Genomic DNA, 119,956 nt, shown 5'->3' on the forward strand with positions numbered 1-119,956 from the left:
TTTGCAAAGTAGTTGTGGTAGTCAAGTGAAGTTGAAGTGACCAAGCAAATAAATACTATAATAGAACAGACTTTACTCATTAGCATTACAAGCCATTTAAGAAATATGCAAAAAAGAACAAGAACTGAAAAGTATATGTTCATATGTTCATGCTTTTAGGTATCAACCATTCGAACTCGGCACTTCCAACCCTTTTCAAGTTTGATAAAAGGAATTGAAGACGGCAACAACTAAAGTTGCAGTGGCAGCATCAAGATGTCGTTGCTGTCGTCATCGTTGTCTGTTGCGTCACGTAAAGGGGCAAAGAGGGGTTAAGGGGTCCAAAATAAAACTAGGGAAGAGCATTCAAAGTCAAATCTACACAATGGCTTCAAAATGTGTGCTTAAACATTTTATTTATCACGCCAAATGCATGCATATGTGAGCAGGAAATGGGCGAACGTGTGCCAGTAAGAAAAATATGCGAACTTTCTGCATCACGTTGCGGGTATTCAATGATTTTTCAAACACTTTTCCACGCTTTTCCCCCCTTCACATTTATCGCAATTGTCTGCAGTTCACACTGAACTCGTGTTGGCTCTTCCTTATCTATATCCCCTTTGTTTTTCTTGGAAAATTCTGAAGGTTTAAGTTGAAGTCAAGTTTTTTAATGGGTTCCCTGGTATCTCCTAATGCTGGAATAATACTTTCTCAAACTTTTACTCTCTGTCTGCGTAATTCATCATATGAAGTCATCAAAATAGTTACAGATTTTTGTTTTTATTATTGTCGGAATCTGAAAGCGCGGGTGATATTGATTTTGGCTCGAACGATGGGACTTCAATTTAAGGCAAACATACCTCAAACAATAGTTAACAAATATTAATATTCACGTTTCCGATAAATAAATGATGATGATGTTGCAGAACCTTCATAATCCAGAAGTTATTTCGTTCTTTTAATTTTCTTCTACACCCACAAGAACTGAATGCTCTCTTTTAAGTCCTGTGAAAATCTCAACTACAATTAAATTAAATTCAGCGAACCATTAAACGGCACATAATCATTGATCTTTTAATCAATTTGGACGGGCCAATAAAACAGCGGAGAAAGCGAAACGGGCCAAGAGTCATAAAGCACTGCCTGTACGTATATATCCAGAAAGTTCACCTTTCCTGGGCAGATTAGGGCAACTTTTAAATGGTTTTAATGCCTTTTTTATGGTCGAAGGACCAGATCCCAGTTTAACCTTCACGGCATATGAGTAATGAGAGTTTTAGTGGCCGGGTCCTGCATTGATTTTTCATTTCCCCCTTGTTTCCTTAAAACTCTACCCTAATTACAGGAGCTGGTTGTATAGCTGCTTTTGGCCTGTCACAAGATTAGAGGAGGGCAAAGTTTCCATTTCTCTGATTTCTTTTTTTTTTTTTTGTGGGAAAAACTTCTTTACTCTGGAGGCTGTGTTATGACATTGTAAGCGTCCGATAAGCAAATGTCACAGTGTGGGAGCCCAAAAGGCGGTCAAAAAGGGTCAGGGAAGGGTCAAAGTTGCAGTTGCCTTCTGCCATTTGTCATTTAAATTTCTGTGAAAGGACAAGAAAAATAAAAATGGTTGCTCAACGAAAGGAGAAAGAGATCATACACTAAGGAAAAAGTACACAGATTGTCTCCTAAACTGTTTGCCAAAATCTTTAAGGCTGCAAAGGATTTATTATCCATTTAATTAACATTAACTAACAGCAACTCATTTAATAATCGAAATATTCATCAAATTTTTGCGAGTGCAGCCAAATCTGCATCTCTGGCTGTAACTCCACCAGCGCCCCTGCAACCTTTCCATCAGTTTCGGTTTTATCTTCGGGACGCGTTTCAGCTCCTGGAAACGAATATAAAAAGTTGAAGTGAAAAAGTTAAGCAATTAACAAGCTGATAACTTTTTCGGCCGACTTGCAGCTTTTGCCTCTCGTCTCCACGTCTCAGCCTTACCCAAAAAGTCCTCTTGACTTTTCTGCCATATACCCTCCAAATATATACCCTCCTATTTTCAGGACTTCTCATTTGCTGTTTGCATACAATTCGGTGTCAATTTCGAGGTCAACCCTGGAGTCTGGAGACCCTCGGGACGTTCAATGATAAACCCTGAGGGCTAAGAGTTTTATGGCTCCAGGGTCGGCGACTCCGACATAAAGCGGCGTATCCAGCGTATCCGGTTTTTATGTGCTTATACGGCGTAATTGTGGCCGCGTAATTGGCCCGACAATTGCGTCGAATGCCAACGTACATAAATGGAAATGCCTCGCTGCCCGCTAAAGTAGGATATCAGACTTCCTTTGTGCGAGTTTGTAAATATATGCGGAAAGATATAGTCTTATCGGCTTTTATGCAGCGAGATGTCAGACAATGGGAGTGCAGATGGCTCTGCAGCCCTTAAAATGGCCAATTAAAACAGAAACTCGAAAGAATTTAAAGGGTGCACCACTCCGTACTGGCCAAATGTCATACAATTCTTGAATAATAGCTGCGATTGCTTCAATCAATTTTATTTATGTTTCTGTATAAAACACACATGTAATTCATACTAAACACATTATTTAATATATCAATCCTTTAAAAGGCCAGAAGACTGCCAACTCCTTTTTTAAGGATATATTTCGTTGGGAGTATACACCCCATTTGACACATTCCCCCAGCTAATGCTAATGCACAATTTTCGGGAGTTTATAAGCCAGATATAAAGAAGCAGGACGACAAGATAGCGAAGGAGACAGTGGCAAAAAGATGGCCATCTTTATGCTGGGCCAAAAACTGACAGAAATAAAGTGAAGTTGGTCATAAATTTGCTTTTACGCCAAGATGACTTCATAAAGCGACAAATACGCAAAGCATAATGCCGAGTGCAGCCAACCCGAAAGTGGGGATAAGAAGGGGATAGATGGATGGTGGGGGCATTACGTACAGGAAAGCACTGGATGGTAGGGACGCAAAGGGGCGCCGCAATGCAGGCAACAACATTTGTTGTGTTTTGTGTCTGGCCTGGCATTGTTGAAGAAAATGCTGGCAAAATGGGTGGCGGAAAGTCGGGACTGGGCGCAAATGCCTGTCGCCGCTTCCAGACGTCGCTGATTTATAAGCATGGCTCAGACTGTAGCAAAGAAAGCGATCACAGAAAAAAATATTCAAAGTGGGAGAGCAATCTATGCAGCCTACAAACTTTTCAGGTGACAGACATCGATCTTTAAATTCTTAAAAATTCAAGCATTTTGAAGCATACTTTTAGACACCTTCCATTGAATTTCATACTTTTATCCTCATAGAATTGCATACTCTAATGGCCGACCACGCACTCTCATTTTATCTCAGTGCCCGTGTGGCAGGGAAATCAAGGGGAAATATGGGAGCCCGGCAGATAAGAGAGATGCAGACTGGGGCTCGATACTGAAGCCGAAAGCTTTTTTTTTTTTTTTTTATTTTTTTTTATTGTAGTTTATTAAGATATACAGGATAGCTATGAACCCTTTTATTACCTTATTTTCTATTGTTTCTGCCAATTGGCGCTCCGGCTATAGGGAATATTTAATATAGCTTTTTCTATTTTGGTCTAATACTCTCATGTTGTTTTATAATTAATATTTAGCTATTAAGCTATTGTTATCTTAGCACTAAGTCTCTTGGTTGACGTCTTTTGATCCTCTGCCTCGGTCGAGTAATGGTGAGATCATTAGCGAGACGATTCCTGTGGTTCATCAGTCTTGAGTTGTACCGACTGGAGTGGAAGTTGATTTGTTGTAGTACCGTAACTAGTTTTAGGTCCCTATGTAGCACGCTATTTCGAATGTACCACTCACAGCCTGTAATTAGTCTCGCTATTTTGTTCTGGGCCACCTGAATATTTTTGATTTGGCTATCTCTTGCTATCCCCCAGATTTGGCAACCATATTGCCAGATGGGAGCAATGACCTGCTTGTATAGGGTGAGCTTATTTCGGGTGGAGAGTTTACTGTTGCTTCTTAGGAGCCACCAGTGCTTTGTCACAGCTGCTCTCACCCTTGTTTTGATGGCTGCTATGTGGGGAGCAAATGTGAGCCGGCGGTCTAATGTTATGCCAAGATATTTGGCCGTACTACACTGCTGTACCATCTCCTCACCTAGTTGAACAGCAGGTGGTGTTTTCCTCCTTAGTGAGAAGCACACGTTAGCTGAAAGCCGAAAGCTGAAAGCTGAAAACTGAAAGCTGAGGTGCTGCCACGCGCATTTTTCGATTTTTGCATTGCATACTTTTTGGCTGAACGCGTCGTTGGCTGGCATCGTTGGAAGTGGGGAAAGACATTGGGAAAGGGGGCCAAAAGAGCAGGGAACGTCTCGATTTTTTACTTCGAACACAAATATTGAACGTTTACATTACTCCCAGCCCCAAAATCCCCTCCCCCACTTGAATGCTACGCATGAAAGCGTTGCAAGTCAGCAACGCGAACGAAGAGAAATGGCCAAAACGACCAAAGCACAACGAAAATGCCAAGCAGCGGCAACAAAAATAATACAAAATTGGAGTAAGGGAGCCGACCGAAAGATAGCAATGCAGAGAGAGAAAACGTAGAACCCATACTCTCTCATTGGTAACTAAATGGTTTACACTCAGCATCCTTGTCAAGAAAATAGTGCATTCTTCTGGGAACCTTTACTTCCAATAATTTAGTTGTTCTACTTTAGGGTCAACCAAAGCCCACATTTGGTGCACATGTTAGTTATAGTTTCTCCAAGTGCAAGATTGGAGTGCGGAAAGCAGGAACGGAACTGCAAGGGGCAGTGGGACGGGAACATGAATTCCGAAAAGGACAGGCGCAGGGACAGCGAAAGAGACAGCAAGAGAGCAGCTTACAAGCGCATTTCGATTATTGTTGATGTAATCATAATTTTTCATTTCCAAAGTAAACGATACCAGCCCCCTGCCCCTTTAACCACTTCCTCGTTCAACGCATAAAGAATCGACGAGAATTAAACGAACTTTTCATTTATTTACACGAAAAGCACGAGAAACGCGTTTAAAACGCGCGCCGCGTCGATGATTTAAGTAAACAAACAGCAGCCAACGTGCAAATGCTGCAATTGAACGAAGATGCGAATACTCTAAGATCAGCAAATTACTGAAAGATCAGCTTTCAAATGGATATCAAAACATCAACATCCTGACTGAGAACTTAAACATCTGATTATCAGCTACTGAGAATTGGTATTACTTCAAGGGTTTCAGTCATGCATCCATCCTGCAAGTGGGAACCCCAATTTACAGGGTAAAATAAAACCCACAACGGGGGCAGGCGGATGCCACATGGTGGGCGGGGCAGGATGACAAGGCCAGGCAGAGATTTTCGGTTTGGATCCGACTGTGGTCGCTGGGGGGTGGAATTTGTGGGGGATCTGGGTGTGAAAGAGGAGGGGTTTGCCGGCTGTCTTGCATCATTAATTACAATTTGAGCGGAGATTCGCGATTCGCGACGGGAGGGGAAAGAAAAAAAGCGGGAAAAGCTGCGAGTAAAAAAGGCCAGAAGGAGCATTACATAACCCAATCCTGGACATTTTGCCCAGGAGCCTACCATCCACGTACATATTGAATTTATACATACATATATCTCACTCCGACACTCCGTGGCTGCGCTGACATTTTAATTGCAATGCATGACTCCCGTAATTCGCTTAATTAATCAACATTTTTTCGCTTATCAAAAGCGGAACAGCTTAAAGAAGCTGGTTGCGGAAAAATCAAATTTTCTTTTAATTTGAAAGCTCCAATACTCCCAATACTACCAATACATGGCGTATGAGTGATATTTGGCTGTCTGGATCAATCGACGTTATTCCGCCTAGAAATCACACTAAGCCCTTGTGACTTTGGGCCAACGCGTTAAGGCCATTAAACTAAATGCGTAAATTAGCATCGTTGGCCACATCAGCTGAGCCATAAAATCCGCACACAAAGGCATTTGCGGATTGCATGTGGGTCACAGTGGGCAAGGCGACAGGAGTCAGGACGAAGGTGCGCGGTCGGTGATTTTGCAGTAATTGAAACCATCAAAGTGTGAGGGAGTCAGGCAATTACAGGCACTACGATAATATTAATGTGGGGTCGGTCACCATTGTTGGGGTCTCCGTCTTATCGCAAATGCGGAGAATATTATCTGCGATAATGAGAAAACTAATTGTGAGCTATGCAAATGTGGCACCCCCAGATGCACCTGTCCGTGTGTGTATACATACATATATGTATGTATGCGTGTGTGCATGTGTGTGTGCGGCCGGAATTACCAACACAGTTCAAGTGTGAAAGCAATTAGATTTGATAGTGTATCGGGTTCATTTAAATAAACGGATATTGCAGTCGCTAACAATCGCGAAGGACGAAAAGTTCAAAGTAATAAGCTGAATCTTCAAGTTTTGAATCTTTATACATTTTCAAAGTCTTTTGGATTGAAAGAAATATTGAAATGTATTATATATAGTGATTGCCTGCCATCAAAACACGCATCTATTGTTGGACGTTATTATGTTGAAAATAAGCGTTGGTAAATTTCGAGTGGAAGTTACAGGTGAGTGCGACTCCTGTGACCTTGGCATCGACTATTAGCAAATTGAGGCGCTTTCGTCACATTATCAGCCATTCATTTGCAATTAGATTTGAACAATTTCGGTTTGCTTACTGCTTATGGTATTATGGTTTATGTAGTAGATTTCTTAGTAGATAATTGTTCAGTAGTGGCATGGTAAATAAATATGTATGTATGCATTCATATAAAAAATGTACTTACCTCAAATTTCTTTCGTGACGATTTTTAAATATATTGATTATAACATATTTAGCAGCATCATTAAATTAAACTTCACTTCACTATCACTACACTTAAAAAAAAAGCACTGTGAATTTTTTTGAGTGGTGGCCGCCACGCTACATTTTATACCGCAATTATGTGATTTGCGTATGCATGCATACAAGTATGTACATACATATACACATATCAAATTGATCGTGTGTACGCTACAGTTGCCCGGCGTTTTCAACTGTTTCTCTTCACACATCCACTTAATAAGAAACCACGGTTTTCATGCGATATTGCAGATCAACCGAGAGATAAGACGAAAACCTGCAAACAACCGCGTTTTTCTTCACTTTACTTGCTGATCTTCCCGTTGGTTTGCACACTGCTACTTGTCCATCTGTCATTCTCCTTGCTTTGCACCGTTTTATCCGCAATTGTGACAGCTCATTACCTGCTCTCAATTTGGCGCTCCCCCCTCCCCCTCCCAGCAGCATCCCGTTGCTCGTGTAACTCGCAGTTCAATTACCTCGCTAATACGAGATGTCTCTTCCGATTCCTGCCCCCCTTCATGAGCTGTAGCTACATATATGGCCATTTATTTGTGGGGACACATCCCCCCTTTAACGCGTGTAACTCGAATTCGTTAATTATTTTGACAGTCGGCCATGTTGACAGCCGCAAAAGTCAGCGGGATGAGAGAAAATGGTGAGAGAATGAGGGAGAGTGTCGGGAGAGAGAGATTAACCGTCGCGAGAACATGAAGACCAGATACTCTAACTTAAGGAATGAGCCTAAATTGCATATAAATTTTAAAGTTGTAGCTTCAATTTAAGCGACAAAATAATAATTTATTGCAATTTAGGTAAACAATCAATCAAAAAAGGCATTCAAAATAATTATGTACATATATTCATTTTTATTATTGCACTTTCAGAGCGAACCTGATGTGCAAGTGGAGTGACGCCATCAAAGAGGAGGCAATGGCTTGAGAAGTCCTGTTGTGGCCACATGAAACTTGCATGAGGCGCCGTCTTCCGCCCATTCCGAAATGTGTGTGGCAGCCACAGCCATTTTGGCCAACCACTGATTATGCCACATCCGAATTGGACATGTCAAATTAGCCACGACATAAACAAGAACTGATACATACCTACATGCATACATATGTCATTGAAGTCAAACTTTAACCCACCCACTCCAAAGTCAAATATTAGCTGCTATGAGACTTCGTACGATATTAGCAAAATATGAGAAATCAGTGCTTAAATGAATAATCAAATTTTCGAGATTCCGCACAGAGTATAAGAATTGAGAATTGCCATGGTTTGTTTTTTATATAATGGTTATTTAATCAACACGCTTATAGCTATTTACACAGATCGAGGATTAGATTTTGGCCCACCAATTGAGGGCCGTAGCAGCAGTTCCCAGAGCAGCCAACCGAGGATGATGCCGTAGGCTAGCCAACCGAGGAGCAGCCGCCGATGCCGCCACTAAATGATGGAGATATCCTTGACATCCTGCTTAAGTCCGCTGTTGTGGTTATTGGCAATAAAGTCCCGCCTTAGGGCATTCCAATTCGGGTCGGGATAATCCTTGAGGAGGCTCCAGTTCGGCGAGGGGACATCCGGCGAAAGCCAGTTAAAATCGGCCACATCCGTGTAATTGTTCTGAGCCTTATTCAGTCCAGAAGCTAGGTAATCCGCCTCCAGTTCGGAATAATCGTAGTTGTACTCTCCGATCTCAATATTCCTGCAATCCTCGATTATGGCGCGACAGGTGACATGCATGTATATGCGAATGGTCCGGGAGGAGTGCAACCTCAACTGCTGGCAGGCAATGGAAAGGGTGCAATCCTCGAGATTCTCGGCGAAGAAGGATCGTGCAATAGGGCCGCATAGCAGAGTGCATTTGGAGGCCCTGGAAACTTGCACAGAACCAGGATGCCCTTGCAGTTCAACCAAGCAGTGGTTTAAATTCGATATTGTGATGTCCTGGCCATTTACTTTAGCGGAATCCAGGACTATGTGCTCGTTCGTCCGGTTGGCAATGGTCCAGGCGAAGTTGGAGCCTAGTTTTTCCGGGACTTTACTGAGTTTCGCATCGACTATATCCTTATTTGGGGCGACTTTTTGCTTTGCGGCGGTCTTTTTGCCGCTGAACCCAAATTTTTTCTTGGGCATCAGGCGCTGGCGGGTTTCATCACTCACGGAAGTCAGGGTGTTTAGAATATTCTGACAGGATTTTATCTTGAAATCGGGAAGAAACATGGTGGACGCGGTGAGGTATCGCTGCAGATCCTGGATCTCCACAGTTATATCGGCGAAATTCCGGGCCAAATCGGTTGGCTGGGTATCGCCGCATTGCACATCCTTCAATCGCTGCTCTATATCGATGGTTTTCTGGCTGAAAGTCTGGTAAAAGTAGTCAACGCCCTCGTTCTGCACCGTTTCCTTGGAACGCAGCTCCGATTTCACATCCAAATAGTTCTGCCGGTCCTTGTTTCGTTTGTTCAAGCGCTCGAGGATTTGATCCTTGCGATTTTCCGAGTCGCCCTCCATGATTTTCAGTGTCAATCTGTAACTAGAAATCTGGTTAAAAATCAATTTCTAGGGCATAACTTCTATTTGGTCGCATGAATCACAGTTGTTGTTGTTTTGCCAAGTTGCGCAGCTGCAGAAAAATTCAGACGAAAATCCGACTTCCTCTCTGGGTGAATATTATGTGCGCAATGATTGACGTTTGAACGAGTCGAAATGTTATTATTTTTCTTCTATTTATTAACCTTTTGTTTAATTTTCTCTTTATTTTGTGCAGCTGCTCACAATAACAAATGTTGCCTAATTAGTGTGAATGGTAAACCGTTATGTACTAAAATATACCACGCAACATTACCGTGTAATCGTCAACGGTGAATGCCAAAGGTGGTAAGAAGAAGATGCGCGCCAAGGAAATTTGAATTTTTATATCGCAGAAATGTAAAAGTAGAAAATTGATATGTAAGAAACACTATTATAAATTATGGTTCGCAAATTAATGCAAAATAAAACTCGACGAGCACAAAGCAAATGATAAGTAAGTCAGTGAATGTCGGTCGCAGAAGCGATAAATTTCTGAGAAATGCAAAAACAGAATTATATTAATATATGAATAATATAGCTCTTATCTTCCTTGCTCATTCAAAGTCGTTACATAAAACCGGATCAGTACGTTTCTGTTCTTCGCTTGCAACGGTTGTGCGATTATCAGTATGTTTAAGCTTGAACATTTTATTGTGTACTTATTTATTGCCTGGAATCTGGGGGGATCCCGAGCGGAATCCACAGAGAGTACTCGATCTATGTGCCTTCTGCAAGATCCGCCAAATCAGTGCGGGGAATTCTGCCTTTTGGTCCTCCAACCGCTTTTGGATCACATCGTCAAGCACCAGGAGCTATGGAACACCTCCGAAGCCCTCAGGCTAAACGACACCCAGGCAAAATTGGACAGGATACAAGCCCAGCTGGCGGCACAAACTCTTTCCTTGGAGGATTCCACGCAGAAAGTCCCACGGGACATCAAGGAGAGAATGGACCGAATGGAAAATCTGCAGACGACATTACAGGAATCTCTAAAGAAAATGCCAGTTGAACTCGACGAGAGATTAGCCAGAATGGAAGGTCAGCAAAAGTCAATCGTCGCCCAGTTGGAAAATCACCAAAAATCATTTGGCGACCAGTTGGAAAATCAGCAAAAGTCAATCGGCGACCAGTTGGAAAATCATATCAATCTCACAAAGGGTCATCAAGCTGAAATGGAAACCTTGAAGAATGCAGTACCGATCAACTTCGAAATGAGGTTGACTCAGATAGAAGCACAGCAGAAGATCTTTCAGGAAACCTTAAAGAATATCCCAGAGGACTTTCAGCAGAGATTGGCAAGGATGCAGCAGCGTCAGGAGAAAGAGCTCACCAAAATGGAGACCGCCATCCAAGACACTCTCTCGAGAATCCCAGAGGACTTTAAGCAGAGATTGGCGGCGATGGAGCAGCATCAGAAGGACGAGCTGACCAAGATGGAGACTAAACAGACCGCCATCCAAGACACTCTCTCGAAAATTTATACAAAGGTCTTCTGGCCGCAGTTCGAGCGAATCGGCTCTAGACTTTTCTACATCAATCGCAAGGATGCATACGATTGGAATTCCGCCGTACAATACTGCCGCGACATGGGTGGCTATATAGCCACCATCAAAGATCAAATGGAGCTGGACGCCATTTCGGCGAGACTGGGTGACAAGAGCTTCTGGCTGGGCATAAACGATAGGGCCAGCATTCACAACTACGTATCCATGGCATCCGGCAAGAAAATTGTATTTTTAAAGTGGAACAAGGGGGAACCCAACCACGCAAATTCCGATGAGCGCTGCGTCGAGCTGGTTCGCAACAAAATGAACGATGATCCGTGCTCCAAAAAGAAGAATGTTATTTGTCAATCTGATAATGAAGTGTAGGTGGAAGCACCGTTTGCGTATGCTGTTGAGCTACAAATCAAATAGAATGCATATATCTGTATAACACTTTTTACCAAACGGTCTCGAATTTTCTTTGCGGCTTTGCTTTACTTTTTATTTTTAATCAAAACTACAGGCAAACATATTTAAGAAGCGGTCATTTAGAGATGGCGGTGTGTTTTGGGTGTGTCTGTATTGCTTAGTTGGCTTACAATTATCCAGTTGAACATATATACAATTGAATTTAGTTAAATACATAATCGCAGTATGTAAAGTTATATATAAGTAGATATAGTTGTGTGCTTGATGTGTGCCCTACAGCGTGCAAATGTCCTAAAAAGCATTTGTACTTCTAACTTTCATCGTTCGTTCGCAACATTTCAACACTTAAGTACTAGAAAAATATTAAAGACATATTTATTCCGCTCCGATATTTGGTTGATCTTAGTAACTCGATTTGGGTGTGTGATTCCTGTGCATCCTGATTCTTTTTCCGCTTCTGCTTCCGCTTCTCGTTTAAGGCACATGACACATTCCTGAATATGATGTGCGTTTTGTAAAGTAGTAAATATTAGATAAACACGTTAAAACTATTGACTACACAATGAATTGAAATTCACTCGCAATATTGCGTGGGAGTTTGTGCTTCATAGTCAGGGGGAAATCTTCGTGTGACGGAACGAGTTCCAGCTCTACAATGCATATGACCAGCAATTGACTAAAAATAATCCACCACGACCGAACGATCGAGGCCAACAAAAATAGTAAACCAAAAATAAGTAAATTTCTCGGAAATGTTTCAGCGCTCCTTTGCCACAATCTCCTTATATAGATCATGATAGCTCGCCAATGGGAGCATTCTGAAGCCACAGATCGTGAATGAAGTTGTAGAGATTATCGCTGACAGCCACCTAAGGAATGTGAGACATTGTTATACTATTTTCGGAGCCAGATAGACACAACTTGGCACATACCTTGTAGGGCGTTGGGTTGAGCGTGCGCTTGTGATCATTGCGCAGCGTCTTCAGGGAGATTTGCACCTTCTCGCGCACCTGCTCCAAGGTGGGCAGCTGCTGGCAGATCTTGCCCGACTTCCAGTACACCTTGTAGAGCGACTCTACATGCGAGGGTATCACGTAGGCGCGCTTCGACTCCTGGAAAGGATGCCGGCACAGAACCTTCTGTCCCACCGCTGGCGGCGGCTCCGACACCTTCTGCAGCAGATCGATGAGGGCGTGACCATCGGCGCTATACAGCCGATAGGCATTCTTGTTGCCCGGCATTGTCACCTTCTCCACATCCTGGCTGAGTTTGATCCGCGGCTGGCCGTTGATCTCCACGAGCTTGTACACACATCCCAGTGCCGGCTGCCGTTGGCAGGTAACTGATGGGTAAAAGTTATGTTAATAGGCTTTCAGCATTTATTTAGTTTATTGTTAGTGCAAACTCACCCAAATGCGTGCCAATGCCAAAGCAATCGATCTTGTGCCCCTGCTCGTTCAGGCTGAGAATGGTGTCCTCATTGATGTCGTTGGATGCCACAATGGTCAGCTTGTTGAACCATGGCACCTTGAATCGCTCCGCCACCTTCTCGAAGGTCTCGCGTGCCAGGCAGGAAAGATAGGCCAGATCCCCGGAATCGATTCGAATGCCCAGCGCATGGTAGCCCAGATCGTTGAGGGCCAAAGCCACGGCACTGAAATTCAGCAGACCACTCCTGTGGAGAAAACACAAGCAGGTATTCAGTAGTCGTATTTGGGGAATCCAACAAGTGCTGCTTGGTTTTTGGTTTTCAATTCAACAATAAAATTTCTCTCATTTTGCTTTACAATATTTGATTTTTTTGCTTTTGGTCACTAGGTTCAAAGCGAGAATTACACAAAACCAAATGTTTTGACAGTGGGGTGGAGCTATAGAACGTGTTTCGGAACTCAAATTGGTTCTCTTCGATTTGCAAGTGCGGCTCTTTGTGTTAGAAATGTAAGCCTCGGCAAATATTAAAATATTCTTCTAAGGGAGCAGCACAAATTCGTAGATATTCGGTTTTGTTGTTCAAGCCATGCAGTGTGCTCTCTCGGACGCTTTTCTTAATTATGTACAGGTCAAAAAACCAACGAAAAAGAAATTTTTGAAAGACATCTTGAGACCGCTTGTTGGTCGGAAATAAAATGTTTCGGAAAATATATATGTAACAATACAAAACTGGGACACAGAAAAACAAGAAAATCGAAGTCCTAAAAATCTATAGAACTGAAGACGAGGACAAATAGAACGGGGTTAAATCTATGACAGCATTAGGGTGAATCAGTGCGTGGTTTCGTATCGGGTTTCGTTTTCAACTGTGTGCTTAAAACAATGTAGAAAACAATTTGAATATTTGGAATTAGTTGGAATAGCAAACAAATTTACTTTACGTTTTTCCAACAAAACTGATTAGCTATGTTAATGAGCTTTTGGTTATGATCGAGGTTCAGTAGAAAATGCCTTGGCTTGCATTTTCATTGCACTTCTCTCGATTGTTTTATGCACCTGGTTATGTGTGAGCTTGAGGATCGGATATCATTTATGCATGAACATTGGATTTGTTGGCCGCATTTGTTGCATTTGAGTAGGTGAGTATGTGCCGGATGATATTATATCATGTTGTTGATTGCTCGAAGTGTATTGTTGGGGTTTTTGTAGGTTGAAGACGTGTGTTTTACATACCTCTGCCAAAATAGTGCCGGAAGTCATTTGTTTACTATGTTAAGTTCGTAAATTCTTTTCATTTTCTTTCGGTATTTTATGGGTTTCTGATTCGGGTTCGATTATGTTTTCGATTTTATTTGTTTCACATTCACATTTAGGACGAGAAAATAAAAAGCATAATAAACAAAATTCAGTTAGAAAAATAATATTAAACGCAAAAATGTAATATGATAATTGAGCGTGTTAGTATACAAAAGTGATACGAAAAATTACACTGAAGAAAGTTGGGAGAGCAATAGGGGGAAAGCAAAAAATAAATTAAATAAACTGACTTCACCTGTTCTGGTTGGTTTTCTTTGTTTGAATCTTTTGCCAGGATTATTTCCCACTCTTGAGGATTTTCGACCAATTTTGTAACACCAAAGCAGAGGACACATACATGGACATATATATTAGCTTAAATATATATAAACGCATATATGCATGTATATGAGGTTTGAAATTTTGAATTTAGTTTCGAAACTTTAGTTGAATGTACGAGTATCTCCACGTCGTCATGCAAGGCTTACATTAGTAAAAATCAAAAATGTCAAGCATTTCATCATAATTTAATAGGAGAGCTAACAAAACTATCCACGTTAAAGTTGAGAACAGCTTCAACAATCTTCCAAAAGTGATTTTTGTTAGCTCCTATTAGTTACATTTGAAATAATGAGCGTTAAAGGCTTAAAAAGCGGAAGTAAATGCTGTTTAAAATGCAGATGTGGTTTATGATTAGGTCGGTTAGTCAATGGCAATGGAAATATAGATTAAGTAAATGCTTTTAAATTCAATTTTCGTCTATTTAAACTTTTGGTTTTTCTATTACTGATTGATTGGTCTTCTATCGATAACGACATTTACCTGAATGACTTCTCGACATATTTTGGTAGGTATGCCGTCCCATTGGACACTGTGGTTGTCTTTAAGGTTCCTGTTGCTGTTGCAGTTGTTTTCGTAGTTGTTGTGCTGGGATTAGTATCTTGTATATCTGTATCTTTTGGCGATCTACTGCCATTATGCAGAGCAACGCCATTCTGATGACCATTGGTCTTGTGGCCGTTAACGTGGCCAATACCCTGACCATTTTGATGGCCATTGCTCGAGGGGCTTGTCTTTGACTTTGGCTTTGGCTTTGGCGGACTGTTCTCAGACTTGATATCATTGATAAGCTTTGGTTCTGTGTTGGCTTGTTCTGTTTCTCGGCTGTTGGATAATACTTTTGATTATTACTCAAACGAAAGAACGAAATGAAAAGCTCAAGAAATGATTTGGGATGAGGCAGGGAAAATTAAAGATATCTTCATTGGAGCCTTGTTAGCTATATAATAGTTACTCTGGTTTTGGGTTTTTGTAACTGGCTGGTGCACGTCTCGAGAGTCTCAAATACAATACGAAATATAACAACGAAATCCATACTCAAAATAACGAGGGAAAGAAGAGGGTTACCGGGAAAGTTACGGGAAAACATCACAAACGTAGGAAAAACCGAAAACTAAAACCGTTCCGAGAGAATCTGCCTAAAAGCGAAATACCTCTTAACATCGTACGTATCGACAAGTGCCATGAATCCATCGGGGAATGCGATGGCATAGGACACCATCGCTGCCAGTTCTCCCTCACTGGATTCCTCTGTAGAAACGTCCAGCAGATGGGACAGCAATGCCCGGTGCCTGATAGCGTGCTCCAATAAATCTTCCAGGATGCCTGGGAAATACAGATTAGCATTCTGGTTCCTTTATGCTCAGTACAGCATTTACTCACCTGTTTGCTTGTGCTTAATCAGACGGGTCTTCAGCTCTCCAATGCTACTAAAACTAGTGATATAGGCATGGGCATGGGTTCCCTTCACGGGTATGTTGAAGAGTTTTCCAGCCAGCACGTTGGAGGTGCCATCAAAACCGCCTGGGAACAGAAGAAATAAACGTATAATTAATATAAACATTAAGGTGGAATATGTTTACACAAGGACACAGAGAAAATTCCAAATTAAGTTGCAAAGCAACCGTGCAACAAACATCCCAAACTTTTAAATACCCGTTTAATGGTCTCGTTTCATTATATTCCTCCATTAAGAGCGGAAATACCGGCTATAAACATTTCAATTTTCCTTCAGTTTATCAGAAAAAAAAAACCTTGACAGGAACCTTGACGCCACGCGAAGCCATCCATTGATTTGGGGTGATACTATATAGATGATGTATGTATAGTCCAAGCACGATGTGGAACGCATTAAAAACTTTGAGCGTTGCTTGCCAAACAACGAGAAACGAACAACGAAACCGAAAAAGTTACGATGTGTGAGCACCAATTGAGAGGCACCGGAGCAGGGATTACCATGTTCCAAGCCGGATTCGATGGGTACCTGGCACCGATATATTCCATATACATGGACACCCCACGTAGGCGTTGCGTGTGCCACCCACTTTGGGCATTTTACTGCTGCCCGGGCGCATTTAGTTCAACACATAAACTAGAGTTCTTGAACTTTGTCGCGAGAGGAGCAGGTGGAGCCATCCAGGTGGATGGCGGAGAGTCGGAAGCCTTGATGAAGGCGGAGAATTACTCATAGTTCGGAGGGAGGGCCTTGGGAAATGCCAAAATCGGAAATCAGAGTCAGCGAAGCCTCAGCTCCTGACAGTGACACGTGCTTTGCATGCATGCACATCATAAAAAGTCAGGCAGTGGCAATACGAAAAGCACCGACTTCCTGCAGACCCTTCGAAAGGATCAACGCTTGAGATACGATGGCTTATGGAGTACTTAAATGCCCCGTGATTGTATTACGGGTTATTGTTTAAGCACTGGCTCATTTTTGTATTCAAAGTATTTAAATATATATAAACATTTCAAAACTAGCTCTGCAGACGGCTAAACTGAGTGGCGAAAATGGGAGCTCCTCAACAAAAGGCGACTGTGAGTAAAATTTGTCCGCATCCCGACAATTCCCATTCCCCTACAATTTTTAATTGATAATGAGCTGTCTGCATGCAATTTGGCAATGCCGAAAAAATATTCATATCGCACACGGCTGACCTTTCTTGTCACGATTTTATGGAACTCTCTGAGTTTCTCTGAGCGTGTGAAAGTTCATAGTTGATAGTTGATGGTGGTGTAGTACCTGTGTAGGAGTATTTCGATGCGGATAGACCTCCATCTGGTCCCTGGGCACGACGCAGTCCAAATTCCAATAGTTTGACATGTTTACCAGCTACCATGCGATAACGGGCTGCATTGGTGGCCATCAAACTGTTTTTGTGTGGCAAGAACAGAATTTATTAGGAAATTTCCAGATAGTAGGAGATATATAAGCGATTCCTACCTGGCATAATTTACCAAGGTGAGAAGTGTCGTTTCCAGCAGCTGGACTATGATCAAAGGTCCCTCGATCTTTATGATGGGTACTCTAAAAGTAGAAAAATACATTTTATGAATACGCCTAATACGTGCTTCTATAACTTTGTTTTCAGATAATAACTTTGAGAAGAGTAAAATATCTTAAATCTTATCAGTTGCAAAGATGACTACGGGTTATGGACAGAAAATAATCCCTAGATAAATATGGCAGTTATGATGACGGTTCTAAAAATACCTTTCACAATCACAGACTCACCTTAAATGAGTATGGTTTAAAGGTCATAGTATTTGATTATAATATATATGTATATATGTAATGTATGCACTTTGTCTATGCCAATAAAAGGTGATAGCCAAACTTATATCTGCTGGAATTTCCTAAACTTATCGTTTATACAGATATGTACTAATTTGATGGATACCATGCAAACGCACCGTGGAAATGCTACTGTGCCCTCATCAATGGCATACAAGGTGACATCCCGCGCCGTCAGATTGCCGAGGTACTCAAAAAACTCGTGCTCAATGCCCTCGGGCAGTGTTTGCTTCAGGTATTCGATATCTGAAAAGGTCCAATGGAGTTGATTTCCGTATTATAATCATAATATAATGCTTTCAATCACACTTACCGCTCTGGGAATAGTGGAAGCTATCCAGGAATTTGAGGCACTCCTCGAGCCCGGCGAAAATCGTGAATTCCCCGTGGAATGGATTGTTGCGAAAGAACAGATCGAATACCGCCGTATCATCGGTTTTATCGGATTTCCAATAGGCATAGGCCATCGTTATTTGGTACAGATCTGTAAAATGTTGGGTAAAATAATCATAATTAGTTTTCAGTATAGTAGCAGCGCTTTTAAACTTATTGTAACAAAGAGACACTTTGCAATAAGTTATTAAGCGATATTAGGGGTTTAACTTAAGTAGGCTCCTCTGTACTAAGTAGCAAAGTGTTCAGCCTAGAACTATGCAGATAAGATAGCCTGGAGAGTTAATTGCTGGTGGTGCAAATTAACGCCAACCAAATATATACATATTAACAAAATCCCGAAAATGAAATGCAAATTCTTATCTAAGTGCAAAGACCTAAAAATTGCTTCGTTTTTATGTATTTGCGCTCGTGTCTGCGCCTAAAAATATATGCGGCATATATGTACATATGTATATGCCAAGTGCAATAGTCGTAAGAAGCCGGCAAAAGCAGCGCATACGCGCCAAATGGTCTCTGCCCAAATGTCAGTCGGCTTTAAAGATAGGTTATATACATATATATACTCCAATATATTCGAACTATTTTGGGATGAGTTGAACAAACAAAAAACAAAGAAGAGGTAAGGTGAGCAGTAAAACTTGCAAATAGGTTCCAAGTGGGATAAGTTGGTTCTTAGCGGAATCTTATCTTTGCTACAATTCAGCTTTTTACCACTACCATGGCGCCATCTGTTGGCGACAAACAGCTGGGTACTTACCAGTGAGCAGGGGCTGGACAACTCCATTCTGGTTCATCCGCCCGCGATCCATAAACTGTCCGCCTGCACAGCCCAATTCACGGTCGTTCATTTTGTGGCCGATCTGCGGAATCTCGGGCTATATCCACTATATTGTTATGAACGGCTAGCGGTTCGTAATTCTGTTTGGTTCGTTCACACGCGACTTGTTTGCGGGCAATTAATGTGCCAAATAAACAAAATAATTAGTTTCTCTGTTCTGCTGGCTTATTTTTACTCGAATGAATGCCGTTGAACTTTGCGTTTGTTTATCTGTACGTGACACCAAAATTGTTTTGCAATTGTTGCTGGAGGAGGATTGTAAATTGTTTAGCCGAAATGACGTAAGAAAAGCAAGCTCGTTGTAAATAGTTCTCCATAAATAATGCAATTGAATCAATTATGAACGTTTGAACTAATTATGAAGACTGTGCGCTACCCACTAATTAAACCTATGAATTGGAACTTCTTTTGTTTAGAATTTCAATTCAGTTGCTTAGTAAATGACTTAAACAACTTGGTTTTGTAGAGTTTTACGTTTTTTTTTAGTTGCCAAAACAAAGATTTAATATCAGTTGATTGTTTAGTTATTCAGTTAATGTCCGAGCTTAACCAAATATTACTTATTCGAGCTTTTTGGTTTTGAAAACATAAGGGCTATCATTTCACCATACCCGTGTAACGAAACTAAAACGCAATCAGCGAGGGTTTAGAAATGCTAATGAAAAACGGGCTAATTAGCATATGAAAACGAAACCCGATTTTTGTCTATAGCTATGTACGTTATCAATTATCAATGAAATGACACGCCTTCGAGACTTCTTGATAGCACGAATAGTAATACTTTTTCACTCGAGCAAGGATCTCTGGTTTTTCGCTTTTCCGCTTTTTCGCGCGATGAACTTTTCCGCTCGACTTTTGAAGTTGAATTGAATTCGAATATCGCAAAAGCAAACGGGTTAAACGAAAGAGAGCGCCAAGCTCGCAGAGAGTGAGAGAGAGCAAAATTGAAAGAGAGAGCAAAATGCAGTTTTTTGTTTGCTGGGAGAATTTGTTGATTTTTGTTTTTGTGTTGCCATTGGCAGCCGGTTGGCTTTATTTTGCCTTTTATTTTGTTAGCTTTTTATTCGATTCAGTTGTTGTTTCTTTCGGATTATTGGCAAAAAAAATGTTAGATTACACACAACGTGTTGCTGCATGTTGAAGGTTGCGTGAAGGTCGCGCAACACAGGCGCCCGCCACGCACACACACACACAAAAAAGGGGGGTGAAACGAGACGAATGGGCGTTACTGCCACTCCCCCCAAAAAGGGGCGTTGTGGGCGTGGGCGGGAGGGTTCTGTATGCACTTTCACTTTTTTTGCGCACACTTCAATTCAACTTTTTAATTAGGCGGTTGGTTTTCCCTTCACACCAATACTATTTCATTACGAGGGTGGGAATGCTCGAGCAATTAAACTTTCTTTTATCACCGGCTTATTAGCTTGTTTACCACGCTTATTTACGTTTTTCGTTCAGTTTCCGTCCGCTAAATACACTAAAATGTTAAATATTTTAATTTCATTCACTGAACGCTCGCGCACGCTCTTCTTCTTCGTTGGCGAACAGCTGATCCCGCTGTTGTGGGTTGTCCAAAGTTGCGAAGTTGGCGATTTTATCGCCAGATTTAGCTTTTTAAGGCAATACGGAGAAAATCGGGATTTACGTATTTTCGTTTGGTCGGAAAATTTGATAAGCTGGCATTATAACACAAACCATTTCATTAAATTATACAAACTACGAATAGTTCATATAGAATATTTGATAAGTTGGTGTTCTTGACAATTAGAACTTGACTTGTCGCTTTAGATCAGTATCTATTTGATGTCTGGTAACACTGAAAAGAGCACAGTAGTTTGGCGCCAAGGGAAAATAAATTTAAAATAACTTGTTGGAACGAAAATAAAGTATTAACGAGAAATTTTCTGGAATATTGGTAGAAATTGGGTAAAAAATTATTAAATGAAAAATAACTTAAAATTTTCTTAAAAGTGTGGGCGTGGCAAAAAGTTTTTTTTGCAAATCTATAGAAATTCCTTCTGCCTGTTGCATACTTTTCAATAATAGAGATACGCCACTTTAAAATCCGATTAATATAAGTTGAGTTATGGAGTTTTGAACTTCAGTCTTGGGTCATTTTTGAATTGTTACATCATCACATCAAAAAAATTACAAGAAAATTAAAAAAACAAAAAATTTTAATTTTGAATGCAGATTTTTAAATAATTGCTCCAGAAACATTTAGAGGTACGCCACTTTAAAATCCGATTAATATAAGTTGAGTTATGGGGTTTAGAACTTCAGCCTTGGGCCATTTTTGAATGTCTACCACATCATAACATCAGAAAAATTACAAAAAATATAAAAAAAAATAAAATTTTAAGTTTGAATGCAGATTTTTAGAGAATTGCTCCAGAAACATTTAGAGGTACGCCACTTTAAAATCCGATTAATATAAGTTGAGTTATGGAGCTTAGAACTTCAGCCTTGGGCCATTTTTGAATTACAAAAAAATTACAAACAAATAAAATTTTAAATTTTAATGCAGTTTTTTAGAGAATTGCTCCAGAAACATTTAGAGGTACGCCACTTTAAAATCCGATTAATATAAGTTGAGTTATGGAGTTTTGAACTTCAGTCTTGGGTCATTTTTGAATTGTTACATCATCACATCAAAAAAATTACAAGAAAATTAAAAAAACAAAAAATTTTAATTTTGAATGCAGATTTTTAAATAATTGCTCCAGAAACATTTAGAGGTACGCCACTTTAAAATCCGATTAATATAAGTTGAGTTATGGGGTTTAGAACTTCAGCCTTGGGCCATTTTTGAATGTCTACCACATCATAACATCAGAAAAATTACAAAAAATATAAAAAAAAATAAAATTTTAAGTTTGAATGCAGATTTTTAGAGAATTGCTCCAGAAACATTTAGAGGTACGCCACTTTAAAATCCGATTAATATAAGTTGAGTTATGGAGCTTAGAACTTCAGCCTTGGGCCATTTTTGAATTACAAAAAAATTACAAACAAATAAAATTTTAAATTTTAATGCAGTTTTTTAGAGAATTGCTCCAGAAACATTTAGAGGTACGCCACTTTAAAATCCGATTAATATAAGTTGAGTTATGGAGTTTAGAACTTCAGCCTTGGGCCATTTTTGAATTGCTACAACATCATAACATCAGAAAAATTACAAAAAATATAAAAAAAAAATAAAATTTTAAGTTTGAATGCAGATTTTTAGAGAATTGCTCCAGAAACATTTAGAGGTACGCCACTTTAAAATCCGATTAATATAAGTTGAGTTATGGAGTTTAGAACTTCAGCCTTGGGCCATTTTTGAATTGCTACAACATCATAACATCAGAAAAATTACAAAAAATATAAAAAAAAATAAAATTTTAAATTTGAATGCAGATTTTTAGAGAATTGATCCAGAAACATTTAGAGGTACGCCACTTTTAAATCCGATTAATATAAGTTGAGTTATGGAGCTTAGAACTTCAGCCTTGGGCCATTTTTGAATTACAAAAAAATTACAAACAAATAAAATTTTAAATTTTAATGCAGTTTTTTAGAGAATTGCTCCAGAAACATTTAGAGGTACGCCACTTTAAAATCCGATTAATATAAGTTGAGTTATGGAGTTTAGAACTTCAGCCTTGGGCCATTTTTGAATTGCTACAACATCATAACATCAGAAAAATTACAAAAAATATAAAAAAAAATAAAATTTTAAATTTGAATGCAGATTTTTAGAGAATTGATCCAGAAACATTTAGAGGTACGCCACTTTTAAATCCGATTAATATAAGTTGAGTTATGGATTTTTGAACTTCATTCTTGGGTCATTTTTGAATGTCTACCACATCATAACATCAGAAAAATTACAAAAAATATAAAAAAAAATAAAATTTTAAATTTGAATGCAGATTTTTAGAGAATTGCTCCAGAAACATTTAGAGGTACGCCACTTTAAAATCCGATTAATATAAGTTGAGTTATGGAGTTTAGAACTTCAGCCTTGGGCCATTTTTGAATGTCTACAACATCATCCCATCAAAAAAATTACAAAAAATATAAAAAAAAAAAAAATTTCAAATTTGAATGCAGATTTTTAGAGAATTGCTCCAGAAACATTTAGAGGTACGCCACTTTAAAATCCGATTAATATAAGTTGAGTTATGGAGTTTAGAACTTCAGCCTTGGGCCATTTTTGAATGTCTACAACATCATCACATCAATAAAATTACAAATAATATAAAAAAAAATAAAATTTTAAATTTTAATGCAGTTTTTTAGAGAATTGCTCCAGAAACATTTAGAGGTACGCCACTTCAAAATCCGATTAAGATAAGTTGAGTTATGGACTTTAGAACTTCAGCCTTGGGACATTTTTGAATTTCTACAACACCATAACATCAGAAAAATTACAAAAAAATGTATAAAAAATAAATTTCCAAATTTGAATGCAGATTTTTAGAGAATTGCTCCAGAAACATTTAGAGGTATGCCACTTTAAAATCCGATTAATATAAGTTGAGTTATACTCTTTAGAAATTCAGTCTTGGGTCATTTTTAAATTGCTACGTCATCACATTAAAAAAATTACAAAAAATATTAAAAGAAATAAAATTTTAATTTTGAATGCAGATTTTTAGATAATTGCTTCAGAAACATTAAGAGGTACGCCACTTTAAAATCCGATTAATATAAGTTGAGTTATGGAGTTTAGAACTTCAGCCTTGGGCCATTTTTGAATGTCTACAACATCATCCCATCAAAAAAATTACAAAAAATATAAAAAAAAATAAAATTTTAAATTTGAATGCAGATTTTTAGAGAATTGCTCCAGAAACATTTAGAGGTACGCCACTTTAAAATCCGATTAATATAAGTTGAGTTATGGAGTTTAGAACTTCAGCCTTGGGCCATTTTTGAATGTCTACAACATCATCACATCAAAAAAATTACAAAAAATATTAAAAAAAATAAAATTTTAAATTTTAATGCAGTTTTTTAGAGAATTGCTCCAGAAACATTTAGAGGTACGCCACTTTAAAATCCGATTAATATAAGTTGAGTTATGGAGTTTAGAACTTCAGCCTTGGGCCATTTTTGAATGTCTACAACATCATCACATCAAAAAAATTACAAAAAATATAAAAAAAATAAAATTTTAAATTTGAATGCAGATTTTTAGAGAATTGCTCCAGAAACATTTAGAGGTACGCCACTTTTAAATCCGATTAATATAAGTTGAGTTATGGATTTTTGAACTTCATTCTTGGGTCATTTTTGAATGTCTACCACATCATAACATCAGAAAAATTACAAAAAATATAAAAAAAAATAAAATTTTAAATTTGAATGCAGATTTTTAGAGAATTGCTCCAGAAACATTTAGAGGTACGCCACTTTAAAATCCGATTAATATAAGTTGAGTTATGGAGTTTAGAACTTCAGCCTTGGGCCATTTTTGAATGTCTACAACATCATCACATCAATAAAATTACAAAAAATATAAAAAAAAATAAAATTTTAAATGTTAATGCAGTTTTTTAGAGAATTGCTCCAGAAACATTTAGAGGTACGCCACTTCAAAATCCGATTAAGATAAGTTGAGTTATGGACTTTAGAACTTCAGCCTTGGGACATTTTTGAATTTCTACAACACCATAACATCAGAAAAATTACAAAAAAATGTATAAAAAATAAATTTCCAAATTTGAATGCAGATTTTTAGAGAATTGCTCCAGAAACATTTAGAGGTATGCCACTTTAAAATCCGATTAATATAAGTTGAGTTATACTCTTTAGAAATTCAGTCTTGGGTCATTTTTAAATTGCTACAACGTCATCACATTAAAAAAATTACAAAAAATATTAAAAGAAATAAAATTTTAATTTTGAATGCAGATTTTTAGATAATTGCTTCAGAAACATTAAGAGGTACGCCACTTTAAAATCCGATTAATATAAGTTGAGTTATGGGGTTTAGAACTTCAGCCTTGGGCCATTTTTGAATGTCTACCACATCATAACATCAGAAAAATTACAAAAAATATAAAAAAAAATAAAATTTTAAATTTGAATGCAGATTTTTAGAGAATTGCTCCAGAAACATTTAGAGGTACGCCACTTTAAAATCCGATTAATATAAGTTGAGTTATGGAGTTTAGAACTTCATTCTTGGGTCATTTTTGAATGTCTACCACATCATAACATCAGAAAAATTACAAAAAATATAAAAAAAAATAAAATTTTAAATTTGAATGCAGATTTTTAGAGAATTGCTCCAGAAACATTTAGAGGTACGCCACTTTAAAATCCGATTAATATAAGTTGAGTTATGGAGTTTAGAACTTCAGCCTTGGGCCATTTTTGAATGTCTACAACATCATCACATCAATAAAATTACAAAAAATATAAAAAAAAATAAAATTTTAAATTTTAATGCAGTTTTTTAGAGAATTGCTCCAGAAACATTTAGAGGTACGCCACTTCAAAATCCGATTAAGATAAGTTGAGTTATGGACTTTAGAACTTCAGCCTTGGGACATTTTTGAATTTCTACAACACCATAACATCAGAAAAATTACAAAAAAATGTATAAAAAATAAATTTCCAAATTTGAATGCAGATTTTTAGAGAATTGCTCCAGAAACATTTAGAGGTATGCCACTTTAAAATCCGATTAATATAAGTTGAGTTATACTCTTTAGAAATTCAGTCTTGGGTCATTTTTAAATTGCTACAACGTCATCACATTAAAAAAATTACAAAAAATATTAAAAGAAATAAAATTTTAATTTTGAATGCAGATTTTTAGATAATTGCTTCAGAAACATTAAGAGGTACGCCACTTCAAAATCCGATTAAGATAAGTTGAGTTATGGACTTTAGAACTTCAGCCTTGGGACATTTTTGAATTTCTACAACACCATAACATCAGAAAAATTACAAAAAAATGTATAAAAAATAAATTTCCAAATTTGAATGCAGATTTTTAGAGAATTGCTCCAGAAACATTTAGAGGTACGCCACTTCAAAATCCGATTAATATAAGTTGAGTTATGGAGTTTAGAACTTCAGCCTTGTGCCATTTTTGAATGTCTACAACATCATCACATCAATAAAATTACAAAAAATATAAAAAAAAATACAATTTTAAATTTTAATGCAGTTTTTTAGAGAATTGCTCCAGAAACATTTAGAGGTACGCCACTTCAAAATCCGATTAAGATAAGTTGAGTTATGGACTTTAGAACTTCAGCCTTGGGACATTTTTGAATTTCTACAACACCATAACATCAGAAAAATTACAAAAAAATGTATAAAAAATAAATTTCCAAATTTGAATGCAGATTTTTAGAGAATTGCTCCAGAAACATTTAGAGGTATGCCACTTTAAAATCCGATTAATATAAGTTGAGTTATACTCTTTAGAAATTCAGTCTTGGGTCATTTTTAAATTGCTACAACGTCATCACATTAAAAAAATTACAAAAAATATTAAAAGAAATAAAATTTTAATTTTGAATGCAGATTTTTAGATAATTGCTTCAGAAACATTAAGAGGTACGCCACTTCAAAATCCGATTAAGATAAGTTGAGTTATGGACTTTAGAACTTCAGCCTTGGGACATTTTTGAATTTCTACAACACCATAACATCAGAAAAATTACAAAAAAATGTATAAAAAATAAATTTCCAAATTTGAATGCAGATTTTTAGAGAATTGCTCCAGAAACATTTAGAGGTACGCCACTTCAAAATCCGATTAAGATAAGTTGAGTTATGGACTTTAGAACTTCAGCCTTGGGACATTTTTGAATGTCTACAACATCATCACATCAAAAAAATTACAAAAAAAATAAAAAAAAATAAAATTTTAAATTTTAATGCAGTTTTTTAGAGAATTGCTCCAGAAACATTTAGAGGTACGCCACTTTAAAATCCGATTAATATAAGTTGAGTTATGGAGTTTAGAACTTCAGCCTTGGGCCATTTTTGAATGTCTACAACATCACATCAATAAAATTACAAAAAATATAAAAAAAAATAAAATTTTAAATTTTAATGCAGTTTTTTAGAGAATTGCTCCAGAAACATTTAGAGGTACGCCACTTCAAAATCCGATTAAGATAAGTTGAGTTATGGACTTTAGAACTTCAGCCTTGGGACATTTTTGAATTTCTACAACACCATAACATCAGAAAAATTACAAAAAAATGTATAAAAAATAAATTTCCAAATTTGAATGCAGATTTTTAGAGAATTACTCCAGAAACATTTAGAGGTATGCCTTTAAAATCCGATTAATATAAGTTGAGTTATACTCTTTAGAAATTCAGTCTTGGGTCATTTTTAAATTGCTACAACGTCGTCACATTAAAAAAATTACAAAAAATATTAAAAGAAATAAAATTTTAATTTTGAATGCAGATTTTTAGATAATTGCTTCAGAAACATTAAGAGGTACGCCACTTTAAAATCCGATTAATATAAGTTGAGTTATGGGGTTTAGAACTTCAGCCTTGGGCCATTTTTGAATGTCTACCACATCATAACATCAGAAAAATTACAAAAAATATAAAAAAAAATAAAATTTTAAATTTGAATGCAGATTTTTAGAGAATTGCTCCAGAAACATTTAGAGGTACGCCACTTTAAAATCCGATTAATATAAGTTGAGTTATGGAGTTTAGAACTTCAGCCTTGGGCCATTTTTGAATGTCTACAACATCATCCCATCAAAAAAATTACAAAAAATATAAAAAAAAATAAAATTTTAAATTTGAATGCAGATTTTTAGAGAATTGCTCCAGAAACATTTAGAGGTACGCCACTTTAAAATCCGATTGAGATAAGTTGAGTTATGGAGTTTAGAACTTCAGCCTAAGGGGGTATAAATAAGGGGTAATAAATAGTAAGGGGTATAAATATAAAACTGGAAGAGCGAAATAGTTTCACAGGATCTACATGCAGGACTAGACAGGTAGAAATATAGAACTCATAGGCAGCCTAATTGGCAGTCCGATTTTTGCAATTAAATAACTCAAATAAAATATCCCATAATATAATAATATATAAAGGCTACTGAACCCTTGAAAGTAAACATTATTTTGATGGTTAATATGTATTTAATAACATTTCACTACGAATTACATACATATACAAGGTGTTTAAGTATATATCTAGAGGAATGCGAAGTATCTCTGATATTAATTATCTATAAGTACGACTAAGGCAGTTAGGGGATGTTGGCGAGATTGTCAATAAATTAGAGCAATGTTGGAATGCACTTAAATGGCGTCACAAATCAATACACACTGGTGCTGAAACTATCTTAATATAGCACTCAGAAAACATATACACAAGTACAGAAGTTGAAATAGTCAGCAATGGAAATTAACTGGGTGTGTTAATCAGTCGTTATTGTTTTACTTTCGAACCCTTAATGGAAGTGCACTTAGGATGGTTGACCTTGATACAAGGTCTCATAAGTTCTCATAAGATTAGTTGCTTATTGTCCGTAATATGCACGACTCTACACTTTGTTTAACTTACAATCTATCCTCGTTCGGTTTTCGTTGTACATTGCAAAATAAAATGGCATTACTTATAATCTACTCAGAGAAGATGTAGCTTTACACAAAATTTACAAATACATTTACGTACTATCGAGAATGTCTCTTTGCTTTTGACCACACAGAATCGGAAAAGTCATTGCATAGTTGCTTTAAAATACAATTTAAGTAATCTTTGCAGAATGGTGAAGCTTCGATGTGTTGGCAGTGAACGGGCTCAGACTTTAGGAACACTTTAACTTTTCTGGCAGATGAATATTACACGTACTCCTCTGGAGCTGCCGGTCCATTCGATGATGGCATTCGTAGCGTGGACACATTTTGGGTGTGCTGCTGCTGCTGTTGCTGCTGCTGCTGCGACGGTCCATTTGTGTCCGGCAGCTCGGCGATGTCCTTGAACACGCCCATCAGGTTTTCGTAGCTAGGTCCCCAGTTGAGGAGGTACTCCCAGCCGAGGGTGGTGGCCGACGGGGATGCAGCTCCATTGGCCTTGCGGTAGATTCCGCTCAGGTGGTTGGCTATGTCATCGTCGCTGGCCACCAGCGTGCTGAGCGATCCCCGAAAGGATGACTCGAATCCATCGTAGGCGTGCGGCGGAATGGGCGGCGTCTTGACCACCGTTGTTGGCGGATTTCTGCTCGTCTCTCCGCCGCTTAGGGCTCTGGACACAGGGCTACGTCCGTCCAGGAGACTCTTGCTGGTGGAATACTTGCCATCGCCACTGAGACTGTTGTTGTCGTACTCGATCTCCGAGCACGTGAAGCTGTCGTTGCCGCTTTCGTCCGTGGATGTGGAACTATGGGCATCCACATCCCCACCCAGAGACATATGGAGGGCACTGCTCGACACTCGAGGCGCCTCACTGCTGGAGGAGACGGCATCCAGAGTGGAGATCAGGCTGCAAGTACGCGGCCGGCCATTCAATCTCTCGATCTCCTCGGCAGTCAAGCCCATGGATGTTTGCTGCGCCTGCTGCTGCGGCACTCCGGGCTTCTGCCTACTGGCGCTGGAACTTTGGCCGGACAGTTGGGACATTACCGGGCTGTTCAAGCTGCGTTCGCTGTTGCTGTGCACGTCCTTGCCAACGCCACCGGAACTGGAGGTGGTGGCCAGCAGGGCACTTTGCAGCGGCTTTCCGGAAATGTCGTGCAGCGTGAGAATCCGCGGTTGCTGCGAACTCAACTCCGAGCTGGGCGAGAGTCGGGCCAGCGGAGTGCTCTGGTGGGTGCGGGAGGCGCTGGTGGGCGGCGGTGGCGGCTGGCCACCTTGGTTCCGGGTCACAAATGGAGCTGTGTGGCGGTGCTGCTGCTGCTGCTGTTGAGAGCCGGAGTTCTGATGTTTGTGATGCGTGTAGGCAGAAACTGGTGGCACACTCGCCTTGTACTTGCGCAAGCCAGCTGCCTCCCGGTAGCCCTTGTAGTGATACACTATATCAATGTCGGAGGGAGCAATGGAGCTGGCGTTCTCCAGGTCGTAGTGCTCCGGGTACTCGGAGCCCATGTCCACGGAACTGGCGTGCTCCAGAGGTAGCGGATGGAGTGGCGGAATGGGCAGGTGGTGATCTTCCCGTATCAGTGGACTCTCGCGTTCTATGATATCGGGTCGCTGGGGACGTTGCTGCTGCTGCTGTGGCTGTGGCAGCTCCGCAGTGGGTTCCTTGAACTTCTTGGTCAACAGTTCGGGGCCCACCAGGTGATGGCTACCCACTGGCGGCCGCATATGGTCTCCGGCTCCAACTGGCGGTGAAGGGGCTTCACTGGCATGCAGGTTGCGCACCAAGACGTGATCCACCTGACTTTGCGTGACTGGACCACCAGGGTGCTTGATCTTGAAGCCGGGCACACCGCAACTCAAGCTCCCGATCTTCTCCTGCTTTCCGCGGAATCGATAGATGACATAGGAGCCCAGAATAGCCACCACCAGTATGACAAAGAAGACAATCACCAGGGTGAAGCCAATGCTCAGCGGATCGGCCACCTGGGCGGCATCTTGCCCAATGTCTCCGTGGCAGCCGGACTCAATCTTGCCGTGATACCGAACCTCCGGAAAGATGCTGCCCGATCCATTCAGCGGCTGCAGTTCGTTGTTCACCGTCACATTGGCCAGGCAGCCGGCAAAAGCCTCTCCGCCCACATTCAGCGTGGTCAAATAGGGATCCAGAAAGTCATGCACCCCGGCGATATCCAGCTCATCGCCCACTTGCCTTCCATCGACGATGAGTCGCAGACTTCGACTTTCGCTGAATAAACTCACATTGTGCCACCTGCCATCGTTCAGCAAAGCAGTTTCCTGCACCGTCATGTTGATGGTAAGATGCTGCTTGGAGTAGTAAACCAAACGACCCTCGCGGAGCGACAATGAGGTGAACATTTGATTGGTGGCCGCATACAGGATCTGACCCTGATCCTTGTGGGTGCGGAACAGCACGCTGAGCATCTTGGGAGCCTCGTAGATCTGGGAGGCCGTACTGAAATTGCTGACGGCTCGACGTTCCCTCATCTGCGAGCTATCCAACCAGGCACTTTTGCTGCTGTACAGATTGTCCAGCAGCTGCATGCGACGATATATCTCCGAAATTCTGAACTCCACAAAGGCGCCTTCGCCCAGGGTGATGGGTTCCAGGGAGTCCGAGCAATCGGGCGACTGCAAGTGACCTCCGCACTGGCACAGCGAACTTGACCACCGGTCGATGCACTGGCCTGCGAATCCTCCACAGCGTTCCGCCGCCAAAGCTGGTTGACACGCCTGCCGATTGCATCCGGCCAAAATGCCTCTCTGCTGCAGCGGAGAACTGAGGTTCAGGGCGCGTCCTGCGATGTGAACGCTGTGCAGACAGCCCACGAGATCATCACTGTGCACCTGACCAGGTCGTTCCAGAATGGGATCAGCCGAGGCCAAGCCACCGATCATCAGGGGTTGCTTGTTGAAGTTGAGAGTTCTGTGGCAGATATATATTCCAATATTAAGGGTCAGGTGGTGTCATAGGTGAAATGTAAACTTACCCCACGGGTCCCACTTCGTCTGCATAGCAGCTGGAGTCTCCTGGCAAGCATTCCGTACAAATGTCCCCGGAGTCCGCGCACTTGGCCACGCTGAGCGACATCACGCGTCCATTCCGGGTGGCCGTAACCTTGTGCCATCCGCCGTCCGCCAGATTGCGTCCAGCAATCACAGTACTGATGGCGGTACGAGCTCCTCCGGACGAGAAATAGGCCCTGCCCTGCACCAGTTCGATGGCCAGGAAGTCGGATCTGCCGCCACTCTGCATGCCGTAGTTGTACAGCAAGAGGGAGTTGGGTTTCGTGGTGGCGAACACAATGGATATGTCATTGGTGGTCACATCCAAAGCGGGAAAGGTCATGTAGGACAGAGGCTGGAATCCATAGCTAAAGCGCTCGCAATGTCGCCCATATCGTCCCGGCGTGCAGTTGCACTTGTATCCGGGCTTGAGACTCACGCACAAGCCGCCGTGCAGGCAGGGATTGGGTCGGCATGAGTCCGACACGCTCTCGCACTGATTGCCCCGAAATCCGGGACGGCAGAGGCAAAAGTAGGAGGACCCATCCGGACTGCGTTGGCAGCTTCCGCCGTTGCGACATGGCTTGCTGTAGCACACATCACTGCGCTCCTTCTCGCAGTGCTTGCCATCCCGGTTGGCCGGACACATACACTGGAAATCGCTGCCCAAGCGACGGCACTGCACCTGCGAGTGGCAGGGATTCGGCAGGCAAGGATCCTGCCTACGACTGCACTGCTCTCCCGAGAATCCACTGGTGCACTGGCAACTGTAGTCGTGCACCACCCGCGGGCCACTCAGCACCAGGGCAGGACTGTCCTGGATAACAAAGCTGTGCGCGTCCAGCAGGCGAATGGTGGCACTGCAGACTCCACCATTTTCGCAAACATCCGGTTCGCTGCAGGGCTCATAGCCCACAATCACCTCCTTTTGCAGGAGCTCCGAGAACGCAGAGCGCTTCTCCCGCAAGCGTTCAATCAAATGTTTGGGCTGTTGGTAGCTGCTCTTGGCCGATCTTGCTGCCATCAGCAGCTGGAGATTGGTGGAATTGCCACTGCCACCCTCCAGCAGGCTGTACAAGATGACCTCGTCCTCGTTGCTCATTCTGGACTTGATCATCTCCAGAATCGGCCGATAGTGGTTGGCCAGGAAATGGTTGGCCGTCATATTTCGCACCATGATGGACACTGAGTTGGCCAACGTTTCGTTGTTGAAACTCTGGAAGGCCACACTCACTTTGGAGCTCACATCCCCATGTTTTCCGTCATTACCCGTGTAGCTGAAGACCGAAGCTATTGGCGTCGTGTGCGAGGTGGTGAGCAGATCACAGGCCCGTGGAATGGCCAACTGCAGCTGACTCTGGGCGGGATTCTTCTGCAGGCGGCAACGATAGTCGCCCACGATGTCGATGTCATTGGGACGCACATCGGCCAGCTTCACATTTGGTGGCAGATCGCCATTAAACAGGCTGACTGCTATGTGCAAGCTCCTTGTGGTCGAGGGATTGTCGTTCTGATCCAGCACTGTGATCGTGACTAGGTGCTGGGCCTTCTGCTTCGGCTTGCCACTGTCCTCGACCTCAATTATGGCCTCTAGCACAGGTGTGATTTCCCGATCGAAACTGGTTGTGGACCTAACCACGCCCGAGCTTCTGTCCACACTTAGCCAGGACTTGTGCTTCCCGCCAACCAGCTGGTACGTGAAGGGTCCTCCGTTGCGCGGCAGATCCGGATCACTGGCCATTAATGTCATAATGGAAGTGCCAGGCGGTTCGTTCTCGGAGACATAACCGTTCAGACCTTCAGTCGTGAAGGTGGGTCCATTGTCGTTCACATCCTCCAGTTCTATGTGGACCGTCGCACTTCCCGTCTGTGGAGGCAGTCCTGTATCAATGGCTCCGATCACCAGGTTGTAGGTGGCGATCTCCTCGCGATCCAGGCGACTTGCCGTGCTGATCTCACCCGTCTGCACATCTATCTTAAAGCTCTGTTTGAGGTTGCCGTTAATGATCGAGTAGCTAAACTGATTGTTTTGTGACCGCACATCCTTGTCAACGGCCTTGACTGTTGTGACCTTCGTGCCGATGGGAGCTGCCTCGGAAATGGTGGAGGTGTAGTAGTGTTTAATGAACTCCGGAGGATCGTTGCCATCCTGAATCGATATAATCACTTGCGCCTCATCAGTGTCGTTGCCACGAATACTGCCATAGTTTTTGGCCATCACTGTGAGCACCACACGGTTTTGGGTCTCCCTGTCCAGGTGTCGGGCTACATAAATCAAGCCCGTATTGGTATCGATGCGGAAGCCCTTGTCGTTGCTGGAACCCACCAGCAGGTAGTACACACGTCCGTCTTCTCCGCTGTCCTTATCGGTGGCCTGGACGGCACCCACTCTTGTGCCCACCGCCGATGTTTCCGACACGTCAAAGTGAAAGACTGCCTGCAGGAACTGCGGGTAAAACTCATTCACGCCCAGCACATGCACATAGAGATTGGCATAGCTCTCCATGCTGGAATCGGGGTTCTTGGCCCTGATCTGTAGTGTGTAGAGGCGGCGCTCCTCGTAGTCGAAGGACACCGCAGAGGATATGGTGCCATTGCTCTGGTGCATCATGAAGAAGTGCCTGTCCGGTCCGCTGGGCAGGAATGCGTAATGGATAATAGCATTCTTGGGCGAGTCCTTGTCCGTGGCATGTGCCTGGAACACAAAGGTGCCAACGGGCTTGTTTTCCGGTATGTAGCCGTGGTATTCCTTCTGATCAAATACAGGTGGATTGTCGTTAACATCGGTCAAGATGATCGTTAGCATCGCAACGGAGGATAGCGGATGGTAGCCCAGATCCTGCACTGTGATATTCAGATGGTACTCCTGTATCAGGTCATAGTCCAGTTGCTGTTGTATCACTATGCCGCCCGTGCGTTCATCCACACTGAAGTCTTGGCGCTCATTGCCACCGGAAATGGAGTACCTGAGCATTCCGTTCGGACCCGTATCTTCGTCAGTTGCGCCCACAGTTAGGATTATGGAGCCCACCGGCTCATTCTCGGGCACAATCACTTGATAGCTGTTAACGGAAAAGCCCGGTGCTTTCAGGTTCTGGCCGGTTACCACGATTATAACGCGCGTCTCATCCGACTGGGGTGGAACACCACGGTCCGTGGCCCTAACGACCAGTTCGTATCGAGTGTTGGGCGGCACTTGGATTGGTCTGACCAAAGTGATCCAGCCATCATGTCTGCCGATAGTGAAGATCGAGCTCAAATTGGAAGTCACTAGGGAGTAGTCCATTTCGTTGGTGCCCAGATCCTGCTTGTCGTTGGCGTGCACCCGGACTATTCGCTGACCACGAACGGCATCCTGCGGCAGTGGCGCCAGATACTCCTCCTGCTCGAACTTTGGCGGATTGTTGTGGGCGTCGACGATGTTGATGTTCACCAGGCACTCGGAGTACAGAGGCGGCTTGCCATTATCCGTGGCCAAAACGGTGAGGGCGTACATGTTCTCCGGTGAGCGTACATACTGCGAGTGCTTGAAGCGCACCGCCTGTTAGAAATCAAGTATTCAATATTAAATATATATTTAAAGAGTTTCATGTACGCACCTTTTTACTGAAGACCTCACCCGTGGCCGGATCAATGCTGAACATGGGTGACGGCTGCTGCAGTGAGTAGGAGATCACTGAGTTGGGACCCTGCTTATCGCGATCCGTGGCTAGGATCTGGCCCACCAAAGCAATCGATTGCTGCAGCTCCGGGAAGCTGAAGCTGTAGAAGCTGTGCTCGAACTCGGGCGCATTGTCGTTCTGGTCCTGGATCGTTATGGTAATGGGTGTCTCGGCACGCCAGGCTCCATCGGAGGCCACCACCTTGAGGATGTACTCATCCTGCTGCTCGCGATCAAGATGGCCGGCCACTGTGATGTTTCCGCTCTGCGGATCGATGCGAAACTTCTCGCCGGGATTCTCGCTGAAGGAGTAGGAAGCATTCGCATTTGCACCCAGGTCCAAGTCGGAGGAGGTAACTCGGATCACAAAGCTGCCGATCTCGGTGTTCTCGGTTACGTTCAGGGAAAAGAGGCGTGTGAACTTGGGCGGGTTGTCGTTCTTGTCGAGTAGATGCAGCAGGACACTAGCTGTTCCCGTCAAATGAGGAACACCCTGGTCGACGGCCTCCACCACGAACGCATAGTCGCCGATCTCCTCGCGATCCAGTCGCATCCTGGTGTAAATCTCACCCGATTCCGTGATCTCAAAGGTGCCGTCGAAGTCGTTCTGCAGGCGATAGATGACATTTCCATTATCGCCGGAGTCCCGATCGCTGGCCCTCACAACGGCTATCAACTGAGGCGGGGACTCCTCCTCCAGTACCTCGGCATTGTAAATGAGCTGCTCCATGACGGGTGCATTGTCATTGGCATCCGTTACGTTGAGCGTTATGAGAGTAACACTGCGCAGACTTGGCGTATCGCCATCGGCTGCCTCGACCCAAATCTCATACAGATGGGTCAGCTCATAGTCCAGGCCATCCTGTCCAACGCTCAGGACTCCGCTATTGGGATCCACTCTCAGGGCATCGCCCATTACTCCGCCGGCTATGGCATAGCGAACTTTGCCCACCAAACCCTTTTTAGGCGAAGTGGCGCTGACTTTGGTTATCATTTTGCCAGGCCTGGCATCCTCTGACATGGTAAAGTGACTGTTGGCCATGTAGGCAAAGGTGGGAAAGAGCTCTGGGGGTCGCAGGATGACCGTAAGCTCCGCCTTGGAAGTAAGCGGCTGCTCACCCTGATCCATTGCAGATATTACAATCGTATAGGTCAAATCATCAGGCGACTTGGTCTTAGTCCTAAGCTCCAGCTTGGTGCTCACCACGCCCGTTTTGGTGTTTATATCAAAGTAGTGTTGATCTCGCCCGCTAAGGGTGTAGTGCACCACAGCATTTTCGCCATCATCCAAGTCCAAGGCGCGAGCTCCGAACACAAACTCACCCTGGCTGATCCTTTCCGGAACGGCTACGTTGTAGGTGGTGGAGTCGAATTTCGGGATATTGTCATTCACATCGGACACGCTGATTGTGAGATTTACGGACGAGGCTCGTGGCTCGGTGATGGAGCTATCTTGGGCCATTAAGGTCAAGTGGTACACGGAAGTCTCCTCGCGGTCGAGCGTGGTAGCCGTGCTGATCTCGCCCGTTTCTGAATCTATGTGGAACCGATGCATGTGCTCCCCCAATAAGTTAAAGCGCAGCTTGGCGTTTAGTCCTTCGTCCTTGTCCGTGGCTTTGGGGGTCAGTACGTGAGTGCCCGCCGGCAGATTCTCGCGGACAGTGGCATGATAGGACTGCAGCTCGAACACCGGATCATTGTCATTAATGTCCTGCACCTCCACGCGCACGATGCCCGTGCCCGTAAGTGGAGGCGAGCCCGTGTCCATGGCCACCAGTGTCAGGGTGTACTCGCGCTGCTGCTCTCGATCCAGGGGCTTCAATAACGCAATGTCGCCCGAGGAGGCGTTGATGCGGAAGAGGTCACTGTCGCCCTCCTTGAGGAAGTAGCGCACCTGCGAGTTCAGCGGTGGAGTGTCTGCATCATAGGCGTTTACCGTGAGCACATATCCACCATTTGGCGGCACAGTGTTCTCCATGACCCGTGCCAGATATGGTGAGTCCAAGAAGGTCGGTCTATTGTCGTTTATGTCCAGTATGTTGATGGTCAGCTCGGCAGTGTCGCCAGCCGGATTCTCCAAGGCACAATCCTCGGCTCGCACGGTGAGGGAATACCGGGCAAGTCGCTCGTAGTTGAGGTTCTTGGCCACCCGCACCACACCCGTATCCTCGCTGATGCTGAAGTCATGGTTCTGATCGCCCAGCACTATGGAGTAGCGGATGCGTCCATTTGCACCTTCGTCCACATCAGTGGCGGACACCTGGAGCACCATGGCCCCAATGCTGGCGTTTTCCGCCACCGAGGCGGAGTATTGTTTCGGATCGAAGACGGGACTGTTGTCGTTCTCGTCCAGAATCCGAATGAGCAACTGCGTCTCCGTGGCCTGGGGTGGCTCTCCGCGATCTCGGGCTGTGATGTTGAGCAGATAGCTTGAGCGCAGCTCACGGTCCAGGGCGTCGACGACGCGCAACTGGCCATCGGTGGGATTCAGGGAAAAGGGCAGCGGGTCCGATTGACCAATGTCCTCATCTCTAGCCTCCTTCATCAGATAATCGATGTACCCGTTGCGGCCCTCGTCATTGTCGACCGCCTTGACAGCGATAACGACCGTATTGATGGCCACATTCTCCATGATCGCCGTCTCGTTTGCGGAAACGAAGACGGGCACCTCGTCGTTGACATCTTTGATGAGTATCGTCACCTGGAAAAAAGTGAGGATCAGTGCTTGGCTAATTGTGTTTCATAGCATTCTAGATAAAACGGTAAATGTGTCGACGTTATTCAAACCAACCGGTTTTTTGCCATGCCTGCAACTAGTTCCCTAATTAATTAGGGCTTCGCGAACCAAGCGATTTAGTCGCACCTAACGTTCTGGATAACTGCTTTTATGTTCCATCGAGACTAGTAACATGAGCCGACTTTCAAGTACTCAAAGAATATATAAAAGTATCCTCTATGGCAACTTACCTTTACAGTCGACGAGAGGCGCTGCTGCTTTTGATGGGCCAGGAACTCCTGTCGCGTTTGCTGATACTTTCTGGGCGATCGGTACTTGAGCTTCAGCTGCGTCTCCTCCAGCTCGCTGAAGGAGGCAAATTCATCAGCGCAATCTCGGGCGGTAACCGTCAGTGTGTATGCGGATCGGTGCTCCCTGTCCAAGTGCCGGCGAGTGCGGATGGTGCCATTGCTGTCGATCCTGAACTCTGAGTCGACGTCTCCTGCGGTGATGCTGTACTCAATGAGTCCGTTGTTGCCTGCCGTAAATCAAGGGACATTTAAGATAGTAAGGAATCTGTAAGGAATTATGTTAGTAAGGAACTCACCCGAATCTATGTCCTTTGCTGACACAGTGACCACCTCTGTAGCGAGGGGCACATTCTCGAACACCTCGCTCGAGTAGCTCATGGGATCGAAAATAGGAGCATTGTCGTTCAGATCGAGCACGTTGCAGTAGACGGTTATGGTGGTGGACAGGCTGGGTTGGCCATTATCCTGGGCCTGAACAATCAGGATGTAGTGCTGAACCTGTTGAGTAGAACAAGCAAGTCTAAGTAGTTTCAAACTACGGCTGTGCGATATATGATGTGCCCACCTCCTCGTAATCTAGTCGAGCGGTCAGGGTCAGCATTCCTGTTTGCGGGTTCAGGCTGAAGACGTCGTTGGCCCAATCCGAGACCACTCCGTAGGACAACTGGGCATTCTGGCCCAGATCGGCGTCCCTGGCCACAATCTGGCCCACTTGGTAGCCCCGTTGCGCATTTTCCGGTATGTCAAAGGAGTACACGGTGTCCTCGAACAAGGGCGGATTATCATTGGTATCGCTCACCTGATGGGATAATTATTTTGAAAAAAGAAGTACTAATTTGGAATCAAATAGTTAGATTCCTTACCTGAATGGTGGCGTATGCCTCCGTGTACTGCACTCCGTCGGACACGCGAATCCTCAGCTCGTACTTGCTCTTTGTCTCCCGATCAAGGGTGTCGTTGAGGACCAGTTTGCCAGTGGAGGGCTCCAGCAGGAACTTGCCGTCGTGTCCATCCATCAGAAGGAACGTCACCGAACCAATGGTGTCCGGGTCGTGGGCCCGCAGCGTGGAGATGATGTGTCCAATCTGGAGATCCTCGCTGACATTGTAGACGAACGGGGTGTCGAGGAACTGCGGCGGACTATCGTTCTTGTCGAGAACGGTTACTCTGACCTGCAGAAAGATACAAAAGCGTATTCGTTGCGTCAATAAGACTGACCCACTTGGCAGGAGGAGGACCACAAACTGGCATCGGCGATATGGCATCGAGCGGAAACTAGTTCCATATTCGGCACTAAATGCTCGGAGTATTCTATGTACCTCCACTTCCACTTATGTGCCCACCAAACTTTTGTCGCAATGTCAATCGCATTCCTCATCTCGCTTAACCTGGCCTCGAATTGACCCGCTTACACTGGGCAATGGTATATGGTTTATGGGATATGCGAAGCCAGTTGCCGCAACTTGAACTTTCTGCTTATGACCGAGCGAATTATAGTTAATGCCACTTCTCAACGCGGCCGGCACGAACGAAACCGGCTTCTTAACCTCTATTGCGCCATTTTAATGCTTATAATTATTTTTGACTAAAGCCAATTAATTTACAAGTCTTTTGGCTTGGAATTTAGACAACCAGTGCCTTTCTAAACTCATTACGCACAGAGGAAACTGCGGTGTACCACAGTCGAAAAGGACTAAGTATCGATATGCCTCAGACTCTTTGTTCGTCCAACTAGCGGTCCACAAAAGCCGTCTCGTAACTCTTGGTGGACTCCTGGTCGCACATGGAGGGCACAGCGGAGGAGCCCAGGAGGCCATAAATTCTGGACTCCAGAAACCACTCGTAAAATATATAGCGTCGTGTGCTGAGGAGATGGTGTTAAGTCGGTGCTGCGCGAGTAAATACTGCATTTGTAATAAAATTTATGCAAATTTGTAACATCAGACGGCGGATACTGGGCTCCAGCTAGGGATCCACTTCCACTCACGAATGCATTAGTGGGCAGCCTGTGCAGCAAAACACCTCTTGGATGCCCGTGGATGCCAGGGTGAAATGTGTGCGGCTAATTGAACTAATTTGAGGCAGTGGAAAGCGGGTGCAGCTGCAGAAAATGTTACCATTTGTCAATCCGCTTAATGGGCAGAAAAAGAACCCAGCTGAACACCAAGAAACTAGCCTTGGGTTGGCCATAAATTTGCGTGAAATTCCAAACCCTGGTCTCGGATCTGGGGACATTTTGATGGAAAGCCAAATGACATTCACTCGCTTGTTTGCTCACATTTAATTGCATTCATTTCGAAAGCAGGCTAAGATCCGCAGACTAGAAAGCAGCGCTTAATGGGATTCAAAGATCATTATGGCTAACACATGTACATATGTATACTTTCCACAGCCTTTTCAAATGAACTCACTTGGGCAACGAAATTGGATTAGCTAATGCATCTAATTAGGCCTGCCTCCAAATTCGTCGGCTTGAGTTCGAATAAAGCGTGTTGTTTGTTGCAGTCCCAGCATTAAAAATATCTAAAGTTAACGCGAAAAAAACTGAAAACATGACAATCGTTTTAAATCAATGCAACAATGAATTGATTGAAACGATCTTCGCACGCGAGGAGCAGCGCCCGAAACATCCACTAAACCATAGTTGCTTGTACTAACCCAAGGCTGTGTTTTTTTCAGCTTTTTTCCGCTTCAGCTTTCTGCACGAAACTGGAACTGGAACTACACACATTTGCATGCGTGCATTGTTGGCATACCTACGCATACGACGTGTTGGCCATGAGCACGCGGAGCGGCTAAAAGGGGCAAAAGCAGCAGGAACTCGATGGCTGTCTGCAGAGCAGAAGAATCTGGCCCGAAGAGAAACGAAAATGGCTACACAAAGGAAAAAGGATCAACTGAAAAGTAGCTAATCTACCTAAAAATATAAGTTCTTTGGTCATATTTATTATTTTATTATATTACTTTACTATTATTTGGGTTCATGCAAAGTGATGGAATATAAGTGATGCAAGAAACTTTAAATGCACTCAAGTAAAATCTTTTCAGCACGCACTCAATAATAGAAATCCTTGCTGCTTACTTAACAATTCAATTATGGTTATTACACTTTAATTGGCCCTAATTTGTTCGAGTGTACTTGAGCCGGGCTCCATTCGCCTTTGTTCTCTCTTCTGCTCGCTTGTGTTCGCTTGAAAACCAGTATGAGTTGGCTCGTAGAGCCCGGCGCAGTACCCTGCAAACGCAGAGGGGCGGACCCTGGACCATCGGGATGCCTGGAGAACGGTGAGTAGGGTACTGGGCATAATTAAAGGCATCTGCCAATGAAGCAACTTATTATAATTCTATCCCTGCGGCCCATTTATGCAGCGCTGGGATGTGAAATATTTTCTCGATACACAGGTCTGTCTGGTTGCCCCTGCTGCCCTGCCCCCCATCAAATTCATTCAACAGATAGCCGGGCGGCCAGTCCTCTTCGTTGGCCTGTTAATTTGCATCTGAATCTGCAGGCATAACCGCATGTGCATGTGCACACAAGGATGACTGAGGGACTGGAGCTGGAAACTGAAACTGAAGCTGGAGCTGGAGCTGGAGCTGGAGCTCCGGAGTGGTTGGCGTGTAATCAACATTTCATATCAGCACAAGACATTAAAAGCGCATTAGTGCGGTCTCGACTTGCACTGATAAGCCCTTGAAACTGCCCCAGAAATGGCCGAGCCGGCAACAATATCCCAACTCCCATATCCCATATCCTCGTTTCAGGCAAGAGGTACCTTTCGTTACAAAGTAAGTTCGAAAGGCCCTTTGTGTAAGTAATCGGAATCTGATAAAACCCCACTCGGATTCCGAGCGTTCTGATCAAAGTGAGTATGATGCAGTGTGTGTACAACAAGAAGAAGGTTTCGTGTGCTTGAAAATATGCAAGAATTTGCTCCACATCGAGGTGAAAACACAAAACAGGTAATACCCACTAATTTACTAATAACTCAATCGAAGGGGGGTTTCTAGTGGCTTACCTTCGTGCGGGAAGTACGTGGCTGCCCGCCAAGGGCGATGGCGTAGACCTCCACCTCGTACTCCTCTGGTCCGGCCTCGCGGTCCAGCTCGGCGGCGGTGGAAAGGATGCCCAGCTTGGCATCGATGTCGAAGAGGCGATCCACCTGACCGCGCGATCCCACTGCCGTAACATTCGTCACAAAGTACTCTATCTCGGCGGAGGCCAGGTGAGCGGTCACCGTGAGGATGCTCGTGCCAATGGGCTCGTTCTCGTAGACGGAACCGGAATGCTTGCTCCGTTGCTCGAACTGCGGCACGGATGATTCACTGCCGCCGGAGCCCGGGGTTATGATTGTGATGTAAACTTCGCTGCTGCGTCGTTCGCTTTGAACGGCTTCGTCGGTGGCTTTTAGGGTCAGCTGGTAGCGCACCTCCTGCTTGAACTGAGGACCTGGGGTAAAGGTCACAACACCCGTGTTCCTTTGCAGTTTGAACAGCTCCTGGGGGCCACTGACAATCTCGTAGGTCACCAGGCCGTTGCTGGAGGAGTCCGCGTCCTTGGCATGTACCTGCATCACCGCTGTGCTGCTGCCCTTGGAAGTCGAGAACTTGGGAGGCAGGATAGCCGCATTCATGGACACAAACACTGGTGCGTTGTCGTTAATGTCCTCCACAATCACGGTGACAAGTTTCTCCGTGGAGAGCTGTCGTTCCGAGGGCTGAGCACGATCCGTGGCCACCACGGTTAGCCGAAAGGTATCAATGGATTCCCGGTCGATCTCCCTCAGCGTGTGGATCACACCCGTCTCCGTGTTTATGCCAAAGTGTCGTCCCTGCGGAAGTTGGGGTTCCTGCTTGCTAATGGCGTAGCTCACTTTGCCGTTCAGTCCCGAATCCGGATCGTCGGCGGTTACGGTCACAATGGGCGTCTTCAGGGGAATGCCCTCCTTGATCTGCCGAACAATCGCAGTGCTGGGAAAGATCGGCGGATTGTCGTTGTCATCCACCACGAGAACGTTGTACAAAACGGTGGTAGACAACGACGGCGTGCCGCAATCAGAGGCAGTGATGTTGAGAGTATAGCTGGTTATGTCCTCGTAGTCCAGCGGCTTGTGGAGATAGAGGCTTCCCGTAATGCTGTCGATGTGGAAGGTGTCACGGCGATTTCCAGCCGATATGCTGAAGACCACCTGGCTATTGACCCCCTGATCCGCATCACTGGCCCTGAATCTCATCAGTTCTGTGCCCGTTGGACTGGTCTCCAAAACGGAAACCTCACTGCTCGACTGGGTGAACTCCGGAGCATTGTCGTTCTCGTCCAGGACCACAATGGTAACGCTGGCATTGGAGCTCAGCGGATGCTTGAGAGCAGCATCCTTGGCCACGACGACCAGGTGATGAATCTCCTGGGACTCCCGGTCCAATCTGCGCGCCAATGAAAGCTGGCCTGTGGCGCCGTCCAAACTGAACTGGCCAGCCTCATTTCCCTTCGCCAGGGTATAGTATACATCTCCATTCAGACCCTCATCCGCATCCTGAGTAAAGACATGCGTAATGTGCGTTCCCTCAGAGGCGCCTTCAGAAATGGTAACATGATAAGGTGCTCTCAGGAATTCCGGCGCATTATCGTTAACATCGGTGACGATAACCTTCACCTTGACTTTGTCCTGCAAGCGAGGAATGCCATTGTCCGAAACGGTGGCCTCCAGTAGCATATAGTTGCCAGCCACGGATCCCCTGAGGGAAGCATCCTCTCCGCCTGCCTCCGCACTCCTGCTGACTTTCACCAGAGCCTCGCGATCGAAGGGTCGCAGCGTTTTGATGAAACCGTTCCTGGTGTCTATGGTGAAGTCCTGCGTCTGGCTGGATAGCGTGAAACTGAGCTCAGCATTCCTACCAATATCCCGGTCCACTGCTGTTAGCTTGCCCACAAACGTGTCTGCAGGAGCGTTCTCCGGAATACTGAACGTAAAGGTGCTGTTGGTGAACTGCGGTGCATTGTCGTTCTCATCGATCACATGGATGACAACGGGCACCACCGAGGATCTGGATGGCTGACCAGCATCCTGGCAAGAAACAGTGAGAGCATAGTAATCCCGCTCCTCGCGATCGAGTGGCGCTCTTACAAACAGGAAGCCATCGGGAAACACACCGAACATGCGCTCCGTGTTGCCCTCGATGATCTCGTACGAGATCCGACCATTATCCCCCAAATCAATATCCGTAGCGGCCAGTGCGAAGAATCGAGTGTTCACTTTCGTGGTTTCTGGCAGCGAGGTCTCATAGGAGGTGTGATCGAAAACGGGAGTGTGATCGTTAACATCGGCTATCAGCACAGATAGGCTCAGTTTACTGGAGAGCGGAGGACTTCCAGCATCCGTGGCCATTAGTTCCACGTGGATCTGGGATCCGGGCTCTGCCCTTATGGGCCTCTGCAGGTACAGGACTCCCGTGACTGGTCCAATGCGGAACTGCTGGTTGGGATTGTTGGTGAGGCTATAGCTGATCCGACTGTTCATGCCCGCATCCCGATCTCGCACCCTGGATAGGTAGATCTCCTGGCCCACGGCCGCATTCTCCGGCAAGGAGATCGTGGGCTCTGACTCGCGATCCAAGGCGAAAACGGGTGCATTATCGTTCAGATCGATAATGGCTATGTTGACAATGCACTGGCCATATGAAACGCTGGTGGCGGCTGCACTGGAGCTGCTGCTGGAGCTGGCCAAGATGGTCAAACGATAATTGGCCTGCTCCTCGCGATCCAACGGGCGGGCGGTGGTGATGCGACCATTCCTGGGATCGATTCGGAAACTCTGAGCCCTGTCGCCTTGGATGATGTCGTATTCGATATGAGAGTTCGCCTTGCCATTCGTGGACTTTACCTGCACGATGCCCACCTCGCGATTTGGTTGGCTGTTCCTTTGCTGCTCGTGATCCTCGACCATCTGGAACTCATAACCACCAGCTTGTGCCTGACCGCATTCAAGCAGCTCCGCCTTCGACTTGAGTACAATTTCCACAATGGCATCTTGCTGGCTCCTCCGCTGCCCAGCATCACGCGCGGATACCAGGAGCTTGTAGTGGGGCTTCCAATGCATCGATGCAGGAGCATCGCCACGCAGGCTGAGGGCTCCCGATCGGGCGTCCAGCTGGAAGAGACCCTCGCCACCTGACTCGAGTCGGTACTCAATTAAGGCATTATCGCCATCGTCTTTATCTGAGGCCGTGACATGGAGCAGGATCCGCTCCTTCTCCACCTCCTCCCTCAGCTTGATAGCATCGTCATCGGTGAGCGAGTAGATGTAGTGCCTGGGATAAAACTGAGGATCGTTATCGTTTACATCGGCCACATTCAGCCAAACGGTGGCAGTGGCCGATTGGGGCGTGGGTGCTCCCTGATCGCGGGCAATCACGGGGATCTCATACCGCGACATCTTCTCACGATCCAGAGGCCTTCGCGTTGTTAATTGGCCCGTCAACGCATCGAGGGCAAACTGTAGTGGGTACAGGCGCTCCACGCTGGGCGCCAGGGCAAAGGTCACCGATCCATTGGTGCCCTGGTCATGATCGGTGGCCGTCATCAGGGCCACAATCGTTTGCGGAGGCGCATCCTCACCCAAAGTGACATTCTGCTCCCTTTGGCTGAACTGCGGCGCCTCATCGTTTTCGTCCAGAACGATCACCTTCAGCTGGGTGTAAGCAAATTTGGGATTGGGTCCACCATCCCTTGCCGAGATGCTCAGCTCAACGGTGTCGCGAATCTCTCTATCCAGTGCGCCCGTCGTCACAATCAAACCCGTCAGAGGATCCATGGCGAACCACTTGAGCTCGTTGCCCGAGAGAATATCATAGTGCACCTGGGCATTGACCCCAGTATCCTCATCCGTGGCTGTGATTGAGGCGACAAAACTTCCCGTGGGTGCCAGCTCACTCAGTACCGCTGAGTACTCCGATTTCTCGAACACCGGTTCATGGTCATTCACATCGTTTACATCGATGATAAGATGGGCCGTCGTCGTTCGCGCCGGAGTTCCTTGATCCATTGCCACCACGGTCAGATTGTACTTCCCGATCTCCTCGCGATCCAGCACTCCGTTTACCCTCACTATGTGCAAGTCGGCAGCTTCTTCTAGGCGAAAGTGTCCCAGCTCATTGCCGGAAACGATGCGCACCGATGTTCTGCCATTTAGACCGGAATCGGAATCCTTAACGGCCACGGCTGCCACCACAGTGCCATTCACCGCATTCTCATCCACGGTGGCCACTTTACCGCCATCCGGAAAGAAGCGGAAGCTGATGATGGGGTCGTGATCGTTTGTGTCCAGCAGGTTCACAGTCACATAGGCGCGTCCATCCTGGCGCGGAGATCCATGATCCCGGGCGAACACAGTGAAAACGCAGCTTTTCTGGCTAGCAGAGTTCTTCACGTTCGTCTGCTGGGGACAGTTCACGCGTTCTGTGTTGGATATGACTCCCGTCTCCGGATTAACCGTGAATTGGTGCTCCGTTTCGGCCAGGTAGTAGGTGATCTTGCTGTTGTCCCCCAAGTCGTTGTCCGACGCCATGACGGTCACGACTGGAGTTCCCGGCAGAGCCGTTTCGTTCAGGGAGACATTGTAATCGCTGTGATCGAAGATCGGTGGATTGTCATTGACATCCAGAATGGTAACGTTCACTTGGAGGTAGCCAAAGCGCGGTGGAGATCCTCCATCTCTGGCAGAGATGTTGAGTTGGTAGCTGCCACGCGACTCCCGGTCGAGATTACCGGTGGTTTCCAGGTGCAGATATGAGGTGTCTCCACTGGGATTCGCAGTTGTCGCCAGGCGGAATTTGTTGTCCACATTCCCAGCCACAATCTCATACTGATCGGTGACCCCGTTCTCACCCACATCCGCATCTGTGGCGGCATCGAGGAGCAACCGCGTGCCCGAAGTGGCACTTTCGGAGAAGGAAATCGCGATGCTGGGCTCGGGAAACTCCGGGGAGTTGTCGTTGACATCCAGTACCTTAATCCGCACCTCGATGGGGTAAGTGGGCTGCGAGGAGAGCACCACCAAGTCGTAGTGATCCCGCATCCCTTCCCGATCGAGCACCACATTGGTCTTCACCTCACCCGTAACCGGATCGAGTGTGAATTCTCGAGGAGGTTCGTTGAACCGATACGAGAACTTTGGCTTTGTGGGTATAAAACCAACCGAGGTTCCACGCGGCTGACCCTCCAGCACCTCGAAGTCGGCACTGGTGTCCACCGCACGGGATTGCATCTCACCCGATGGCGAGGATGAGGAGCTTCTCCGCCGCGGAAAGGCGGCATATTGTTCATAGGTGGTGGCATAACTCCGGCCACGCGGTGCCAGTAGCTCCAGTTTGGTGTCGCCTGTTTGGCACAAGGATTCCCTGCCGGCCAGGAGCAGGTAAAACAGGAGCAGGAGCCTCTCCATCTGGAGGCTGTTTCTAATGTCTGTTCTAAATTTATTTTGCACTCTTTTCATTTGTCGCACTTTTGTCTTGTTGCTCACTCGCTGAATGCATCGTAGAACTCGTCATTTTGCATCACTTATGATAATGATTTATTGATTTTTCGTCTGTCGCCTGAAACGAAATGAAGGTGACATTGAAATTAGCTATGGTTAAGGTAATTGTTGCTTAGTGCTAATTAGCTATTAACGTGTTTGTACCACTTGTTGGCGTAAGCCTTTCAATTAACAAACTGCTTTCATGCACCGCGCTCACCACGCATATCTGCATTTTCATACTTCGTCGAGCATAAAATTACTAAAGCTCAATTCGGTGAGATATGAGGCGCTAAAGCGTGAAATCGACTGTTACTGCCAACAACTTACCAAAGAAATGGGCATACTTTAAAATAGTAAGTAAAAAGTATTTCACAATTTTCTGAACTTATGAAATAGGCATAGAAACTAAGGATGTAAATAAAATGACAGAAAACGAACTTGAAGGAAATCCAATGACTGAGGAAACGAACTTGAAGCAAATCCAGTGACTGAGGAAACGAACTCTATTCAATAAAAGTGAGGTCTAGCCCCTTAATTATTAGAATAAAAATAGGTTGGTTCTAAATTCCCTATAGGTTTCCACACATCCACTTTTTCGCTGACCCTAAAAAAACTTAACCCTCTTCAACCCACGCTCTCCTTCAGTCTGAGAAATACGGGCGAATGGAAACGAAAGAAGCTGCGGTCCAGCGTCAAGTTGATTGAAATCCAGAGAGCCAGACTCCAGCTGCGGCTGCTGGTCCTAGGCTTTTAGAAAAAATCTAATCAAGATTTAGGCGGCATCTATTAATCAAACGAAATTCCGAAACACTCGGAGACAACGACCGGTGGAAGGGAAAATTTCCATTAATAGCATGCGTGTCAGCTTTGGACCAAATTAATGCTTTGTGGGCAATCTCTTGTTAACCTGAGACTCTACGAATATCAATACAAAGACGCCAAGCCCCTGGCCACCTCCGCCCCTTTACACAAAGTAGTAGTAACGTTCTGAAAGCAGCTAACTGATTCGTATTCGTATTAACACCAGAGCACCGTAAACGCCACAGCATTCGCCTTTTCTTTACTGATAGACCCTGGAAACACCCTTGTTGCAATCACAGAGGTACCCGTAGTAATATTAGTTCATCCCTTAATACCATTCTAAGAACTAATTCGTTTCGTTCCTCAAGGGATTAACAAAATGGAATTAAGCAGAATTGAAATGGGATATAGGTTGCGATATAAGGACTGAGCTAAGCCATATTTTAATGAATACATCTGGCATGGTGAACAGAAATACCTCTCATTTGGTTATGATGGTCACTAGATGGACTAACTAGAAGAAACGCATGGCAGTGGACCCGCAGAATCTGTCAGAATTTGGACTTGGGCTCGAAACGAATCGAATCGAATCGGATCGTATCGGATCTCTCTGTCTCCTCGGATACATAGCTAAAAATGCGTCGTAAATTCGTTTTTGTTGTCTGAAGCTTTTGAAGCCGAACCCGTTCATTAATCTTAAAAATCTACCTGCTCTAATGGTATTGTTAGCTGTCGGTGTTGTTTTTGTACCTCTGCAATCTTCTCATTTCGTTGTTGGTCTCTATCAAAGATATTTTTTATGTCTTGGTGTTTTGTCTTCTTTATTGCCGCCCCACACACACACACGCACACACATATGAAAATATCCATAGGAAGGTCTGTGTCCGTCTCCGGGTTTTTGGGCTCCCTGTTGCTATAGAATGCCGAGTGCATTAGTAATCCTCGTTCCAAGCCAAGTTTTCTAAGAATTTCAAAAGCTCGCTGATGGGAGTGTCACAATTTTAATATTTCAACAAAAAGGTCAGTTAAAAGGTTAAAATTATTTAAGCGTTTGCTTTAAATATAACGACAGCTATATACGAGAGGATAAAGCAGAAAGGCTTCTCCATTCAACCAACGCCTTCAATCAAAATTAAAATGTTATTTACACTTTAATCACGTTTCGTGGGGGAATATGCATTTGTGGGAAATATTCATTCCATTCAAATAAATTACTTTCATTGATGATGCATGAGCTGTCTGCCGCAAAACCCTCACAGCTCATTTGAAGTTCACCATTCACAGTTCACGAATGGCGGAAAAATTTAAATATTGTCTCGAAGAAAGGAAAGGAAAGAAAAGCAAAGCCCATTTGTTTGATTGATGTATGCATATATCGCCTTATCCGTCTCCTTTACACTTTCCCATACGCATCGTTGGCCTATGGAATATCTGGTTTCCACGCCATTAATATCGATGAGGCCGGGCTATATTTGAGAGCCCATAAAACACCATATAGTCGTGCATGACCCGGCTAGTTTATGCGGCTTTGGTCGATTTGCAATGCAAATCCAAATTCAAGCCCAAGCCCACAACAAAGGGAGCAGATATCATAGAATCGCCGAAAAAGAACATAACCAGTCTTAGCAATTTCGTGATGATGCCCCTTCGGCATTCCCCAATCCCCATCCCTCTTCTTATTATTATGAATTTTTATTTTATTTCAGCTTTTCACTTTACATCGCACTGCATTGCTGCGCTGGAGTGCAGCTCCAGTTAAGCCGAGTTGGAAACGTGTTTTTCATATTTCCATGTTCATTTACATTTCGCTCTCCAGCGAGATAGCAGCTATAAGGTCTGAAGAGAGAGTCCAACTATCCAGGAATATTTTCTTTTTCTTTCTCCCGTTCGTCGATATTTCTGACAATAACAAAACAGCCCGAAAAAAACGACAATTTTCAACCATTACGTGGCAGCCAGGCGTTTCATGCTCAGCTCAACTCAATTCAACTCAACTCAAGATCTCGACTTGGCTTTTGGCTGAGCCCCAGACCCAGTCTCAGCATCCGAAACCGAATCCGAATCCGAAAACAACATCAACATCAAGTTGAGGGGCCAACCTTTACAACCACAACTGCCTACGTTACCGTTGGCTTATAATAATTCCACAATTAATCTTGTACGCTTTTTACACTGTATTGTGTGTTTGTCGTTTTCCGTTGACTTCACGCATTTCTATAGAGCGATCTATAAATATTTTTGGCTCAACCGCAAAATTATTTTACTCTACCGTTCGACCCCTAAAATAAGTGTCTTCTTTCTGTACATCAATTGTTTAAGTTCTGCTGCCTCTCACATGAACTAATTTCTGGATAACATACAGTTTTTTAACTTTGTTTCAATCTATTATAGTCCCATTGTAACCTTGCATACCACACACCCATTTCGATTTGCTTCTGAATGCATTAGCTGAAAACAGCCTTTCCTGCGAATCGCGTGGGCTGGGAAAAGTGATTTGAGCTGGCTTATTGATTTTATGCAAATTCCCTGGCCAAGATTGGCTAAATGCTAAAATCTCCGCGGCGCAGAATCGAGTACAAGCCGATTTGTATGATAGATGGGGAAAATAGAAGGTTTCGAAAGGGGCAGCCCGCAAATATCTATCCTGCATGAATGTTTATGAGTACCTACCATTTTTCTTCACATTTTTACATGCATTTTGGTGTTGGTGGGCTCGCACACACACACATACACACAATCACGCACACTTGAACACGGCGGCACTCACACAGTTGCACTCACACACACGTACGCAGCATATTTATTTTTCTTGTATTTTTTTTCCTTCAGCAAAACGTGTTTTGCCTCATTTTTCGCTCTTGTATATATGGCTTGTAGCTGCAGCAGCAACGTTGTTGGAATTTTTCACTTATAAAAATTTGCAACGGCGACACACACACACATATAGGCACAAAAATGGGTAAACTTGGGGGCCAGCTGCTTGATCCGCACAGGGATTATATATATTTCTATAACATAGCATATATTGCGGAGTAACACGGATCGGGAATATTATGTTTGGCAGGGCCTAACCAGAGGTTTACGGTCGCACCTTCACTTTTTTTGTCAACCGTTCCGCGCACGCGCGCCTTTTAATCCGCCTCGAACTGAAGATATCGGCCCAAACCACTCGCTCAGTGGTCTCAACGGAACTGAGTGGCTTTGGCCGCGGATCCAGCCGAGATTCGATTGAGAGCCGTGGACTGGGAAAAGCCGTCGGACGGGTTTTCGAACCGCTCCATGGAGAGACCAAGCCGCGGAGTTTGGCTCTCTCTCTCTGCAGAGAGATACCTGTTGTATCTGCAACACATTTTTCACTTGTTGCAGTTTCGTTTTTCATTTTCTTGTTCCGAGCAGCGCTCTCCCAGTTTCGCTCCTCATCTTGGTCGTCGGTCCAGTCCAGTCCAACGAGATTCAATAGCCACCGGCGGCCCATACACAGCGACAATAAAAATTACTGCGGGTACTTCTGTGGGTTCGGATGCACTGGAAGATCGCTTTTGGACATAAGATGTTGGCCGATCCAAGCTACTTAAAGACTTACAAACATGTACAAACCATCCAAATGCAATAGTATTTATGATGCTCTATGCCAACATACCATTAGATAAATAATGATAGTTCCAGCTTATATACCATTCAATTTACCTCAAAATAAATCCCATTCCATTCCGACATGGATCGTATACTCTCTTAGCACTTTCTTGGAAACCAACCCCTTGTAACCCATCTTTGTTCACTGTGCACTAGATGTTTTCGTTATTGTGCTCAGTCGTGCTCACTCGGTCCTAGTTGAATCCAGGGATCTGGAGGAGGAGTATGCTGCTCCCCACTCCCATGACGCAGGTTCGGAATAAGAAATTCTTTCGCAGCTCTCTGCGGATGCGGATCGCTCTCCCGATCTTCGAGAGTCGAAGACCCTCGCTCTGGGAGTCTTTTATTTGGTTTCTTCGCTGGATCGCTTCGATCGGACGGTCTTTTCTTGGCAGCGCCGTAGAATTTTGTTTAGCATAGAAACTGGTTTCAAATTAAAATTATCGCTGGTCATTTTTCTTATGGTTAGTTGTCGTTTACTTTGCCGTTGTTGTTGTTGTTGCTCTTGTTGTGTTTGCTTTTGTTGCTGTTGTTGTTGTTGTTGCTGGTGGTGGTGCCTCATTTTTTTAGGCTTTCTGGAATTTCGGTGTTTGGTGTTTTGTATTTTGTGTTCGGGACCTGCGTTTTACTTCCCTTCGCTGATTTTGTTGTTTTCTGATTCGGGCGATGGTGCAATGTTGCTGGTGTGAACCTAGCTCTCAGTCTCCATCTCCATCTCCACTTCGATCTCACTCCTCAATGCGTGCCCTAAACCCATACACTGATGAAAATAACACCCTTAGTTCAACAAATAAATGAGTCATATTTTAGATAACATGTCAATTACATTGGTACACTGTTTAGCATTATATAAGGAACTTTCGATTTCAAACGTGCGAGGGAATGAAGAAATATTTAAAAACATATATAAGGAAATCTTGAAATTTTTGTTTGACACCTTATACTTGGCTAATTGAATTATAGTTACTCTCCCGTTTTTCTCGCCGTGTGCTGGAAGCATGAGGTTCTGTCTGGGCCCTTAAACATGGCCAGCAAACGATTGTTGGAGGCTGCCTGTCGGATGTCGCTGGATGGCTGGCCGTCTTTATTCCTATTAGGCTGGAAATTAGAAACTGGGACTGGAGGGATTCCAGGAATAACTGGCGGAGCACCAGCGCTCAAAAATCTAAGGAAGAGAGACCGCCGATTCCACACCGATCGTAATCTGTGTGAATATTCAGGGGTATTCAGATGTGCCCCAGGGAATAGAAATAGGGTCGGGTGGCTCCCCTAGACCACATGGAATAGCATGGCTAGGCAGGATGGGTGGGAGGGGAGGGTTGGGAGAGCTGGGAGTTGCGGATTGGGAACCCAACAACAACCTGAAGCGGCGAGGCAACCGCAGCCGAGTCCCGCGACTCGCTGGCTGCCTCGTAAAACTGTCACTTAGTGCAGTAAAAAGAGCATAACAAGAGTTTTGTCCGATTTTATTTCTTTATGAATGTCGTCTTGGTCGTGGTCGCTGCCTAAATGCCAGTAGAAACCTCGGCAGCAGCCCGGTCCGGTCGCATTCTTATCTTTTGAGAAATATTACAAAAACACGCAAAGCCCAGCTCCCAGCTCGCAGCTCCCAACACCATGCTCCATGCTCCATTCTCCGAGCTCCAAGTCCTGGCACTGGTTGTGGCTCTGTCTTTGGCGATTCGAGACCAAGAGCCACAAAGGCAAACCAATAAAAATAGCTGAGCCTACGACGCAACAGAATAACTGCGGCTTATTGTGGCTCTTTCGATTCCAGTGGATGCCAATGTCGCTTGTCGTGGGTGTGATTCTATTCAGTGCTCACTTCCGAAAAATGCAAACCTCACAGAACTCGTCTTAAATACTTTATCTTTACAAATGCCTTTATCTGTATAAACTACGCAGAATTGCCATTTTCTGTCCTATCTAAAAATTCGAGTAAAAAGATTTCGCTTGGATGTAGTGCTTTTTGAATCCCAGCTTTGTAACGAATTATTTTTAGTTCGGTTCAAATTTGGCGCACACCATATTCAGTGTTGTAAATGACCCAGGTCTAGTGCTGCATAATGTGTAGATTAACATGCAACCGATTCCCGTACCTGTACCTAGATTCAATTGTAGCTGATTAAGAAAATTATGAGAGAAGCCAATTTGGCACGAAAAACCCATCAATGGGTTGATTCAGCTCCACAATGCACATAGAAACCTTGTATCTTTCCGAAACGAGGTTACATTTATCTGGGCCATCGGGCCAGTTCCCGCCAGGCGCCCTGATAAGCAAGCTTATCTCCACCTGTCTAGCCCACTGATCACCCCAATGAGCGGGCTGACGATTAGATAATAGCATACGGATCATCTCACGCTTAATTTATTTGATCTTCCAACGCAGCGAGAAGCGCGCAGGGCATGAAAAACAAAAACACAAACATACGTACATACAATTAGCCCTAAGAATGACTTGACTATGTATACTGGAGAGTGATTACATACATATTGGGGAGTGGAGTATATGGTATTGCGTCTTCTAATGCTAATGCATACTGTGGCTTCGGCTGAGCACTCCTTCCTAGTCCTGCTTCTTTTGTGCAGCTGTCTTTTTGGTCGCTGGCGCAGTTTCGGGACCTTCAATGGCTCCATTGGCCGTCTGGCCCTCCAGCTCTTGGGGAGCAGGCTGCTGCATCATCTCCCCGGAGAAGCCGAACTCGTTCACGCGCTTCAGATCGACGCGATACTGCCAGCGCTGGTAGAGGAACACAAAGAAGATGATGTCGTCGCGGAAGCAACCCAGCCGGTACATTGTAGGCATTTTGATTACAAACGCAAAGATGTCATCGATAAAGGTGTTGAGGAACTTGTAGGTCATCATGCGCCACGGCATGTGGGCCACCGACTTAAGCTTGTAGTTGATGAAAAGCTGCGGCGTCATCAGGATGAAGCCAAAGGTCAGCAGGTAACCGTACAGCATGTTGAGCACAAATGAGTACCAGCCCTTGTGCTCGTTGTAGATCAAGGAGTAGACAAAGTAGGCCACCAGGAGCGGGAAACAGGCCCAGCCCAGGTACTTGAAGGCCAGTTTGTCGTAGTCTTTGGTGGAGCTCTCCGAATAGGAGCCCTTGTCCTGGAAACTGATGCGCGGCAGCACTCCCAGAATCTTCTGATTGTGGTCGTAGTTAATATCTACGACCTTGTGGATCTTCCACACCTCGATTCCGAGTCCAACGAAACAGGAGATACGGATCATGAAGTTGGTCTCGTTGTCCAGCACGTACAGCAGGATGATTAGGGACTGGAAGACACCGAAAAACACAGATCGTACAGACAGTCCTTCGAGCGACTTGCGATTGTTCCAGAACTGAATGTCGTTCTTGAAGGCCAGCAGTTCGAACACCGAATGCAGTATAGAAACGGCAACTGTGATTCCCAGCAGGTAGATATTGGTGTCCAGCAGAGTTTCCTTCAGCGAGTCCTGATCCTCGTCACTCTCCTCACCCTGGCTGGCGGCCATCAGCTCACCGAGCATATTGCCGGACCACTTGTTCTTCATCTGCTTGGCGGCATACATCTGCCACTTGAACATGCCCAGCGGCTGGAATGTGAGATGAAGCTCCAGTTCGGGAGTGGTTTCATTAATGGGTTGGTACTCTCGCTGAAGATTCCAGTAGTCGTTGATGAACACGATGGGCAGATAGGTCTTACCGCCGTCTACGAAGTTTACGTACTCATCAAGTGGCGGCGGTACTGCACCCTGGGCCCAGTTGGTTTGGTCCACCACGAGATTGACCGTGAGATTAGGATGCCAATGGGACACGATGGTATCCTTGAGATTTGCATGCTTGAGTTCGTGCTCCAGCTTCTCCTTTTCGCTGGCCAGCAAGTTGTAGTTGCGGTTCACGCGCAATTTCTTGAATTTGTTCAACTGATGTTGCTGGTGGCCCATGTGCCCATTGGTGGCGTAATTCAGGGAATTGGGATCGGGACTCATGCCGGAACGGGTGACAAAAGCATGAAGGTACACACTGCCATTGTTCATCAGATGATGACTGGCTTTAAGCTTCAAGCTATGCGAGTAAATGCCATCTCCATTGACGCCCGATGTCCAATCTCCATAGGTGAGGTCCTCCTGCAGCCACAGCAGATTCGCCTTATGCTGAAAGTTAACCTCATCGGGGTGCTCCGACAACCACACGTGCAGATCAAAGTCCGTGCCGTTCTCGAAGTAATTCCAGGCCGTGATCTTGGGACCCGCATTCTCCACACTTTTGTCTTTGCCGGCGGCATCGGGCGCAGGGCGCCGGAAAAATGAGCTTACAAAATAGATGATCAGGGCACGCAGGATCAGGGACTTGGTCATCGCAAAGAAGGACTCCATGCGGGTGGGCTGATTTTGGGGTGGTTGTTGTTGCTGATTCTGGTCGTCATTTTGGGCCAGCTCAGCGTTCCCGTTGCCAGCAATCACCTAGAAAAAAACGATGGGAACCAGGTTGCGACGGTCAGGTAATCGAGGTCAAGGGCCGCTGAAGAATCTCAGATACTTACCGCACCCTCCCCTGCGGGCTGATCTTCGCCTGCTTTCGACATGCTCGATTCTCAAGGGTTTTCCAAGATATTCTCTTATTTTTCCCTTTTCCGCACAACTATATAGAACGTCGATAGCAAAAGAGGTATTTTCTGAACCTATCGATTTCACAGCGAAGTTCAGAGCATGCTATTCCCACTAATTTGACGTACTTTTTCCACTAAGGCAATTATATAACTGAATTACGTTGCAATGTATACATTTCGAGGAAAACTTCTGAAAATATATAATCAACTTTGGTTTAAAATGTATATTCATAAAAAAAAATTATTCCAGTATTTAATTATTTCTATTTTATGTACTAATTAAAATCAAAATATTATCTTAATATTTTGTTATAAATTAGATTGCAGTTTAATTTAAATTCAGTCATTAAGCCGACCTTAATGTTTACGAAAGCGATATTTTTAGCCCAATGTAAAATAAATTTTTTATTTAGAATTGTATTCTAGCTTTTTTTATTGAATACAGACAGATACATTTTCATGTTAGCAATAAAAGAATTTCAGAATTAGCTAATCTGTTAGCGAGGCCATACTGGGCGGTGAACCAAAACCAGAAGCTAGTGGTATAATTGGTAAAGATTCTGACACTTGAAAATAATTAAGATATTAATTAATTAAGATTAATTAATTTGTTTCACTATATATTGATACAATTTAAATAAGTACAAGTTACTTTAGTATATTTTGGTATTTTAAAAATACCAGTTTGGTATATTTGCAGTGCTCTGTGGCGGCCACACTTTCTTTTCCCTTTTTCTTTTGAATAGCATTTGGTTGCACGTTTCCTCTGGTGAGTTTCCATTAAATATAGCAAAAATAAACGAAAAATCGCGAGAACGTGGCAGAATGTAAACATATTGTTGTTCAGTGACGTGTTTGTGAGATGAAAATGATGGACACTGGTGGTCGCCGACCGGTGGAGCTGTTTCTTTTGAGCGAAACATGCCAGCAGGTCGGACCTAACCTCCAATCTTTGCCCGCTTTTTGGGACGCACAAGTTCCACAAGAAATCGCCCGATTTGGTACTGATTTTTGTTTTATCTGATTCCAGCGACGCCGCCACCATGCAAATCTTCGTGAAAACCCTCACCGGCAAGACCATCACCTTGGAGGTGGAGCCTTCTGACACCATCGAGAATGTCAAGGCCAAGATCCAGGATAAGGAGGGCATTCCCCCAGATCAGCAGCGTCTGATCTTCGCCGGCAAGCAGCTGGAGGACGGTCGCACTCTGTCCGACTACAACATCCAGAAGGAGTCGACCCTCCACTTGGTGCTCCGCCTGCGTGGTGGTATCATTGAGCCCTCCCTCAGGATTCTGGCCCAGAAGTACAACTGCGACAAGATGATCTGCCGCAAGTGCTACGCCCGTCTGCATCCTCGTGCCACCAACTGCCGCAAGAAGAAGTGCGGACACACCAACAACCTGCGCCCCAAGAAGAAGTTGAAGTAGACTATGATCATCCATCGACGGTCCAGGCTGGTCTTTCTATCGACAAAACCATGGTTAACCATCTAAGTAAATATATGTACATTTTGTGAAACCACATCTCCTCGAAATGTATTGCATTTGCTGCCAAGGCACAGCCTATTTACACCGTGTATGTTTCTGTTTTCTTGCCATCTGTTTTCGTTGTGGTCTCTGAAGAACGAGTTTCTGCGGTTTCAGGAAGCTCTTATACTGCAATTAGTTGGCCTCTCCGAGATCCCAGTTAGTTGTTAGCTCTGTTTCTGGTTCTGTTTCGCCACCAGGAAGCGGGCGACAGCAGCAGGTAATTGATATTCCATCTGCCAGCGCTACAAGACCCTTGCGGTCTGCTCTGTTCAAGGGAAACAAGGGGACTTGCGTACTCCGCGGATGGCCGAGCAGACCTACATACTTGGCCAAGCCAAGTCCACTTCGAGTACAGTTAATTGGTTTCATTGACCGCCGACTAAGGCGCGCCACGGCTTCCGTGGCCAACTGGTAAACTGGTTGTTGGCGCTCTAATCCATTCTAGCACTTGGTCGTTGGCCCCTTGGAGGCTCTTATTATGAATATCTTAATAACCCAAGGACTGCCTGGTGACGACCCAAAGGTTGGCTGATAGTCGGGACCCGATAACAAGCGGGAAACCGAGGAGAGCAGCTGCTGCCGGAGGACCAGGCACAAATTGCGGTCAACATTAATTAAAAATACGGTTTGGTGTGACCCACGCAGATTTCCCAGGCGCAACTGCGGATCAAGCACAATGGAAAAAAGTTAAGGGCCGTCGCCCCAAGGAAAGTGCCAGCAAAAGGTGAGTGGAAAAGCAACCTGAGCTGCCCAGAGGTGAGGATTGCAGTGGCAATATAGTTGAAAATACAGTGTTACCTTGAAATAGCTTATACCTTTAAAAAGTTTGTTAGTTAACTCACAGGCTTTAACTCACATAAAAAACTTTAATGGAATAGATTTTTACCAGATAGGTTTAATAAGATGTTTGCACTATAGGTTGCACTCAGTTCCAAACGAACCATAGACCACTGTGGCCACGTTCTCGTACAATATACAAAGGTGTTATATGGGGCAGCCGAGGGCCGGGTGTTTTAAAAATTAAGGCTTCGCCTTTCGGAGCTGCAGGAAAAGCGGCTGCTTATTTATGGGTCCCGGGTCCTCTGCCTTGAGGCCACGGGCTTGAAAACATCCGAACAGGTTCCAGCCTCTCCTGGCCCATTTCAGCCAACGCCACCAAGTGCGTGGCTTTCGTTTTTAATTTTTGCAGCGCACGAGGGCAAGGAGCGCTCGTACCCGTCTCCAAGTTTTGGGGCTCTGTCTTTTTGGGCGCCGCCTTTGCCATTCTTGGGTGGACGACTTTTATGGCCGGATGGGTCGCAGTTTACATAACAGATGTGACCAGAATAATTAAGAGTGCGATTCGAGCGGTGGCCGGCACGAGTGTCCTCATCTGGGCTGTCTCCGTTGGTCAGTCTTTTGGTTTGACATTCTTAACGCTCTGGGCGTTGCTCCTGGCCGGCATTAATATTGCAGGGCAGGCACTCCTCCAACGTCGCTGCCCAGTCCACCAACCAACCACCCACCTACTTTGCAGCGAGAAGTGCTCATTGAAAATTGAACGTTTTCCCGAGTCTCCCACTGCGGCTGGCTGCCTCGTTTCCATATGCTGGCGGGGATTGGGTGAGTTATGACCACCGCTTATGCCACAAAGTCAACTTCTGATTGCCTGGATAGTTTTCCGATTCCCCCCGTCCTGCGCGCTGGAAAGTAATTCCGGCCGTAAGTTCTTCTAAAATATGCACTCCGCGGGTTGGAATTCGGATTCGGATCGGATGAGGTGCGGTGCGGTGGGGGGCAGGCGATGCTGGGAGCTCACTGAGAGCGCATAAATGGATTTTTCCGTCGGCGGAGGAAGAATTTTCAATTTGATATACATTTCTGACTCGGTCGGAGCATTCCTTGTCCTTCTTCCTGCCTTTTTCTCCAAGTGTCCTGCCAGCGGAGCAGCAGTAGGATCCCGGGAGCAGCTCGAGATAAGGCAAACAGCCAAACGTTTATAAATTGGGCGCTAGTGTGGAATCCCAATGGTAATGATGGCGGAAAAAACGAAATGGGGGGCGAGGCCAGGGCGATTCAACTGAGATGTCAGAAATACACACGCACAGGCCAATAAGGAAATATAAATTGCTCCGCCGGAGCACCGGGCGTCGTTGGATTACACCGAAAAAGAATAATATTAAGTCATAATAAGGGCAACACTGCGTATGAGTAACATACTTGAAGACACTCTGCTGTTATATATGGTGTATATTATTATTCTTTTTATTAAGGCTTGGTTCCTTATAAATAGACTCTCAAATAGATTTAACGTTATCAGAGGGTAGCCACAATTTGTTTCAGTGCGCGCATACGAACTCAAGCTAGAATTGTAAAGGCAGTGCGTGTAATTTAATATGCATAAATCGATACTTGGCTGCCCTTCCCCCACTGCCGGCCCCCCGAATCCTTCCCCAGGACATGTGGATGGGATTGGCTGTAGGCTCCATTCGGAACAACCCACCTTCTCCCGGAAAAGACGGAACCACTGCCATCCCTTGCGCCTTTTGTGTTTGTTTGTGTTCTATTTTGAGCGCAAAATTGTTATTTGTTTTTACGTATTCTCAGCCTTCTTCCGCTGGAATGGCGGTAGCTTTGCATATCTACAGTTTATGGCTTTCATACAGTTAACATTTTCCAATAGATAAGCACTTCTGGCACCACCATGTGCCTGTGTTCTGCCTGCCCTGTCTCGCTGTTGTATCGCAAATAATTTGAAAAGTCATTTTATTCAATTTCAATTGTGTCCGTGGGGGTTGGGTGGTTAGGGGGATGGGATAAATGGGCGGAAGTGAATGCTCTCGATTTCATATGGCCGATATGAGCGGAAGCTCCGAGAAGTAGGCAGATACACAGATACACAGATACACGAGTGCGAATACGGATGCGGATGGACGGCATGGGATGGGATGGGATGGGATGGGCAATCGGTTAGGCGACATATTGATTTCCTTGATAAATACTTAATAAAAATACACTCAAGTGCCGGCACTTGTCTCATTCCGACCGGAAGCGATATCTCCAAGTGGATGGCATGAATCTAATCGCAAGGCGGCGTGGCCCATAAAGATCCGACATTCGCATAAAGTTAGCCCAGCGCTTTAAGGCGACTTCTGCGCCTGGCAAGTCAGTGGGGGATGGGGTCGCCAACTCCCCGAACCCAAGTCTATTTGCATTGCGCACAATAACATTTCTATAACTATTCGAGAGTAAACAGTGCCAGCCCAAGCTACACAATCCCCAGTGCCCGCATTATCGACAGCCACAACTATTTTTCTTCCAGCTGAACTTTTGCCTTCTTCTCGCCATTTCCCAGTTGCATCCTGCATCCTGGATCCTGCGCCACCCTGCTCCTCGCTGCTCCTAGCTCCGTGACACGCAGTGTGCTGTGCGATTAACCAGACATCAATGGCCAGGCCAAAACCGTAGTTACACTGAAAGAACCATTCTAGTAGCATAAACCATTGAAGAGCAAAGTATAGGAGCTGACTTAATGTAAAACTATTATTAAGCAGTTCTCGCTTGAGCATATTACTTTGGTTAATCCTACTGGTGTAAATTATATAAACTCATTCAATTTAGAAGCAGTTTCTCGCAGTGCAGCTCAACTGGTAGCTGTGGCTGCCCTCCAGTCCCTGGAGCAGCTCGGTGCACCACAAAGTTGGAAATTAGTTTGTTTTTCTGTCAAGGTGCCGGTGGAGCTACTTGGATTTTTGGCTTTGTTGGCTTACATTCCCAGTGCCTACATCGCCCGTTGCCTGTTGGCCATGGACAAGGACACAGGCAGGACTAAGCAGCACTAAGGACGAGGCAGGATCAGGACGACAAGCCACAGCAGGCAGGGCGGCAGGACAGCAGGAAAGATTTTACATCTAATTAATTTGTGCGCTTGCTGTTTACTTTAATTCGAAATTTAATTATAAAACGCACTTTACTCGTATGCTGATTGTTCTCACTTTGTAAGTCAGCAAAGGCAATTAGGTTAGTTACGATATTGAATATTAAGCCAAGTTCTTGCATTTCTGGATTAATTAGACATCAATGAACTCAACACAATATGCGAGTATTGCTTCAAATTAAGATTATATATTTGTATTTGAGTGTTCTCCGGGGAAGTCTTTAATTAAAAAATAACTATACATCAACGTTGTTGCTTCTGTGACATATTGGAAATCTTGAACATGCAAATATACTTGTACAAATGCCAGCCTGTCATAAATTAAACTACGCTCTAGAGGAAAAGGTGCTGAATCCATTCGGTCGACAACAAAAGCGCCTGGGAAATGTTTCTCTGGTCAGTTGAATGCAAATTAAGTTTTCCAATTCTCAATTGGACGCGTTTAAGTTGTCAGAGCTTCACTCAAATTGCCAGGATGTGGATGCACGTGGTCAAGGGTGAGAGAGCGATAAAAGCATAACACAAATCAAATATTCTCAATTGTCTCCCTGGCTTGCTGTTGTGTATCCTGCGAAAGGAAGCAGTCCTTTTCGAGCCGAGTTGGGGCACTTTGCACAATTTCGAGTCATTAAAAATGCAAACGGCTTATTGGCCAGACAGACTCGACTTTGACCAGTCCATCTCTGCCATTCTCCCCCCACCCACAAGTGGGCGTGTCCTTGTCCACTCCCACAGGACGACCGATGGTCGGAGGACGCAGCTGTTTGTGTGTGTGTGTGGGTGCGCAAAGTTTGGCCAACTTTGCTGTTTTTCAAAAATATTGACACGCAAAGTTTGTGCAATCACCAAACAAATTACTTCATCAATTTTACAAAACAACAGAAATTTAAGATCTTTTAAAAGTTTTCTGCCACGCCAGCATCGCAAACGGTCCCAAAAACACGGAAGTGAATTCTCGCTCTCCAACTGCCCCATCACTTTCAAAAAACGGGTAAGGTCTTATAAGCTAAATGGGATTATAAGCTACGGACCTCATAACCTTACTTAAAGTGTGTTACTATAACGAGCTAATTAGAACGCGACTTCATTGCATACTTCTAAGCAACAACCAGACTAATAAATTTTAGTTGAGTTTAGTTAGGGTTTGGAAAAAGAATTTTTGTGCTTTCCGAGTCTAATAGTGATTTTTAAAGAAGCGCTCGATTTTAGCCTTAGTGTAGCTCCACTCGCTCACGCAACAGAGTCCTGCCGAAACGCTAGACCCACTTTTGGAGCAGGGAAAGGACATGGAGAGGCATGGCAACAGAAAAGTTTGCAACAAATTGCTTATGCTCCCAAACCTACACAAATACGGAGGCCCGAGAAGCGGAGTAGCCTGGGACATGCGCTGGAACTTGTTAATTTTGACCAGCTGTCCAGGCAGTAAACTGCCTGTACCTCCTTCTTTGGAGCAGTCCCTTGAAAGGACACAGCCATTGAAAGGCTGCGTTGGTTGGGGGGGTAAAAATGCCTCTTTTGCATAAATGAAAATGAAATCAGATGGGATGGATGGGGCCTAGATGTACTGGCAGCTAGATATGGATGTGTACGAAGAGCCTCCGCCCATGTGGCATGTTGCACAATGAAACTTCTTTGTGGGAACTCCACCATTAAAAGCGCATTCCTAATTTACGTTCCGCTTCGTCTGCGTTCGAAGTTGAAATAAAATAACGCTCAGGCGACGGAACTGGGAGGCATATCCCCCTGCACTACCCTTTCCACAAAAAGTTCCACTTCCGAGGCATTGTTTCGGGTTAGCCAGTTGCTTGTTCAGTTGGAGACAATTTTGACAGTACATTTCGCAACTCGTAACATGCTCTGCATATTGAATCGGGCCTTTGGCCAAAACGGGGCACAAACAGGCCAACGATACGCCCCCTGCCCTTCTGCTCTGTTTGTGTTTGTGTTTGCGCTTGCGTTTGCGTTGGTGTTGGTGTTGGTGATTCGGGGCAGCAGGACATTTTGCGGAATTCGATTTTGACAAGTTGACTTCACTTATTTGCAAATTACTTGTGTACAGCCCTCGCACACCTACATACAAACCGCTCTGAGGTCTCGTAGGTTTATGACAGTGTGTTCCGTCATTAATTGCATGATACTTTGGAGGAGACACCCCTATTCCCTAGGTAATTCAGACAACACACCTAAAGAAACCTATGTAAGCTACCTTTCTTCAAGAATCTCATAATACCTGAATAACCGACTGCTTGATATAATCTCTCAAGATGATGTGGAACGTCATAGCATCCGTTTCTGGCAGGTATCTGGTATTACTTAGAATCCTAGACAACATCTGGAGTATCGGAAATGCCTCAGCTAAGGCCGCAGTGCACGCTTTTCTTTCAGTGCACCCCAATCGATGTCGCGCACGTGCTCATTGGCCTGTCCCAGAGCGTTGTCAACTGGCCCGCCGATGTCCGTGACAAGTGGCTCATTGATTTTTAGCACTTTGGGCCCATCTCCGGCGGCACTTACAGGGTGCGGGCACCGGAAGTGGGCCATCTGATGGGCAATTGACGGTCAAGCGAACGGGTAATACGTGTCGGCCGTGTCGCTGTTTACGGCCATGCACTCTGAATTATTCATGCAATTATGCGCCGCTGTCCTTTGTCGCCTGTCCGCTGTCCGCTGTCCATCGATTTCCATATGCAGGCGGGAGGATCCTGCTCCGATGGTCAGTGCTCCCCGAAGGAGTGTCGTTCCGGTGCAAGTTTAGCAATTTCATGGATTTCTGAATAATGTCCACAGTTGGCTGGCAAACATTTGGCCAAAGTTTCGCCAGCTCCTTGGCTGGCTGCATTGTTTTAGTTTTGTGCAAACGCTCGAGGCTTAAACATCGAGCAGCTGCGTCTCCGTGTGGGCCAACTTTGTATGGCTCTAATTAGTTGGGACTCTTGTGGGCAGCACGTGATCCAGGTTGAGGGCACCACCCACAACCGCACCATTCGATCCCACATGCAAACAACTGGGCTTTTTATCGGAGCGAACAGATGGACCCATAAAGTTTCATCTGCGCCATAAATACGTTCCGGATTTCTTTTGAACAACTGGATAACTTGCGTTGTGAAATTTCTTACCATCATTTAATTCACTGAGGGTGAAGCAAATTGATAAAATTCCCCACAGATAAGGTGCTTTAAAGTGAGGTAAATGTAAGGTTTCTAACTACAAATTTGTGGCAATCCTTGAAGGTAAAAGAGATTTCTGTGGCATTTACGCATACAATTGATTTGCTGCGGTACTTTTGGCATTTGGTATTTTATGTTACACAGTAACTCTTGCCTTAAGTTCGGCACTGCACTTGGCAAATCGCACAATGGCGCAAATTGAGTTATCATTGGCAGTGCACATGACCCGTCAACTACGAACTGCGAACTACGAGGCTGCGACCTCTGACCCGTTAGTCATGTACTTAGCAAGCATGTCGGGGAGCACATAATTCCATTGCACACATTTGAGCGATAACCTAATCCTTGACTGCAACTTGGGCTTAATCGCATTTGGCTTTAAAGTTATGCAAAATTACAATGAAAATGGGGCGGGCAAGTGGGAGTACGAGTGCGAGTGGGAGGGGGCTAACCAGCTGGCTGTCTCACTCCCGCAGCTCGCTAATAGTTTCAATTAGGAAAGTTAATGAGTGCGGCTATGTGGAGCGTAAAGGACAAAGTTTCCGACGTCGCAACTCTGGGGCAAATGGGGAGGGGGGATTCGCCAGGGGACAGGAGACAGGTTCGATCTAACTCGGCGTGAGTTTTTACACAATAACTCTATTGGCTGATGGGCTGATGGAGGGGCCAAGACGACGAGAAGTTGGTTAATTTGCAGTAGTTTTTTTGGACATCTCAAGAACTGCTTCCTGTTCTCTGTTCCTGCCACTTTTAATGACTGAAGTGTCAACGAGGCGTCCTGCCACATCCTGGCACATCCTGGCACATACCCACACACACAGGCGACTCCACACATGGCGGAGAAGTTTATTTAAATCTGAGACGTTAATTGCTGCTGAACATTTATCTTAATTAAGTCGGCTCAGACTGCGACACGACTCCTGTTTAAGCAGTAGTTTGTGGCAGGCAACAGGGGCAAGTTGGCCGCAAGGAAACAGGATGGCAGCGGCCAGGATTTGTCTACCTCTGAATCAGCCAACTTGAAAGGGCCAACTAATGGGCAGACTTCTGGCCCTGAGGACAGCTCCTTTTACCAAAGTTGCCAACTATTCCCATCGACCTAACTCTAAATGTGATTTGAAAGATGATACATTTTAAATAGATTTAGCATTTAAGGTCCGAATTACATGAAAATAAATAAGAGTGCTTAAGCTGGAACTAATCCAGCGCTTAGCAATGCATCTCAGAATGGCAAATGAAACAATTATAAATCATAGCCAAACTGCAGGACCGCCGATTCGTTATCGCTGGAGGAACAGTAAAAACTTGTCAAATTTACTGCAACTTTTTGTGCCGATGCTGCTGTTTGTGGCGAGCACAAAAATTATACAACTAAATTACAGAAATGCCACTTTGTTGCCAACAGCAGTACAAGCACACGGAGCAGGAAAAAAAAACTTTTCAATTACCACGCAACGGCAATTTCCGGTCGTAGTCCTGACGGCGGTTTCCTCCGCCTTCGCCACCGCCAGTGCCTCATTTTGCCAACGGCCTTCCCCCCTCGCTGAACTTAACAGGTGGACGACAGTTTGGATAAACGAGCTCGTAAAAAACGCATTTAATGTGTTTTTGATGACATGTCAAGTTGAAACCCACCCACCAACTAAGAGCGCCACCTGCGGCAGCGAAAGCGGCAGCCAAAAGGAAGGGACATCCATTTTTTTACAGTTCAAATTTGTTTTGTTTCGTCCTTGTGCCCTGTACACTCAAACCAATTTGAGCACAATTGGTTGCCCAACACAGAATAGTCAAATCTTCGTTGTCAAGCGGCTTGTCTTGAATTCCATCTAATTTCGTAATGAGCATGAGTTTCTCCGAGTGTATAGTAGCATTTCACATAGAAGAGCCAGCATATTTGCGGCCGTATTGTGTCGGGGACACTGCAAATAACTTCCTTACCGTTAACAATGCTTGTTTGTTTGAGTCTGTACACACTCCCACACTCCCACACACAAACACACGCACACTCACACATGCGTGCATAACATGGCATAGCACTTAGGAGAGGAAAAACACGTATACGTATTACGTATACGACTAGTTTTCCATTCTCAACCGTAGACAGCGACCAGAAGGCCGAAAGCGAAACAAAAACACTGCCGACGGAGAAGAAATCATCTCGAGAGTTTGGCGAAAATGTGAAAAATTCAAACCTCGAAGGGTCCTCTAAGTGCAGATTGTGCACGTGAGCTGAAATTTTAATGAGCAGCCTACGTAGTCCTGATAGAGGCATATCCTCGGACACGGACACTGGCACTTGGGGTCTGGGTGGGGTTCGGGTTCGGGTTCAAGTCCTTCCCCCAGGATCGACAGCCAGCTGCCATTGTATGGTAAATAGTGAGGCTGCGACTGTGTTGGTGAATGCGTTCGTTAGACTGCTAAATACATGGAAGGGTGACTTTTTTTTACACTCCAGCTCCAGAAGCACACTGCAAGAAAGTCATGGTAAACTGTATTCAGTTCATTAAATATTACTGCACTGTGCTTAGCAAGTATCATTCAAGCTTCAGTTTGTGGTTTTCAGTGCATGGCCACTAACCGTGGTGTGTATAAAAACCTGATGGCACTTTGTTAAGCATACGCAACGTGGGCCGCAACGAAGGTAAGTGATTTTTAACTTATGCCAGTCGGTGTGGAAGGCATAAGTGTTGTTTGCGGTCTCCTGAAGGAGCATGATTGCAACCCACTACCCAATTCGACTTTAACTGAGCTTTATCCACACCTCTGCGCGAAAGTTTCATGGCCCTCATGATGATAGGATAAATTTATTTTGCAAATAAGAAAAGGAATTCAGTAGCCGGGGGACTAGAACAAGGTCGATTAGAGCCGGGAAAGAGGAAAGTTTTGGCCTTGCCTTTACGCTCAATAATAATGCCCACCTAATGCTAAGCGGGTTGGGTTGGCATCGAGTGGCTGCCAAAAAACTGACGCAAAGTTTCTTCAACCGGAAATTAATTGTCCTGACCGCAATTTCCAATGTCCTTAAAGACCAGTCAGCAAACTTCAAAGCAGAACAAAGCGGCCAACTAAAACAAAAGGCGGCCAAGAAAAATGGCCCCATGAACAAGCAAGAGTACAAGGGTAATATGTTTGAGTTCTTAAAGCGAAAGTCGGTCTGGGGCAAGTCCCCAAAAATTTCGACAAGCACGACCAGATAAGCTCCCAGAGAAATGTCCCTATCTGCTCTGCTCTGCTCTGCTCTGCTCTTCTTTTCGTCCTTTCTCGGGCCAGAAAGACGATGTCGTCGGCGACAACAAAATGTGCTGCTAAGCATATTAACTCAAAAATGCACAAAAGCAAAACATAAAGTGGCCAAGACGTCCAGAACTCGTCCAGACAGCCACCGAGCGCCCAGATAAGATCCTAGCCTGGACTGGAACATGTAAATGACTTCAGAGGGCGGAAGAGAAATAGCTTGTCGCTGTCACGCGGCCAGAAGACGAGAAGAAAGAATGGGAAAGCGCCAAGGAAAGGTAGCGCTGCACAGAGAAAAAAGAAAGAGCTCATTTGATGCGATTTGATCTTTGCAACCTTTTTTAATTACTCACGAGGGAGCCTAAAACTGTGCATTGTCCTTCGGACAGGATATGCCTGGTTGCACATTTTTGGACACCTTTCCCTAAATACTCTAACATGCATTTCGACAAAACGTTTTACATTCCAACATGCAGCATTCTCGTATATTTGCCAAGTATATCAGTGGCACTATGATTGTTCTGACATCCAGTTGGTACCAGCCAGGTATCCGAAAGATTTTATCTGCGGTGTAGGAACAAGGGCGCTGCAAAAGTGTAACGACCAGGACGATGGCGCTGTGCTGGCATTTACACAGTCGAGTAATAAAACCCAAAAGCTATGCAAACATTATTATGCGCCGCCCCTTCCACTCCTCTAAATGTTCATGAAGAGTTTATGAGATGGCAGCACTGTCGAGTTGACCAGGTCCGTGAAATGACGTCGCACCAGCATCTTGGGTCAGGGCCACTCGATGGACCTCGCCGAGGAAGCTGGAATACTTTCTGTCCAGGAATCCGTACTCCAGACTCCGGAGACAGCCCGCAGGCCTAAGCAGCTTATGAAGATACAGGGCTTCCTAAGTGGCAGATTACTTGGGAGTGCGGCTCTGCACTAAATGCTGCTACACGGAAGCAAAAAACAGTCCATGTCAATTTGCATATTAAATATTAATAATTATTTACTAAGTATTCCAATGGACGGGTTAATATTAAACAAAGCACTGCTATTCGATGTATGTACTCAGAATCATTAAATTACTCATCATAGCAAATCAATCATTTGGGGCAGGAGAAGTCTAAGCCTTTATTGATGAGCTTTTGTCAACTTAAATTTATCTAAGTCCCCCTTTCGGGCTATGAATACCTAATGGGAATCAATTGCATTAATTACTTTGAAATGTTGAACCTTCCCAGCTATGAGTGCAACATCATTAATAGAAGACCTAATGTCAGTGGCCTTCATCCTCTTTCACCGATTTCGGACCAGGATGCGAATCCTTGTGACCCTTGAACAGGGATTACTCAGTGTCCCCTCGTTTGTATTTTCTGCTGTTTATTGCTAAAACTCGAGAGTGGCTCATGTGAGTGAAAAGTGGGGAATCGTATCCGAACTGGAAACTGGCACATTGCGCCATCTCCTTGGCATCCGGTTCGGTTCCTCTTTCGTCTGGTTTGGTTGCAATCATGCAATTTTAGCTTCAATTGAATTGAAACAATATTTTTCTTTTCCGTTTCCGCTCTGCCGCTTGTGCTATTTTCCCCGAGATGCCCCAAAAAAAAAAGAAAATATATATATCTATTTTCGTTGCTTGTCGGTTGTCGGCTGCTGGGTGAGTTTACAATACATCGCGTGTCTTTCGCTTCAGTCGGTGGAAAACCCCTCCACCTGTCGGTGCTTTTACCTTTCAACGGCGGAATGCACCAGAGGATCCCTGCAGTAAACTGGGCACACCGCAAACAAGGCAAGGATGCGGAGCAACGAAAAGGAAAAATTTATAAAATGTGAAAATAAAGCGGGTTTACTGTATTTTTCATGGCTTTCGCTGGCTCTCTGTCTTCCGTTCGTTTGCTCCTCGTGCTTTTCAGAGCAAAAACACCAGACGGAAAGCGGATGAATCCAGGCCAGAGAAGATGTGCACATTGAGGAGTCCAATTGCAGCAATTCAATAAGGACAGACCGGTAGAAGCGGCATGAGTGGCTCCTTCGGCTGGGCTCCTTGGAAGGGTCCTTTCTCCTGAAATAGCAGTGGCGGAGTAGAAAGGCCGGTCGTGGAAACAAATAAAGAATTTGTGATTTGGAAAATTAAATTTTTCGCTCAAAGCACACTGATGCCCCGTAATAAAATTAGGTATTTTGAATTCGTCCGCGATTTCAGCGAGTACTTTTGCGTGCCTTTTAGTTGGTCCTTTTCTTAAAAGAGTTTTCCCTGGATTCTTTCGGATGATTCAACATTAATTGGATCTTTACTTTTTGTCTTATGACGGGGAAATAGCGTCGTTACAAGTTTAGAATTTTATTTTTGTAATTTTTCTGATGTAGAAATTCAAAACTGTCCCAAGGCTGAAGTTCTAAAGTTCATAACTCAACTTATCTTGATCGGATTTTGAAGTGGCATACCTCTAAATGTTTCTGAAGCAATTCTCAAAAAATCTGCATTCAAATTTGAAAATTTATTTTTTATACATTTTTTTGTAATTTTTCTGATGTTATGGTGTTGTAGAAATTCAAAAATGTCCCAAGGCTGAAGTTCTAAAGTCCATAACTCAACTTATCTTGATCGGATTTTGATGTGGCATACCTCTAAATGTTTCTAAAGCAATGCTCTTAAAATCTGCATTCAAATTTGGAAATTTATTTTTTATACATTTTTTTGTAATTTTTCTGATGTTATGGTGTTGTAGAAATTCAAAAATGTCCCAAGGCTGAAGTTCTAAAGTCCATAACTCAACTTATCTTAATCGGATTTTGAAGTGGCATACCTCTAAATGTTTCTGAAGCAATTCTCTAAAAATCTGCATTCAAATTTGAAAATTTATTTTTTATACATTTTTATGTAATTTTTCTGACGTTATGGTGTTGTAGAAATTCAAAAATGACCCAAGACTGAAGTTCGAAACTCCATAACTCAACTTATCTTAATCGGATTTTAAAGTAGCATACCTCTAAATGTTTCTGGAGCAATTCTCTAAAAATCTGCATTCAAATTTAAAATTTTATTTTTTTTTATATTTTTTGTAATTTTTTTGATGTGATGATGTAACAATTCAAAAATAACCCAAGACTGAAGTTCAAAACTCCATAACTCAACTTATCTTAATCGGATTTTAAAGTAGCATACCTCTAAATGTTTCTGGAGCAATTCTCTAAAAATCTGCATTCAAATTAAAAATTTTATTTTTTTTAATATTTTTTGTAATTTTTCTGATGTTATGATGTGGTAGACATTCAAAAATGGCCCAAGGCTGAAGTTCTAAATCCCATAACTCAACTTATATTAATCGGATTTTAAAGTGGCGTACCTCTAAATGTTTCTGGAGCAATTCTCTAAAAATCTGCATTCAAAATTAAAATTTTATTTTTTTTAAATTTTCTTGTGATTTTTTTGATGTCATGATGTTGTAACAATTCAAAAATGACCCAAGACTGAAGTTCAAAACTCCATAACTCAACTTATCTTAATCGGATTTTAAAGTAACATACCTCTAAATGTTTCTGGAGCAATTCTCTAAAAATCTGCATTCAAATTAAAAATTTTATTTTTTTTAATATTTTTTGTAATTTTTCTGATGTTATGATGTGGTAGACATTCAAAAATGGCCCAAGGCTGAAGTTCTAAATCCCATAACTCAACTTATATTAATCGGATTTTAAAGTGGCGTACCTCTAAATGTTTCTGGAGCAATTCTCTAAAAATCTGCATTCAAAATTAAAATTTTATTTTTTTTAAATTTTCTTGTGATTTTTTTGATGTCATGATGTTGTAACAATTCAAAAATGACCCAAGACTGAAGTTCAAAACTCCATAACTCAACTTATCTTAATCGGATTTTAAAGTAGCATACCTCTAAATGTTTCTGGAGCAATTCTCTAAAAATCTGCATTCAAATTTGAAAATTTATTTTTTATACATTTTTTGTAATTTTTCTGATGTTATGGTGTTGTAGAAATTCAAAAATGTCCCAAGGCTGAAGTTCTAAAGTCCATAACTCAACTTATCTTGATCGGATTTAAAAGTAGCATACCTCTAAATGTTTCTGGAGCAATTCTCTAAAAATCTGCATTCAAATTTAAAATTTTATTTTTTTTTATATTTTTTGTAATTTTTTTGATGTGATGATGTAACAATTCAAAAATAACCCAAGACTGAAGTTCAAAACTCCATAACTCAACTTATCTTAATCGGATTTTAAAGTAGCATACCTCTAAATGTTTCTGGAGCAATTCTCTAAAAATCTGCATTCAAATTAAAAATTTTATTTTTTTTAATATTTTTTGTAATTTTTCTGATGTTATGATGTGGTAGACATTCAAAAATGGCCCAAGGCTGAAGTTCTAAATCCCATAACTCAACTTATATTAATCGGATTTTAAAGTGGCGTACCTCTAAATGTTTCTGGAGCAATTCTCTAAAAATCTGCATTCAAAATTAAAATTTTATTTTTTTTAAATTTTCTTGTGATTTTTTTGATGTCATGATGTTGTAACAATTCAAAAATGACCCAAGACTGAAGTTCAAAACTCCATAACTCAACTTATCTTAATCGGATTTTAAAGTAACATACCTCTAAATGTTTCTGGAGCAATTCTCTAAAAATCTGCATTCAAATTAAAAATTTTATTTTTTTTAATATTTTTTGTAATTTTTCTGATGTTATGATGTGGTAGACATTCAAAAATGGCCCAAGGCTGAAGTTCTAAATCCCATAACTCAACTTATATTAATCGGATTTTAAAGTGGCGTACCTCTAAATGTTTCTGGAGCAATTCTCTAAAAATCTGCATTCAAAATTAAAATTTTATTTTTTTTAAATTTTCTTGTGATTTTTTTGATGTCATGATGTTGTAACAATTCAAAAATGACCCAAGACTGAAGTTCAAAACTCCATAACTCAACTTATCTTAATCGGATTTTAAAGTAGCATACCTCTAAATGTTTCTGGAGCAATTCTCTAAAAATCTGCATTCAAATTTGAAAATTTATTTTTTATACATTTTTTGTAATTTTTCTGATGTTATGGTGTTGTAGAAATTCAAAAATGTCCCAAGGCTGAAGTTCTAAAGTCCATAACTCAACTTATCTTGATCGGATTTTGAAGTGGTATACCTCTAAATGTTTCTGAAGAAATTCTCTAAAAATCTGCATTCAAATTTGGAAATTTTTTTTTTATACATTTTTTTTTTAATTTTTCTGATGTTATGGTGTTGTAGAAATTCAAAAATGTCCCAAGGCTGAAGTTCTAAAGTCCATAACTCAACTTATCTTAATCGGATTTTGAAGTGGCATACCTCTAAATGTTTCTGGAGCATTTCTCTAAAAATCTGCATTCAAATTAAAAATTTTATTTTTTTTAATATTTTTTGTAATTTTTTTGATGTTATGATGTGGTAGACATTCAAAAATGGCCCAAGGCTGAAGTTCTAAATCCCATAACTCAACTTATATTAATCGGATTTTAAAGTGGCGTACCTCTAAATGTTTCTGGAGCAATTCTCTAAAAATCTGCATTCAAAATTAAAATTTTATTTTTTTTAAATTTTCTTGTGATTTTTTTGATGTCATGATGTTGTAACAATTCAAAAATGACCCAAGACTGAAGTTCAAAACTCCATAACTCAACTTATCTTAATCGGATTTTAAAGTGGCGTACCTCTAAATGTTTCTGGAGCAATTCTCTAAAAATCTGCATTCAAATTTAAAATTTTATTTTTTTTTATATTTTTTGTAATTTTTTTGATGTGATGATGTAACAATTCAAAAATGACCCAAGACTGAAGTTCAAAACTCCATAACTCAACTTATCTTAATCGGATTTTAAAGTAGCATACCTCTAAATGTTTCTGGAGAAATTCTCTAAAAATCTGCATTCAAATTAAAAATTTTATTTTTTTTAATATTTTTTGTAATTTTTCTGATGTTATGATGTGGTAGACATTCAAAAATGGCCCAAGGCTGAAGTTCTAAATCCCATAACTCAACTTATATTAATCGGATTTTAAAGTGGCGTACCTCTAAATGTTTCTGGAGCAATTCTCTAAAAATCTGCATTCAAAATTAAAATTTTATTTTTTTTAAATTTTCTTGTGATTTTTTTGATGTCATGATGTTGTAACAATTCAAAAATGACCCAAGACTGAAGTTCAAAACTCCATAACTCAACTTATCTTAATCGGATTTTAAAGTAGCATACCTCTAAATGTTTCTGGAGCAATTCTCTAAAAATCTGCATTCAAATTTGAAAATTTATTTTTTATACATTTTTTGTAATTTTTCTGATGTTATGGTGTTGTAGAAATTCAAAAATGTCCCAAGGCTGAAGTTCTAAAGTCCATAACTCAACTTATCTTGATCGGATTTTGAAGTGGTATACCTCTAAATGTTTCTGAAGAAATTCTCTAAAAATCTGCATTCAAATTTGGAAATTTTTTTTTATACATTTTTTTTTAATTTTTCTGATGTTATGGTGTTGTAGAAATTCAAAAATGTCCCAAGGCTGAAGTTCTAAAGTCCATAACTCAACTTATCTTAATCGGATTTTGAAGTGGCATACCTCTAAATGTTTCTGGAGCATTTCTCTAAAAATCTGCATTCAAATTAAAAATTTTATTTTTTTTAATATTTTTTGTAATTTTTTTGATGTTATGATGTGGTAGACATTCAAAAATGGCCCAAGGCTGAAGTTCTAAATCCCATAACTCAACTTATATTAATCGGATTTTAAAGTGGCGTACCTCTAAATGTTTCTGGAGCAATTCTCTAAAAATCTGCATTCAAAATTAAAATTTTATTTTTTTTAAATTTTCTTGTGATTTTTTTGATGTCATGATGTTGTAACAATTCAAAAATGACCCAAGACTGAAGTTCAAAACTCCATAACTCAACTTATCTTAATCGGATTTTAAAGTAACATACCTCTAAATGTTTCTGGAGCAATTCTCTAAAAATCTGCATTCAAATTTAAAATTTTATTTTTTTTTATATTTTTTGTAATTTTTTTGATGTGATGATGTAACAATTCAAAAATGACCCAAGACTGAAGTTCAAAACTCCATAACTCAACTTATCTTAATCGGATTTTAAAGTAGCATACCTCTAAATGTTTCTGGAGAAATTCTCTAAAAATCTGCATTCAAATTAAAAATTTTATTTTTTTAAATATTTTTTGTAATTTTTCTGATGTTATGATGTGGTAGACATTCAAAAATGGCCCAAGGCTGAAGTTCTAAACCCCATAACTCAACTTATATTAATCGGATTTTAAAGTGGCGTACCTCTAAATGTTTCTGGAGCAATTCTCTAAAAATCTGCATTCAAATTTAAAATTTTATTTTTTTTTATATTTTTTGTAATTTTTTTGATGTGATGATGTAACAATTCAAAAATGACCCAAGACTGAAGTTCAAAACTCCATAACTCAACTTATCTTAATCGGATTTTAAAGTAGCATACCTCTAAATGTTTCTGGAGAAATTCTCTAAAAATCTGCATTCAAATTAAAAATTTTATTTTTTTTAATATTTTTTGTAATTTTTCTGATGTTATGATGTGGTAGACATTCAAAAATGGCCCAAGGCTGAAGTTCTAAACCCCATAACTCAACTTATATTAATCGGATTTTAAAGTGGCGTACCTCTAAATGTTTCTGGAGCAATTCTCTAAAAATCTGCATTCAAATTTAAAATTTTATTTTTTTTTATATTTTTTGTAATTTTTTTGATGTGATGATGTAACAATTCAAAAATGACCCAAGACTGAAGTTCAAAACTCCATAACTCAACTTATCTTAATCGGATTTTAAAGTAGCATACCTCTAAATGTTTCTGGAGCAATTCTCTAAAAATCTGCATTCAAATTAAAAATTTTATTTTTTTTAATATTTTTTGTAATTTTTCTGATGTTATGATGTGGTAGACATTCAAAAATGGCCCAAGGCTGAAGTTCTAAACCCCATAACTCAACTTATATTAATCGGATTTTAAAGTGGCGTACCTCTAAATGTTTCTGGAGCAATTCTCTAAAAATCTGCATTCAAATTTAAAATTTTATTTTTTTTAAATTTTCTTGTGATTTTTTTGATGTCATGATGTTGTAACAATTCAAAAATGACCCAAGACTGAAGTTCTAAAGTCCATAACTCAACTTATCTTGATCGGATTTTGAAGTGGCATACCTCTAAATGTTTCTGAAGCAATTCTCTAAAAATCTGCATTCAAACTTGAAAATGTATTTTTATAAATTTTTTTGTAATTTTTCTGATGTTATGGTGTTGTAGAAATTCAAAAATGTTCCAAGGCTGAAGTTCTAAAGTCCATAACTCAACTTATCTTGATCGGATTTTGAAGTGGCATACCTCTAAATGTTTCTGAAGCAATTCTCTAAAAATCTGCATTCAAATTTGAAAATTTATTTTTTATATATTTTTTTGTAATTTTTCTGATGTTATGGTGTGTAGAAATTCAAAAATCTCCCAAGGCTGAAGTTCTAAAGTCCATAACTCAACTTATCTTAATCGGATTTTGAAGTGGCATACCTCTAAATGTTTCTGAAGCAATTCTCTAAAAATCTGCATTCAAATTTGAAAATTTATTTTTTATACATTTTTTTGTAATTTTTCTGATGTTATGGTGTTGTAGAAATTCAAAAATCTCCCAAGGCTGAAGTTCTAAAGTCCATAACTCAACTTATCTTAATCGGATGTTGAAGTGGCGTACCTCTAAATGTTTCTGAAGCAATTATATAAAAATGTACATTTAAATTTGGACATTTTTTTTTCTAAATTTTTGTTGTAGCTTTTCTGATGTTGTAGAGACTTATCTCTAAAAATCTGCATTCATAATTCGAATTTTAGTAAGAATTTGGATTTCACTTTGCAGGTTGGGTATTACTCTGGTTGCTTCAGTTGGGGATGCAACTGAAAAGGAGTAATCAATCGACTAATAACACCCCTGGCCACCAATTACTATCCATTGAAATCGACCCACCTGACAGACTGGCCAAGTTGCACAGCATGTCCTTTTGCAATATCAACGTTCGTGGCAAACAACAAAATTAGTCAGCAAAACAGGGCCGACCTGCAATTAGCATCATGAGCACCATGCAATTTTGATGACCAAATTGCCATAAACCGGTCACTGACACATACTCCGCAGTCTGGACTCCGAAAGTCCGGAGGATACTGTACTCAACGGGGCGATAATCACGGAACACTGCACCGCACGCTGATGCCAATCAAAATTCAAAATTTCGACAGTCCGGCCGTTTGCGCCGACCACGCCCCCCTCTCCACCCAAACCGAGGGGGCGGGCGCAGCGGAGCGTGGCTACGTCGATAAGTCACGGACAAAATGGTCAAATGTCAGAGGAACAACGCGGTTGAGATCATCGCACCGACCACTGGAGCGGTCTCTACACTGGTAAAAAAGCGGCATGCTAAACATACTTTATTAGTGTGTTAAATTCACCAAAGAAAAGGTCAGTAATAGGGATGAGATATTTTGGATATGATTAAAGTTCACAGAGTATGTAACAGAATGTATTGCTTCCTTTTTGTAATCATTCAGATATTTGTTGTATGGAGTCTAAGAGTGACCTTTTAATTGCATCAATGTTCTAGGTTTAATATTGAATTTCTTGTATCACAGCACTTTGTTTAGTGTGCATCGTCGAATTTGGGGTCACTCGTAGTATTAAGCAGATAACACATGCAAATGAGGCGGCTGGGAATATTCAGAAGTCTGTGCCGTGGTTAAAGTGCAGTTTCGGTGACTTGAAAGCGCGTAAGAGTCCACACACATCCGGCGATGGGGCGAGGTGGAGATGGTGCATAAAACTCCATTAGAGCCATAAAAGTTAAAAGCATTTCGCCTGGCAACTGGCAACTGCCAACTGCAGATTCCCGTCTCGTCGCTTCGGGCCCCAGACTCCAGAATTCAGACTTCAGCATCCAGCATCCAGTATCCAGAATCCAGACTGTCGACTGCCAAGAGCCGGGAGCGTTCGTTCGTTCGATTGTTGCTGCTCAGTGATTGGAAATGGAGGAGGACTGGGTACTGGGGACAGGGGCTGCTCGGATGGCATTCTACGGGTAATGGCGAACGCAAACGAAATACAATAAAAATAAAACGAGTAAGCGAAAAGAAAACGTTTGCCGGCGGAGTGGGTTCTGTGAGAAGGAAGACGGCGCATTAACCAAACACCGTGAGTGCCAGAGGCAACAATAACCGTGCTCCTTGGTACTCCTTCCCAGGGTTTTCAACTGAACAAACCCCCTGCCCCCACACGGTGACATGTGCATGCGAGCGAGTAGGATCCTTGGTCCTGCACAAGTGTTGCCATCTGCCGATTTCAAAAGTCAACAGAAACAAGCTACTCCGATGCATTGAAATAGTTTGATATGTATTATATTTAAAGTTTTGTCCATTTCTCTATTGCTTTATCATTGCAAAGGTCTTCAAATCACTTTTGAAGCTGTCTACAAGTATGCAACCATGTGGTTTCCTTGCTAATCAGTTTTAAGCTCTTTAAATGCTTTCTAGAATCTGCAATGGCCCGAAACTGGCTGCACTGCGCTCGACTTTCACTTTGACTGGCTAGGCACTTGACACCGGCGGCAGCTGCATCTCCGGGATATCCAGCTTCAGAGCACCGTATGGCGGTTGACAACGAAACTGGACACTTATGCGTGGCCGCTCCGTAATTAGCAAAGCAGGCCGGCCGGGCAAACAAATGTGAACTTTTAATGAAACGGAACGGCCCCAGAAAGGAGCTGCGTGACCCGGGCCGGTTCGCATTGCTTATGTATCGATCTGGCCCCGATCTGGACGATGTCGGTGGCCAAGTCAAACAGAGGGGGCACCGCCGCACGTGATAGCGTCCACCTAGTCTGGTCCAGGCAGCTGGAGCTGGAGCTGCCTGGAGCTTTTAATCCAACCCACATAATAAACGAATCCGACACGTCCATGCAGTTGCTGGTTTCTGGTCGACGGCATTGGGTTGTCAAAATAATTAAAGACGACAGCCGAAGGAAAATGATTATTTTTTCGATACAAGCCCGCATCCTGGTCAGTTACCCACGGTGGAGTTAAGGAGTGTGGGTACACCCAGAAAAAATGGGGCTCACCTAAAAAAAAAAGCACCCACTCATTCCTCGTTTCGGCTTAAAAATCGAGACAATGCTGGAATTGATTTCTTAAACGATTTCACTTTTCATAACGATTCAATCATGAATTTGACGCGAAACCGTGATAAAACATTTTTCCGAGTGCTGGCATGTGTGCGGTGCCTCGGAGGTGTTCACCTCGCACGATGCGCTACCTTTGACCGGACCCGGCCAAAACAATTCCTGGCAGCGAGGCCATCCATCAATAACCACATCACGTTTTTGTTATAAATTTGTTTTATATATTTTTCCATGGCAAAAGGAGCACACTCCGCCGCCCACGAATGCCTGCCGTTGAACACTTTATGTGCAAATTTATATGGCAATTCGGGCGGGCATACACACACGCATATGCTCACCCTGGAGGTGAGGTGTAAATCCTATTGCCGAGTGTGTGTGTGCCTTTAATCAAAGTTCTTGATGCGTCAAATCCTTGTCGCGATGCTTACAAATTAACTTTTCTGCCAGCGAGTCGCGAAGTCAAGACGAAAGTTTCAAAAAAGGAATTAGCCCGATTGCGCGCCTGTTCATTGTGCGAATGTTTTTTATTTTTTTTTTTTCGCAATATGGGGCTCCTCAATGAGCTCTCCTCGGAAAATTAGGGTAGGGATCTCCGAGCAGCACTCAAACTGCAATTATGGAACTTGAAGTAAACTTGCTGCGAAACTCAAGATGCAGTCACAAAAGCTGCAAAAGTGGGCGATGTGGCACAGAGCGTTGCATACATGGTTGTAACCATTAATGCAACATCACGGGGGGAAATACATTTGCAAGGAAACTTCTTCGTCGATGCATAAAAACGTACACAGCGAGAAATAGTAAAAGTTGTCTATGTGCTCTCATCAAAAGAAAAATAAACTGATTTATGAAGGACCAATATATTTAATTGCCCCATCCGAATGATGTTCCTCATTTCACCGCATACTTTTAGGCACTATTAAAGGCGATAGCAAAACTCAAATGATTGCCTCTCCATCTACCAATACCCATTGAGCTTTTCCATCCGTGTAGCCCACTTTAAGGTGCTTGGCTCCATCGAGGACCCTCTTAAAGCGCACGTTCATTTGGGTAATGACATTTTATTCACATCGCAAGCATAATGAAAAATCTAGCGAGCAAGAAAGAAAACATTTCCTGTTTACATTCTCAAAATTGCCAAGTTGCAATTTATGGCGCGATTTGTTTATTTTCATTTTTTGCTTTGTTTCTTTTATCAAATGTGTGTACACACGCTGTGCCAAATGCATCTGTGTCTGTGCCTGTGTCTGTGTCTATGCCCCTCTGTTTGTGTTTGTGAGGGGGTGTCCTGCTTTTGTTGCTGTGTGAGTGCCCGTGTGTGTGTGGGCGTTCCAGTCTGCTACATATTTTACAGCTTTGTGCGCTTAAAACGTGCCTGCTGGACATTAGTCGCCGTTCGCATTGAGCCCGGTCCACTTGTCGAACGACGGAGAACGCTGAGGCGATGGTTGGGAGGGGGGAGGGGGTTGCTACGGGTTCAGAGGTTCAGGAGGTCACACACATTGAGCAGAAGAATGCAATAATACATGGAACGCAGCAGGGAAAACAGTTCGCTCAGACAGGCATTTCTTCTCGAGCGGAGCGCACAATAACCAGCTAGAAATAACATTGAAATGGTGTTTTCACGACTAAAGGATACTTAGTGCTGATGGCTTGGTATAAAGTATACCAGAAAAATGATCAGCCTGAGAAGCAATATGTTTAAAAACCCAAAGCACGTTGGATGTAGTTGGGGTGTATTATGCAGATATTATGGGCGAATTTTCGAGCATTATACGATTTATTAAACCAATTAACCGATTAGTATCCACGTTATTCCTCAAGCATTTTGAATGGCCAGCAGCCTTGCCAGGTTTATTGACAGCTTACAACGATTGCTCTCACAGAAGGTGTGATTGATTGGCACCCTCTTGCCGCATTACGTATACGCCCTGTGGAGATTCTGCTACAAACGTCACTCATTATATCACGGTCCATGGGGCAGGCATATGCAGCGCCCACAAAACACATCGCACCACTTAGATATAACAACATCCATAGTACCACCCACTGGCCATTTTCTACACTCTTAGATAACTTTTCACGCTGCGCTCTGTGGGCACGTCTTTTTGTTCTGAATACAAAAACGCGCACAATGTGCAAAAGTGTAATGAATTTTTCCGCTGTTGGTGCACATAAAAGAAATGGACAACAAGAGGAGCCAGGAGCGCCAGGACAAGAGCAAGAAAATGAGGGAGAAGGACCAAGGACCCAGAGCAGCTGCATAGAAATTTACTTTTTGTTTCAGCACTCACAAAGAGCGGCTAATTAATGTCATTGTTTTTTGACGGCGCAGCGTCCGTTGCATTATTAAAAATGCATTTGCCACCGGACGAGGAGCAGCAAGGATGCGTGGGCGATGGAAAGGAGGGATCACTTGGGAGGCTCCTTGGATACCCTTTTTTTTTGTAGATTGCCTGCAACCATGCGTGTCCTTTGCGTTCGGCTTTCTTTCCTTTCGGCTGCTTTGCCTGGCCAAACATCACATCCCATCACTTTCCTGGACAAATAAGCGGAGACTGGCATACAAAGGACTGAAAAGGATGTTTGCATAGCAATTTCTATTGATTATTTTTGTTTGTATTGAACCGCCCTTCGTGGCAAACAATGCAGCAAAGTATGCAGGGAATTTCTATTATAGCCGCAAAACAAAAGGACACACAACAAAGTTTCTATGAAAGCCCCATACTCAATTGCGTGAAAAGTTTGCAAATATTATCGCTCCGAATAATTCGTGCCGCCAGCGAATTTTCAGTGCCCAGGACATTGGCTAATTGAATTAGTTCACTTGACAACCCCATCCGCACCAGCAGCCTCACCCAGCGGAATTCCTTCGAACGGACGTGCAACAAATTCATTTTGCAACTTTAGTCCTGACTGTTGTGTCTGCTGACTCGACTGTTGGTAATTATAATAAACAACAACTGTGTCCTGTTTACTTCATCATAATTAACATAATGGGACTTCAAGTACAAAGATGTTGACAGTAAACAAGAAAAATATGACAAGATTTTCATGTTGCCGTCGCCGGTTTACGATGCTCCTCTTAGCCAGGACCAAGACCGTAGGAGTAGGAGCCGTAACTCTTTGCCCAGCTTGTCCTTGCGCCGTTTTGGCCATTTTTCCCTGTTACTCGATGTTTGTATTGTCATTGTCTTCGCCTGAGCCGCCGCGTGTGAGTTCGTCAAGTGCACTGCGGAAAAAAAGACTTAAGAACTAGCTAAGTCCGAATTTAAGTACAATCAAAGTTCCAGGTGCCTAGAGATAAGCTATAAAGTATACGTTGTTCTATTTAGTCATGTAGAAAGTGCCAGCTAGTTCTATATAAACTTTAAAAATATAAACTTTTTTTCAGTTTGGTTCACTGTACTCTTGTGTAAGTGTGTAAAGAAGTTGCCGCCTTCGCCGGTCCTTTCTGCTCCTTGTACTTCATCTGTAATGGCTTTGTTGCGTTTCGACCGTGCTGCCGTGTCCTTCCGCGTTGTCCTGTGTAACGCACTCAAATTAATGCGACTTCATTAACACTGTTTACCCGTAAATGTGTCTCGTGGTCAGAGTGAAATGGTGGCGCCAGTCGGGCACAAGGAGAAGTTGGAATTCTAGCATGCAAATGCTTTCACTTTAAGGCGCGCATATTCAAATTACACCGCAATGGAACCAGGCACGAGGCAGTCAAAAAACCAACAAAGCACTCTAAAACAATTTACCCACCCATCTTCAGTTTTATTATTTTTTATTCCCTTACAGAAGCCAGATGCCTGAAGCCTAAATTCACAATCCTAAGGCTGACGTTGACGTTGACGCAACTTTAAAATGCGACATGTCATTTCGTACTTTTCAGTATTTCCCACCGAGTTGGCGGTAATTTGGTTGGGGCCACGCCCCCACCATTGCGCCCCCTGTCCCGTGGGAGTAATTTTGCGTTTTGTATTTTGCGGTTTTTGTGTGCTCAGATCCTGCTCAGCAGCTCCTTTTTTCGCGCTGCCTTCGGCTGGTTTTTTATATCACAATTTCACAAATTTACCAAGGTCTGCATGTGCCCATATGCTAGTCCATATGTGCGTTTGTGCACTGCTCAAAAATAAAACATATTTATAAAAATTAGCATACTAAAAGCGGTTTAGTAATCAAAAAATGAAGAATTGCTGAAAATAATATTAGATTCGCTCATCCAAAATGTCGGAGCATGTAATATCTTTTCAATAGCCAGCTGTTCGTATATTTGCCTGCACTGAGCGAAAAGCAGACGACCGCAGTTGGTGGAGAAGTCTGCCAACCGCGGCACTGGCAGATAGGCTTTAGTCTGTCGCACTAATCAAACTTTATCTGAGCAAGTTTATGCTCGACTTTGTCCCACTCACCACCTACTACTCACCACCCACTCGTCCTTGTTGTCCTCAGCCTCATTTAGCCAGCTCCAAAAGCCGTAGTCAAACACAAAACACACACAAAATTTTGGCCATGTAATCAAACACATGCGGACCAGGACCAGGACCAGAACCAGGGCGGGGGGGCAGGGGCAGGGGCAGGATGAGAAGGACGAAAAGGACGCGGATGCTCCGCTCTTATGTAAGAGCAAACACACAGATACACAGAAAGCGGCGCATTCGCATGTATTTGTTTTAAGATGAGTTAGAAATATTCGTGCTTGGTTTGTTTTATGGCACCATAAATGCTTGTTTCATTGCAAAGTCGCACATTTATTTCCTTTTGGCGTTTTGCGGTTACAGTTTGCGCCAGGCGCATCCTTCCCAACATTTAGTTGTACCCGATAGCCCATCCACCCGAGCCTCCATTAAAGTCACTCTGGGTGGCTTTAAAGCAGCGCATGCTGGAAATCGAATAACCTTACTTTATGCCCAATTCGAGTCGGTATATTGAAGTTGATGTGCCGAGCAATCGGAGGTTGGGGACGGGCAAGTCAGCGCGTTGTGATAATAAACGCAAATGACTGCTACGGGAATTCGGGAACAAGCGACGCCTTTGCCCCTGGACAGAAAACGGAAACAGAACTGGGAGCTGGGAGCTGAGAGCAGAGTGCTGGAAGCTGGGGGCCCAACAAAGGCAAGGGTGTCCTGGCGAAAAAGCGGGAAGAAACAGGACCACAACGGTAGCCCCAAGCCAAATGCACAGCGAGCGGAGAAGTTCGGAAATAAATTGAGCAGAATCCAAACAAGTAATATGGCTCTAAATCGTACTTCGCATGCATGCCACTATTTAAAGCACGAAGCTTAGCTCAAGAAGCAGTCTTTTATCTCAGTGTAACACGCAGTTTCGCATTTAGAGCGCGCGGCGAAATGATTTTGAAATTACAAAACAAGAAGCAGTGGAGGGCGGTGGAAAAACCCGAGCCGAGGCTCATTACGCATGCCAGCGTTTTGGGAATACGGCAAGTTCAAAACATAAGATGAAGCCGCCGAGGGTCGAGGAGGCCGGCGGAGAGTGTCAAGCAGGAAGCAGCGCCAAAAGGACAAGGGCTCCGACTTCTTGAGAGGCGTGCCCTGTCCGTCGCAGTCGTTTGGCCGTAATGAGCTAAAAATAAGTTGCCTAGACCACAGCAGAAGCAGCCCGGACTGCGACTAAAAACCCGGACCACGACGACACCAATGTGATGTGAGTTGGCTGCTGATGTCTGTGCATGGTTTATGCATTAGCAGCAGCAGCAGCAGCAGCAGCAAAGGCAGTAAGGTAGCAGCAAAAGCAGCAGCAGTAGCAAAGTAAACCTCAATCAAGCGCGAGGGAAGGATAGTACAAGGGGCCCACTCGTTGGGCGCCATTAACGTCTTCAACTTCCTGTTAGTGAATATTTCAATTATTAATGCCGCCGCTCACATCCAGCGCCCTTTTGGCACCCGGAATACGGAATACACACACACACATAAAAATGTAAAGCAGCGACGACTACCTGAGTCCTTTATCCTGCTGCGTCTTCGCCTTTGCCGGCTGCCTAGAAAACTTTAAGCTGATGACTACGGGGGCGTTTCGAGAGAACCGAGAGCACTGATGACGTCGTTACAGTCGTCGTTGGGATTCCCCCTGCACCATCAACGCCCTTTTCATCCTTCTAAGCTCGGTGTGTTGATGTCACATTGTGCATTTTTCATAATATGCCTGCAATCGTAAGTGGGAAATGCCGCCCATGCCCATTAATGCAGTGGGCCCTGAATGGGACATCTTCGGTGCGTCCGTGGACCACACAAAAGTGGCTTAGCGCAAAGCTGGAAGAAAGCGCGCTTCTCGCAGACCACTCCCCACTGCTCCAGTCTCCCGGGTACGGTGTGCACCAAGCTCTGTGGTCTGTGCGCTTTGTTAACTTATCCGTCGGGATTGAAAACAAGCTGGGCTCCTGGATATAGCTGAATGACTCACTGGCTGACTGAGTGACTGACAGAGTGACTGGCTGACAGATAGAAAACAGAGCAATCCGCAGCCGGCTGGCATCTTGACTGCCGTTGACATTTGAGGCAGTGGCCAACTGGGAGTAAGAGTGCTACACTGAGGAAATAGACAACTATGTATCCTTTTTGAAACGTGTGCGCCTAGTTCATATACTGATTCGAGGATTCAGGCTCTACCGGCATCAGCTGGTCGTGTTTGATATTACCAAATATACGTTTGGTTCACATTTTTCTGTCCCAGTGCATCTGAGTAATTTCTTACGATCTAAAAACTGGTAAACGCCTTGGGATGCAGCGCTTTGAATTATGCAGATGGGCAGAGTCCAAGTCGCGGGCAGTGAACTAGGTGAAGAGCGGGAACGGTGAAGATTGATGCCCTCTCTCTGGGACGGACCATTGAAAGTCGTCGAGGCGACGGAACGCGGACCACGTGCTTGGAATCCAACCGAACCATCCCTCATCAGTCATTGATACGCCTTCGTAATCGTTGTCATTGGCGCAATCTACGCCCAGTTCGGCAGCTCGATTCCGGACTTTGGCATATCCCCGGACTTCATTACGGCGCCGTGTGCACAGCGAATTCATTTACATTGGTCCTCAGGTTAATTTTGACAAATGGCTTCGATCTCCCTAATGTATTGGAGTAATTTAGCAAAATTAATGCCCTAATTAATCAGGCAGCGTCCTCGTTTCCATACCCTGCACCACCCAGCCCAGCCCATTCCACTCCCACTACCCGCCCATAGACAATCTGTCCGTTATCTCGGCCTTATCGATGTGTATTGGCTGCCTGTCTATTTAGCAATCAGTTGCGCAGCTTGTCTATGTCTTACCGGTTCCCGGATTGGGTTTGGTCATGGGCATAGGCATGGCCATGGGCACGGGCATGGGCATGGGCACGGGCACGGGGATGGAAGGTCGTATAATGAGGCTTAGTTTGTAGCTTAACTCGGGCGCATGAGGTGGAACTCGAAACTCGGAACACGGGACTACGTGAGACCGTGAAAGGAAGTGTGCGGCCGGAGTGAGCACAATACGCCAATCAGTGTGGCAAATAAATTGGTATAGTTCGACCCACCTCCTGATGAGCACCGTATGCGTGTCGGTTTGTGTGTTCCTGGCTTCGTCTAATACGCAAAGTTTCTGATTTAATGCAGCCGCCGCTGGCCGGACAGCTGGATCTCGATTACGGTCCTGATTCGAGATACCACATCTTGGCAACTTAGGCTTGCCCATTTTCAAGGTGGTTTGCTGGAAGTAAAGAACCTGTGGCTTTAAGCTACGTGCAGCTTTAGTCAATTGAAATACCAAAACATCTGACCAATTTAATACGCATATTGAATGGTTTTTAAATCCCATTAAAGCAACCACCGTGTACATTTTATTGGCCTGCATCTCCTGAGTTTATTTATGTTTGTCTGTGTACTTTTTAAATTTTACAATTTACCCCTAATTATACCAACGTACCAACACTTGAAATTTAATCTTACATTTGGGGAGCCCTGCTACCGGAAACCCGAGTCCTTTCCTATCCCTTAGATGGAAATCAACAGAGATGGGCCCGGTATTTTATTGCATAATTATGTCATTAATATCGGAATCATAACAGAGCGACAGAGCGAGGAGATGCTTCCTGCAAAAAGAACTCAATTGGTAACAAAGATATTTAGCAATTTCCGGGTGCGCGTTGTGCTGCCATGTTGATAAATTCGCCTGAAAATAATTTAATTTTGTAATTTTGCCGTTACGCCGGCGAGGACGACGGTGATGAGGCCGCGGCGCAAAGGATCCGAAGGACTTTGCCTCCTCAGCCGCGTAATTTTTCCACTTTCGCTATCGACTTTTCCGATGTCGCGTCGTCGTCGCCGCCGAGAGTTGTCAGCTCGCCAAAACGCAAATTGGCATAAATGTTTTCAGCATTGACAAAACGGTTTTGGCATAAACACGAGGCCCTATCGGTATCCTTGATCTAAATTGTGCACAACCGCAAGCGATCAATAAGGACCTGGACTTGGATGAGTGTATTACAGGTCTAGGCGCCATTCGCCATTCGCCGAGGTCAAGGATGAGCAGATTAACTGTATATCGCATAAACTGAAACTTTGGCGCCGATAAAGTTCATCCTGCCACCTATGCCCCCTGGCATTCCGTCCCCATGTCCACAATAAAAGGCGCTGTTATGCAATTAACAACTTGTAAAAGCAATTTTAATAAGCATTTGTGTTGGTAATTGCCGTTGTCGCTGGCTTTTAGCTGCAACTGCACATTTAGGGGTGACAAGATATAAGAGTCCTGGCTGTCGCACGTTTTCTGCTGCGCTGGCACATTCTTTTAATTTCGCAATTAAATATTTAATGAGCTGCGCCCGGCGACAGCGGACTCAGCATTGCGGCAGTCTCATTAGGAGGCCAGGGTATCCAGAGTATCCAGCGAAATCTACAGATCTGAATAATTGCGGCGCGTAACGAGGCAGTTGTGCATTTTGGGCCAGCTTTAATTGCCGTCATTTGGCATTCTAGCCAACTTAGAAGGCACCGCAGTTGCAGCCACTCCGATCCGTTTCATCGATTCACCTCGAATTCAATTGTGGAAGCCACTCTCATTCGTCATGCAAATCGGGCACGATTGACGAGGGCTCAAAGGTTGATTAACCGGGTCTGCATGCACTGTATCGATTACATGCCAGTTTTGATTTATATACTTCTTTGCGTCAGTCATATAAGCAATCTTTTAACTGCAGAACTGTGTGTTACTTGATTTGGTAGGCACTCGAGCGTTTGGAACATAAAACGGAACTAATTGATCGGGATGGCTATTTATTTGCCGTGTATCCAGGCCGGATTCGTGGAAATGTGAACTGGGGCTGGTCAGGTGCTTAATTGTTTCCCATGTGCATATGGAATGTTACTGCGAATTCGAATGCCATCGTTTTATGTGCACTTCACATGCAATTGCAGAATTAATTGCATACTCTCAGCTGGTCTGCTGACTTAAAGGCTCCGTTCGTGCCGTATGCCAACCGCAAAAACTGGGCTTTAATCGTCGCACGACCGCGACCACGCCCACGCCCACGCCACGCCCACCCTCCCATTCCGCGATTCGCAACTCGCGATTCGAGACTGGCGACAGCCAGTGCTATGTGCAATGGTCTTGCAAATCGAATGTCAATTTTCGACTCATTTCACGGAACACTTGAATTGGTTTGCAGGCACAGGACCAGGAGCCGCCGAGCAGCAAAGCAGCAAAGCAAAGGCAACGCGCAGGACTCGTGTTTGTGCTCTTTTCGTTTGGCTTAATCGCAGGACTTCTGTTTTCGATGGCCTCGGCGACAAGTCCACTGCACTGGTCCCTGATGGTCCCACCAACCAGTTTTGTTTCCGCTCCGCTATTACAGCTGCCCGGCTCACCCGATTGTCAGGACATCTAATGGCGAGGGTGGATCGAAAAGAAGTGCCTAGGACTTACAAACATTTTCCCTACAGCTGAGGCAAGGTGCGTAACCTATGCAGTGGAAATTATATTAATGCCATGCTCTCTACCAGTCTTGAGTGTAAGTATTGGCTTAAACACTTGCTCATCCCTCGCATTAATGCGAATACCGATTCCGGCGTAATTGCGGCGCGGCTCGCTTTGGGTTTCGCTAAATGCTCTCAACTTTCAATATATCGTCGATGGGCGGCCACAAACTTCAGCTGCAGATAGCAGATAGCAGTTGGCAGATCGCAGATGGCATATGGCATACAGCATATAGCATATAGCATACAGCGCAGTTCAAGGCCCGTCGTCCAGTGGTTAAGCCCCCTAATTGCGTGGCCCGTAACGCCGGATTCCCGGTCGAGAGTGTGTAAGTGTCCCAAAAGTGTGTCAGATGCGGAGCATCCGAGGGGAGGTGGTGGGCGGTGGTAAGTGGGTGGGCAGCGTGTGTTGCAATTTCTGAATCGCTTAAGTTGTTGCTGTTTCTGCGGTCGATTTTCCATTAAATCGAATCGTCCTGGCATTCGTATTGGTTTTTGCGGTCATATCACCGCCGTCCGGTGGTCATCTCTCCCATTTCTCCATTTCCCCATGCCCACATCTCTGCCCATCCAATCGAGAGCCCCCACCGCATCATCGGCCGTTGTAATGGACGTGGTCTTGGCTATCGAGTGTTTACGGTAGTCAAGGAAATGGACTGGCTCGTGTCTGTGGGGGAAACGTGGAAACGGGGACACCCTCCGCTTTTTCGAGATATCGAAGGATACGACGACAATGTTGCATGGTAATTCCGTTCGCCGTGCATATTTTCCTTATGTGTTTTCGTTCAATAAGCGACAAAGTTCAAGGAAAAAGTGCGGAAATGGACATGAAGTTGTGCAACAATGTTTTTCAGCCATGGCACATAAATTATTGTCGCGCGTGGAGTTGGAGGAGGAGTTTTGTCACAGTTGTATTATGATGTTTAGAGTTTAGTTTCAGTACGGCGGCTACGTACGACTAAGGCCCACTTTTAACCCGTTTTGGTGGCCTTGATGTTGGCGGCTTCCCTCTGCCCGCTGCCCTCTGCCATCGCCACCACTCCATGTCCTTTGTGCAGCCAAGTGCAAAACTTTTCAATGGGCAGCCGAGTGGAATTGACTGCACACGTAACCGAAACGTAGGAAAAGTGCTCTCGGCAATGCCAGCAGCCGGCTGCGGGTCTCTTCCACTCCTTTGGCAGGACTTTTAACGAATTTCATTTAACAAACTGGGGCTCCCCGGACACATAAAAGGTGTCGCACCAGAAAAGACGAAACAACGACCACAAATGCGCCAATTGTGTGTGTTATTTATGTGTGAGCACAGAGAGAAATGTGCGGATGAGCCATGGCAGCGGTAGAAACAGTGGAATCCCTACAAGCTCAGCAAAAACATTTCAGTGTGTTGTGCCACAAGGTAGTCGACTTTTGTTCGCAGTGCCGAGTTCCTGGAACGCTTGTTGATTATTTATGGGCCACCGAAAACGGGAACATTCATTAAATTTGTATACACAGCCAACGAGTTTGAGGATGCTGGATATTTATGCTGCGCCTGTGCTCCGAAATTGGTACATTCTATTTAGGGTCTCGCCAAGAAATGGGTTACGAACGATCCCTGCCCCACTGCTACACCCGTCATCCAGCGGATACATACTCGTATACTCATTAGCGCGTTGCCCGTTATCATCAATTTGCATTAAATAACGAAACGCTAAAAAAGTTTAACGACTAAACAAATTGCCAACTCCCCGACGCCCAGTAAAAGCAGCAACAACAGGAGCTGGGCTGGATGGGGGGTTCCCCATTTGCCGTTGATTAACAGTTTGTGTGCAATTCCCCTTTGCCCTCTGAACCGAGGGAAGGGTGAGCGTGGGAGGCGCCTCTTGATGTATTTATTTATGCGACACGCGAAATGATAGATTCTGCCCTCCACATATTTATCAAAATGAAAAGCAGAAGCAAAAGAAGAGAAACGAAAACAAAGCTCAAGGGATGCCGCTGTGGCACTGAGAGAAATAAGGGTTCCTGTGGTGGCATTTTCTCGTTAGATATTGCATGTGAAAAACCATAGCCAACCATACGGCTTAAAGGACCAAGCCCAGTTTAGTTGGAAAAGCAACAGTTTGGGTCATTAACTGAACATAATTTTGAGATCTGGATAAGTCCAGCGATTGCTGCCTGTGTATTTTCCCATATATGGTTGCCGGCGTTTCACGGAGTTGGCCATGTGCCACTTGGGTGGCACTGTTGTTGGTCTTTCAGGACAATGTCAGGACGCAAGCTGAATGCCAAAAATGCGCTGATAAATTATATGACATGGCATCATGTGTCGCACTCGAGTGGAAGGGGAGTAGGCAGCGATGCGGGGCACAGGATTCGGGGCACAAACACAAATAGACGTGCCGGGCTTGGAGGCGACGACTTCGAGCTGAGGTGACTTTGGCGGGCTGTCAGGTACGAGAAGTGGGAAATAATTTGAATAATCCCCATTGCTGGCAGAATTTGTCTAGCCTCGGATTCGGATGCGGATTCGGATTCGGGTGCGGATGGATATGGATCACACCTGATTGCTGCCATGGAACGCGCACAAATATTTCATCTTTATGGCTTTAATATCCCGTGTGGCTGCAAGCAGCTGCCAATATCCTGTCTGCACTTTGCTAAATTTCAAGGGATCAAAGCGGAGTCTGCCCCTGCCCCAAACAGATCAAACATATTAACTTAATATTTCGCTACTCCCTCCGCTACCCCCTCCGACATTTCCAACAAAAGGGAGCGTTATATGAGCTTGTTTGTATGAGTATGAAATGACATTTTAATGCCACGTTATATTTTCATTGTTGTTGCTGTTTGTCACCGCCCTTGTTGTCCTTGTTGTTGTCGCCAACATCGTCCTGGCGCTGCGCCCTCACGTCCTGCGACGCAAGGATTCAGTCGGCGAGCGAGCAAGGAACGCTTTGTGGCAACATGTAAAATCCATTTATTTTGACATGAAACACATAAATCTATATTTGATCCATTCCATTCTCTCTAACTTTGCGGAGGGTTGAAGGTGTGAAGTCATTTCCTTGGCCATAGAAATTCCCCGACCGGCTTTGTCTGCGCTCGCTGCCTTAAAAAGAATCAAATTTGACGTTTGTTATGGAAAATGACATTCATGCTTTTCAATTTCACGTTGCGCACACCCGTCCGTCCCCAAATGAACTTAGACTGGGATAAGACCCTGAGTGCTCCAAATCGATGGGAATCGGATCTTTATGGTTCGCCTGCCATGGATGATGGTCTTCCGACTCCTGACAGCTGCACACTGCATCGTGTGGGTGAGCGTCTGGCATCAGTGGCTATTACCCATCCGGCATAATTGATTGCACGCAGTGTTGCAGTGGCACATAGTTGGCTGTATCAGCACTGCATCTAGCTGCAACAAATGCCGAGTGCCACGCCCTTCTAGTCCACGCCCCCGTGCCATAGGCAAGTGTGTCATTAGCACTCTTCATGTCGGCCAAGATCTGCCAATGTCTTACTTATCAAATTTTGAGTTTTCTGTTGCTTAGCTTAGAAAATTGCAAAACAAAATTGAGCAAGATTCATATTTCTTTGGATCCAACTGCTGATAACAATGATAATGTGGGTAATCATTATTTCATTTGAAATACATCGCCTTTCATTCGAAATAAATGCACAACTCCAGTAGAGCATTTCCCACTCGACTCGGCCAGCTGTTAATGTGAATTATGTTGTTAGCAATGTTGCAACAATATTTGCTCCGCAAATGTCCTTCCAAGCTTGCCACGAGGGAGGGCTCTAATTCTAAATGTGATCCTGATGGCGGGATGCTGTTTCTGTGTCTGTTTCTGTTTCAGTTTCAGTTTGTGCGGCTGGTGCCCTTGCAGCATGCTGTTTCTGCTTGGCCTGCTCTTCGATGATTAATTATATTGCTTTTGTTCTATTTCTGCAGCGTCTTTTGCAATCCGGCTGAGTGTGCCACTATTTGCTATTGTACGCCTTCGTGTGGGTGTGACAACTTTGTGGGAACGCCCGGCCGCCTGCCCCCCCGCCCGTATTTCGCATAATTTATACGCACATACGAGTATCTGCGTACTTACGAGTGTGTACTGCATGTTACATCCCTGGGCTCCTGCATGTGCAATTCACATTGTTCGCCAGCAGTGCATTCAAACAATGCGGTTAACACTCGACACTCACACGTTTATTGTATTTGACATTGTTTCAAAAGTTAAGTTGGGCTGTGGCCACATCGACTCACAACTTATGCAAGTCTGAAACAGTCGTGTGCGTGCTGGGCAATGAAATCTGGAATCATAAATCTGGCCCGGCAATTGTAATCATGTTCCCGACATCGAGCTAACGTGAGCAGTTAAACAGTAGTTATAAATCCTCAAAAACACGGAGAGAAATTACTCATGCTTCTGAAGTAGGCAGATGGCTTTGCGTATGCTTTCTCAATCTAGCAATCATTTAGAATTTTAGCAATCCTTTAGATTAAAGCAAAATTAGTTAGTGATATAAAATTGTTTTAAAATAGACCATCATGCATACCATAAAGCGAGCTCGTGCCAAAAATGTGGCCAAGAAAAGGATTACGGGCGTTAAAGTGCCCAGAACTGATACGCGGCAGCAGTTTTACTTAAAGACCCGCTTCCAGGCAACTCGTCCTTGTCAAAAGCAATCATCCGTGCCTCCTAGCCAGCGGATCTGGCGCCGGACAGTGGTTCAGACCAAGCCGAAGGTAAGGACCAGGATACCGAAGCTATTTCGCATGGATCGCCATACAGGACTGCCCGTGGATTACGAGAGGACTGTCAACCAGGTGATGCACTACGTGAATCCCCATTTGCACAATCCACCCAGTGCCGAATTGGTTTTGGAGCAACTGCTGGCCAAAATGCTGGCTGAGGTCGTGCGACAGGGTGGTCATTGTTGTCAGGACACCACTCAACTGTGGTCCTTGCTGAAGAACAGGAGCCACTGCCGCAGCTCCAGCCATTTCCTTACCAAGGCAGAGAAGGACAAGCGCGAGGCGAACGAGAGTTTAAGCCAATTCCACAGTGCTTGGTAAGTTGAAAGGGACATCCTGTAAGTCAGAAACTGTAATCCCATATTCTTCATTTTTGTTTTATCAGCAAACGGCGACCCAGTCCAACCCACAGTCCCAAACTTGGACCCACATACATGAGCAAGTTTAACTTTAACCAGCTGAGAATCAAGAGCTCTTAAAATACTTGTAAGACGGAAAACGCCATGTCATTAATTTCGAAGGCGGGACTGTAAAAGCTGTAAGAGGGTCAAGTGATGCAGGTGTAAATTTCGAAAAAATTAATATGCTATTTTAAAGAGTTTCTGTTAAAATTAGTCGTGAATCGGATAATAAAATGTAGCTTATCATTTAAGCCAACTAATTTTTTAATTCCTCTACATGCTGTGCTTTGGTATTAGAGAGTGCAAAAGAAGAAGTCCATTGATCGGATATTGTTATTGACACTTTAATTCTAGCTGTAGGTAAATTTAGTTAAACGTTTTTAAAGCCTCGTTTGTGCATTTGGGTAATCTAGTTATGAAACTTAAGTCCTTAAATTGCAAACGCTGTCTAATGAACATCCTCACCTTGCACATTTAAATGGCCTCAAAGGCAAACATCAACATTGATTTAAATGGAGATTCCCGAGCTGTGGCCCAAATTAAATTTCGAAATTGCATTAGCAAACTGTGTTCAACTCTGTGCTGGATTGCACAGAGCACTGCTACATTTTGTGTGGAGGCTCTCGTAAAACTAACAACTGCCGTAAATAAATTCGTTCAAAGTGCAATGTCGAATGGTCAGTTGGGGTCATTCGGGCGGCTCATATCTATGAATTTATTTGGCGCTCACAGTGCAAAAATGAAATGAGATTTATGGCCAGGAATTGTGTGGGTGGTGGCTCTGATCCGTCGGGGTCACCAACTGGTGACCGCAGTTCAGTCGCCCGGCCAGCCAACCGCAGAGTTTCAAACCCTGGCAATTATCACCACAGACAATGGCACTCGAATGCATTTAACAAATTAAATATAAATTCCTACCTTGCCGTTTACCTTGGCAAACACCCAATCAGTGGGCAAATCTTTTAATTAAGAAGTTTGCCCGCTCGCGGCAAAGCTACCCACCCTCCATCGGGCGTAATAAAATTCACGCTAAACTTAGCTAATTTCGCGAAAACTCGATTGAACGTAAATAAAACCCAAATGAAAATTTCACAGCAAGACGCCTTCGCCTCCGAATCGCCAAGGAGTTGCCTTTGGCTGGCAACGCGAATCAATGCGTTTGCGAATAATTCATAAAGGAGCAAAAAATAATATCAGTCGAGCGTGCTAACAACTTGGCTGCCACGCCCACTTCAACCTCCACCACCTTCTTGCCCCGCCCACTTTTCACCTTCATTTCGAATGGAAGGCGAAGCTGTCGGCTTTAGTTATTGATGAGGCTGCTGTGCGTGTGCTGGGTAAAAAAAAGGACGAGAGCAGAAATGGCGCTTTTGCGGCATTACGTATACGTAATATGCAATCAATTCTCGCACAAAGAAATCTGTTCGCTTGTATGCAGATTGCATAAAGGGTTTTTGAGCCTGCTCGGACAGTAAAAGCTGCTTTCCATATACCGCCGCATAACGCCATCTCCAGCGGGAAAAACTCTAGCATATAGAGCCTATTTGCAGGTCAGATGAATTGTTTTCGAATCAAAGTGTATTTCATTGGAAATACCATCAGGTCCGCAGAGCTGAACGCTTAATCCTTAATATAAATACTTTTGTCGCATTAAAATTATAAGATTAAGAACATTTACGACATATACATTTTGAAATGAGCGAAATATGCGTTAAAGGCTTGCACAAGTTCAATGGACCAATCATGTAATTATACCCATTGTTCGCTGATTGCAAAATGTAACCGAAATTTCAGACTTTGACGTGGTCTATGGTGATTTTTTGGAACAGTGCTCTGAATGAAGGGGTATCGATGGCAGGGAGTGGTACCAAAAGCGCTAGCCACGCCCATTAGTTATGCGCTGGAAATTATGCCAAAGTGTTTGGCCAACACCACCCAGTTCGTCCTGCGTTCTGCGTCCTTAGTCCTTAGTCCTTTGCCCCTCATTGGCGCTCATTGGGAGCGACAGCTAAAAAGCCAGCTGCGATGCATTGATGTCAATGATGGCGACAAGTGCCCTCCGCATCCGCATTCGCATCCTCAGCCGCATCCGCGTCCACATCCGCATTGTGTCCCTGTCAGAGGCGGGAATCGATCGAGTGGCTTGGCTGGCGAGGAGGAGCTATTGGCCAGAGATTGGGGCCTTGGGGAATTGGGGTATCGTGGCGCTGGGGGATTGGGGTATCGGGGTATCGGGGTATTTGGGGGACTGGGGCCACTTGAGCCAAGTTGACAGACAGCTCGCAACGAGCGCGCATTTAACATTGTCTGAACGAGTGCCATTGTGGAGCACTTTTGCCTGCGGAGTGGAGCTGGAGCAGCCGCACTGCCAATATATTTTTCCAGAGTCCCGTGCGTGCGGAAAGTCGGTTAAGCGTCTGGTAAATACGCCAAGTAGCCAACTAGACCTCCCATTTTCCATTTTCCATTCCCCATCCGCCGTGGCTTTGTGTGCACTAATTTGAAGGGGCAGCTCCATTCCGGAGTGGATGCCTCTCCTCCGGCATAATTTGATGCGTTTTTAAAGGCAATTCCACGCCGTTTTGCGCAATACATTTGCCGGAACATTGCCAGCTAACTTTCGACCCGGGCGAATGTACTCGTCAATGGCTACTGCCAAAGGATTGGCCAACTTGCCGGGTGGGGGCCATCATAATCGGGAGCTGGAACGCAAAGACGACAGGGTAAATATTGGAGTGGCTTATACAGACTGGGCTCTACACTTTGCGAAAATGTGCAATTATTTGCCCATATCTATATCTAATTCTCAGAAGAACCTAAGCAATGCAAATTATTGCTGACATACTTTGGACACAGTTTGATGGATTACTAACGAAAACTATAATTTTGGCCAGTGTAGACATTAATTTGAGAAGAGGCCAAGCCATAGGCTCTCGTTCATTTTGGTCTTCTGGGTCGGCAACTTAAAAATGTATAATTTAATTTTGTGGAAAATAACGCTGCGCGTGGCCGCTGAATATTCATGGCTAATTTATCAGCTGTCCTCCGCGTTGCGACTGTGACTCTTGGCCCGGCTGCTAATTAGCATTTACAAGAGCTAATTGGCATAAATGCCCAAGGAGCTGCACGGAAAAGGATCCTCGAGAGGTTGCTCCATTTCGCGCTGGAGTGCCAGAGCCCTTTGGCCTGGGATTTGGTTGACCCGTTGGATGGCTGAATCTCCAAGAGATTCGCTTTCCGCCCACACTCGCAGCGTGTGTATTTTGGCCAAATGTGTGTCCACTTAAAGCTTAGCAGAAGTGTTCAAAAGTAATCGTGTTTGCCCAGCGAATGAGTACTGCTCATTGGGCAGGACTTACAGTCCACAATCATCCTTATCCCCCAGCGAAACTCGCTATTTGCTCGAGTCCTTGATATGGGGCGTGTTGCGACGCTCGAGAGCTGAAATCTTGTACTGTCTGTTTGACTTGCCCCAAAGTTGACTTCTTGCCCCAAGCACTGTCTTATACTTTTTTTCACTGAGTGCAATCCATGCTGCTGAAACAAAAAACGCTCCAGTGAGGTGATGTGCACACAGCGTAATGATTATATCAAACATGAAAAGTGTAGGTATTTGATTTAAGGCTGCAAATAATCATAATCACGTTGCCCATTTCACTCTATATTTTATATTTCCTCTGGAAAGGTGACCAGATGTTTACTCTCCGCGAAGTTCTGCATGATGGAATTATTTAGACAGCTGCTAATCTCTGCTGTTTGATGGCTGATACCATGTTCTCCTGATGCCTCTCGTGTTGTTTACCTTGATTTGGAGGACTGCCTTGAGAATGGGATCTGAAAAAAATAAAAAAACAACGGGACGTGGCGCTGACTGGTGGCGACAGATGGCTCCGTGGTTGGTTATCCTGGGCACTTGGGGTGGAAGCTGCGTGTTGCCGGCTAAATAAACAAGTAGTGACCCCCACATCGCAACCGTCAGCGGCATTGTGTCTAGTTGTTCAGTTGTTCAGTTGGCCGGTTGTCCCTTTGTCCTGTCATCCTGTTGCTCTCGACATCCCAGCATCCAGTTGATTGCTTTTGTTGTCCTGTTGCTGGCGTGCAACAATATTGAGATATCGTCTCAAGTGTAAATTGTTATTGACACTCTGCGTGGCCCTCAGTTCGCCAGAAATATCATCGATGCCAACGTTACCCAGTTATTTCGCCATGGCTCCGGCTTGTTTACTCCAAGGTTTGTTTGCTTTTTGCATTTGCGAAGTGTCTTGGTCTATGCTCTGAAATTTTAATTAAACTGCAAAATGTATTTTCTCATCTCATCTTTATGATGCATGCAGTTAATTAAAGTCCAGCTGAATGCAGCGAGACATGATGCAAGTATTTCAAAGCTCCTTAAGCCTTTGAATCTGATGAAATGGATGCGAGTGTCCGGGTGACTTGAGTAGGGTTCAATGCCTCAAAGTCAGGATCTTGACTTGTGCTGACCTTCATGCGTCAATTATACCGACTTATGTGCTTTCCAGAGACGGAAGACGAAAATGATTGAATGGGACATCATCTGCCAACCCGCTCGTAAGCTGGGAATTTCGCAATAAAGTGAATCGTTTCCTTGCGCTCATTTCAATATTCTGTTTAAGCATTTTATAATATTATCATTGTGCCTTTTATATTAAATTCCGAGGAGCGAGCAACCAGCAGATTCATTTTTTATGTGATGTGGCACATCCCTCCCACGTCGCCGACGACTCCAAGTCGTCCTTTCGACTGAGTATATGTTAATAAAGTGCGTAAACTCGACCAAAATATGTACATTGGAGGCCTGGGAAATATGCATGATTGTGTTTCCCCCATAAAGCAAACACACGTACGGCTGGGAAATACTCGCATGCATACGAGGAGGACATAAACCAGGCCGAATGACAAGAAAATCGTATAAAACCCGTCCGTTCTGCCCGCTGGCAGCCGTAAAGTGCAACGCAGTCACAAAATAAAGAAATATGGAGTCAATAAAGGCAAATGTTCCTCCTCGGATCCGATAAGGGAGCACGCAAATTGCAATTTTCTTAAGATTCCAGAAGGAAGTCGTCGGCGGTGGAATTAAAGGCATCCCTGGATGCTCAATTTTCCCAGATACATAGAACCTTACACGATTTTAGCGAGCCAAATTATAAGCTGGGAATGGTGCCGTGCTAATCCCCTACATAGAATCTCCCTCACAACGACCAGCAACAATCCCTTATTGTGAAGTTAACCTAAGCCTAAACCCTAAACCATTTCCAATCCAGCAACTTTCTATTAAGCATAATTTGTTTTCATTACGCAAAAGTTGTGCTGAAAACTTTCCCTCTATTCACAGGCGCAGCTGAAAATTTAATTGGGCCCATGCCGAGAAGTCGGATGAAATTTATTTGCATGGGGCCTCCATCATCACAGAGGCCAAAATCATACGAAATCAGAAGCCAAAAATCAAAAAATTGCCCGGGGCCTGTTATTTGTTCTACAATAGATGGAGGGGCATGGCATGGGTTTGTTTCAGCAACCACAACAAACTTACAATCAAAGTTAAGTGCAAAACTTTGCAGGCCGAGTTCAGAGTGGAATGGAAGTCATTTTCATTACTGTCGCGGCGATTACTCAGCGAGTGATTTGTGTTTGATCTCTGGGCCACTTTTCAGGGGGCGTTGTTAAACAAATGATTCGGCATCCTGATGGGACGGTAACAGTTCACAGGGACGGTAGCCTCGCCTGCCAGCCAACTTCTAGTGCTCTAATGAACGATATCCTGCCAGATATCCTGTCGCTTGCTGTTGGGTAACTGGCAACTGGTTTTCGGCCCCAAAAGCGGGGCTAATATGCAAAGGCTCTTATCTGAAGTGTGACGTGGGTAGGTGGCTATGCTCAATGGTAGATTCTCGATGGTTGATGGTGCTGGATCGGTCCGGTCGAAAACAAACCCGCACAAAGCCGGAAAACGTGGCAATTGAGTGCCGGCCCAGCATCTCAAACCCACGTCCTCCTCTTACTGTGCACCTGGAGAAAAAATAGCCTATAAGTTGAACCATCCGCATCGAAATGCCATCAATGTAAAAGCTTGCTTTCTATGCTTTCAATTTGCCCGATTAATGTTTATGTAACAGCTTTAAATTGATTGGGAAAAATCAGCAATATGCTCTTTATAGCAGTGTAGTCCTGGCCGTGGCTAATGCGAAAATTTCCATTGTCTTCGACTCGTTGTTGGTGTCGTTGCCAAAATACAAATATTCATTTGTGTATAAGCTGTGAAGGTCGTTTTATGAGAGCAGCCAAACCGCAACAAGCCATTTCCACCGAATCCAGCGAAGCGTGTCGTCCTGTCGTCCTGACGTACAGACGTCCTGCAGTCCTGTAGTCCTGTAGTCCAGTGGCCCAGACCCCAAAACCCAGACTCAAACCCAGGACCCTGCCATTCATTTGGTTCGTTGTGCTTCATTCATTAGCTTGCTTTCCGTTTCCGCTTCATTCAATTCGCCCGATGCCTTCGCCGCTGCCATTCCACTGACTTAATGCCGTCGACATCGACTCCGCCATTGACTTGGACCCGTAACTGTAGCCGTACCCGTAACCGTACCCATAACCGTACCCGTAGCCACAGTCGTGGTCTATATCCTGCGTTAAATGTTGGCTGGATGTTTATTTCTATGCGGCAATTTTCGACTGACTTCTGCGGCACCCAAGCCACCTCAATCCTCAATCCCCAGTCCCCACTTCGCAATTCATTTTCAATTTATCTTGCCTAATATCGACATGCTTTTAGGTATCGCCTTGGCCAGGATGCTTGGCTCCTTCGCCCGGAGAGCGATGGAAAAAGGCGTCCTAGTCCTGTGTGTGCTAAGTCCTGTGGTGTGGATAAGCTGCCATTTCACTACTTGGCTTATCGACATTTATTTGAGCATTATTTCAGAATTAATAATTCAATTTCGAGTCGCCGAAAGTGGAGCAGGCCAATGACGACTTTGCCCGGCGGTGCTGGCTTGGGAAACTTTTCTAGTTGGGCGTTCTTCCCTCGCTCTTTTGACCCGCATTCCGGCCGAAACGGAATTCCAAATTCCGATTGATTCATTTGTGTGTCAACTGCACTACATTCGACCATACTCGACCATTTGCTCGTTCCCATTGTGGACGCTGTAAATCTTTTGTTGCACTGGCGTCGCCATCTCCACGAGATCCCCCACTTTTTGTATTAACAATCCCGGCAAAGTGCTCCTCCAGCCAGCTCAGCCGGCTCTGCCCACTTTCATCTATTTTAATAAAGTTAAAAGCCACCCGAAAATGGCTTCAGCTCAGCTACACTGAAAATAACGCTACATGTTCTTTCGATCGGTGAATAATATAGGTAACTTTAGTGGCATGCTCAAGTCGCGTTGTAATTCAGTTAACGTATTGCATATTTTCGACATATATCATATATTTGAAAAAGATATGCCACCCCAATATTCTGCTGTGTAGACTCTTAGTCTCCTGCTCCTTTTGGATGCTTGCCTGACGCACTGCCAGGCGGTCCTTGCAGTGCAGGATTCAAAAATTTTAAACAGTTTTTTGGTTATATTTACCGGTTTAGTATATTAGAGAGTGGCTGCTCAGCTTGGGGAAATCCTTGCCAAGGGTGGGATAAGCGCAGAAAGCAAAAGGGAAAGCAGCGCACACAATCATTCATAAACATGGAGCGGTAGCTCCAGGTTTCTACCGCCGCTGCCAAGTCAGCCGGTTGAGTTTTTCCAGTTGCACTTTTCCGTGCTCCTGGCTCACACTGTTTCCCCAGTCAGCCACCATCCTTTCGTCCTTTCACGCTTTCCTCCTGCTGGCAAGTGGAAAGTGCTTACATTTTTCTGGCAGCGGAAATGCATATTGCTTCCGGCCTTTTATTCATTTCCCCTTTGCATTTTTTGCGCATTTGCCTCTGCTGCCTTTGCCGCTTCTGTTGGCCAACATCTATTCCAACAACTAGTCCTCGCTTGCGATCCTAGTTTTGCTTTCGGGGGTTAGGGGATATATGGGTTGGGGGCTTCAGGTTTTTGGTAGCCCCGTCGAGGGGCTCTTTACAAATTTTTATGCTGCGGTCATGCCAAAATGCATTGTAAATGGAATGAGTGTGTATGTCCGTATGTCTGCCTCAGTGTAAATAAGTTTTGAGTTTGTCTTTCGCTGATGTCGACCGCACACGGTCCTCCTTTGCACTCTCTCCATTTCGGAAGGCCAGTGCGAAGAATCAGCGGCAAAAAACTGCAGATTGTTATGGCTGTCAGGACCCGGAGCGAGCTACACCACACTGAGCCAAATAGTGCAAATAGCATCATGCGGATATGTTTTTATTTAATTTGTCTGATTTATACCACCCCAAACTCATCTATTTAAAAAAATACCCAGGGAATTGGGTATTCACCGTGTAAACATAAATGTGCGTAAAAGGCAGGTCTAAAAATATATAAATATATATTTAAATTCATCAGAAATATAATACATTTTCTCAAACAGAATATGGTTTTACTATTTGATTATTTGATCCTATAAAATTCTGCATGGCTTTCAGTTTCAAATATCTCTGCTTTCATTTTACTTACCATTGCAAAATTCACAAACATTCTATGGCGGTTTTTTTGCCCATTTAAAGGCAAGACAAAAAGTGAATACTCGTACATAACTTCAAAGACATTCCAAAGCGCTTGGCTTCCTTTTTAACATTCCGACATCAACATTACCAACACCATATCCGATTCTTAAGCAACATGACCCGTACATTTCGTTTTATGGCGGTCTAATTTAAATTTTTCCAGTGCAACACGGTTTCAGTGCCAAATTTCACACACAGATACTGAGATACTGAGCGGTTTTCCCCGGTCTTTTTTTTTCCTTTTCGTTTTTCGCCTTTTTTTCCGAGTCGACTCGCTTTTCTCCTGACTGCTGATGATGTTTTTGTCGTTACGCTTTTGTGGAGTCGTTGGCTGGAGCTGATGTGTTTCTGCGGGTCAGGGGTCAGGGGTCAGCTCCTCAGTCGAGTGCCGTGAGAGGGTATCGCCATGAAGCGATAGGAGGCTCCTCCTCGCCGGTCATCATATGAGAGTGCTACACTAGAATTAATCTTTGTCAAACGGCGTGGCTTTCAAGTCCAGATGAAGGGCCCCGCCATCGTGGCCATCGCAATTGAGATACATTGACTGGGTCTGGACTGCAAATCGAAGGACTCCAATCCAATACCAATACTAATACCAATGCCACGACCAGGATACGTGCACTATCTGTCGATCGGGTTGAGTTGGACAGGCCTAAGCCTCTTACACGGCCAAAAGCAACCCTTTTGCCACACCATCCAGCCGGCTCATATGCATAACGTTCTCTGAAACTCGCCTTTGCCCGAAAGGCCCGGCAAACAAATTTGCAACCAAAGTGCTTCGCTCCGTGCACATTGGCACATTTTTAATACACTCCACGTCCTTCTGTGTGGGCGGGATGAGGGGGCTGAAGGATGTGCACACCAAAAAATCGCACAGGATGTTGTTTTCTGACTTTGGATTGTTATACAAGGGCTTTCAGTTTAAATAAATGGTGTAAGTTGACAAATAAGAGGATTGAACAAGTGCTGTGCAATTTTAAGATATTTTGTTTTAATCTAAACTTATTCCACTCCCTAGATGATTCGAAAGAATTGGTATTGTGGTATCCTTTGCTTAGTTCTCATACATTAAAGGCAGTATATAAATGTTTTTATTTCATTCTGAAAGACTTGTTCAGCTATAATTAATGGATTTCCAATGATTTGGCACGCCAAGCATTTTCTTTCAGGGTTAAACCCTCCGGGTAAGTAACTCTAATCTCGTTCCGCACACAGAGTCGCCTCCTCGTCGAGTAACACGTGTCTGGTAGTTTTCAAGTGCTTGCAGCTTGATTTGATGTAATTTATTGAAAATTTATACAAATTTGTGCTTGTCTTTGCACAATAGCCCTCGTGCCCAAGGCCCAAGGCCCAGACTCCAGGATCCATCTCCTGCCCAGACTCCTGCCTCGTCTGAACTCGTTTGTAGTCCGTTATTGGCAAAAACTCGAACCGCCCGAGCCGGGAGTCTTGTGCATGTGGGTCACGTAGCCATGTGACTTATACGAAATGCAAATGAAATAGTATATTGGGTGGGTGGCCCTGTGGCCGAGTGGTCCTGTGTATCCAGTGTCACGGGTGCAAGTGGCAAACTGCCCACATTTGCCGGGCCCAGAGGAGTCCGATTCAGAGTCCGTGTCCGTGGACACTTTGTGTGCCATGGCCATAGAATTGGGAATCCATGCCAGCAGCTGTAATAGAATTGGTTCTCTTTCGCTGTTTCTTCTGGCTTGCATAAGATAAATGTGCGAATTTGCGCCAAGTGAAAGTGTTTTTGATAAATGTGCGAGGGACTACATCTCCTGCAATCGTAAATCGTGCCATCGAAGGACACCCACTGATCCTTTGATTATTCAACAACATCCTTTAAAGAACTCGCACCGAGTGTTTCCTGCCGATTTGCCGACTCCATGGCAACGCTGCCCAGCATCCCATTGTCCGGCGTTTGATATTTGTGCCATCCACACTTGTCCAGTTTGGTGTTCCCCGGAGGGACCTTCGTCCTTTTATCCGCCCACCCGCCTGCTTTATGATTTCGTTTGATTGTTCGGTTGCTGGCGCTACTTTGTTGCTAGTCCAACCCAGCTGACTGTCTGCAACTTTGCTGATTTCATTGCTTGATTTGCTCTCGTTGATACCCTATACCCTTTCTTGGGTTCCATAAATCATTTTGGCACAGAATTTAAAATTTACATAGCTCAAGAGTTATTTGTATATTTCATTCGCACTTCATCCCAGACACTTTTATGTGGGCAGCGGAACGTTGAGCCTGCTGCTTTTGACAATCCTATACACAAATATGCACATTTTTATAGAAAGTGTATACTTTATACCTTTAATATAGACAACGGAAGTTCCTTAGTTCTGCGTTTTTCCTTTTATTTCCTATTTCAATTTCGTTAAGTTTTGCGCTTCTGGTGTCTGTCTTGGCTTCTCCTTGGCAGATACGTGTGGGTTTACGCTCGGACTCCATAATAGAATTATTTGTATCAAATTGTGGCAACCGAAAAAATAAAATGAAAGCGGAGCAGCCAGGCCGCAATAGGAAGACCGGCAGGAGCAACGCCAACGCACTCTAACACAATTGGAAACTTGCACAAAGGCATTTTTATTCGCCTATGCCCAGAAAGCAGCGCCCGGAATTGAATTAAAAGTTCCCATTTTTTTGCAGCCTGGATAGCTGGCTGGCTGGCTGGCTGGCTGGCTGGCTGGCTTATCTGGGCCGCAAACATTCTGGGCTTTCTCCCCTTTTGGCTTTCATTGGCAAAAAGTGTTGAGCTGTGAAAGTTGGCTAGCTGGCGCAGGGCGAAAGTAATTCTCAGTCCAAAGATTCCCAGTTGCAGCTGCAGCTGCAGTGACAAATGAACTCGGGTCGGGGTCACCAGGCAGCAAAACCCCCAACTCCCAACCCCCAACCAACAAGCACCAGCCCCCAGCGAATCTGGAGCATATCTGGAGCATAACTATTCGATTTTGGCATGCGAATGCAATCAGCACCTGGCCGCATTCCCTCGACGCTCCTCTGTCGCTGTCGTTATGACACGAGCTTTTGTGATCAATATGTTTTCGAGGACCAGGGAGCAACCTGCCACGCCTTGCAATTTGTTAGCATCGCGGGGGCCCTTCCTTCTCCCACAGATAGCAACTGCTGACAGGAGTGCTGTCCTCCTTCGCACCATATCCTTTTTTTCACCCCCCAGCTGCTGACAAAGACGAATGGCAAGTGCGACGTTCGCGCAATCAGTGGCGGAATAATCAAAAATGAAAATAAGCATTGCATACTTTCCAGCGCTCCGCACGAGCAACGCGAAAGGAATCGTTGCCGTGGCAAAAAGAAACTCGGAACACTGGATATATTTGCTGCGGGATTTTCAGTGAAGTGTGTATTGATTAACCTTTTTTGCGGTTAATATTTCAGGTGGTTCCGGTACGGCATAATCCCATTTGTGTAGGTTTCATTCCGACTTCAATTCTAATAGTCAGTTATTGTGGCAAACGGGTACAATGATTTATTAATATTTAACCATTTTTATTACGGCACTCCGGCTACACTGTCCGCAATAATTGAAGGTGTATTCTTATTTAATTCTCATTTAATATTATAATCAGTTTGACTTCCATTGGCAAAAAGCTGAATACCGAACAATTATCTCACAATATGGGGCGTTTTTTGCCAGCCACTGATTCCACTTCAGCTCGGCGGTCGAGAAAAGTTGGTCCCACCCATCCAGAAACGACATTTTGCCCCCATTCCTCTTCGATTGATTTATTGAGAGATTAATGCCAACGATTTCCTTTACTGCTGGCGCGTTAGTTTTTTTGCACTCTGCCATATTGGGGCCATGAAAGCGCTACTGTCACTCCAGTTTGCGGCTTTCTTTTCTTCCAGTGAGTCTGGATCCTGGGAAATCCTCGGTTTGCCAGCAGCGTACACATGAGTTATTGGCTCGATAGTGCAAACACTTGCAAATGCGGATTCGCATATACATGTGTACACATATATAGGCTAACAGGGGTTAAAACAAGACTTTGTATTGCACTAAAACATTCATAAGTTTCAGCGGGTCGCAGCTACCTGCCTTCTAATCAGTTATGGGGCCTCGAAACGAAACGACTAACGAAGTTATGCAAATTCCAGCCCACTGTCGGCATGAATCTCAATTTGGCGGCCGCCAGCAAAACTTGGGCATCCTTTGATGTTTGCTCAATTAACATAGGCGAGAACCTCACAACCTTACAACCTCTGAACCACTGAACCTCTGAACCGCCGGGCCTGCAACACTTAAGCGGATTATGAAAGCAGCAGAGTCTGGCAGGCGTAAGTCGTGATTTTTTAATAGCTAAACTTCGGCTGCGCCGCGAAAAGCGAAATTTTCCTGAGGAACGTGACTGATTCGCTGGGGAAACTCTAACCACAATGGCTCAGACACAATGTTTGGGTCTATCTGGGCGATGCAGCAGCGCAGACCTATTTGCGAAAGTGCAGTGGAAACAAGTTTATGAGTAGAACTCAAAGCAGCCGATATGAAATTCCGAAGAGATGAGTTCTATTGAATTGGGATCACCAATTGGCCCATTTTGGATTTGAATCGACTTTGAATAGCAGGTACAGTCCATAAAGTTAATAAGCTGCATAGTTCATTTTCTTGTAGTGTACTTGGGGAAACTTCCGCAGCTAGTGCTTCCCAAAACTTTGCAGCTATAGCCACAAAAAGAGTCCTTTTCCGCCGCCGAGAGAAATGTTTATTACGCGCACATACATTGAAGTACCCAGCGCACCGCATCTTGTATCCTGCCACCGTGAACCACACACTTGGAAATGCTTAATTTGCTGCCAAATATACATATTCCCGCTATCTGCCGCCTTCCACGGCTAACCAGAAATGAGCTTCGATGAGCCCAAATAGTTTCGTATTTCAGCCGAGCCTGCCGCTGCTAAGTGCTTCCCCTCCGCGTCCCGCTCTCCAGGATACCGCTCCTCCTCGCCGCCACAAGGATGCCACGTAACTTCATCAGCGCTCCTCAATGTGTACAGAGAAAAGTGTTTTCTTTATTTTTCATTATGAGGAAAGTATTTCGTTACCAGCTTATGATTTGGTTGGCTGAACACTTTAAATGTAAAATCCTTTAAAATATTAAATGGCCATATGGAGAACATACAAGATATTGAACGTTTTTAGCCGTGTATCTGAGCGTAGCGGGTGTTGCATTTCAGCGTTCCGGGCGCTAAATGCATTTCACTTCCATAGTAAGGAGTGGGTAAGCAGTGAAGTGGGTGGTGTGGCTGCCTATGGGTAATTTCCTACGCGAAGCCGCCAGCGAAAGCAAAGTTTAATTAATTTTCCTGCGGCTTTTGGCTTCGGTGGCGTGGCTCTTAAGTGGTTCTCCTCCATCAGATGCTCCCTTTTTGGGCCGCAGGTTTTATGTCTTTGTCAAAATACTGGCGCCTCGTATTTTCCAATTTTCACTGCTCTTTATTGCCCGCCTGCGGGAAATGGCAGTTTCAATGGCGTCGCAGCATCGGCAGTTCATTATCTACAACGGCTACGTAAATTGACCTCACTCGGCATAGTTGCACAACTATATTTACCACAAAATTACACAAATCAAATGCATAATTCTGCTCTAATGCCCAGCTGATGAACCAGCACAAAAAGATCAAATGTAGTGACAGCATTTGTTTTTAGATTTGCGAACCGCAACGCAATCAATTGCATCCAGACAAACCACCCATGGGGTGGGCATTCCAGACAGCCACCCATCCATGCAGCCATCCACTGAGCCATTTGCCTTTGTCATGTCGAATTGACCACAAAAAAGTATGTAAGTGGATTAAACTCAACCACTCATTAAATTACGAGTGCGCTGCTATGAAATGGGCACCACAGCAACCGCAAAAACATCCTTTGACTGCGAGCCTTGTATTGATATGTCCTAATAACATAAATTGCCAAACAGCTGAAATGCGTCAAGCAAAGTATGGGCCTGGCCAAAAGCGAATCAGGATTGGGCCACTGAGTTCACACGTCTCGGGCACTTACCGTCTAGTCTAAAAGTCAAAGTACCAAAGAGACATGGCCGTGGATGAAATTCGCAAAAATATTCCATAAATGGAATGGTGAATGGATTTGGTGGCCATTAATGCGATTGTAGCACTGCCTGGAAAACCGCACCGCCAAGCAGCTTAAAGAACTGTCAGCTTTTCTCAAAGGCAATATCGCAGACCGACTTAAGGCCACCCACACTCTAAAATATTTTCCAGATATTTTCCTGAAAGGAGGCTTTGGATCAAGTACAAATTACACTTAGTTTAAAAAATGTCTCCACTTGACTGTGGACATTTTACGTGTTTTGTGAAGATTTATATTTATTACTTTAAACTTGTTAAATAAGTGCACATTTTAAAGCGAACCTTTTTTTGCAGGACAATTTTTGTAGGAGACATCTGGAGGAGCTATTGAAGATGCGATTCAGTTACGGTCTCCCGAGTCAAGTGAATGGCAAAGGGTCTCAGCCATCCAATGGATATATCGCACCGCAAGAAAGTACCCAGCGGGCAGTATTGGGGAAAAAACCCACAAAGGCGCATCGGACTGCCAGATGCCACAAACGGCAAGTGGGTGGCAAAAGCTGGCCAAAGGTACATACAAGGTACAAGGTCTTACCACCCGCAGTTGGGGCTGCCAGCATGGCATATTGGTTTTAGGTTTTTGCTCCACTATTCGACTTCCCCGTGGCGTGTTTACCCCAACTATTTGCGTTGGCCTGTTGTGCTCGTCAGGTCGCTATGAATATACATTGTTTGCATACCGGAGATGGTGTATTGAGCCACAACCAAGCGAGTATCTCTCATCAATTAAAAGTGGGAAGCCAAACTCCGAAACGTTGGTCCACACACTTAGGAATATTGAGTCAAGGACTCCAACTGTTAAACAATTTTCTCCTGAACTTGTATGGGTTTTTTGCACATCATTTCTAAAATGTTGAAGCACAACGTGTACCCTGCATTACTTTTAAATTGAGAAACTGAGTGAGTCAGCCCCGATTTCAGTTTGGAAGGCAGCAAGCGAACGGGGAAACACAAAAGGCAGCCAGCATTAATTGTCAGATGCCTTAATTGCACGTTTTCGTTGCACCAAAATTCGCAGCAGTTGCAGCAGCATAATAAAAAGTATCTGAGGCACACGAACGAGCCCATGCCTAAGTAGGAATCGCGCTGCAGATTGCCGGGTCAGGTCAGTTCAGTGCAGTTCGCTTTAGGTCAGGGCAGGATCTGGGATCCGGGTGTGGGATAGCCGGTTAAGGCCAGCCGCTTGGCCAGAGGACCGGGCCTTGGAGCTCGGGGCTCTGTTCTCCGGTGCTGCAGCGGAGCTGACACGGTGACCTAAAGGCGACAACAGCCGCGTGTAGAATGGAGCTTGGAAAAGTACACGGATAGAAACGGAAATTCCACATAAACTGTAAATATTATTTAAGGGTACAACCCATGAGCGGAAATGCGAGGGTAGGTGTTTTAAATTGAGAGTAATTGCTTTTGCTGCTATGCGAAGTAAAAGATGAAAGTGATCAATGCTTGCTATAGTTTTTTCTCCGTGTGCCCGTAGCAGCGGCACAATGGAGCTGCCCACAAACAACACACTGAAATTGTTTGCTTTGTGCCTTTGGCTGGCTGGTTGGCTGCGGGAAAAGCCAGCAGTGCTAATAAACAATGGGCCACGGCAGGGGAAAATGGGAAAATGGGTCCAAGAGGGGCTGGGTGCTTGGGTGGACGCATCTGAGACTTCCTGGGCGCAACGAGCTGTCGCTACTAGATGTTTTTAGCTGTTTTACGCTTTTAGGGCAATTTGGGGACAACGTGGCGTATGCGTGTCGTGTCTACTGTCTACGCTGCCTTTGCAGGTGTCAAGTGCCAAGTGTGTAGTTTACCGCAAAGTGCTGCCCTGCACAGTGTATAGTGTATAGTATGTATGCATGTTTTAGTTTTCATAACCCGGAGCGCTAAAAAATAACAACAAAGGGCATTACATTTTCCATTCGAAAGGCACTGCGGCAGCTATAATGGCCACCGCATAACAGGCGCACATATACATTCACACACACACTGACACACACATAGGGCCGAGACAGGACCTTAAATTGTTCAATTCAAAGGCTTCTGCAGAGCATTTACGAGCAACAACGGGAGCAGCAGGCGAATCCTGGGCCAGGACCAAAGGGAAACTCGTTAAATGCCATGGCTGCCTCCTGCATATATTGTTTGTGGCAGCATGTAAAGATGGGCCTCCTTTCGAGGCAACTTCAAAAGGGAGTGAAAGTTTTCTTTGTCATCTATTAAGGCATTTCCTGCGAATGATTTATCCAGGCAGAAAAACCTTTGCATCAGGCTTCAAAGCGAGTTGTTAAAGCTGGGAAAGTTGGGCCCAAGCGCTTAGGATGTATCCACTCCTTTAACTGGGACCGTAATTTTGCAAACATTTTCCCCAACTATACGACTCGGTGTGTGCCCGAGCCAACAAATTAATTAGTTTTCAACACTCGAGTTACTTTAAATGGCAATTCGTATAATTAATTTCGCACACATTGGCACGAGAAGTGCAAAGCAAATCGAAATCAGCAGAGTAGTCGGAAGTGCTTAGCATGCTAAGGCCGAAGTAAAAGGACCTGCTGGGCCAGGTCATGGGTCACACATTCAGAGACACGTATCCATATTGAGACTGCGAGCCATCGGCAGCCAAAGGAAGCAATTTTCCTGCCGAATGCGTTTGCACAAAGCGAAGATATTGCAGAATACACAGATATATATTTACTTGAGTGTGAGCATTGGGATGTGCTTGCAGTGGTTCGGTTGCGGACAGTCGCCCAGAGCTCCCAGGACTTCAAGGACTCCCTGTGCAATCACTCAAACGGCTAAGAAATCAACTGCCAAAGTCATAAATTTTCGGTTTGCAAACTGAAAATTATTTCAGCATCATCCTGCTGCCGTCGCTGGTAAAAGTTAAATAATGCAAGGACTGCAAGGATTGCAAGGACGGCATGCGAGTTTGTGTGGGTTGCTACGGCCAGTGAAAAATTGTGCAGAAATATTTAAACTGCAATTCCAAAGCGATTTGTTTTATGGCCCCCAATGCTCGAGCATTGTTTCGTCGGCAGCCAGGACCTAAGCGCTCCGGATCCGGATGCGGATACGGATCGACTTCCGGATTCCACTCCGCTGCACCAGGCGGCGCGGAAAACTTAACTCGGATTTGATGTGGCCAAGCAGCTGTTAATGCTGCATGATTTATGCCCTATTCCTCCAAGCCAGCTCATTATATGCCACTAAATCAGGACTACGAAGGCTGTGTGACCACGTCAATGTCGTTGGGAATTTTTGGCAGTACGTTGCGACAGTCCTGCGAGGAGGATGTGTGGTCAATGCACTGCCACTTCCGGTTCCCCCACTTCCGCTCGGCGGTCGTAAATTTTATGCAGCCTCTTTGCATGTCCTCCAGTTCGCCCCGCACCCCACTCCCCACTCCCCTCTCCAGTGTGTTATTTTATCGGAGCGCAGTCTGCACTCCGTTGGAGCTGCCAATTGTCATCGCCAGCCTTGGAAGTGCGCGCTCGCATCCTGGCCATCCTGACAGACCATTGTGCGCCATTGTATCCTTTGGCCACTGATTTGTTTGGCCGCCTGCAGTTGGCTTGTTTTTCTTGGGCACGCCGATAAATCAACACGGGCAACCTCCATTTCGGTGACCCCAACCGAAAGGCCTGAGCTTTAGGATTACTATGCATTAGTACAAAATTAGAACTATTATATTTATGGCGCAAATAGTCTGCACATCATTTATACAGCGCGCAGGTAAAAGCCAAAAGGAGTAGAGCGTAAAAAATAAAGGAAAAAAGCCTAAGCTCATGCACTGAAAAGGGAATCTTCAACGATTTAATTACAAAATGCTAGATTTTTCATTTTCACTGCATACTTAAAGACTGATTTTAAACATGAAAGAAGGTTTTCGTCGTAGGCCCCGCTTAATTAACTAAGACTTAAGGTAGAACTAAAAAATGTTTGAGATGTACTTTCAGGATTTTCTCAGTGTATCCACAGACCCATTAGACACGCCTAGCAGTCACTGTCTGGCGTTGGGCTGTAATAAAAACATAAAATGTTGCACATTATGCAAACAAACCCACATGCACAGTAGCTCCCACACGCACACCCACACACACACACACACACATTTCAGCTTTGGCGATGGCGCCGCATGTCTAACGGTTTCGTTCGCCATTTGCAAACACACACGCACGCACACAAGGACGAGGGCGAGGACGCACACAGACACGGATGGATACCTTGTGCTGAGCAAACTTCAGGCCCTGTGAGAGTGTGAGAGTGTGCGAGCTTGTGTGTCTGTGTGCGGGAACATTAAATTTATTTGAAATTATTATTATGCGCATTTACCTAACATTTGCATAACCGTCAACGGTTTGCAGGATAACAGCAGGAGCCCTTCTCAGTGGGCCAATTTGCGAGTGAAATGTGGCTGGAACTGGGGTACTGGGCCAGAGCACAAGCAAATGCCAAACAGCTTATAATTTGATTGAAAAGTCCGCGCGGAGTGATCCAGAATGAATCTATATGGGGGCCACGATTTTCCCCACACATTCCCCACATTTATCGCGCCGCAGAACATGCAGTGTTTAACTGAAATAGTTTGACAATTGTTGTGGCAAACAATATTATGCATTCGCTTAATGCGCTAGTTTATGGCTTCAACTGACCGGCATAAATAAGCAGGGATGGGTAAAAAAAATGCAAAATGGGTTCCAGCAAAAAATAAATACATATGAAAATAAAAACATGGAGCATAAATTAAATGCAACGCACACTAGATCTGCCCACATCGCACACACAACGCTGCACACACATCGGAAAATTGTTTTAAATAATTAAATGCTGGCGCTGCACTTATTTACACCATTTGCCCAACTGTGTGCACTAGGTGTGCTGCAGAGCAAAGGAAGCCAGGGGAAAATAACTTCGAAATGCCCTACACACATCAGATTTGAAAATTATACAAGGTGAGATTATGATTATGTTTTATTTGCATTATAAGTAAAGGCTAAGCTTTTTTTGTAAGTGTGCTTGTGCACCCAAGAGTGGTGTACATAGAAATTAACCTTCCTTCGAGTTGAAAATATATCGTTGCATACTTTTAGTCACCTTTTTGTGCATTCAGGGTGTTGGAAAGTTATTGAGCCCGTACTTCTTTCATGAATCTCTTGCACATGTATGCAGCTGGATTCCTGCATAGAGATGTTTTTATGTGTGCCTACACACAATAAAATTATATAAATATTGCACACTGGCAATGTGGCTGGCTTTTACTTTATTTTACTGGTCGTTCATTTTATCGTGATCCGATGTTATTTTGTGTGCCACTTTTGGTGCAGGCTCAACAAAGTGTAAGGGGATTGGAGAGCACAAAGGACTGATGGATGGTAGCCGTCTTCTCCCTACCATCAAAGTACACATAGATGTCAAACTCCATGTCGAAGATGCTTTCCTCCTTGGGTTTCATGGCGAACACGCCCTTGATGTACTCTCCTGCCCTAACTGGCAGTGGCGTCTCCAGGTAGAAGACCGTCTGGTTCCAGTGCGTCCACGGAGCACAGGGCGACGTGCTGAAGCTGATCCTTTGGGTGCTCTTGCTGAATCCGACATCGAAGTAGGCCACCAGGGCGTGAACCCAGCCATTTCGGACGACCTTCAGCTCGAAAAGCGAACGAAACTTGGCGGACTGGCGGGGCTCGGTGTACAGATCAACCGATTTCACCAGGCACACCCTGCTCATCAGCTGGTCACCGGTCACGTGCTCCACCACCGCCTTGGACTCGCATCTGCGCCGGATGGCCGACAGGTCGAAGCCGTGCACATCGTGCCAGAAACCAAGATCCTGGTCCCGTCCCTTGATGGCCGCCAGATAAAGCTGCGCCGTGTCCGGATAGATGTGTCCTTCGGCGGACAGCCACTTGTCCCGCGCAAATATCACCGAGTCCAGCATGTTGCCAGTAAACAGGCAGTGGCTGTGGCAAAACGGTTTGGGGTTTATGGTTATCGGAGCGGAAAATAAGTCGGCAAAAAGGTTAAGAGAATCAAGAGACTATTAGAGACTGAATAAATAAGGAAGGTACCTCCACCGAGAATAAAATGACTAAATATGAAGTATTTTGTATACTTACCCCATCCAGTCGCACATTATAATATCCACCTTGTCGATGTCATCAGGCAGTTCAATGTCCTCCACTTTTCCCCGGATCACCGTTATAACACTGCCGAATCCATTATCCTGGGCTACTTGTTGGGCGTAGTCCGAAATGGTGGCCGCATCCACTGCCAGGACCTTTTTGGAAGCCGCCTTGGCTGCAAACACCGAAAGGACGCCCATGCCGCAGCCCACATCCAGCACGATCTTGGGTTTGCAAGGATCTCTTTAGGGATCTGTTCAACTACAGGTACCACTCTACCTACCTTATGCCTAAAGAACTCGTTGAGCTGGATAGCATCGCGATAGGACTTCATTCGGACTGAGTCCTTCAACAGCCATTCGTGTATCTCAATGCGGCCATAAAGTTTGAAGTAATGGGCCTCCTGTCTACGGCGATCCTCGATGTTCTGATTAGCATTGTTATAGTCTTCATCGATCTTTAGGTCGTCCTTTGCGAAGTCCTCTAACATTTTCCGTCGTAGAAGGCTAGCTTTGCAAAATTTTCTAAATATATTCTACACTGTATAAGCAAAGGTATGTAGATGTCAACGTTTTGGTTTTATCCAGGGCAGCATGAGCAAAATGGCTTATTTGGCAGGGCTAGTTCTTCATAATTAATTTTTTAAATTACCACCCGCCGTGCCCCGCACGTGCATTAACTAATTAAAAAGCTCATTAGCGTACATAAATCAGCGTTATGCAGACATAAATTTCATTATTACATCCAGCCAGCTCCGCTGACCCACTACTACCGAACAAAAGGACCATGACGAGCTGGGGCAGCAAACCAGTTTGGTGGTGGAAGCCACCGGACGAGGGCTATCATTCACTCCGCCAAAGACGGCATCTTCGTCATCGCTTCCCTTCCTTCGACTCCACGGAAAACAATGTCTTCGTCTAGTCGGGCTCGCAATTATGGTCACACTGCTTCCGGGCATTCCCAATTCGATTGTGCAGATGGGAATGGAACCGAGAAAGTGAAAAGCGAAAGATGCTTCTCCATTCGCCGTTCGCCGTATTTTTGTATTTTTGTATTTTTCCCTCTGCCTTCAGCAGCAACAATCGCTGGTTTCTTGACTTAAGCAGGGCACAGCAGAGCGTGAAAACATCATAAAGATGAGAAATTATTATCTGCCCCACATCCAGGGGATAGGGGAGAGCATTTAGCTGCTCTGTTAGCGGCCCTGAATGAAATATCACATCCTGCAGAGGAATAAAAATCAGCGTCGGTAAAAAATACACATAAGAGAAGTAAGCAGGAAGCATCCGGAGCTCGAACAGGAAGACGAGGATACACACCCACTCCCCCGGACGAACGATAAACGCTCGCAGCGTCAAAAGACAATGATGAGGCAGGATGGAGCGGGTATGCGTACACAGAGAGAAAAATGTAAGTCATTTCACACATATAAATGAATAATATGTATGCATGACTCTGTTTCGAGACCACAACCTAGTAGAAATATGGATGAAAGTGCTTATGTACGAAATATCCCTGGCCTATCCCATGGTTATTTATTCATCAGCTTTATATGACATTTCTTAAGGTGCATAGGTCTCTTGCAGGGCCTAAATCGGGCCAGAAATATGGTAGCTGGCAAATACGGAAAGTAAAGCCGGCATCAGAAGTGACGAAAAATTGTGAAAATAAAATATAATGGCAACGCAGGACTGACTCGTCCTGGACTTGGGCGATAATTTTTTATTTGTATGCCCGCCGTAGGCCAATAGCAGGACGAAAAGGGTGACGGTGTGGGTGGCTCTCACACACACACATAGAGACACACACACACACACACACACACACACAAAGGAGACAAATACAAACACAAGCACTTTGCGGCCATCGCCGTCAAGCTGCGCGTTATCCTTTGTGTAATTTCTGGTTTAATGAGGCGGCATTGGGATGGACGCGCCCACCTCTACAATCCGCCCCCTGCAAGGCCATAGGTAAGCATTTTTACACTCATACATTTTTACGACTCGAGCATTAAGTTAAAATTTGTGTTAAATATTTTATTGTTTTTATGGCCGCATGAACACCTTGCAGCGACACGAGCCGGCCAAATTATGGGGAGCCCAGCCACTGGAGACCCGGATTCAGAGACAATATTTCTGTGTCCTTGGTTGTGCACGTCGAGAAAGAAGCCACAAGGTACAGGACGTAGTTTCACTTTGATACCAATTTCCTATTCGCCTGGTCCGTAGATGCGTACAAAATGAATTTCTACTTTTGCAACCAGAAGGTAATTAGGGTTGCTACCTTAAAGCCAGCATGATAAGCCTTTTTAATCGCTTTGTTCACTCACATTTTATACTGAAATCTATTTTGAAAGCGCTTTGGCCTATAATATACAAATATTGGGTTTTAGTAAGGTAAGGTTTAGAATACCCTATATATATGGCTTGTTTTATGTAACTTCAATGTTTGCAAGGAACACAAGCAACAATCTAGTGTTTAAACTAACTCATTTTTCTCAATGTTTGGAAAAGCATATTTTCACCCACAACACGTGCGGCTGTTTCTCTGGAGAACCGGACACTCACTACGTGCGGTCATTAATAGTTGGCAACTGCTCCAGGATTGTCTCACTCAAACACGATAATCTCGACACCTCCTGGGCCTTTGAGCTCAAACAAATCGAGATTTGGGCGATTATGAAATTGGCAATTAGTTGACTGTCTTGTGACAGCTGTTCGATTCCAGGTAGCGTCGACTTTGAGCCGAGCATATGGCTATATGGCTCTTCAGCACACTCAAGCATTCAGGGAATCGCACTTGACAGCCGTGAAGCGTCGACTCTTAGACGAACGAGCCACTTTGGGAGGCGTTCACCTGTCTGAAAGTCAGAAATTAGTGACTTCGAATGGCGGTCGGCGGTGGGTGCGGGGGCCGGTGCGGGGGAAGGACCTATTAACGGGCCGGGTGAATTATGATTACGGGATGGCATGCATGGCTTTATAGCATGTAGCCCCCGATTATGTGCAGATTTATTGCAGCTAAAAATCAACGCTAATATAATGCATAAATCAGAGTGCCAAAATCAACATATACGTATATGTACTAGGTACTTGGGTGTGCGTGTGTGTGTGGGTGGCAGTGCACCAGAAGGAGGTCCTGCGAAGGATTCGCCAGAGTGGCCTGTGAACCAAGTGAAATTCAGCGAAAACGAAACATTTTGGCAAAGTCGTTGGGTGGTTGAAGTGGGTGTTGCGAGTGGGTGGGTGGTTTCGCATTGGGTGGTGGTGCTCAGAGAGCGAATGGGAGAGTGGCCAGCATATTGAGGGCGTCTCTCGGCAGGATTTTCTCCTTTGCAGATTTTCGCGCAGCCGCACTGCCTTCCCACCTTCCAGTGGCGGAGTTTTCCTCTCGCTCGGTCTGCAAGGGAAATATTTGGCACTCGAGCACTCGGGAAACTGGGTTTTCTCGGCCACGGCACCAGATGTTGGCTAATTGAAGCATTACAACGTAGGTCAGGCTCACCGTCGTCAGCCGTGGGAACTTTATGACTGGCCAAAAGTGACGATGCAAATGGACCGTCGAGATGCAGAGGCCTCCAAATGCAGGTAGAAATCGTAGATCATCGCTGATGATGTACCGCATTCTTGGGCATAATTAAAAAGCCATTTAAGCGGGGGGTTCGCTCGCATTAACCAATTATATGGCCCATGGCAGGGGTTACGGTTCTTTGGCTACTCAAACAGAAATGTTTTGGGTGTTTGGCACTTAACACATTTCCACATGGCTTCACTTTTTCAACTTTGAGCGGGCTGCGCAGGCGCTTTTCGCCTTTCCTGAGCGCCAAACGAGTTGGGAGTTTGGCGGAGAAACTGGTTTTTGGGTCACAGTCACATTGAAGGGCCCGCCGACAGTCGAGAACAGGTAAACTCGAGATAATTATTCAATGAAGCCGAGCGGCCGCGCAGAAGGGCTTCCCACACACAAAAAAACATTGGTAGTATTTTGACCAAAGAGTTGGTAACTTCAGCTTTAGCAAATATTTGTCATACTCGTACTCTTTAGATGCTACTTTATCTAGGAGTATATATACCATGGAAATCATGCTAGTAACTAATACTTTGAAGGGTTTTCTCTAGTTTTCTCTTACAAACACAATTGCCTCATGAAAGGCGCCCTGTTTTTTTCGAGTGCACTGCACTCCCCTGAGTTCTCAGGTTCTCTG

At 44.2% G+C, this 119,956-nt stretch overlaps 8 protein-coding genes across 23 annotated transcripts; 3 read left to right on the forward strand and 5 right to left on the reverse strand.

The window, feature by feature from the left end:
• Nucleotides 1-8,112: 8,112 nt before the first annotated feature.
• LOC6542765 (tubulin-specific chaperone C) lies at nucleotides 8,113-9,680 on the reverse strand. 4 transcript variants are annotated; one of them, XM_015159659.2, is made up of 2 exons: nucleotides 9,433-9,680; nucleotides 8,113-9,365 (listed from the first exon to the last, which is right to left on the reverse strand). In XM_015159659.2, the coding sequence occupies exon 2, from the start codon at nucleotides 9,347-9,349 to the stop codon at nucleotides 8,282-8,284; it is 1,068 nt and encodes a 355-aa protein (XP_015015145.1). In that variant the 5' UTR covers nucleotides 9,350-9,365; nucleotides 9,433-9,680; the 3' UTR covers nucleotides 8,113-8,281. The 4 variants fall into 4 exon arrangements, with proteins under 4 accessions (XP_015015145.1, XP_026834167.1, XP_026834166.1 ...); XM_026978366.1 differs by having other exon boundaries at nucleotides 9,574-9,675; XM_026978365.1 differs by having other exon boundaries at nucleotides 8,113-9,371; nucleotides 9,574-9,675.
• A 250-nt stretch (nucleotides 9,681-9,930) lies between these two features.
• Nucleotides 9,931-11,308, forward strand: LOC6542067 (low affinity immunoglobulin epsilon Fc receptor). Its single transcript, XM_026978364.1, has one exon. It carries the CDS (start codon nucleotides 10,039-10,041, stop codon nucleotides 11,278-11,280), a length of 1,242 nt encoding a protein of 413 aa, XP_026834165.1. The 5' UTR covers nucleotides 9,931-10,038; the 3' UTR covers nucleotides 11,281-11,308.
• A 60-nt stretch (nucleotides 11,309-11,368) lies between these two features.
• LOC6541892 (nicotinate phosphoribosyltransferase) lies at nucleotides 11,369-20,484 on the reverse strand. 13 transcript variants are annotated; one of them, XM_026978354.1, is made up of 12 exons: nucleotides 19,526-19,785; nucleotides 18,834-19,159; nucleotides 17,994-18,164; nucleotides 17,800-17,926; nucleotides 17,330-17,413; nucleotides 17,129-17,256; nucleotides 15,772-15,912; nucleotides 15,543-15,714; nucleotides 14,872-15,213; nucleotides 12,732-12,997; nucleotides 12,255-12,664; nucleotides 11,369-12,191 (listed from the first exon to the last, which is right to left on the reverse strand). In XM_026978354.1, exons 2-12 carry the CDS (start codon nucleotides 18,922-18,924, stop codon nucleotides 12,114-12,116), a joined length of 2,010 nt encoding a protein of 669 aa, XP_026834155.1. In that variant the 5' UTR covers nucleotides 18,925-19,159; nucleotides 19,526-19,785; the 3' UTR covers nucleotides 11,369-12,113. The 13 variants fall into 13 exon arrangements, with proteins under 13 accessions (XP_026834155.1, XP_015015143.1, XP_026834156.1 ...); XM_026978355.1 differs by lacking the exon at nucleotides 19,526-19,785 and adding an exon at nucleotides 20,357-20,484 and having other exon boundaries at nucleotides 11,703-12,191; XM_001968611.3 differs by lacking the exon at nucleotides 19,526-19,785 and adding an exon at nucleotides 20,357-20,463 and having other exon boundaries at nucleotides 11,703-12,191; nucleotides 18,834-19,124.
• A 7,535-nt stretch (nucleotides 20,485-28,019) lies between these two features.
• On the reverse strand, nucleotides 28,020-51,732 carry LOC6541979 (cadherin-related tumor suppressor). The gene is made up of 9 exons (XM_001968612.3): nucleotides 51,179-51,732; nucleotides 42,212-47,783; nucleotides 39,059-39,367; nucleotides 38,761-38,994; nucleotides 38,492-38,693; nucleotides 38,136-38,422; nucleotides 35,107-37,869; nucleotides 31,492-35,048; nucleotides 28,020-31,427 (listed from the first exon to the last, which is right to left on the reverse strand). The coding sequence occupies exons 2-9, from the start codon at nucleotides 47,681-47,683 to the stop codon at nucleotides 28,748-28,750; spliced, it is 15,504 nt and encodes a 5,167-aa protein (XP_001968648.2). The 5' UTR covers nucleotides 47,684-47,783; nucleotides 51,179-51,732; the 3' UTR covers nucleotides 28,020-28,747.
• A 2,761-nt stretch (nucleotides 51,733-54,493) lies between these two features.
• LOC6542004 (cleft lip and palate transmembrane protein 1 homolog) lies at nucleotides 54,494-56,842 on the reverse strand. The gene is made up of 2 exons (XM_001968613.3): nucleotides 56,678-56,842; nucleotides 54,494-56,597 (listed from the first exon to the last, which is right to left on the reverse strand). The coding sequence occupies exons 1-2, from the start codon at nucleotides 56,717-56,719 to the stop codon at nucleotides 54,708-54,710; spliced, it is 1,932 nt and encodes a 643-aa protein (XP_001968649.1). The 5' UTR covers nucleotides 56,720-56,842; the 3' UTR covers nucleotides 54,494-54,707.
• A 562-nt stretch (nucleotides 56,843-57,404) lies between these two features.
• Nucleotides 57,405-58,315, forward strand: LOC6541791 (ubiquitin-60S ribosomal protein L40). Its single transcript, XM_001968614.3, has 2 exons — nucleotides 57,405-57,512; nucleotides 57,774-58,315. The coding sequence occupies exon 2, from the start codon at nucleotides 57,787-57,789 to the stop codon at nucleotides 58,171-58,173; it is 387 nt and encodes a 128-aa protein (XP_001968650.1). The 5' UTR covers nucleotides 57,405-57,512; nucleotides 57,774-57,786; the 3' UTR covers nucleotides 58,174-58,315.
• A 35,750-nt stretch (nucleotides 58,316-94,065) lies between these two features.
• LOC6542414 lies at nucleotides 94,066-95,149 on the forward strand. The gene is made up of 3 exons (XM_001968615.3): nucleotides 94,066-94,108; nucleotides 94,285-94,814; nucleotides 94,883-95,149. The coding sequence occupies exons 2-3, from the start codon at nucleotides 94,291-94,293 to the stop codon at nucleotides 94,974-94,976; spliced, it is 618 nt and encodes a 205-aa protein (XP_001968651.1). The 5' UTR covers nucleotides 94,066-94,108; nucleotides 94,285-94,290; the 3' UTR covers nucleotides 94,977-95,149.
• A 19,573-nt stretch (nucleotides 95,150-114,722) lies between these two features.
• On the reverse strand, nucleotides 114,723-116,304 carry LOC6542388 (protein arginine N-methyltransferase 8). Its single transcript, XM_001968617.3, has 3 exons — nucleotides 116,036-116,304; nucleotides 115,747-115,976; nucleotides 114,723-115,590 (listed from the first exon to the last, which is right to left on the reverse strand). The coding sequence occupies exons 1-3, from the start codon at nucleotides 116,240-116,242 to the stop codon at nucleotides 114,960-114,962; spliced, it is 1,068 nt and encodes a 355-aa protein (XP_001968653.1). The 5' UTR covers nucleotides 116,243-116,304; the 3' UTR covers nucleotides 114,723-114,959.
• Nucleotides 116,305-119,956: the final 3,652 nt, after the last annotated feature.

This window comes from Drosophila erecta, unplaced genomic scaffold (assembly GCF_003286155.1).
Source record: "Drosophila erecta strain 14021-0224.00,06,07 unplaced genomic scaffold, DereRS2 tig00000055-arrow-pilon, whole genome shotgun sequence".
Lineage (NCBI taxonomy): Eukaryota > Metazoa > Arthropoda > Insecta > Diptera > Drosophilidae > Drosophila > Drosophila erecta.

Bases quoted from the DNA above. Each gene is read 5' to 3' on its own strand.
- LOC6542765 (XM_015159659.2), bottom strand. From the start codon at position 9,349: ATGGAGGGCGACTCGGAAAATCGCAAGGATCAAATCCTCGAGCGCTTG.
- LOC6542067 (XM_026978364.1), top strand. From the start codon at position 10,039: ATGTTTAAGCTTGAACATTTTATTGTGTACTTATTTATTGCCTGGAAT.
- LOC6541892 (XM_026978354.1), bottom strand. From the start codon at position 18,924: ATGAACGACCGTGAATTGGGCTGTGCAGGCGGACAGTTTATGGATCGC. The intron at 18,165-18,833 runs GTAAGTACCCAG...AACATTTTACAG, and splicing joins TGTCCAGCCCCTGCTCACTG to ATCTGTACCAAATAACGATG. The intron at 12,192-12,254 runs GTATGTGCCAAG...CACATTCCTTAG, and splicing joins TCAACCCAACGCCCTACAAG to GTGGCTGTCAGCGATAATCT.
- LOC6541979 (XM_001968612.3), bottom strand. From the start codon at position 47,683: ATGAAAAGAGTGCAAAATAAATTTAGAACAGACATTAGAAACAGCCTC. The intron at 39,368-42,211 runs GTAAGCCACTAG...ATCTTTCTGCAG, and splicing joins CACGTACTTCCCGCACGAAG to GTCAGAGTAACCGTTCTCGA. The intron at 37,870-38,135 runs GTAAGTTGCCAT...ACTTTTTTCCAG, and splicing joins GCCTCTCGTCGACTGTAAAG to GTGACGATACTCATCAAAGA.
- LOC6542004 (XM_001968613.3), bottom strand. From the start codon at position 56,719: ATGTCGAAAGCAGGCGAAGATCAGCCCGCAGGGGAGGGTGCG. The intron at 56,598-56,677 runs GTAAGTATCTGA...GTTTTTTTCTAG, and splicing joins AGCCCGCAGGGGAGGGTGCG to GTGATTGCTGGCAACGGGAA.
- LOC6541791 (XM_001968614.3), top strand. From the start codon at position 57,787: ATGCAAATCTTCGTGAAAACCCTCACCGGCAAGACCATCACCTTGGAG.
- LOC6542414 (XM_001968615.3), top strand. From the start codon at position 94,291: ATGCATACCATAAAGCGAGCTCGTGCCAAAAATGTGGCCAAGAAAAGG. The intron at 94,815-94,882 runs GTAAGTTGAAAG...TTGTTTTATCAG, and splicing joins AGCCAATTCCACAGTGCTTG to CAAACGGCGACCCAGTCCAA.
- LOC6542388 (XM_001968617.3), bottom strand. From the start codon at position 116,242: ATGTTAGAGGACTTCGCAAAGGACGACCTAAAGATCGATGAAGACTAT. The intron at 115,977-116,035 runs GTAGGTAGAGTG...TGCAAACCCAAG, and splicing joins ACGAGTTCTTTAGGCATAAG to ATCGTGCTGGATGTGGGCTG. The intron at 115,591-115,746 runs GTAAGTATACAA...GTTTTGCCACAG, and splicing joins ATAATGTGCGACTGGATGGG to CCACTGCCTGTTTACTGGCA.